Source organism: Bos javanicus, chromosome 24 (genome assembly GCF_032452875.1).
Source record: "Bos javanicus breed banteng chromosome 24, ARS-OSU_banteng_1.0, whole genome shotgun sequence".
Lineage (NCBI taxonomy): Eukaryota > Metazoa > Chordata > Mammalia > Artiodactyla > Bovidae > Bos > Bos javanicus.
This window is the reverse complement of record NC_083891.1, coordinates 61,523,361-61,650,913: the sequence shown is the minus strand read 5'-3', so window position 1 is coordinate 61,650,913 and position 127,553 is coordinate 61,523,361. Positions and strand designations below refer to the sequence as shown.

General features: G+C 45.7%; 2 protein-coding genes and 1 non-coding gene across 5 annotated transcripts; all 3 read left to right on the top strand.

Annotated features, from left to right (window-relative positions):
• The first annotated feature begins 37,556 nt into the window (after positions 1 to 37,556).
• On the top strand, positions 37,557 to 68,616 carry VPS4B (vacuolar protein sorting 4 homolog B). Of its 2 annotated transcripts, none has more exons than XM_061400384.1 (11): positions 37,557 to 37,854; positions 48,148 to 48,259; positions 49,476 to 49,632; positions 52,118 to 52,185; positions 56,770 to 56,889; positions 59,225 to 59,381; positions 59,811 to 59,959; positions 60,340 to 60,421; positions 60,771 to 60,990; positions 63,508 to 63,648; positions 65,135 to 68,616. In XM_061400384.1, exons 1-11 carry the CDS (start codon positions 37,828 to 37,830, stop codon positions 65,234 to 65,236), a joined length of 1,335 nt encoding a protein of 444 aa, XP_061256368.1. In that variant the 5' UTR covers positions 37,557 to 37,827; the 3' UTR covers positions 65,237 to 68,616. The 2 variants fall into 2 exon arrangements, with proteins under 2 accessions (XP_061256368.1, XP_061256367.1); XM_061400383.1 differs by lacking the exon at positions 37,557 to 37,854 and adding an exon at positions 47,306 to 47,551.
• A 6,934-nt stretch (positions 68,617 to 75,550) lies between these two features.
• On the top strand, positions 75,551 to 75,657 carry LOC133237891 (U6 spliceosomal RNA). Its single transcript, XR_009733400.1, has one exon. It is a non-coding gene; the product is annotated as a U6 spliceosomal RNA (small nuclear RNA).
• A 9,447-nt stretch (positions 75,658 to 85,104) lies between these two features.
• On the top strand, positions 85,105 to 127,216 carry KDSR (3-ketodihydrosphingosine reductase). 2 transcript variants are annotated; one of them, XM_061400381.1, is made up of 10 exons: positions 85,108 to 85,277; positions 91,117 to 91,206; positions 93,285 to 93,341; positions 97,052 to 97,117; positions 97,308 to 97,403; positions 102,338 to 102,529; positions 111,916 to 111,999; positions 114,891 to 114,974; positions 118,670 to 118,771; positions 123,137 to 127,216. In XM_061400381.1, the coding sequence occupies exons 1-10, from the start codon at positions 85,170 to 85,172 to the stop codon at positions 123,254 to 123,256; spliced, it is 999 nt and encodes a 332-aa protein (XP_061256365.1). In that variant the 5' UTR covers positions 85,108 to 85,169; the 3' UTR covers positions 123,257 to 127,216. The 2 variants fall into 2 exon arrangements, with proteins under 2 accessions (XP_061256366.1, XP_061256365.1); XM_061400382.1 differs by lacking the exon at positions 102,338 to 102,529 and having other exon boundaries at positions 85,105 to 85,277.
• The last annotated feature ends 337 nt before the right edge of the window (positions 127,217 to 127,553 follow it).

Sequence of the window (127,553 nt, the reverse complement as noted above, 5' to 3'; positions counted from 1 at the left end):
AAGATTCCCCGCAGGCTGAACCGCCCTCCTGACTCACCTGGGTATTAGCGCCATCAAGCCCAATCCCGCCCCTCTCTGCTCAGTGCCCGTCACTGGCGGAGGGTCGCGGCTGCCTCTGTGCTGCATTCACTCTCCTTGCAGGACATAATGCGTCCTTACTAGGAGTCTTACATCTACTCTTTTCAAGCTGTTAGTATTCCGGGATTGGATGCAGGTCTTAGCTTTTACCTACTGTTACCAGTCATGACGTCACAGGAAGGGAAGGCGGAGCCTGAAGAAAATGGAGCGAGCCTTTGAGGAGTAGATTTGCAGTATGAATGGCAAGATCCTTCCTCATTACCTGCCCAAAGCATGGCTTTCAGAGATGAGAAGCCATAACAGCAAGACTAGCTTTCAGTTAGGAAATAGAAAAGCTAAAAAGGAATACAGTTCCTTTTACAAAAAAAAAAAAAATCAATAAATTCCCCAGGAAAGAATACTGGAGTGAGTAGCCATTCCCTTCTCTAGGGGATCTTCCCAATTCAGGCATCGAACCCAGGTATCCTGCATTGCAGGCGGATTCTTTACCATCTGAGCCACCAAGGAAGCCTATTGGCATATGAGTTGAGAATTAAATAGAAGAAACACGGGGTGTGAATTAAACTGAGATTTCTTACCCGATAAATGAAATCTGTAGCATCTGTTTCCTGAATTAAAAGTCGGGCCTTCCCTGGTGGCCCAGTGGTTAAGAATCTGCCTTCCAATTCAGGGGGTGCAGGTTCGAAGCCTGGTTGGGGGCCTAAGATCCCACACGCCTCCCGGCCAAAAAACAAAACATAAAAGAGAAGCAATATTGTAACAAAGTCAATAAAGGCTTCTAAGAAAAACAAAAGTCTACAGTCCACAGCCGGTATTAGTGGTTCCTTTCAAGGAGGAGCTAAATTACCAAGTCATCATAAAGCTCATTAGATGCGTTTTAGCTTAGGAGACTAATACGACATGTCTAATGTCAGAAAGAAACTTCTGGGTTTCTCCCTTTTGAAAAACATCTTACGTTCTTTTCTTCATGCTCTTCCACCATAGACAGCTGTGTTTGCATTAATGAGGCTGTCTAACCAAAGGTCTAAGCAATTATATAGTCTGTTGAGACCATCTGGGTGGAGAACACAAATTTTGTGTGTTCCACCTCCAAGTGAAGTTGCTCAGTCGTGTCCGACTCTTTGCGACCCCATGGACTGTAGCCTACCAGGCTCCTCAGTCCATGGAATTTTCCAGGCAAGAGTACTGGAGTGGGTTGCCATTTCCTTCTCCAGGAGATCTTCCCAACCCAGGGATCGAATCCAGGTCTCCCGCACTGCAGGCAAACGCTTTACTGTCTGAGCCATCAGGGGAGCCCATAAGTATGGGGATTATTATTTTAACTTCAACATCTCTACCATGAAAAATCTAAGCACCAACCCCGGCATAAAGAAGACTATTCTGGAGAACTAAATTACATCATCTCTTGCTTAATGGAGTCTCACAATTACATGTGATCTGTCAGCATGAATAGAGCATATTCAAGTCTAATGAAAATACTATCTTTGCTTTATACGAGAAGTAATCATGCACACTAAATACTTCTAAGTTAGAGGGGAAAAAAGAGGCTTCCTAGGTGGTTCAGTGCTAAAGAATCTGCCTGCAACGCAGAAGACTCTGGTTCGACCCCTGGGTTGGGAAGATCCCCTGGAGGAGGGAATGACAACGCACTCCAGGATTCTTGCCTGGAAAATTCCATGGACAGAGGAGCCTAGCAGGCTAAAATCCAGGGTGTCACAAAGAGTTTAACACCACTGAGTGACTGAGCACAGGACAGAGGGAAAAAAAAGGCTCACATATCCCAGCCACCAGGTGTACATCACTGAGGGTCAGAATCTAGTGGAAAGGTTTTGTTCTTGTCATACTATAGGGATATCCATAGGAGCAAAGCGTGGCAAATTATTTGTTCTCAGTCATCTGACAACTATTGCTCATCACCTACTATTCATCAGACTAAAATATCAAATGTTTCATTGATAATCACCATGGCCCAGACAGTTTTCAGTTCTCTACACACCGCACAACTTATCGTGTCAGAACTGAGTCAGTAATCTCAGTTCCCCTTTCCTATGGCTCTCCATGTATCTTTCTTCCTTGGCATAAAATTTTAAATTAAAGCATACACAAATTATATTCACATCTTTCATGGTGATGCCATCTTAGCTGGGAGCAAATTGGTCTCATCGCTTCTTTAAGTTTTCATTTTCTTATCTTTAAAATGAAGTTAATAACACCTACTTCTTGGGGAGGTGGGAGAAATAATTAGTGCTGAAATGCTTTGAAGATGAAAATTACCACATTATTCTTTGTGCTTGTTGTCTGGCAGATGCTGAATTTTCCATTTGCATTGGCATGTTTTTAGGAAAACCAAAGATGAGACTGAACTTCAAATCTGTGTGGTTAACTCTCAACAGGGAACAAATACACTCTACAGTTGCATTCTTCTGCTTCTAAAAGAATACACTCTCCTAAGCAACTGCTTTGAAAACAGATGGAAGGAGAAGGAACTCAACATTCATTTTTGCTTTTTCTATGCAAATCTCAGTTAACCAAATAGTTGGTCATTTTCTCTTTATAGACGTATTCCAGCTAGTGAATAAAGAGATTATGAGACTAGAACACAATTTTATAGCCTCTAATAAACGAATACATCTAGGCTATGAGCGTCCGTGATTGACTCCATCACGAAAGAAATTTAATCAGACAGTGTGTATTTCTGGATGGAAGTTTACAGCATTGCCTTTGAAGTAGTCTAACCAAAACAAGTAGAACTTGAATATGATCAAGCATCTAAATTTAACTACAAATTTCAGGAAATATAAGAAATAAAGGAGAATTCTGTACCCTAGAAACTCCACCAGCAAAATCCAGGCTCTAAGAAATTCTACAAGCATTTCAACAATTAAAGTGCAGTTCAACAATTAAACTGCAAGCACAAAAAGAGTTCAAAGGGGAATCTGTAATATGAGGAAATTTGTAAGGTGTCAAATAATCACAATTATTTGAAACATGCTTCACACACATTGTAAATAATGAAAATATGAGAAAATTGAGATTTGAAGACTCGTCGGATACCAAAGATGTTATTTCAAAACCATTATAATTTCTTCAGGTGTGATTGTTATAGCAGGGTTACAACTTTTTAAAATTCTTCTCAATCAGAGATACCTTCTCATATTTTTACAGATGAAATGAAGGCTCAGTATAGTATTTTCTCTACTTGTGAATACATTTGAAACACAGTATTCCTTACTAATGGAGAAGGAAATGGCAACCCACTCCAGTGTTCTTGCCTGGAGAATCCCAGGGACGGGGAGCCTGGTGGGCTGACGTCTATGGGGTCGCACGGAGTCAGACCACGACTGAAGTGACTTAGCAGCAGCAGCAGCATTCCTTACTAAAGTTTTAAAAAGAAAGAGAGAGGAAGAGTTTAAGAAATATACAGCCTCTGGACACAAGAAACCCAGGAAACTACTAGATAGAATGAGGTAATTTTGAAGACAGGCCACTTTGCCGATTAAGGAAAGATTTCAGATCAAGTAGCATCAGAGTGATCAGCACAAGTGACAAGAGAAACCAATACCTTCCCTTCAAGCAGATATTCCAGATAAAAACCTACATGTCATAATTGCTGATTGTGATTTTAGTCAACATTGTATCTGGCTGTGTTATAACAATGGGAAAAGTCACATGAAGATAGAACACAAACTTACAGGAGTCCTTTACGCATATAAAAGAGTTTTCTAGAATTCTCTGAGACAAAAGATTATATACGATGATGAACACATAGGGGAAACAAAACCTAGGTCTCATCTTGACGATGCTATAGTTAAAATGTTTACCAGTTATGATAGAGCAACTGATGCCATAAATCTATTAATTGTATTATAAACATATGTATGGAAAGATGTAGGCCCATGATTACTCGTGAATCCTCAGTATCTCTTCTGATCTAGAGTACGTTTGTCAACCTCTTAAAGTTCTATCTGTATAAGCTGTGATTTTCACCTAAGGTATGTCGTACCTTTGGATAATCCTACCTGTAGTCAACATGTTCAGTAATTCATAGTATTAGAAAATGTTCGAGTGTGAAAGAAAACTTTAGGATGATGAAGAAAAGCATTCCATAGATTTATAAACATTATATATATTATATATGGTGATGGTAGTGGTGGCTTAGTTGCTCAGTCTCTACCACCGAGTCACCAAGGAGGCCCATCAATTCAGTTCAGTTCACTACAGTTCAGTCGCTCAGTCATGTCCAAGTCTTTGTGAACCCATGGACCGCAGCACACCAGGCCTCCCTGTCCATCACCAACTCCTGGAGTTTACCCAAACTCATGTCCATTGAGTCGGTGACGCTATCCAACCATTTCATCCTCTGTCGTCCCCTTCTCCTCCTGCCTTCAATCTTTCCTACCACTGGTGTCTTTTCAAATGAGTCAGCTCTTCGAATCAGGTGGCCAAAGTACTGGAGTTTCAGCTTCAACATCAGTCCTTCCAATGAACACTCAGGACTGATCTCTTAAACATGGACTGGTTGGATCTCCTTGCAGTCCAAGGGGCTCTCAAGAGTCTTCTCCAACACCACAGTTCAAAAGCATCAATTCTTCGGCACTCAGCTTTCTTTATAGGCCAACTCTCACATCCATACATGACCACTGGAAAAACCGTAGCCTGGACTAGACGGACCTTTGTTGGCAAAGTAATGTCTCTGTTTTTTAATATGCTGTCTAGGTTGGTCATAACTTTCCTTCCAAGGAGTAAGCATCTTTTAATTTCATGGCTGCAATCACCATCTGCAGTGATTTTACAGCCGAAAAAAATAAAGTCTGCCACTGTTTCCCCATCTATTTCCCGTGAAGTGGTGTGACCGGATGCCATGATCTTAGTTTTCTGAATGTTGAGCTTTAAGCCAACTTTTTCACTCTCCACTTTCACTTTCATCAAGAGGCTTTTGAGTTCCTCTTCACTTTCTGCCATAAGGGTGGTGTCATCTGCATATCTGAGGTTATTGAATATTTTTCCCGGCAATCTTGATTCCAGCTTGTGCTTCATCCAGCCCAGTGTTTCTCATGATGTACTCTGAATATAAGTTAAATAAGCAGGGTGACAATATACAGCCTTGACATACTTCTCTTCCTATTTGGAACCAGTCTGTTGGTCCATGTCCAGTTCTAACTGTTGCTTCCTGACCTGCATACAAATTTCTCAAGAGGCAGATCAGGTGGTCTGGTATTCCCATCTCTTTCAGAATTTTCCACAGTTTATTGTGATCCACACAGTCAAAGGCTTTGGCATAGTCAATAAAGCAGAAATAGATGTGTTTCTGGAACTCTCTTGCTTTTTTGATGATCCAGTGGATGTTGGCAATTTGATCTCTGGTTTCTCTGCCTTTTCTAAAACCAGCTTGAACATCTGGAAGTTCATGGTTCACGTATTGCTGAAGTCTGGCTTGGAGAATTTTGAGCATTACTTTACTAGCGTGTGAGATGAGTGCAATTGTGCAGTAGTTTGAACATTCTTTGACGTTTCCTTTCTTTGGGATTGAAATGAAAACTGACCTTTTCCAGTCCTGTGGCCACTGCTGAGTTTTCCAAATTTGCTGACATATTGAGTGCAGCACTTTCACAGCATCATCTTTTAGGATTTGAAATAGCTCAACTGGAATTCCACCACCTCCTCTTGCTTTGTTTGTAGTGATGCTTCCTAAGGCTCACTTAGTCGACTTCACATTCCAGGATGTCTGGCTCTAGGTCAGTGATCACACCATCATGATTACCTGGGTCGTGAAGATCTTTTTTGTACAGTTCTGTGTATTCTTTCCACCTCTTCTTAATATCTTCTGCTTCTGTTAGGTCCATACCATTTCTGTCCTTTATCGAGCCCATCTTCGCATGAAATGTTCCTTTGGTATCTCTAATTTTCTTGAAGAGATCTCTAGTCTTTCCCATTCCATTGTTTTCCTCTATTTCTTTGCATTGATCCCTGAGGAAGGCTTTCTTATCTCTCCTTGCTATTCTTTGGAACTCTGCATTCAAATGGGTATATCTTTCCTTTTCTCCTTTGCTTTTCGCTTCTCTTCTTTTCACAGCTATTTGTAAGGCCTCCTCAGACAGACATTTTGCTTTTTTGCATTTCTTTTTCTTAAGGATGGTCTTGATCCCTGCCTCCTGTACAATGTCATGAACCTCTATCCACAGTTAATCAGGCACTCTGTCTATCAGATCTAGTCCCTTAAATCTATTTGTCACTTTCACTGTATAATCATAAGGGATTTGATTTAGGTCATACCTGAATGGTCTGTATGGATGTGAGAGTTGGACCATAAAGAAAGCCGAGCACTGAAGAATTGATGCTTTTGAACTGTGGTGTTGGAGAAGACTCTTGAGAGCCCCTTGGACTGCAAGGAGATCCAACCAGTCCATCCTAAAGGAGATCAGTCCTGAGTGTTCATTGGAAGGACTGATGTTGAAGCTGAAACTCCAATACTTTGGCCACCTGATTCAAAGAGCTGACTCATTTGAAAAGACCTTGATGCTGGGAAAGATTGAGGGCAGGAGGAGAAGGGGACAACAGAGGATGAGATGGTTGGACGGCATCACTGACTCAATGGACATGGGTTTGGGTGGACTCCAGGAGTTGGTGATGGACAGGGAGGCCTGGCGTGCTGTGGTTCATGGGGTCTCAGAGAGTTGGGTGTTAGTCACAACTGAGTGACTGAACTGAACTGAACTGAACTGAATGGTCTAGTGGTTTTCCCTACTTTCTTCAATTTAAGTCTGAATTTGGCAATAAGGAATTCATGATCTGAGCCACAGTCGGCTGCTTGTCTAGTTTTTGCTGACTGTAGAAAGCTTCTCCATCTTTGGCTGCAAAGAATATAATCAATCTGATTTTGGTGTTGGCCATCTGGTGATGTCCATGTGTAGAGTCTTCTCTTGTGTGTTGGAAGAGGGTGTTTTACCAGTGTGTTCTCATGGCAAAACTCTATTAGCCTTTGCCCTGCTTCATTCTGTACTTCAAGGCCAAATTTGCCTGTTATTCCAGGTGTTTCTAGACTTCCTACTTTTGCATTCCAGTCCCCTATAATGAAAAGGACATCTGTTTTGGGTGTTAGTTCTAAAAGGTCTTGTAGGTCTTCATAGAACCGTTCAACTTCAGCTTCTTCAGTGTTACTGGTTGGGGCATAGACTTGGATTACTGTGATATTGAATGGTTTGCTTTGGAAACGAACAGAGCTCATTCTGTCGTTTTTGAGATTGCATCCAAGTACTGCATTTCAGACTCTTTTGTTGATTATGATGGCTATTCCATTTCTTCTAAGGCGTTCTTGCCCACAGTAGTAGAAATAATGGCCATCTAAGTTAAATTCACCCATTGCAGTCCGTTTTAGTTCACTGATTCCTAAAATGTTGACATTCACTCTTGCCATCTCCTTTTTGATCACTTCCAGTTTGCCTTGATTCGTGGACCTAACATTCCAAGTTCTTATGCAGTATTGCTCTTTACAGCATCGGATCTTGCTTCTATCTCCATCTCTTCATTCTCTCTGAAGTTATTTCTCCACTGATCTCCAGTAGCATATTGGGCACCTACTGACCTGGGGAGTTCATCTTTCAGTGTTCTATCTTTTTGCCTTTTCACACTGTTCATGGGGTTCTCAAGGCAAAAATACTGAAGTGGTTTGCCATTCCCTTCTCCAGAGGACCACATTCTGTCGGAACTCTCCACCACGACCCGTCCATCTTGGGTGTCCCTACAGGGCATGGCTTAGTTTCACTGAGTTAGACAAGGCTGTGGTCCATGTGATCAGATTGGTTAGTTTTCTATGACTGTGGTTTCAGTCTGTCTGCCCTCTGGTGCTCTCTCTCAGCACCTACTGTCTTACTGGGATTTCTCTTACCTTGGACGTGGGGTATCTCCTCTTGGCTGCTGCTCCTGACCTTGGACATGGGGTATCTCCTCTCAGCTGCCGCTCCTGACCTTGGACGTGGGGTATTCCTCTCGGCCGCTCACCCTCCAGCGCCGCGCATATTATGTATATAGGGTGGCCCATATGATGTATATATACATATACTAATATATAGTCAGAATTGTCTGCCACACAGAGAAGCGGGTGGGCAGAAGGAGCTGCCATTCACCTGCAGGTTGAAGTTGTCGCTTCAGACCATGGGAAGGGAGAGAGAGAAATTCACACAGGGCATATAGACATCGGTGGGTGACCTGGGTTGCAATTATGCATCGTACAAAAGTAGCACTACTCAGTAGCATTCTAGTGATCATTCAGAGCTTGACTGAACAACTTAGAACCTGGAACATTCCCAGTTTTTGGAATAACCCTCATCCCTCTTTCAAACTCAAAGTCTACATTCAAAACCAAAGTTTTTGTGTTGTGATCCGCTAAGAAAAATGTACCTGTTCAAAACATATGTGACTGCAGAAAATATACAAGTCCTACATTTAACTGAAAGAGAGGCAGTGAAGTCACTCAGCTGTGTCCAATTCTCTGTGACCCCATGGACTATAGCCCGTCAGGCTCCTCCGTCCATGGGAGTCTCCAGGCAAGAATACTGGAGTGCTTTGCCATTTCCTTCTCCAGGGGATCTTCCTGACCCAGGGATCTGACCCAGGTCTCCTGCATTGCAGGCAGACACTTTTCCATCTGAGCCACCAGGGAAGCCCAGAAGCACTATATAGTATCCCTCCCCTCACAGGTGAGTCCAGGGAACCATGGGTGGGGCAGTTAATGACAGTGTCCAAAAAGCTTCAGGCTACAGGGAGCTCTTGGTGAGTCAGCATGAATCTGCCCCAAAGCAAGGCCAAGTCCCATGAGTGCAGCAGCCAGTGACATCACAGGCCAGGCAGCCAGTGACATCACAGGCCAGGCAGCCAGTGACATCACAGGCCAGGCAGCCAGTGACATCACAGGCCAGGCAGAGGGCTGGATGACAGCTGTGGTCACACCCCTCAAAGGTTGTGCCCGAGAAGCTGTGGAACACCACGAAGAAGGGGACAAGAGATTAAGTATTCTCCCTCAATTTTTATACACAAATTAATGTTCCGCTGAGATTCAGAGCAACTCTGGACCAGAGAAAGCAAGCAGTATCTGTTCCAGACGGCCCCTGCCTGAGATGAGCTAACTGGCATTCTCAGAAGGGGGTCTCCAGCAAAAGTCACTAGTATGTCTGTGGGGCATCCATACCTCACTCCACATGGTCAAGATGCCTATAAGTCAGCAGCTGACAAAACTGTCCCACTGGTTAGTCACTCATCACAGTACATGCACATGACCCACTTAAGCTTGTAATACATTATACATCTTATTTGGAAGGACTGATGCTGAAGCTGAAGCTCTAATACTTTGAACACTATATAGTGCTTCTGGGCTTCCCTGGTGGCTCAGATGGAAAAGTGTCTGCCTGCAATGCAGGAGACCTGGGTCAGATCCCTGGGTCAGGAAGATCCCCTGGAGAAGGAAATGGCAAAGCACTCCAGTATTCTTGCCTGGAGACTCCCATGGACGGAGGAGCCTGGCGGGCTATAGTCCATGTGGTCACAAAGAGTTGGACACGGCTGATGCGAAGAGCTGACTCATTGGAAAAGACCCTGATGCTGGGAAAGATTGAAGGTAAGAGGAGAAGGAGACGACAGAGAATGAGATGGTTGGATGACATCACCGACTCAATGGACAACTTGAGCAAACTCTGGGAGTTGGTGAAGGATGGGGAAGCCCTGGCTGCAGTCCATGGGTTCACAAAGAGTTGGACACAACTAAGCGACTGAACAACATACCTTATATAAAGAATTGGGGTCATCAGTTCATTTTAATTCCAAAATGAATTAAACAAACTTGTTTTCATTTTTCCACAGCACCTCTCAATGGAAGGAGACAGTAAGATGTATTACAAGAGATCTTTGAGCTCAGAATCCAGTGCTGGTTCCAAAACTCATGAGATGTATGATCTTGCATTAATTATACAGCATTTCTGAACCTTGAACTGAGAACTGAGTATGTGAACCGAGAACTTCCAGATGTTCAAGCTGGATTTAGAAAAGGCAGAGGAACCAGAGATCAAATTGCCAACATCCGCTGGATCATAGAAAACGCAAGAATATTTCAGAAAAACATCTACTTCTGCTTCATTGACTAGGCTAAAGTCAAGATCCCTTGAATGTGTGGATCACAACAAGCTGTGGAAAATTCTTAAAGAGATGAGAATACCAGACCACCTTACCTGCCTCCTGAGAAATCTGTATGCAGGTCAAGAAGCAATAGTTAGAACTGGACATAGAACAACGGACTGGTTCCAAATTGGGAAAGGAGTATGTCAAGGCTTTATATTGTCACCCTGATTATTTAATTTATATGCAAAGTACATCATGAGAACTGCTGGCTCCATGAAGTGAAAGCTGAAATCAAGATGCCAGGAGAAATATCAATAACCTCGGATATGAAGATGACATTACACTTATGGCAGAAAGTGAAGAGGAACTAAAAAGCCTCTTGATGAAAGTGAAAGAGGAAAGTAAAAAAGCTGGCTTAAAACTCAACATTCAAAAAACGAAGATCATGGCATCGGTCCCATCACTTCATAGTAAATAGATGAAGAAACAATAGAAACAGTGAGAAACTTTATTTTTTTTGGCCCCAAAATCACTGTAGCCATGAAATTAAAAGGCACTTGCTCCTTGGAAGAAAAGCTATGACCAACCTAGACAACACATTAAAAAGCAGACATTACTTTGCTGACAAAGGTCCATCTAGTCAAAGCTGTGGTTTTTCCAGTAGTCATGTATGGATGTGATAGTTGGATTATAAAAAAACTGAGTGCCAAAGAATTGATGCTTTGGAACTGTGGTGTTGGAGAATCTCTCCAAGTACACAATCAAATGCCAACCTCACCACAGACATCCCTTGTTATAGACATCCTTGAATAGTATCCTCCTCATTCAAGCTACATGTTAGAATTACCATTTAACAAAGTCAGTTTCCTAGTTATACTCCCTGAAAATCTGATGTAATTGGTCTGGGGGTGGGGCCCTGATGTCTACGTTTTAAAAGTTCCCAGAATTACATCTCAGATTGTGAACTAGAAGCCAGTGTTAACAGAATCACCAGGTTTGACTGTAAAATGAGGTTTCTAGGGTGGGGCCCCACCCTATGCCTACTGAGTCAGAATTTTGAGAGGAGTCCCCAAATCTCCATCTTTAACAACTTCCCCAGTTAATTAGAATGTCTGAAATTCAAGACCAGAAAGATTGGGATGGAACCAGAGTTTCCCAAATCTGGTTGAATAAAAAACAGCTCTCTGAGCCTCACTCCTAAAAAGATGAATTTTATTATATTTTCTCAAGTGTTCTGAGGTTTGGGGATCACTCATCTAGACTTTCACCACTTCTATCATTCAGACAGAAAAGACCAACTGAGTGATAGCTGATCCAAAATCTCTATTCAGGAGGAAGACCTTCCAAGCCCAATTTACCTGTCACATTTCCATGTGTGAGACCAGGCAGGAGATGGTGCCGACTCAGGGGGAGGGGACGTGGCTCCTCATGTGTTGAGATCCCCACCTTCCCACTCCTCTTTTGAACGTCTGCCTCTCCAGCTCAAGAAGAGAAAAGACACAGAAGTAATATGTTTATTCAAAAAGAATATAGTCACCAAGTTACCCACGTGAATGCACATGCATGTCCATGTATGTGTGTGTACATAGCATGTACGTGTGTGTGTATGTGTGTGTGTACACATTACTTTTGTGTCTCCTGCATTGATTCTTTTCACTGAGTCACCAGGGAAGCCCATTTCACTCTTATGGATAGTTTTTCCTGAGTTTGTCAAGTTTCCCCGTACTTGACATTCGGTCTTGAGGACAACTGTATTTTCAGTAGGATAATGCTTTTGTTTCATCATTAAAAATTTAGTGGAACTGCACACATTAGAACAACCGTAAGAAAAATAGTGACAACTCCAAATGCTGATGAGGATGGGAAAAGCAGGTCTCAGACACTGCTAACAGGAAAGTGACATGGCACAGCCTCTCTGGAGGATAGTTCGGTAGTTTCCTTAGACACTAAAATTACGCTTACCATATGAGTCGGCACTCTTGGTACCAGAGTCTGTTCCCAAAAATGTATGTTCTTACAGATCTTTGCATTCAAATTGTTTCATTGGAAAGGGGAACACCCCTTCAAATATCTTTTCTAAGAACTTTGAGAAGTTGTCATTTTAATTATTAAGCAATAGTTACTTTAATATTAGTAATAAGACAATAGCTCCATTGATTTTGACTTCACTCTTTTGAAAGTTATTCTCATGTGTATATTGTATTGTGATTTGCATTTGCTTAAAAGTTGGCTTAAAGCTCAGCATTCAGAAAACGAAGATCATGGCATCCCGTCCCATCACTTCATGGGAAATAGATGGGGAAACAGTGGAAACAGTGTCAGACTTTATTTTGGGGGGCTCCAAAATCACTGCAGATGGTGACTGCAGCCATGAAATTAAAAGACGCTTACTCCTTGGAAGGAAAGTTATGACCAACCTAGATAGCATATTCAAAAGCAGAGACATTACTTTGCCAACAAAGGTTCGTCTAGTCAAGGCTATGGTTTTTCCTGTGGTCAAGTATGGATGTGAGAGTTGGACTGTGAAGAAGGCTGAGCGCCGAAGAATTGATGCTTTTGAACTGTGGTGTTGGAGAAGACTCTTGAGAGTCCCTTGGACTGCAAGGAGATCCAACTAGTTCATTCTGAAGGAGATCAGCCCTGGGATTTCTTTAGAAGGAATGATGCTAAAGCTGAAACTCCAGTACTTTGGCTACCTCATGCGAAGAGTTGACTCACTGGAAAAGACTCTGATGCTGGGAGGGATTGGGGGCAGGAGGAGAAGGGGATGACAGAGGATGAGATGGCTGGATGGCATCACTGACTCGATGGACGTGAGTCTGAGTGAACTCCGGGAGTTGGTGATGGACAGGGAGGCCTGGCGTGCTGTGATTCATGGGGTCACAAAGAGTCGGACACGACTGAGTGACTGAACTGAAAAGTTCAAATATTTTTTTTAATTTGTGACATATTAATATATCATACAGGACTAAAAAAAGTACATATCTTCATTTGGTTGACTAATAACCATAGGCATTTTAGTTTATATATATATATATATATAATATTTCAAAACATTAAATTATGTTTCAAGTATTCTATAATTCAGAATTTTCCCTTTCCAAAGTCAATTTTTTCTTAATAATTCTAAACCTATGAGGATCTGCTTCTCTCTTTCTCCAAGTCTTCCTTCGTCTCTCTTACCCCAGGCAAACCACCCCGTCTTAGGCTCCCATAAAGAGTCTAGGACAGCTCATTCATTTCCCGATAAGACAGGATATTCAGCTTTTGGATGCAAATGTGACCGAGCAGGTTCTTTTGCCGGGGACCGGGCACAGTTCCCAGGGAGGTTTGCTCCAATAAAGGATTGCCCCAACAAGCCCCTGCAAGAGAATTGCCCGATTCCAGTTTCTAGGGATGAATGCATTTCTGTTACACATTCAAAAAGCACGTTTCATCAGGGCGTGGGGCAAGCCCTGCCTTTATTGAATCTTGGCTCAACACAATGAACTCACACTTTGAATAAGGGCAGGGAAGGAGTTAGGGGATAGATTTTTTAAATGGTAACATCTCAGGTCCCCAGCCCCGAGGAGTGAAGACCCCACACTGCACCTTCGAGGAAGGCGAGCTGAGTGCAGAGCCGTCAGGACATCCGCTCTGCCTCAGGGGTTCTTCTCTACGTGGTGATAAGGCATAACGCACGTCGGTGTTCATTTCCAGAGACACATTTACATCAGGAACTAGAAGCAGACAGCGTGTTTCCCTGGGGACTCGTTTTTCTAACTTCCTGTCAGACTCAATGATGGCGCCCGAGAGCTCACTGCCAATGAGTGACATCATCGCCGCGGCGGTTGGACAGCACGTTTTGAAGAGACCTTCCGTCAGCGTGACCTGCTCAGACTTCCAGGGGGTGTGTGCACACGTGTGGTGTGTGTGTGAGAGAGAGAATAATTTTATAAGCTACTAATGCATTTAATTTATTGCCTTTTCAAATATCTAGGCAATTACTCAGGGTTAAAGGAAAATACGCCTTAATGCCCAAGAAATAATAAGCAATCTGTTTCCAACCACAACACGTTTAAAATAAATGAATGGGGAAAAAATGAAGAAGAAAGAAACCTTTAGAGCCGTGATACAAATGTCCCAGAAACATAGCGTAAGTTCTGTCCACTGTGAGTTCCTGCACCTCCATACCAGACACGTCCCTTAAAATTCCCCTCAATTCCAGTATCTGCCACCGCTGATGGTGCAAACCTCTGCCCCTTCTTCCCGGACTCGCCTCTCTGTCCGGCCTAGCTCTAGTGCTCCCCTGAGACCCGCGTCACCCTACCCAGCCCCTGCTACACAGGCCCCTTCGGAATCTCTGCTCTTGGTGAGCATAGAGGGAGCTTTGTGAGATGTTACTGCTTGGGGCTCCCACCTTCATGCTTCCCAGGCGGCTCAGTGGTAAAGAACCCGCCTGCCAAAGCAGGATGTCCCTGGGTTGAGAAGATCCCCTGGAGGAGGGCATGGCAACCCACTCCAGTATTCTTGCCTGGGAAATCCCAGGACAGAGGAGCCTGGCAGGCTATGGTCCTAGTGGGGTCTCAAAAGAGTTGGACACAACTTAGCAGCTAAATTACGACAACAGCCACCCACCCTCATATGCATCTTTCCTGTGCGCTCTCAGGCCCTCCCACCAGCCCCAGCCGCCAGAATTAGCACACAAGGGTGTTGAAAGGAGTAAGGCAGAAAAGATGTGAAAAGAGGACTCACAGGGCAGGCCTAGCTCCCTTAGGCCCCACCCACCTCCAATAAGGGCTTCCCAGGGGCTCAGTGGTAAAGAATCCCCTGCAATGCAGGAGACACGGTCCATCCCTGGGGTCGAGAAGTCACCTGGAGGAGGAAATGGCAACACACTCCAGGATTCTTGCTGAAGAATCCCATGGACAGAGGGGCCTGGCGGGCAACAGTCCACACGGTCGCAAAGAGTTAGGAGTCAGACATGACTGAGTGACTTAGCGCACACCACTCCAATAAAAGGAAAGTCCCTCTCCTTTGGGATGGAGGAGGAAGGGGGCCTGGAAAGGAAGCGGGCAGGAAGTGCTCAGTGTGGGAGCCCACAAGCCGTCCATCCCTTGGCAGGTCCTTTGGAGGTGGAGGGAGCTGACACCTCCTGTGAAGTTTGAATCCAGGGTCAGGCGGGGCCTGGGCCTCAAACCAGGAGGAGGCCCGGGGATCAGCAAGCTCCACAGAGAGGCTCTCCCTGAGGTCACCAGGCCCGAGAGAGGAAGGGGCAGGCTGAGAGTGTCTGTGGGCACAGGAGGGCCTCTGAAGTGATCACCCTCTCCGGGGCCCCATGCAGCTGGGATACAAAGCCACCACGTCCTAACGTCCATCCAGGGGAAGGAAGGTGGAAGGGTTAGTCTCTCAGTCGTGTCCGACTCTGTGAGACCCCATGGACTGTACCCGCCAGGCTCCTCTGTCCATGGGATTCTCCAGGCAGAGTCCTGGAGCAGGTTGCCTTCTCCAGTAGATCTTCTCTAGTAGAGATCTCCTTCTTCTCAAGGGGATCTTCCTGAGCCAGGGATCGAACCCGGGTCTTCTGCATTGCAGGCAGATTCTTTACCATCTGAACCATTCAAAACCATCACATCCTAATATCCATCCTGGGGTAAGACAGTGTGCTTGCAAAGATTCTCCTTCATGCAACTGAGTTTGTTCTGAATATGACAAAGTTTTAAATCAGTAATGCTTCCTCCAGAATATTGAATGTATTAATAACTGAATTGGTTAATAAGATGCCAGACTATTTTCTTTTCTCTGTGTTAGAACTAAATTCAGTTGTCAAAACAGTTACAGTTTTAATGCCTGATTTTTGAAAATTCATCGAGTTACGTGACTACTTAACCCCATATCTTCAACGATTTCTTGGTATGCCTGTTCCAGCTCCACACATTAAATTACCTGGAATTTTACCCCCTGCTGCCCCGACACCCCATCCCTTATAATCTTCTCTAGTGGAAGGTGAATTTCGCCTAGTCTGCCTTTTGGGAAGAAGGGAGATAGAAGGGAAGGCGGGGCTGAAGCTTTTCATAACCATTCAAAACTTGGGTATCAGTGAGTAAAGCAAACCAAACACAAAGTGGAAAAGCATTCACTGAAGCCTCACTCGGAAAGCTGCACAGTGTCCACCATGTGGAACTAGTGTTAAGTAATCGCATACTGTGGAATAAATTGCCTCCCTTTTTTCCTAATAGCATCAGGCGGTTGAACAGCTTCATCCAAGCTCCTGGTCTGCGACTCGGACCCTTTCCTGGGGCAAAACCCTGTTCTGGGGCAGAGGAAGCGGGCCCTGTTGGGAAAGTCATGCTCTTCCCCCGCAAGCTGTGGCTGCTTCTAATTAGACCCACCAAAAATGCCTCTGAGGACAAAGACTTTTATAATCAATAGTACATTTCATGAGCTTAATTATATGCTTATTTTAATTAGTTACCTTATATTCATTAATTCACTAATTTTATACATGCATCTTACATTTAACTAGCCACCCAGGCTCAGATCCCACAAGAAGAGTAAGGAAAGCCTGCCAAGAAAGTGCTGATGAGCAGTCTCAAGGCTCTTCCCATGGGTCCGGGCTAGACCTGTGCCACTGAGAACTGCATTGCCCTGAGAGCCCACAGAGACGCACCAGGTGGAAAGAGAGAGAGCCATGCTACTGTCAAACGGGAGCTTGATACTACCCACTTAAAACACAGCCACAGCCTAGAAGCTGAGCGTTATGCTTTACTCAGTGGAAATTTTTAAGACTGGTCCATCTAGTCAAGGCTATGGTTTTTCCAGTGGTCATGTATGGATGTGAGGGTTGGACTATAAAGAAAGCTGAGCGCCAAAGAATTGATGCTTTTGAACTGTGGTGTTGGAGAAGACTCTTGAGAGTCCTTTGGACTGCAAGGAGATCCAACCAGTCCATTCTAAAGGAAATCAGTCCTGAATATTCATTGGAAGGACTGATGCTTGAAGCTGAAACTACAATACTTTGGCCACCTGATGCGAAGAGCTGACTCATTTGAAAAACCCTGATGCTGGGAGGGATTAGGGGCAGGAGGAGGAGGGGACAACAGGATGAGATGAATGGATGGCATCACCAACTCAATGGACATGAGTTTGGGTAAACTCCGGGAGTTGGTGATGGACAGTTCATGGGGTCGCCAGAGTCGGACACGACTGAGCGACTGACCGACAACAAATCCAGGAGGCAGCATCTCAAGTAAGCCTGAGAGAAAGGCTCCAGGAGGTGAGGGGCGGACCCAGGTTATATGGAGGTTTTGCAGCAAAAGGCAGGTAGTCTGAACGTCAAAAGAGCATCATTAATTAAAACCAGATATCCCAAGTTGAGGAATTGAGCGCTCTTGCGTGTGTGGGAGGATGCAGGAGTCTGGGCTCCCTGAAGTCATTCCTTCCGTGTGCACCTCCTCTGTGGAGGCAGTTCCTGTGTTTTTCCACATCCCGAGCTCCCGTGGGGCCCTCTGGAGGGCTGGCTGCAGCCTGAGGACCGCTGGACGGTAGGCGTTCCTGTCCTTCCTGAGTGCCCTTAGGGCTCGCCGGCTCACGGTGGAGGGCTGCAATACCGATGTTGTGACGTCCTTGTTCACTGATACGGCGGGAGATACTCCATTTCTCAATACCCAGAGCCAGCCTGTGCTCAGACCCCGCTGCTCCCATTCCCACAGTGTAAGATGGGAACGTTTGAAAGCTCTGGATGCATGATGTCAAATCACTCTCCAGAGCCTTGTACAGAGTATCATCAACAATCATGCAAAGGAAACAAATCTCACAGTTCTTGACGGCCAATTTATTCATCTTTGACGGTCCTTTTCTAAACAGGCTTTGGACAAATTGTGAGATGCCACCCTGAGCTATGAATTATAAATTATGAAACAGCTAATATGTCTCTCGTGTTCCTGTCCTTGCTGTTGGAGTTTCTCTGCTCCCACAATGTCTAATTAACAACCTTTAGCCCCACGGGGCTACCGATCCCCTGAAATGTGGCTAATCCAAACTGTGATGTACTGCTAGTGGGAAATACAATCCAGATGTCAAAGGCTTAAGCTCAATAAAGGATAGCTAATTAATTTCTTATATGGATTGCATGCTGAAGTGATAATGTTTTAGATATATTGGGTTGAATAGGAAATACATAATTAAAATAAATTTTACTTGTTTGGCTTTACTTTTTTAAAAATATGGCCACTAGGAAATTTAAAATTAATACTTGGCTCACACTTGTGGCTTTTGCAATTTTTCTACCGAACAAACATTCTATTGGGATCCATTTTTCATTTGAATCCAGAGAGCGGTAGGCCAAGATTCCTTCACAGCTGATTTCTTAATCTGTGCCTTTTCTTGTTCCTACCCTGAGGCTACTACCTCAGACAATTTTCAAGGGGGTTACAGTAAAACTGCTTCTTGTTTTTGAAACCCTGTTTTACAGTTCGTGGAGAAGGAAATAGCAAGACACTCCAGTAGTCCTGCCTAGAAAATCCCATGGACGAGCCTGGTGGGTTACAGTCCGGGGGGTCCCAAAGAGTCAAATGCGACTAAGTGACTAGAGAAAGAAAGAAAGTGAAGTTGCTTAGTCGTGTCTGACTCTTTGGGACCCCCTGGACTGTAGCCCACAGGCTCATCCATGGGATTTCCCAGGCAAGGGTACTGGGGTGGGTTGCCATTTCCTTCTCCAGGGGATCTTCCTGACCCAGGGATCAAACCTGCGTCTCCTGCGTTGTGGGTGGATTCTTTACCATCTGAGCCACCAGGGAAGACCAAGTGACTACCTTTTTTTTTTCCTTTACAGCCACGAGAGCAGAGAGCTTTAGTTTCTGTGGGGCGCCAGTAGAGGGAGCCCTTGCCACACTTAGACTGACAAATTGGGCCCTCCGCACAGCCAGTTACTTCAACGGCTGGTTAATTGCTTTACAGACACATTGGTTTAACCAAGAAAATTGATTAATTCATACCGAATGGGAGAATTTCCTTAAATTTGAAGATGGTCCTGCATTTGGGGACTGCTTCAACAGCCAGAAAAATTATTAAAAGGAATAATACTAGTTGAACTCCTTTTCTTTTTTTCGTAAAACTTTGAATTTCAATTTTAAAAATAATTTGAATTTCCCTTTCAGACCTCTAAGATACTGAAGAATAAAATCTGAAATTTCCTGACGTAACTACTTTATTTATGAAGTAGCTTTATCCTTTGTCATTTGTATAAAATATTTACAACAAAAGGGTAACTTGGTAGTCAATATTTAATGTCCTGCCATAATTAATGTTCTTAATGGAAGTTACTCTCCTGAAGCTAATTGTGCTCGGGTTCTGCTGCCCCTCGGAACCTTCTGGAAATGTTTGGATAATAAATTACTTTAATATGGTATTGCCATTACTCAGAGTTCTTGCTTGAGAACAACAGCAACAACAACAACAAAAATCAGACTTTCTGTGTTTGAAACAAAGGAGAGGGAATTAGGTGAAAGGACATCTGGACCAGGAGGGAACTGAAGGGAAGCCCAGAGGATCCAGCTCAGGAATTAAGCAGGAACCAAAGGAGACCAGGGCTTCCCTGGCGGCTCGGATGGTAAAGAACCTGCCTGCAGTGCAGGAGACCGGGGTTCGATCCCTGGATCCGGAAGATCCCCTGGAGAAGGGGTGCGCACTCGTTTTCTCGCCTGGAGAATCCCATGGACAGAGGAGCCTGGTGGGCTACAGTCCCTGGGGTCACAAAGAGCCGGACACGACTGAGTGACTGACAGAGGAGGTCAGAAACATCCCCTCTCACCCACCCAGGGCCACAGCCACACACAAAGCCATTCGCCCCACTGCTGGTGGGTTGTGGAGTCTGACTTCACTACTTTGGGCCACTTGCTCTGGATTCAAAAGCTTAAACAAGAATACCCAAGCTGAGTTTGTAAGTTCACATGCTCTGTCCACCTGGTTGTGCCCCAGCCCCTCCGCAAGGAGGAATTTCTGTCTCTGCTTGGGCCATCTGCGTGTTGTAGGTGGAATTGTGTCCTCCAAAGATAGGTATGTTCAAGTCCTAACCTTCAGCACCCATGAAGGTGACCTTGCTTAGAAATAGGATCTTTACGGATACAATCAAATTAAGATGAAGTACACAAGGGGAAAAAGAAGTGGTCACTCTGTGTGGTGATAGATGTTAACCGTATTTACTGCGATGATCGTTTCACAGTGTATACAAATATCAAATCATCAGGGGCTTCCCAGGACTTCCCTGTAGCTCAAATGATAAAGAATAATCCCTGCGTGGGGAAGATCCTCTGGAGAAGAGAATGGCAACCCACTCCAGTATTCTTGGCTGAAGAATTCCATGGACAGAGGATCCTGGTGGGCTACAGTTTGTGGGGTCACAGAGGCGAACATGACTGAGTGACTAGCATACATGGGCTTCCCAGGAGGCACTGGAGGCAAAGAACCTGTCTGCCAATGCTGGAGATGCAAGATCCCTGGGTGGGGAAGATCCACTGCAGGAGGAAATGGCATTCCACTTCAGTACTCCTGACTGGAAAATTCCACAGGCAGAGGAACCTGGCAGGCTACAGTCCATGGGGTCACACAGTCCATGGGAACCCAACTGAAGCAACTTAGCGCGCGCACACACACACACAGACACACACACATCTTGTGTGCCAGATACTAATATAATGTTATATGTCAATGTATCTCAGTTTTTTAAAAATTCAGAAAAAGTCATACTGGATTAGCAGGCCCCTAAATCCAAGGTGGGTGGTGTCTTTAGAAGGAAAGGAAAATTTGGGGACAGAGGTTCGGACATGAAGAGACCACGATGTGATAACAGAGGCAGAGACTGGAGCAGTTTCTCCAACAACCGAGGAGCGCCCAGGGGCATGGACACCCAGATACCAGGAGAGGAGAGAAAGGACCTGCCCCGGAGCCTTCAGAGGCAGCGTGGCCCTGCCAGCACTTAAGATATTTTTTCCTTTTGATGTGGACCATTGTTTAAGTCTTTATTGAATTTGTTGCAATGTTGCTTCTATTTTACGCTTTGAGTTTTTGCCTGCAAGGCATGTGGGATCTTAGCTCTCTGCCCAGGGATCTAACCTGCGCCCCCTGCACTGGAAGATAAAGTCTTAACCACTGGACCACCGGGGAAGTCCCATCTGCCAATACCTTGACTGGGACCTCCAGCCTTCCAGCACTGTGTTAGGCATTCAGTCGTGTCCAACTCTTTTCCATCCCTGGGACTGTAGCCCACCGGGTTCCTCTGTCCATGGGCTTCTCCATGCAAGAATACTGGAGTGGGTGGCCACTCCCTTCTCCAGGAGATCTTCCACGGATTTAACCCAGGTCTCCTGCATTGCAGGCAGATTTTTTACCATCTGAGCCACCAGGGAAGCCCCACCCCCCCGCCCCCGGCAGCCTTCCTGGTGCGAGAATAAAATCTGTTGCTTGAAGCCACAATGTCTGTCCTGTTTTATCACAGCAGCACTAGGACAGGAAAACACTTAAAAATAAAGGGTGACTTTGGAGCTGAACCGCCAAAAGCCCCAGTCACAATCTTCTGCTTTATGTGCTTAGACTTTTGATAAGGTTTCTTTTGAATTATTGATTAATGTCTTTCCATCCATCACAGAAATATTCCAGACATAACAAAGAACCAGGAAGTCTACAGACTGACTGTATTTGGATTTATTCACGGAAATATGTGAATTAATTTGTGAATAAACTCTTATGTACAATGAATAAACTCTGGAGATAAAGATAATGCGACGCCACTGGTCCCAAACGTAATGGACGTGGGGCAGAGGGAGAGGTGACACCCCACGGTCCCCAGGGGCTGCCTTCTGCCACGAACATGTTCCATCTAGCACCAACCCAGCTGGCTGTGACTGTCGAGAAAACCGAACTTTATGTGGACACATTATCCGGCCAGGCTCACACATCCAGTGTACGACACTCGCTTTTCTTCCCTGTGTTAGGCTAAGAAACATCCATGGCAGAAATGAGCTGATGAACTGATTGTGCAAGAAGAATCCTCTGTGTAATTTCTGTGCACAAACCACGTGGTCAGCACCATCCAGTCCCACGCCTGGCCTGAGCTTCCCCTCCTTTGCTGCCGAAGGTCAGCTCGAGAGCCCCTGCCCTTCAGGAGGCAGCCTGGTCCAGCCGGAAGTGACCTCTTCTTCCTCCTACAGCATCTGCTGCTGGTAACACTCAGCTCACACTTGTCTCCAGGGACTGTCTACCCCGCTCCCTCATGAGAGGAATGGACGATAAACTCTGAGAACAGGAATCGTGCTTTATACAAGGAGAGGCTGGGAAAGGCATCGCAGCAAATACAAATCAGTGAGAATCAACAGGAAGTCCCAGGTTCAAGAACAGAGAATGACAGATGCTCGAAAGTGGAATAAATGAACTCATTCGGAGTTGACTCCTGAATCCAACATCACTGTGTAAAAAGTAAAGGGTTTCTAATTTTGCACCTCACGAGATCACTATTGCTCCAAACAAGATGAAGCAAAGAGGTGAGGTTGCAGGAAAGCTGCCTGCTGTTCTGTGTCCGAGAAAGAGGAAGTGGCATCCAGCAGCACCCAGGGGGGCGAAAATGCAGAAGCACAGCGCAAAGGGGTGGCGCCGTGCCAGGGTGGCGGCGAAAAGAGGAGCGGGAAGGAAAGATGGAGAACAGTGGCGCTGGAGAAGATTCATCCAGTCCACACTGTAGCCCTTCAGGTTAATTTTGGGGCCTGCTGGAGCCAATCTAATGAGATCAGGTGTCAGAAGTAACCGTAAGATCTGAGTAAAGATATTACAGAGGTAACATCCAATACCTTTGTAAAGTAGTGGGCTCCTACTGAAGTCCAGTAACACACTTTCCTAAAATTTCATACCTGATCACCATCTCTATTACAAAAGAGCATTATGCTGTCTACCACAGAAACTGTAGACTGTTATGAAGTCTATTTTATTTTCCCCAAGGAATAATGCTACACTTTGGCATCAGGTGGTTCACGGAGGTAAAGGTAAGAAACACCGCCATCTATTGAAGGCCCACAGTGGGCCTTAGACATTATAGTTCCTTATCTCTTACCTTTGCAGAAACCTTGTAAAGCAGGAATGTTAGTCCAGTCTTAAAGGCAAGAAAAGGCCAACTTGGGCTTCCCTGGTGGCTCAGACGGTAAAGCATCTGCCTGCAGTGCAGGAGACCCAGGTTCAATCCCTAGATTGGGAAGATCCCCTGGAGAAGGAAATGGCAACCCACTCCAGGACTCTTGCTTGGAAAATTCCAGGGACTGAGGAGCCTGGTAGGCTACAGTCCATGGGATCACAAAGAGTCGGATATGACTAAGCAACTTCACTTTCACTTTCACTTAAAGGTAAGAAAACCAGGTTTCAGAGCAGTTAAGTGCCTGTCCTTGGGGCTCACCTCAAAAGCTCTAATACTTAATGTTACTCCACAATGCCTCAACAATCTGGCAAGAAACAAAGGTACATCTGTAATCCACAGTCATTTCAGGGACAGTATATTTATGCTACGCTTTGAGGGATTGGTTTAAGGCAATAAGAAATTTCAGAGATGATCTAGCTCATCGTCATCACAATTAAACAAACTAAAAAGAACAGAAACAAATAATGACTCTCCTAGAGTCAGAAAGCAATGGAAGGGCATAGCTGAGCACACACCTGGATCTTCTGATGAAACCACACCGAGTCTCATTCCAGCTCCTCTCCTAATGCTGAGAAATGCTAGGAAGCTGTTGAGCGGGAGAGTTGGGATTAGAACCCCGATAGTCAAAGCTTAATGCCCAGAGGGAGCTCTTCCTACCACACAGCGGTGTGCCGAGACCACACAGAAAAATTACAGCATCTCTTTTGGCATTTCTCAAACATATTTGTGTTGTAATACCCATTACTTAGACATCAGTGCACAATGCTCACCTTTTTCGTTGGGAAAATTTAGAAGGAGCTTGGAGGGTGAGATGCCTTTCATGTAACAGTCAGCTCAGTTTAGATTTGTTGATTGACATATTGTCCACTTGGATCAATTACATGATACTTTACACTCTAGGGTCTTTGAAGAGAGCCAACTTCTAAACAAGTTCATGTCTCCATCCCTTTCCAAGGTATATATTTTCCCTGACCTGAATCTACTCGGTAGGGGCTTTTACAATATCCCTCTTCTGGAATTCTCACTGGCACAGTGAAGCCACTTTCTTTGGGGCGTATTCCTTGCCTCAATAGAAGTATATACTTTCTCTTTTAAGAGAGAACCTGAACTTTTCACTTCTGCAAAGTCCCACCATAAAACAGGTCCTAAAAGATGAGGAGGGAAAGCTGGACTTGTTGGTCTTTCCGCAGGGTCACTTGTTTTAGTGCGCACACTAGCTTGACGTCTCTACGATAGTGTCTGTAACAACCAGCAAATACTGATCATTCCCACTATGTGGAAGGCACTTGTCATTAACACCCAACCTTCGGCTCTCTCCTGTGACTCTCATAGACCTAAGTGGTCTCATTGCAAAATCGATCACAAAACTGCCTCTCAGGCTGCTGCTGCTGCTTAGTCACTCAGTCGAGTCCAGCTCTTGTGGCCCCGTGGACGGTAGGCCACCAGGCTCCTCTGTCCATGGGCCTTTTCAGGCACGCATACTGGAGTGGGCCGCCATTCCCTTCTCCAGGGGATCTTCCTGACCCAGGGATTGAACTCACGCCTCTTTACACCTCCTGCACTGCAGGCAGATTTTTTCCCGGGTGAGCCAATGGGAAAGATTGCTATTAGTTGTCCTTTGTGTGTTACTGAGCGTCTTTTACATTGATAAAGACAAGGCTCCATTGCACTAGATTGGGTAAGCCTAGGAACCCTTCAAGGATACCAGGGGTGAAGGATGGAATTTTCCAATGAAAAACACAGCCATTTTGCAACTTCAAAAGCATCATTGGCCAGCAGTTTCCCTTGGGAGTAGTTTGTCTGGCATAGAATCCTTCATTTTCTCAGCATGACCTTAGGATGTTATTCGGTAATGAGATCATCTGGCAACCTTGAGCTTTAATACAGTGAAATTAAATAATTGAATTGGCTGTGGTTTTTAACCTATCCTTACTCTTCCAAGGTGGAATCTGGCCAATATTATGAATAAATGCTTGAGCTGTCAAAACTCCCATTTTGTAATTATAATTTGAATAATGTTAAAGGAGAACTCCCCTCAGTAGCACAGAATGTATTTTATGAACAAATGTAAATTCCTTTGTCACTTCTAAAGTCCCCTCTCCTGGCACAAATCAGACCAGGAATGGTCGTTGCAGACGGTCAACATTTCTCACCACTTGTTTTTAACTCATAACGCCTACATTATATTTAGTATCCATTTTTCCCTGTGAAGATTGCTCTCTGCTTGTTAACTGCTGTTTTTCAAACTATACCAGAAGTTTTGGGGAGAAAGGGCCAGATTTGACTTTTCCTTTGGGTGTATTTCAACATCAAGTTCAGGCCTGCCTGCACAACGGGAGCGCAGCCAGTAGCGGTTGGTCGGGGGCTGGAAAGTGTGAGGGTCAGGGTTAGGTATGTCACCAACTCGACTGCCTCCTCGTTAAGTCTCCGTGAAAAGTGCAGTGAAAGTGTTAGTCAGTCAGTTGTATCCAACTCTTTGTGGCCCCACGGACTCACTATGGAGTTCTCCAGGCAAGACTACTGAGCTGAGCAGCCATTCCCTTCTCCAAGGATCTTCCAGACCCAGGGATAGAACCTGGGTCTCCTGCATTGCAAGCTTACCCTTTACTGTCTGAGCCACCAGGGAAGGCTTTAAAGTCCCAGGGGTCACCTCTGTTGGGTCTTCCCAGATGGCACCAGTGGTAAAGAACCGGCCTGCCAGTGCAGGAGACTCAGTTCCATCCCTGGGTCGGGAATATCCCCTGGAGTAGGAAATGGCACCCGACTCCAGTATTCTTGCCCGGGAAATCCCATGGGCAGAGGAGCCTGGTGGACTATGGTCCCTGGGGCCACAAAGAGTCGGACACACCTGGGCATACCACGTGTTGAACTATGTCCCACACGTGTAAATAAGCATTCCATCCCACATGCTTTGATTCCAAATACCAGCACAATTACAAGTGGAATTTAATACAAGTGTGAAATATCTTAACAAGTTAAGGTGTTGACCTCAAGATGCATTGATACAGCAGCTCCCAATAAAGAATTTTTTAGGTTTGACAATTCTTAGTTTTTCATCTCACCATTGAAATGTATCCTTTTTGAAGCCCTTCTTTAAAATGGATAAATCACAAAGAAGCTAATTTTCAATCTTATGGTGGTCCAGGTCAAGTTGACCTTTACTCACTTCAGTTCAGTCGCTCAGTCGTGTCCAACTCTTTGCGACCCCATGAATTGCAGCACACCAGGCCTCCCTGTCCATCACCAACTCCCAGAGTTCACACAGACTCACGTCCATCGAGTCAGTGATGCCATCCAGCCATCTCATCCTCTGTTGTCCCCTTCTCCTCCTGCCCCCAATCCCTCCCAGCATCAGAGTCTTTTCCAGTGAGTCAACTCTTCGCATGAGGTGGCCAAAGTACTGGAGTTTCAGCTTTAGCATCATTCCTTCCAAAGAAATCCCAGGGCTGATCTCCTTCAGAATGGACTGGTTGGATCTCCTTGCAGTCCAAGGGACTCTCAAGAGTCTTCTCCAACACCACAGTTCAAAAGCATCAATTCTTCGGTGCTCAGCTTTCTTCACAGTCCAATTCTCACATCCGTACATGACCACAGGAAAAACCATAGCCTTGACTAGACGAACCTTTGTTGGCAAAGTAATGTCTCTGCTTTTGAATATGCTATCTAGGTTGGTCATAACTTTCCTTCCAAGGAGTTAGCGTCTTTTACTTTCATGGCTGCAGTCACCATTTGCAGTGATTTTGGAGCCCCCAAAAATAAAGTCTGACACTGTTTCCACTGTTTCCCCATCTATTTCCCATGAAGTGATGGGACGGGATGCCATGATCTTAGTTTTCTGAATGTTGAGCTTTAAGCCAACTTTTTCACTCTCCACTTTCACTTTCATCAAGAGGCTTTTGAGTTCCTCTTCACTTTCTGCCATAAGGGTGGTGTCATCTGCATGTCTGAGGTTATTGATATTTCTCCCGGCAATCTTGATTCCAGCTTGTGCTTCTTCCAGTCCAGCATTTCTCATGATGTACTCTGCATATAAGTTAAATAAACAGGGTGACAATATACAGCCTTGACGTACTCCTTTTCCTATTTGGAACCAGTCTGTTGTTCCATGTCCAGTTCTAACTGTTGCTTCCTGACCTGCATACGAATTTCTCAAGAGGCAGATCAGGTGGTCTGGTATTCCCATCTCTTTCAGAATTTTCCACAGTTTCTTCAGGGCTCCCCAGTCCTGCCTCAAGATCCCTCTCCACCCAGAATATCACCCTCACTCAGCGTTCAGACATTCACCACAGTGCCCCGTGTCGTTCAGCTGGTAATTAAGTCATGACACATACACAAAACCACAGCCAATTCTTATTTTCTGACATAATGATATCTCTTCAAAAACGTATGCAGGTGCAAGTATATGCACTTTGAAAAGGAAAATGGAAACAAAGCTTAAGTTCTCAACAGATTTGCTAAAATTGATAATAATTGCCGGGGTCCAGCCACGGTGGATCCAGGGAAATTCGAAGGGGAGACGGCTTCGGCGATCAGGATACGATAGCTTTAATTAAATATTAATTAGAGATATAAAGAGTAGTAGAATGAGGATAGCTCAGTAGGAAAATTCAGTGGAGAGAAGAGGCTGAATAACTTGGTTTACGTGGAAAGCTAATAAAATTCCAGGGCAAGGAATTTACGTCACCTATGTAGGCCGCAGGCGTCCTCCCGTTCTCTGGAAGGAGAGGAGACACTAAGGCCTCCCTGGTCAGATCTTAGAAGCCCAGGCATAATTAGTAGGCTTGATGAGCCTCCACGTTCCAGATGGGGATTCAGCCAGAAGATGAGAGAAAGAACGACATGGGGAGACCAGTCTTTCGAGGAACTTATCCCATTTTTTATTTTTCCAGGGTCTGTTTTTATACACTGAGATGTTATACAAAAGTCACGCGGGGTCAGCAGTCCTGACTTTTATTAAAGTCAGGTGCTTCATACAAATGTATACAGAGGTCTTAGGGGTGTTACATCATCTTCTGGCCAGGGGGGCCTGCTGACAATTTACGACCCTCTCCTTGTGACAGCGGGCAGTCAACCAGAACACTTATTTCTCCAGGGGTGGTTATTCTTAAAACAGACGCCACCTTCCAAAGGTACCAGATAAAGTTACATTCCTATAGGGTGGGGATGTAGTGGGTTTTAATTAAGGAAAGAATTTGCTTAGCCTAAGGTCTAACGTGATTAATATCAAAGGTTAATACTTATTTCTTCTATATATTCATTAATGTGTATAAGGGCAGGGGATGTGGAAACTTAGCAGCAAACATTGGCCCAACAAGTGAAAAACCCTTCACCAATACAGTTTCTAACCAATCTTCTAACAGCTCAGAGGAATCTGTATTCAGACAGTTTAGAGCATCTCATGCCTCTCACGGTTGTGAACTAAAACACCCTTGTCACGTCCAGGAACTTTATTAACTGGAGCTGTAATTTAACTCTTTTTCAGAGAGAGGTGGTAGGGGACAGCCCCCCGTAAAGTCAGAGGTGTAGGTGAGAGCACAAAGCAGAAAGTAGGCAGACTCTGGTTTGGGGGTAGAAGCTCGAGAATTTCCAGGGGGACTCCTGAGGCTTGATCCTGCCTTTGCGTGTGCCGAGCCTCCTTCCTCATGACCTTTGCCACGGGCGGAGCTCCTCACGCTGGCTCCTGGCAAATAATGAACTTCTAAAAGAGTGAAGAGAGAATGACACTATTTTCAGCAGCAGAAGGGAAAAAAACACCACTAAACGGATATCATATTGGAACCCTCGCCTGTAAAACACATAATTGCTACTCTAAGAATGTGCTCATTTTCTTTCTGCTTAATCTTGTGGTAGAGTTGATTTAATTTAGCAATCATGTCGGACAATGAACAACTAAATTAGACTATAATTCTTGGGAAAATATTGGTGTAGATAACAAAATCCAAAATTCCTTTGCTATTCTAGACAGTCATTACTGGGTGACAGCATTCTTGCTATCTGGAAGTTGGTGCCGTCCTGTGCTGGGTGTTAGTCAAGATAGTAGCTAAATTCTTCTCCTAAAACTAGTCCATGAGAAATAAATGGAAGTTTATTTTTGAACTAAAAATGATTCCACCCCAACAAATCTCACCCCGGATCTGTGCGTTTGTTTGGCAATAGCAAACGTGAGAGATTTTACCTGCTCGAAAGACGACTGGGATGTCATTCTGGAGAAGGAGCTCTCAGTGGACAGCAAAGGCTTCTATGTGTAAACCAATTTTGCTGCTAGAATATGTATCGATCTGCATATTTCTAAGATACAGAGAAGCTGTTCCTCTTTCTAAACCAGATGCTTCCACTCCACACAATTTTCCAAGGCAGTGATAGTTCATGAAGTCTTTCTTTCTAAGCATCTGTCGTTATTCACTCCACTTTTTTTCCTTTTTGGTGAGGCATAGTTGATTTACAATATTGTACTAGTTTCAGATGTACAACATAGTGATTCGAAGTTTTTGTAGATTATACTCCATTTAAAGTCATTATAAAATATTGGCCATACCCCCTGTGCTGTGCAGTATATCTTTGTAGTTTATTTTATGTATAGCAATTTATACTTTGGGAACCGCTGATTTGTTCTCTGTATCTGTTATTCTGCTCCTGTTTTGCTATACTCACCTGTTGGGTCTGTTTTTAGATCCCATATATAGTAATAAATTACCGCTTTCCTCTTTTTCTGCCAGTTACTCCATTTTTCTAATTATCTTAATTAACGTGATACTGATCAGAGCCCTGCAAAACATAAATAGAGAACCAATAGAATATGGCAAAGGTGAAGGGATTTTGTGGATGTGATGAAGGTCCCTAATAATTTGGCCTGGAGTTAATCAAGGTTATCCTGGATGGGTCTGACCTAATCAGGAAAACCCTTTAAGAGAGAGTCTGAGTCTTCCCTGAAGCCAGAGACTTGAAGCAGCCAAGATCCTGTGTGTGTGTGAGTGTGTGTGTGTGTTTTCTTGGCTTTGATAAACTAAGCTACCATGAATTTGGCCAACAACTTCAGGGAGCTTAAAAGTAGCGTGCATGCGTGCTTAGCTGCTCAGTTGTGTCTGACTCTTTTCAATCCCATGGACTGCAGCCCACCAGGCTGCTCTGTCCTTGAGAGTCTCCAGGCAAGAACACTGGAGTGGGTTGCCATCTTCTCCTCCAGGGGATCTTCCTGACCAAGGATTGAACCCACATCTCTTACATCTCCTACATTAGCAGCTGGGTTCTTTACCACAAACGCCACCTGGGAAGCCCATCTAAGTGCCCACCGTCTGGAGAATGATCACCCAGCTTGCAAAACTGTTGAAGGCGGGCCCCTCACCTTTCCTCCTGAGCAGATGCCTTAGAGCACGTTCACCGTAGACCAGCCACTTCACCGCAGACCAGCCACAGTGAAGAATGGACACTTCCGGCCATACGCCCATCCTCAGAGGGCTGACTGACGTTGATGGGCTGGTTCCTAAACCCACTAACAGTCCAGAACCCTCTGTAGCTTCATATGAATAAAATGAACAACAGTAAGTGGGCAGGGGTTGGGCCTCCAGGTGACCAGCATGTTCAGAAAGGTATGCTGCCTGAAGCGGAGAGCAGGTTTCCAGCCTGAGAACCCCGATGAGTCACTCCCTTCACGTGGTCAGCTGGCGATGCTTTGTCTGCCTTATTGCTGTGTCCGGGTCAGGGAGGGAGCGGGTGACTCAGCAAGCAGAAACCTGATCCCGGGTGGACGTGAAGAGCTGCCCTGCTCATGCTGTAAGGGCTTCAGACTGTGCACTTCCTTTAGGGAGCCTGAGGGAGACAGATTGTTCCTGGACGGATTGATGGTGAGACCCTGCAGAAGGGTGAGTCCGCAGATGCCATCTGCCAACCAACCAACCTCCCAAATCGCTAAAGATCATTCACAAGGAGACTTCACTTCATTTAACAAACCCTGGATATGGGCTTCCCAAGGGGCGCTAGTGATAAAGAACCCGCCAGCCAGTGAAGGAGACGTAAAGACAGGCGTTCCATCCTTGGGTTAGGAAGATCCCCTGGAGGAGGGCAAGGCAACCCACTCCAGTATCCTTGCCTGGAGAATCCCATGGACAGAGGAGCCTGGCGGGCTACAGCCCATAGGGTCGAAAAGAGTCGGACACGACTAAAGTGACTTAGCGTGCATGCACAGCATGTGAGCAAAACCGTGTGTGTGCGTGGGGAACAAAGGCACAGGGCCGGCTCAGTTCAGTCGCTCAGTCGTGTCCGACTCTTTGTCAGAGGAGGAGGTTATAAAATGAATAAGGTGACATCTTAGCCCATACTGACCTTACAGTCTAGAAAGGAGGAACACTGTGAAGTCGTCTCGTGGACAACAATTTTTGAGTATCTATTATGTTCCAGACACTGTATTCGGCACTTAGCTTCATTACCTGAGGACAATTTAAGGTCCCAAAGTTATGAAAGTTTAAAGAGTTTTTGAAGGTGTCCTGAGCAAGAGACACTGAAACAGGTCCTTTGAATAGGTACGCTTTCAACAGGCTGAATGGGTGAACGCAATCGAGGGATGGAGGGTGTACTAATCAAAGTCCAAATTAGAGCTGTGCTTCAGGAATGCGGAATCGCCATTTGGCTCAGGAGATCCTCCTTCCTGAAACGTCAGGCTGTTGAAGTAGCCTCTTGCTTGACCTTCCTGGCTCCTCTCTCTCCCTGGTCCCTCCTACAAATACATTTTCATAAAACCAATACAGGTCTCCCTTGCTTTTTGAAAAGTTGCTCTGCACCACTTTGCTTTCATAAAAGATCTGCATCGGTACCTGTTTTTGCTAACTGAAAGAAATCTGAAGAGGAGTTTTACTTTCATGAAAAAGTCAGGGGAAAAAAATATCATTTACAGTTTGTTTTGCAATGAATTGTAGAGATAAGCAGGCTTCTCTTGCGGCTCAAATGGTAAAGACTCTGCCTCCATGCAGGAGACCCAGGGTCCAATCCTCGTGTCGGGAAGATCCCCATGGAGAAGGGCATGGCGCCCCACTCCAGTATTCTTGCCTGGAGATTCCATGGACAAAGAGGTCCGGCGGGCTACAGCCCACGGGGTCGTAAAGAGCTGGACACAACTGAAGCGACTTAGCACAGCAGCACAGCATATACCATGCTTCTCTCAAGTACTCAGTTCAGTTCAGTTCAGTCTCTCAGTCGTGTCCGACTCTTTGCAACCCCATGGACTGCAGCACGCCAGGCCTCCCTGTCCACCACCAACTCCCAGAGCTTACTCAAACTCAGGTCCTTGAGGAGGTGATGCCATCCAACCATCTCATCCTCTGTCGTCCCCTTCTCCTGCCCTCAATCTTTCCCAGCATCAGGGTCTTTTCAAATGAGTCCATTCTTTGCATCAGGTGGCCAAAGTACTGGGGTTTCAGTTTCAGCATCAGACCTTCCAATGAATATTCAAGACTGATTTCCTTTAGGATGGACTGGTTGAATCTCCTTGTCATCCAAGAGTCTTCTCCAACACCACAGTTCAAAAGCATCAATTCTTCAGAGCTCAGCTTTCTTTCTAGTCCAGCTCTCACATCCATACATGACTACTGGAAAAGCCATAGCCTTGACTAGACAGACCTTTGTTGGCAAAGTAATGTCTCTGCTTTTTAATATGCTATCTAGGTTGCTCTTTCTTCCAAAGAGCAGGCGTCTTTTAATTTCATGACTGCAGTCACCATCTGCAGTGATTTTAGAGCCCCCCAAAATAAAGTCTCTCACTGTTTCCACTCTTTTCCCATCTATTTGCCATGAAGTGATAGGACCAGATGCCATGATCTTTGTTTTCTGAATGTAGAGTTTTAAGTCATTTCTTAAAGACATTTCTTATGTACTTCTGGTCATCAAATATGTGAAGACTTTTCCTCATACCCAGCAACTTTCGACATGAGCTGAGTGTCTTAAAATTTAATTCAATTCTGACACTGGAGACAGCGTCAGATCCCACACATGGAGGGCCAAGTCCCACAAGACTGCCTTCCTGCCCCCACCCCCCAACACACACCCTCCTCAGATGCCAGTCACAAGCCTGGTATGTTACCTGTGCTTCTGGCTGTAGATCAGAGTTTACAGTGACCCTCCTTCACAGATTCGATTAATTTGCAAAGCAGCTCACAGGACTCAGAAAAACATTTAACTCATTTTCATCAGTTTACTATAAAAAGTTTGGATAAAGGATACAGGTGAACATCCAGACAGACGAGGTGCACAGGGCCGGGTGTGTGGGAACACAGGGCCGGGTGTGCAGGGAACACGGGGCTGGGTGTGCGGGAATGGGGTGGAGGTCCCGAGCCCGTCGTAGCCCACCACCCTCCCAGCACCTCCACATGCTCACCAGCCCAGAAGCTCTCTGAAGCCCGTACTTTGGGGATTTTTACGGATGATTCCCCACATGGCATGAGCATGAGCAATCATTAACTCCATCTTCAGCCCTTCTGCTTCTTAAGGGAATGGCGGGTGGGGCCAAAAGTCCCAAGCTTTGAATCATAGCTTGTACTTCCTGGTGACCAATCCTCATCCGGGAGCCTACCCAGGGTCACCTCATTGGAACAAAAGACATTTCAGTCACCCAGAAAAGCCCAAGGGTTCAGGAGCTCTGTGTCAGGAACTAAGGGCGCAGTTCAATACGTATTTTCTGTTTATCTCACACATGTAAAAGGAAAAAAGTTTCTATTCCACTAGAAGGTAAGCTCCAAAGAGCAGGACTTTTTAAGGAAACATTTTATCTTAAAATAATATTTACAAGAGAGTTTCAAAAATAAAGAGAATTCCCATATATGCTTCACTATATATCTCCTACTGTTAACGTCTTAAACAACCATGGTATATTTATCAAAACTAAGAAATTAGCATCATTATAATACTATTAGCTAAAAGACGTATTTTTATCCATTTTCCCCCTGTCTTTTTCTGTTTTATAATTCAATCCAGAACCCCATACTGCATTTAGTTGCCAGTCTCTGGAGTCTCACTTCCCGGGTGGTTCAGAGTAAAGAACCCACCTACCAATGCAGGAGCCACAGGAGACTTGGATTTGATCCGTGGGTTGTGGAGATCTCCTGGAGGAGGAAGTGGAAACCCACTCCAGCATTCTTGCTTGGAAAATCCCATGGACAGAGGAGCCTGGCGGACTACTGTCCTTGAGGTTGCAAAGATTCAGACATGACTGAACAGCTGAGCATGCACGCACAGACGCAATCCTAAAATCTGTGATGAGTTTCTCAGTCTTTCCTTATTTTTTAAGACTTTCACATTTTTGAAGCACACAGTCAGGTATTTTGTAGTTTTCTTTTAAAAAAAAAACAAAACTTTGTGTTTTTATGGTACTTTCTCATGATGAGACTGAAGTTTTAAAATCTCATAGGTGACACTTTTCTCATTGCACATTAGGGAGTACATGGTATCAACTGTATAGGTTATAAAAGAGAAATTACTGACTCTTTGGTTCACACCCAGCACCTAAATCAGCCTGGCACATAGTGGTACTCAACTGTGGTACTCAAATAAATTCTCTTTTCATTATCACATGTCTGTGCCTTCCACTAAATTGTAAGATCCTAAATGGCAAAGACCACATCTTATTCATATTCATAGGTTCCTAATGCGCAGTAGACTTGTCTTTAGTGGGAGTTCGGTAAACCTTTAGGGATTGAATTGAAAGGTAAATTTGAGTCTGGTTGTATCTTCAGGCAAAATCAAGCTTGAAAGTCATTAAGGAACCAGAGGTTGTTCTACGAAGCTCAGTTAAATAGTTTAATATTTACTAAATGTCTAGTATGTGCTGCCATTCTAAGGACTGGATTCGCTATAGTATTTTATCAGTAACTGGAAGGGGACAGAAGGGTGGGAAGAACTGGTAGACACAGGCAGAGAGGGGTCTTCAACTTTGAGCCTGGATGATGGAGAGCTGGTGATATTTATTTTGAGGAGCAAAGAGATGGAAGTTTGGAGTACACGATAATTAAGTTGACTTTTACTGCATTGGATTTTTCCTGTGGGAAAATCCCATGGCTTTTGGAGCTCTCTGGGAGGCAGCTGTCAATGATGGGCAGAGGACAGGGAAGGCCTAGAGATTTAAATTTGAAGCCATTTCTATTCTATTGCATCTAGAACCCAGCAGGGAGATAAGATGGGCAAAGCTTGAGTAGTGAAAGAGAAGAGGGTATCAGACTCTGAGGGAATTCCGCCCTTAAGAGTGAGGAGGGGAGAAAGTGGAGAGGATAAAGGACATCAGCATGCTACCCAGAAGAGATTTCAAGAACTGGGTAGTTGCCAACACTAAATATGATGCAGGAGGGAAGATCTTTATTTAGGAGACGCCAGATGTTCAGAAAGAATTAGGGAATGAGTGGGAAAGAAAACGTTGGAGTGATTAAACATCTATTTTGCTTTCCTTTGAGAAGCTAGAAAAGGAAGGGGGAAAAAAGAAAGAATCGTGACTGCAAACAACAGAATGCTGGGGAAAGGTCTTATTTTAGTTCTGCCACTAATCTCTGACTTCCATCGTCCCACAGAAAGCACTTAGCTGCTCAAGCCATTAACTTTCCCTGTCACAATAACTGGAATAAATAATATCTGATCTGACAGTTTCAGGGCTTCCCAGGTGGCACTAGAGGTAAAGAGCATGACTCCCAATGCAGGAGACATAAGAGATGTGGGTTCGATCTCTGGGTTAGGAAGAGCCCCTGGAGGAGGGCACAGCAACCCACTCCAGTGTTCTTGCCTGGAGAATCCCATGGACACAGGAGCCTGGTGGGCTACAGTTTATAAGGTCACAAAGAGTCAGACATGACTGAAGTGACTCTGCAGCAGCAAACAATTTCACAGGATTTGTTCAGCTGCCACATCCCCACCAATCTACTGGAAACTTCTTGAAAGGAGGGCCTGACACAATTTTCATTAAAATTCTCAGGGCTTCGTCGAGCCATGACAGTAACCATTTGGGAAAATGTTTGTTGGATGAAATGTAAAGTGTGAGCAATAATCAGCTCTAACACATCCTGAGATCTTCCTGTTCACTCATCACTGCGCAATGTGCCTAGGCACACACCCCTAGCATTGTCCACAATCCTGAGATAGGTACCATAATGATCCCGTTTTGCAGAGGAGCAAATGGTAACCATGACACTACCTTATAACAAAAAGCAAACAAGAACTAAAGAGCCTCTTGATGAAAGTGAAATTAGAGTGAAAAATCTGGCTTTAAACTCAATATTCACAAAACTAAGATCATGGGATCTGGTCCCTTCACTTCATGGCAACTAAATGGGGAAACAGTGGAAACAATGACAGACTTTATTTTTGGAGGGCTCCAAAATCACTGCAGATGGTGACTACAGCCATGTAATTAAAAGACGCTTGCTCTTTGGAAGAAAAGCTATGACCAACCTAGACAGCATATTAAAAAGCAGAAACATTACTTTGCCAAAAAAGATCCGTCTAGTCAAGGCTATGGTTTTCCCTGTGGTCATGTATGGATGAGAGTTGGACTATAAAGAAAGCTGAGCACCGAAGAATTGATGCTTCTCAACTGTGGTGTTGGAGAGACTCTTGAGAGTCCCTTGGAGTGCAAGGAGATCCAACCAGTCCATCCTAAAAGGAATCAGTCCTGAGTGTTCAATGGAAGGACTGATGTTGAAGCTGAAACTCCAATACTTTGGCCACCTGATGCGAAGAGCTGACTCACTGGAAAAGACCCAGATGCTGGGAAAGATTGAAGGAGAGAGGAGAAGGGGACGACAGAGGATGAGATGGTTGGATGGTATCACCGACTCGATGAACATGAGTTTGAGCGAACTCCGGGAGCTGGCGATGGACAGGGAGGCCTGGCGTCCTGCAGTCCATGGGGTCGCACAGAGCCGGACCCAACTGAGCGACTGAACTGGTAACCGGCCCAAAGCCTCCACCAGTGGCTCTTGGAGCTCGGATGACAGAGCGACAGAGCACGCCCCACGCTCAGTCGCGTGAGAGGCGCCAGAACCAGTAACTCATCTCAAAGCACACCACAGCCGCAAAAGTAAGAAGCAGGAACAGCCCGGCACCCCCAGCGACCCCACTGGCTCAGCGGAGCCGTAGTGCGCCTACGCGCAGGCTGACTTCCGCCAGGCCTCAGCGGGGTTCCGGGACCCGCGTCCCGGCCTCGCGAGGCCCAGGGCGAAGGCGAGACCGCGACAGCCGGGTACGGGGTGGGGCGCGTGCTAATGGCGAAAGCGGAAGTTCTGCGGCAGAGGCGGGACGCGAGCCCGGCGCGGGGGGCTGGGATCGCGGAAGCTCCGTGGGGAGGGTCGGGCGCTGTCTGAGTGCCGGGCGGTTTCCGAACAGGTTCCAGAGGGAGGCAGCCGCGAGGTTCCAAGCCGCTGGCCCGCGTGCGTTCGGGCCGCTCCAGGTGTGAGTCGACGTCGCCCTGTTGCCTGCCTCCGCCCCAGGCCCTCCCCGGGGAGCCGCCTCGGGTCTCCACCATGGCGTCCACCCCTACCAACCTGCAGGTATCCCCGGCGCGAGAGGGTGGGGGGCGGGAGGGCGGCCGCGGCCGCGCCCCTCGCGGGGCGGGGAGGGCGGTGCCCGCGCCCCGACCCTGGGAGAGAAGGCCGACTTTGCGTCTGCTCCTGGGCTCGCCGGAGCTCCCGGCTCTGTAGGACTCCTGACTTTTGTTGAGGCTTTTCTGCCGTGCGTATGTGTGGTGTTTTTCCCTTTCAAACCAGCGTGGTTTGAACTGAACTGGTTGAAGCTTGAGGGAGAGGCATAGACCCCAGTAGGTGTAGGGGAGAGAGGAAAGAACGGAATGCATGCGATGCACTGTTCTGGATCCGACGAAAATAGGAAGATTGGAGTTCTCTCCTGGTTCCTCAAGCTGCTGTAGCAAAGCCTTTCTTTCGAGCTGTCAGATGAGTAGAATCGTGAGCGTAGAATCTGAGGAATCCGTGAATTCCTGGACTGTGCGTTCAGGTGCGCCGCGATGGCTCCCCAAGTGTGGCATGTAAATAAGACCATGGAGTAGGCTTTAGCTCCTTTGTTACTTCACCTTTCCTACCGCAGTGAGTTCCGTGTTTTATTCGTAAAGCACGTGATCCTAATATTTTAGACAGTTGTTCACCCTCTGTGGAATGCAATTCTTTGAGATGAGACATTTTTTAAACAGTGCCTCCCATCCCTCGAACGGATCTAGGACTTAAGTGGGGTTTCAGTTCAGTCGCTCAGTCGTGTCCGACTCTGTGTAGACCCTATGGACTGCAGCAAGCCAGGCCTCCCTGTCCATCACCAACTATCCGAGTTGACTCAAACTCATGTCCATTCAGTCATTGATGCCATCCAACCATCTTATCCTCTGTCATCCTCTTCTCTCTCCTTCAGTCTTTCCCAGCATTAGGGTCTTTTGCAGTGAGTTGGCTCTTCGTATCAGGTGGCCAAAGTATTGGAGTTTCAGCTTCAACATCAGTCCTTCCAATGAATATTCAGGACTGATTTCCTTAGGATGGACTGGTTGGATCTCCTTGCAGTCCAAGGGACTTTCAAGAGTCTTCTCTAACACCACAGTTGAGAAGCATCAATTCTTCGGCGCTCAGCTTTCTTTATAGTCCACCTCTCACATCCATACATGACTATTGGAAAAATCATAGTTTTGACTAGACGGTCCTTTGTTGGCAAAGTAATGTCTCTGCTTTTTAATATGCTGTCTAGGTTGGTCATAGCTTTTCTTCCACGAATCAAGCATCTTTTAATTTCATGGCTGCAGTCACCATCTGCAGTGATTTGGAGCCCCCCCCCTCCAAAAAATAAAGTCTCTCCCTGCTCCTATTGTTTCCCCATCTATTTCCCATGAAGTGATGGGACTGGGTGCCATGATCTTAGTTTTCTGAATGTTGAGCTTTAAGCCAACTTTTTCACTCTCCTCTTTCACTTTCATCAAGAGGCTCTTTAGTTCCTCTTCACTTTCTGCCATAAGGGTGGTGTCATCTGCGTATCTGAGGTTATTGATATTTCTCCCGGCAATCTTGATTCCAGCCTGGCATTTTGCATGATGTACTCTGAATGTAAGTTGAATAAGCAGGGAGACAGTATACAGCTTTGACATACTCCTTTCCCAATTTGGAACCAGTCCGTTGTTCCCTGTCCAGTCTAAGTGGGGTTTAGAATGTGACTTAGTGTCGAGGGCAGCAGTCCACTAGGTGAGTTTGGGACGAAAGGTGGTGTGAGTGCCCGTATTGAGCCCTCCTCTCGGTTTAATGATTGAAAAGGCGTCTACGCGCACAGGCACCTAGGACAGTCCGAGGAGGGTCTGCTCGGCCCAGAGCGGTTGGTCCTGAAGAGGGATCACTGAAAGTGGACCGACTTAAATCGAAATCAGATTTTCACCGGAAAGGGGGTGAAGTGCTTGCTTGGGACTTTTATATAGAAAATCGACCAAAAAGATTATGAAAATGTTTTGTTTCACAAAATATAATTGCAACTGTGACTTATTTCTTAGAGAATGTCGTGTGTTAATTTTTATATGTGTATCTTTGTCAACAAGATTTTCCTAAACTAAGATGCAACAATAATGTAACCCCATTCAGAAGGGGTCTTTTTGGCAAATGTCCTTGGGAAAGTGTTGGTCACTTGATAAGAGGATTGTTCCCTTGGGTATCAGAGGTGGCTTCTTCTGAAGCGCCCGTCTTGTCTTCGTCCCTGTGGGTATGTCAGTTACCTGCATAGTTTTATTCCACCGTCTGTAAAACGTGTTTTTATTGAAGTTTCATTGATTTACAGTTGTATACTGGTTTCAGTTGTACAGCGTAGTGATTCCGTTTTTCTACAGATTATGCGCCATTGAGAGTGTTCACGAGGTAACGGCGTGATCCCTGCGCCCGTGACCCCTGCGCCCGTGACCCCTGCGCCCGTGACCCCTGCGCCCGTGACCCCTGCGCCCGTGATCCCCTGCGCCCGTGACCCCTGCGCCCGTGACCCCTGCGCCCGTGACTCCTGCGCCCGTGACCCCTGCGCCCGTCTGCTTCCTTGTTGCTGTCCGCCGTCCGCATAGTCCTCCAGCGTTTCATTTGTCAAAAACCTGCATGTGATTTGGGCTTCCTACAATATAATCTTCATCTACTTATCCATGTTTTTTCTTTTGCAAGATTACAGTTTCATTCTATAATGGTTTGCATTATATTGGAATTGGACTATGCATGTTCTTCAGTGAATCAGTTTGAGATTGACCTGTCTTAAAGGCATAGTTGCTAGTGTTAAACAGGAAGAGAGAATGAGTTGTATTTTAATCAGTGGTTGGGTCAGGTGCACTTTCTCCTTCAACCTTTTCAACCTTCTAACGTAGGAAATTTGGGTGAAGAATATTTAACTGACAAATAACTTTCCAACCAAACAAGGCAAAAGTCCCCATAGCCAGATGCTTATAATCAAATGGAGGAAAGCAGATAACTAAAAATCAAATAAAATAATGTAATGATGCTCTAGTGAGGGAGGGCAGAAAGGAAGGGCTTGTGTAACTCTTCTAGGAGAAATGAGAACGGTCCCACAGAGGAGGTGATGGTGAGTTTAGATAAAGCGAGATATGGACACTAACTAACTAGGTTGTTGGGTGTGATCTCATTTAGTCCTCAGAACAGCTCTTCAAGGAGAGTATTGCTTCAGTTTCTCAGTATAAGAATCCAGGGCTTATGAAGGTTATGATTTACCCAGAGACATACAGTTAATTTGTTGAAGGTAGTTTTGAATCCAGGCCTATCTGCTTATATGTTGGTGCTTTTCATGATAAAATCATGCCTTCTTGGACAGGAGAGTAGGAGGCATTCCAGGTAGAGAAAATGAACTGAGGCCTCAGTCTAGAAGTGTAACAGGCCTCGGAGAGAGTCGGGAGAAACTGCGCGTTCATTGTGCATGGAACTCACATTTCCTCAGTCCGGAATGTTTGTTTGTTTTTAAGAGTGTCTACATGGTGGGGCATCATAAAAGAAATATATCATCCTTGATTTCCAAGGGCTTATATGCTGATGTGAAAACAGACATACAGAGTGATTGTTGGGGTATTTTGTGACCTTTGGAAGGATATGCAGGGGGCAGTGGAGATTCAGAGGACACATGGTTAGGTCTCCTAGGCTTGCTGGGGAGGGCTTCCAGCAGGAGGACCACAGTGCCTGTGCTGAGTCCTCGAGAAGCTGGAGTTTTACAGCGAGGCGCTGGGCAGTGTTCCGGGTGGGCTGCAGGCTGCACACGGAGGTGCAGAGTCTGAGCCATCCGGGTTGGCCCAGTAGTTTGGCGTGACGGGAACGGAGTGTGCGGGGAGAGGTTGAGCCTAGGTTGGCCACGTCCCGAGCAGCAGTGCACGCGCAGGTGATTGACCCCATCCTGCTCCATGTGGGGAGTCAAGAGGAGCAGGAAGCTCCAGTTTTTGTTCTAGAACAAAACTATTGTGTGTGTACAGGGACAGCTTGACGGGTGGCAGGCCTGGAAGCACTGAAACCAGTTAGGAGGCAGGTTCTGTCTCTGGTGGGAGGAGGCGAAGGCCAGAGTGGTGCGGTAGCTGTGAGAATTGAGGCAGGGCTGGTGAGAGACGGACCTAAGAGGAAGGGGAGCTGGGCCTGGCTCTCCACTCAAAAAGTGAGTTTTCTCCCAGATTCTTTGTTGAGTGTCTGAGTGGGTTGGTTCTGGGATTACAGGAAGACAGGGAGCATCTTTGGGGCTGGAGGGGTCCTGAGCTTTTGGGGCTTGAAGTGCTTGTGGGGACAGTCAGGTGGAAGTGTCCACTGAGCAGTTGGGTTCCTGTATGTAGAACTTAGACTGGGTGGGGATAAGGATTTGGGGGTTCCTGGCACACAGAGCAACCCACTCCAGTGTTCTTGCCTGGAGAATCCCAGGGACCGGGGAGCCTGGTGGGCTGCCGTCTATGGGGTCGCACAGAGTCGGACACGACTGAAGTGACTTAGCAGCAGCAGCAGCAGCACACAGATGGTAGCAGAGGTTGGGGCGTCCTGGAGTTTATGGAATGAGGGGAACAGGGACCAAGGCACAAACCGAGTGGAATAGCAGCGTTAGGAGAGAGAAGGGAGCCTGAGAAGAGTGGTGCCGCAGCCAGGAGTAACGCCTGGGAGGGCAGAGGAGGCCGCGTCACGGCTCTGGCTGATGAGGGCTCACCTGGTCACCGGAGCCCCGCGAGTGAGGGCTCGGGCCGTCGGAGCAGGAAGACAACTCTGGGCGGAGCTGGGAAACCGAGATGCACGCAGGGTTCTCCTTGGGACTTGGCTGTGGAGGTGAAGAGATAGGTAAGTTGTTAGTTACATGGAATCTTAGAATTAGGGAGAGGTGGTGTGTTTTGTTGGTGTTTTGTAGCTGTGAGTCTAAGATAGGATTTACATACATTTTTATGCTAAGGATTGCTCCCTTGAAAAAGGGGAAAGTTAGGTTGGGGAGAACAGTTGCGCTGGTATAATTGAGGGGAGTAACTGTCAGAGGACGAAGCGGGGGTAGGTTCCAGAGCACTGGGGAAAAATTACCATCTTTCCTCTTGAGACAGGTGGTTCTGGAATTTTCCCAGGGTTTTCTCGCATGCACGTGTTATGGTCTCCTAACTTGAAAAGGACAGTCCCAGGAGTCCCCGGCCTTTGTAACTCCACGTCGATGATTGGATCCTGGCTGATCCCAGTGTCCAGTCAGTCTCATGCTAGACTCCGGAATATAAAAGAGCCGTTACGACAGACGTGACTCCTGTCCTCATGAAGCTTATATTCTGGTAGGAGAGGACAGGCCAAAACCAAAACGACCTGCACAGAAAGAAGCTGCTGGGAGCATTTTAAACAGAAGAGTGATGTGTTTGCAAATTGAATTAATTTGGGAATCATCAGCCTAAAGATAATCAGTTTTAGTCATTGAGAACAGCTCACCTAGGGAGGTAGTAAGCAGAAGCCCCACCCAAGCCCAGAGGAACCTTAATATCTTTCAGTGTCAAGAAGAAGAATCAGCAAAGGAAACTGAGCAGGATCTGTCAGAGAGGTAGGAGGACAGTGTAATATTCTTTTGTAGAACATTGTCGAGGGATCACAATGAAGACAGAGCTGGCCTTTGGATCTGGCTTCACAGAGAACCTTGATATGAGCAGTTTTATTAATAAGATAAGGGACAGGAGCCCAGGTCGATAGCTGAAGGGTATATAGAAAGAAGGAACTGGAGAGAATAGAGGCTGCTTTGGTGAAGTTTGGGTTCTCAACAGTAGCAGAGAAACAACCAAGCTGAAGGGGGTGTTAGTGTCAGGGCTCTCTGAAGGAGGGTTGTTTGCAGGCACAGGGAAACATCTGGTGGAGAGAAATTGTCAGAGATGACAGATGGAAGCCCCCGTCCTGGTGGAGGTTCTCCGTATGGAAGGAGATGGTCAGTGAGTGAGTGTGCTGGGGTGTGATGGAATAAGCGCAGGGCAGGCGGAGAGCTAAGCATGAGGATGGGGCGCAGCCTTTTAAACAGGGAATCGGCCTTTGAATGGAGCCTCCCTGAGGACGGGCTTCCCTGGTGGCTCAGCTGGTAAAGAATCCAACTGCAGTGCATGAGACCTGGGTTTGATCCCTGGGTTGGGAAGATGCCCTGGAGAAGGGACAGGCTCCCCGCTCCAGTATTCTGGCCTGGAGAATTCCATGGACTATACAGTCTCACAAAGAGTTGGACACGACTGAGAGACTTTCACTTTCTCTGGGAACTGGTATTTGAACTACAATCTGAGGGAAGAGCGTCCTCAGCAGATGGACGCGAGTGCACAGGGACCACAGGGTTTCAGCTGAGACCCAGACAGAGCCAGGCCGACACAGACCACAACCCAGCACTGGGGGCTGATTGTCTGCAGGGGGAAACCGCCCAAGGGTGCCCCTCCCTGGTGCTGTACGGGCTTCAGCATCACGTGTGGAGCAAGCTGACCGCTAAGAGGAGGCTAGGCAGTAAGTCTGACAAAAGCGTTAGAGGACGGAGCTGGCAGCGATTTTAACTTTGTCTCAAACGCAAAGTGCTAACAGGGATGAGGATGCAGTGAGGCGCTCAGCAGGAACAGCAGAGGCTCGTCCTCAAATCCTCAGCTCTGAGTGAAGGTGAGACCCTTGCTGTCCAATGTGGCTGCTGCGTGTGGCAATTCACATGTCACTTAAATGAAATTTAAAACTCACTTTTCAGTCACATTAGCCAAAAGTTTCAAGAGCTATGTTTTCCTGTGCTGGACGATGCAAATACAGAGGCGTACTTCATCAGAAAAAGTTACCATATATGGAACTGGATTATTAAGTACTGACTATACTGGTTTCAGCTGGTGTCATTTTGGTTCCAAAAAGAGGGCTGACTGATGCGCCCACCCTTTATATCCTGCTGGGCTGACCAGACTTGCAAATTAAGCTTCGAGTTCAACAATCTGAACTATGAAGCTTGTACTGCTGCTGCTAAGTCCCTTCAGTCGTGTCCGACTCTCTGCAACCTCATAGACGGCAGCCCACCAGGCTCCCCCATCCCTGGGATTCTCCAGGCAAGAACACTGGAGTGGGTTGCCATTTCTTTGTCCAATGCATGAAAGTGAAGTCGCTCAGTCGTGTCCAACTGTTGGTGACCCCATGGACTGCAGCCCACCAGGCTCCTCGGTCCATGGGATTCTCCAGGCAAGAGTACTGGAGTGGGGTGCCATCACCTTTTCCGCTACATGTACTGCTACGTTTGATCAACTCTAAAACACACCATTTATTTTTCTTCCCTCTTGCTACTGCAGCTGGAAGGCCTGTTCCTCCCGTTTATCCCATTTATATGCAGTCCATGAGCAACTGCTTCCAGATATACTATTTATAGCGTATGATTCGTTTTTGCATTGTATGAATAATGTCTAATTGTATGCTTATTTTTGGTATAGTATGACCGTGATCACTTTTTCTACTGGCTCTTATTTCTGTTAAATACAGTTTTACTACCTAAATTAATCCAGGCGGAATGTTTCGGTAAGCATGCTTGTTCCTTATTTGTATGTGTGTGCGTATTGTAGAATCTTAAAGATAGCTTTCTCAGTGAAAATCTCACTCTGAGATGATCACAGACCCGCATGCAGTTGTGAGGAGCAGTAGAGCCTGTGTAGCCGTCACCCTGGCGTCCCCAGGGGCAGCGTCTCGTGTAGCAGTGTCACAGCCCAGGTGTTGGCCTTGGTACCTTCCGCTGTGTTACTTAGATTTCCCGTTTTACTTTGTGTGTCTGTCAGAGTTCTGACACACGAGTTCACTCTTGAATCCCTTCCCACAGTCGTGATACAGAAGAGTTCTATCCACAGGGATCTCTCTTGCTGCTCTTTTCTAGCCGCAGTCCCTTCTCTTTCTCTTCCCCCTGCATCCCTATCTCCTGACGATGCCTAGCTGGTTTTGTCATTTGAGGTTATATGAATGGACTCGTGCCCTTTCAGGATCGGTTCTCCCCACTTAGCATACTTCTTCCAAGCTGTGTATTATCAGTAGTCCATTCCTTTTTGTTACTGAACAGTACTTATCCCTGCTGTGGGCGTACCAGAGCTTAGCCATGCAGCCTTTGAAGGACATCCAGGACGTTCAAGAACAATTTTTTGTGCAAACATAGTCTTCCTTTCTCTGGGATAACCGCCCCAGAGTGCAGTTGCTGGTTCATATGGTAGTTACCTGTTTAGATTTGTAAAAAATAAAAAAACCTAATTCCCAGAATAACTGCACCGTTTCCGTCCCAGCAGTGTAGAAGCGACTCCCTTCTCTGCGTGCTCATTGCCGTTTGGTGTTGCCGCGTTTTCTTTTAGCCGTTCTGACCGTGTTCCGTGCTGCCCGTGGCGTTCAGTCTGCATCCCGCTCGCGGCTGGCGGTGTTGAGCGCGTCTCATGCGCTTACTCGCCGTCTGTGTATCCTCTTTGGTGAGATGTCTATTTATGTCTTTAGCTTGTTTTCTACTTCAGTTGTTTTTAAACTGTTGATTTCTGAGAGTTCTTTCTATATTCTAAGTACTGGTCCTTTCCCTAATATGTGGTGGTTTGCAAACATCTCCCAGTCTGTAAGTTGTCTTTTCATCCTTTTAATAGGATGTTTTGTAAAGCAAGGGTTTTTGACGAGGCCCAGTTCGTTTGTCCCCCGACCTTTGAGGTGTAATTGACACATAGAGTCAGACGTGCAGCCTGGTGCGCTGTGTACGCTGCAAGAGGATCCCCACGGTGAGTCTAGTTAACGTCGGTCACCACGCACGGTTTCCTTGTGGTGAGAGCTCTCTGGTAATAGCCATTCGGATGGGTGTGGGGTGGCATCTCGTTGTCTTGATCTGCGTTTCCCTGACGACTGGCACTCCTGTGCCCCTTTTCGCGTACCTGTTGGCCATCTGTACGTCTTCTTTGGAAGAATGTTTGTTCAGATCCTCTGCCCGTTTTTTTGATCAAATTGTTTTGATTTTTGCTATTGATTTGTTTTCCTGACACTAACCCCTTGTCAGACATACGTGATTTGTAAGCATTTTCTCCCTTTCAGTTGGTTACCTGTTGGTTCTGTTGATTGTTCCCTTTGCTGTTCAGAGCTTTTTCTTTGATGTAGTCACACTCACTAATTTTTGCTTTTGTTGCCTTTATGGTGTCAAAGCCAAAATATTGTCACCAAGACCAGTGTCAGGGAGCTTCTCACTTGTGTTTTCTTCTGGGAGTTTTACGGTTTTAGGTCTCATGTTCAGATCTTTAATCCATTTTTAAGTTAATACCTGTATAAGGTGTAAGATAATGCTTATTTTCATTTTTTGCAAATGACTGTCCAGTTTCCCCAGCACCACTTATTGGAGAGCCTATTCCTTCCCTCCCATACCCGTCTTGCCCCTTTGCGGTGAGTTAATTGACAGTGTCTGTATTGGCTTACCCCTGGCCTCTTTCTTCTGGCCCACGATCTACGTGCCTGCTTTATTTTTCCTTCTCATGCGTTCTGTTTTGGTGTCGAGTCTGAGAACCCTTTGCCCTTGATGCTGAAGATGGCTTTGTTTTGTCTAAAGATGTTATGGTTTAAGTCCATGATCCATTTTGAGTTAGTTTTTGTACAAGTACAGAGTTTGGTTTGCGATTTCTCCTTCTCTCTCTATTTTATTTTGGCTCATGGATGTTCAGTTGCTCTGGAGCTGGTTCTGAGGCCTGTCTCTCTGCCCTTACCTGCCTTTCTGTGTCTTTGTCAGAGTTCAGTTAGAGGTGTTTGTATGGATCTAATTCTGGTAGTTGTTTTTTGTTTTTTTAATGCTACCCAAAATTGCCCGTTTCATTATAGAATTTTTGAAGTTTCCAGGTCTTGTTTTATTTGTTAAGACTTCTCTGGTTACTCTTTGCTCACTGAACCTTTTAGTTAATTACAGAGTTAAAAGATTTGGGTACTTTTCACGCTATGGTTTCATTGCTCTGTTGCTTCTGAAGGGCTTTTCCCCCATTTAAATTTTACTACTGTCATACGCTTTAGACATAACAGCATTTGGTTTTTGAGAATTTCTGTCAACGTTTTTAAGTTGAATTTTCATCTTACTCTATTATTCCTTACTAGCCCTGAGCTTGACTTTTGTTGGGTGAAAAATTATGTGAGACTTAGTGATTGGTACTAGGTAAAGTGGTGTTCAGATAGCGTTTACCTATGTAACAAACGTAATTTGCATTTATAAATAGTCACCATTTATAACGTCGTGCAGTTGTGATTTAGAGAAAAAAAGATTTGTTTTAAAGTTGCTTTTATTTTTAAAGAAAGCTTTCAATATGTTTATTGACTTCAGAGTTATCCTGTGCTTTGATTTTGATGGTATGGTTTTTGTCTCCCTTCAAACAGAAAGCCATAGATCTTGCTAGCAAAGCAGCCCAGGAAGATAAAGCCGGAAACTACGAGGAGGCCCTTCAACTCTACCAACATGCTGTGCAGTATTTTCTCCACGTGGTTAAATGTAAGGTCATCGTTTGTTTTGTTATTTTAAAAACAATAAAATAGAAAAGATTATTCATTTCTGTTCCGAGAAATAGAAAAGATTATCCTATTTCATTTATAAACATTGAAATACAATCCTAGAAGATTATAAAACATCACTTTGCAAAGAAGCCCCACCAGCTTCTTGGTGGTTCCTGAGTCCTCAGCCAGCGAGTGTGTGCAGCTGCCGCGCTTACTGCTCTGTGCACCCGAACACTCAAATGCCGTCTAGCCAAGGAATAGGAGGGTTTTTATTTTACTGGTAATGCACCCAGATCTGTAATCTGGGCTTACTCATTTTGTAAACGTCTCTTTGAAAATAACGTTTTAAAAAGAGGTTGGGAGACGTTTCATTTGTGTACGTCCAAATTTGTGTTCAGTGTTAACATCGCCCCCTGCCCAGTCCCCAGCACTGTTCTAGACAGTGGGATACAGCAGTAAGGGAGAAACGGATAAAGAAAAACCTTTTAAACCTAATGCTGAATGCATGTGAAATAAGATGTTAAAAAAGTGTCTTTCTGTCTGTTACTGTTTTAAATAAAAATTTTAGCAGTTGGGTAATTAAGGATTTTCTTCTGAGCTTCCCTCTTTAATTCTGAGGTTTTTCTGTCAAATTAAAGTGAAACTAAGAATGAGTCATAACCTGATGAGATGGATAGGGCTCATCTCATGAACTGCATATATTGCTGAAGTCTCCTTTCAAACAGCCCTCACTGGGGCCTTTATGTAATAAAATTACTGTATTGGTGGTACACATAATATCTGGGATTTCTGTCACTTTTTATATTCTGAAGTAAAGCTTACATAGGCATTAGTGGGAATGGTTAATATTGCTTTATTTTTGTTTGTCTTATAATTGGTTTTGTGTGAGATAAACAGCTTTCAACTATCTGCAGAGAATGTAAGGGAAGAGTATGAGTCCCACAGGATGTTATGGATTTCTGCTCACTCTTTAGCGTGAACCTAAAGTATACCAGTGTCTTGCTCAGAGCTCTTTCTGACTCGCACTCAGTGTTGAACCCTGCCGGATGAAGGATCAGAAAAGATGGATCATCATTTGATTATGATGAACCAGAGATGATCTTTTCTCTCTCCTCCAAAATAGATTTTCCTTGTTTGAAAAGTGTGTCTTAAGAGTTTAAACCTGTCTGTAAAGAACACTGAAGGAAAAAATCTCTTGCATTTCCCTTCACTAGATGAAGCACAAGGTGATAAAGCCAAGCAGAGTATCAGGGCGAAGTGTACGGAGTATCTTGATAGAGCGGAGAAGCTGAAGGAGTACCTGAAGAAGAGAGAGAAGAAGCCCCAGAAGCCGGTGAAGGAGGGGCAGCCGGCCCCCGCTGACGAGAAGGGGTATGCGTCTCAGAGTGAATCACAAGAGTGCAGGAGTTTGTGAAGGAAATTTCTTTTGTTGAAACTATAGGCTTTAGAAAAGGGTGGCTCCTGGGCAGATCTGACCCACGGCCTGCTTTGTGATGCTGTGTGGGGGTACAGCCTCCTCCCTTCAGTTCCCTGTTGTCTGCGGCTCCTTTTGCATCAGACCTGCAAAGCTGAGTGGTTGTGACAAAGGACTGTGTGGCCCACAAAGCCTGAAATGTCGACGGTCTGATTCTTTACAGAAAAAAGTTTTCGAACCCCTAGTTTGCCAAGCTCAGGAGGTGATAGCCATCAAATCGCCTCCTTGACTGGCTGGTAGCAGAAGAAACGCTTGGCAGGAATGCTGCCCAGTTCTTTCCCTCTGACCATCGTGTAATGAGGTTTAAAATTGTAGGAGTGGAGTGCAGGCTCCTGAGATCATCCCTGTGATCACCAGGCACAGGGTCCCTCGAAGGCAGTGCTTGGGGGCCTGTGGCTACTCGCATGGGCAACTGTAAGATCTAAGAGTTGACAGGCTCCTTCGGACTACGTGGAAGAGTTGGAAGAAACTTTTAGTAGGCTCAGAAGTTTTATATTCTCTGTTCCTGACATGGGCAGAGAACAGGAGCTCCTGTGACATCCTAAGAATATTTTATCTTCTCACAGCTCTAGCATTGGCAGGACAAAAATGAGACCCTCGCTGGCCTCATAGCTTACCGGATTTCAAAATCAGTTGAACTTCACTGGTTTTCTTATGTGAAAATCGGGACATTTCTCTTAAGTTGAAATGAAACTGCTGGGAAGGATCAGTTGACCTTGGGTCCTTGGGCCCTCAGATCTCACTGAGGCCCCCTTGGCAGCAGAAGCACCCCCTCCCCTGCGGGCTGAGGCCCTCTTGGTCACGCTTGGAGAGCCTGTGGTGTCCCTGCTGAGGTGACGCCCTGCTTCTGTAGTGGACGGCAGGACCAGCTTTAAACTGAGACGCCATTACTTCCTGGTAGTAGAGGTGCAGAATGCACGGAGAGCGAGCACAGAGGCTCACGGCCCCCGGTCCCCGCTGCGGCGTCTCGGGCTGAGAGGCTGGTGTGCTTCCCGGAGGGAGAGCGCACTGCGCGGGTCGCGCTGCCTCTGGAAGAGCTCGCTGCAAAACCGGCGCTGAAGGCTGTTCTTGTTGTTTGCCTTTCCTTGGAAAAGCGGTAATCCTCTTTGGCTGTCTTGCAGTTAGTGAAAATGGGTACTGATACAGGTCTTTTGTAGAAGCACAGTGTCGTAAAGCACCTTTTGGAGACCTGTAGCGCTTGCCCTTCCAGAATCCGAGGGCCAGGGAGCCAAGTTTGGACTCCATATGGCTAGGGGCCTAGGAATGGCAGGTTTTCGTTAACCAAGTACTGTCTGTTGTACAAGAAAGCGTGGTAGAAAGAGGTCAGAGAGTTGGTAGACCCCCAAGTCTAAAGTCAAGGTGAGTCAGTTTGGAGTCTCTCCCTCACCCATAAATAACCCCACCATCCTGTGAGAACCACACAGTCCTGTTTTGAGATGAAACCTGCCAAGTTTTTATGTAATGACATTTTTTAAATATTGTAAAAAATGTGTCTTAAAGGCATATTTTTTGCTTTAAAGATTGCAGCATGTTCTATATGCTAATCCTTATAGTTCAATGCACATTATTACTGATTTTTTCCCTATTGTCAACAACATGGGCATGATTATCCTTGCAGTCAAATCCCTGAACTCATTTTAAATTACGTCCTCAGAATAAATCCCTAGATAGGAAATGTCTGGATTTAGCTCCTTATTCTTTGGGGTCAGTTCATTTTCATCAGAAGTTTAATCTGTCTTTTGGAACCCCCAGACTAAGGTTACCGATCTTTGTACCTTAAATAGTATTCTGGGTTTTTTCCCTCCTAGTTATGGCTTCTTGGTCTAATATATAGTTTGCCTGGTCCTGATTTTTTTAATTGTTGTTGTTTACAACATTCTTGTAATTCATCTTAAATCTTCTGTGGAATAAAGTATTGGTCATGCATTTATGAGTTAATACATGCATAGGTATGTCACGGGAATTTGGAGCTAGTTCCTGACTTCATTCTGGTCTTTTTCTCCATTTTCTGTTCACAGTTCCATTTTGATAGGTAATAGGCCGGCTTCCCACCAATGCATGTTCATCCCTGGGTGGGGAAGATCCCCTGGAGAAGGGGATGGCAACCCCCTGCAGTGTCCTTGCCTGGAGAAGCCCATGGACAGAGGGGCCTGGTGGGCTGCAGTCCACGGGGTTGCAAAGTCAGACACGACATCACAGCTAAACAACAAATGCCTGCTTCCTGTTTTGTTTAGTATGTTCTTCAAAGTAATAAAATGAGCTAAGCTTTTAGTGACTGTCTTATTTTGCTACTTTCATTACAGATACTTCTTTTCCTTTATTTTTTGCCGTATTTTGATAGCAATGAGTGATCATTTGAATGTATTAAATTCTTTTTATTAGGAATGACAGTGATGGGGAAGGAGAATCTGATGATCCCGAAAAAAAGAAACTGCAGAATCAACTTCAAGGTCGCTTTAGATTTCACTTTTAAATTTACTTATTTTTTAAAAACTCGTAGTGAATTGTCTGTTTGAGTTGGTTTTTCTTTCCCACCTGTACTTAAATGAGGCCCAAGAACTGGCTTTGGTCCCAGTGATTGCGTGCTGGCTTTGTTTGAAACCGTTTTTGTAAGATTTCCTGTCTAGGTTCTCAGATTGGTTGGTTTTTCCTAGGCTGCTGTTTCACGTTATATCTGCCTTAAAAAGTGTACTCTTTCACTTTGCCTTATTTGCCCCGTTTTAGAGAGCGTAGCAGTTACACTGTTCACGTACTATGCAGTCTGACGGTGTTGGCGTCTCCTGTCAGGAGCAGGATGGCTCAGGCTCGCGCTTGGCCGTCACCACAGTCGCTGCCACTACGCCACTGGCGCTGTCTGTTTCATGGTCCTGCCTGCTCTTCTCATGCTTTCTTACCGTGTTTCAGTGCTCCTGTTTACACTGCTCTTTCCCCTTTAATTTTCACACCTTCCACACTGTAAAAGCCCTTTCTCTCTGCTGTAGGGAATGGGATGATGGGGAGGGTCTAGACTGTGGCTCCGTTCACATCTGGATTCCACTGCAGGCTGTGCTGGGCTTAAGTCTTTCTGATCTGGGGCAAGGAGCCTGATGTCTCAGAGCCTGAGACACCCCCCCCCCCCCCGCCCCTGCTCTAAAATGCAAGTTAAAAATGCTTTCGGGGCTCTGAAAAGGTTAGCAACAGTGTAAAACTACCTAGTGTTCCATCTGACAAATGCTAGGGATTCAGTACATAGGGATTCAGTACGTAGTCCCTGGAGGAGGGAATGCTGCCCGCTCCAGTGTGCCTGCCTGGACAGTCCCATGGATGGAGGAGCCTGGTGGGCTACAGTTCATGGGGTCGTTAGAGTCAGACTCAACTAAAGCGACTTAGCACGCAGAGGAAATAGTAGCTCTGTATCTAAAAAGGCATCTCATTAATTACTGACTTCTTTAATTCCTGATATTTGATTGTTCTTTGATATATTAGCAAATGGTTTTTCAAGTTGAATTTTATGCTCAGTCACTGGATTTTATTCATTTAAATCTTGCCAGGCAGAACGTGTTGTATCTGGGAACGGTAGCCATCCCACCGGGCCAGCCTCAGGGACTGGTGGACGTTCCTAGTTTGGACAGACCTTTATCCTTGCTGTTCGAGTCTCTTCATTTTGTTCGTATTTCTGTCTTACCGACCCCACGGGGATGGATAGGGGAATCCTATAAGGATAATACTTCAGAAACCCTATGGTTATCGAGGATGTTTTTATGTGCCGAGAACATCAGTGGTGGGTGTAGTCCAAGGCCGGTAACTGCAGTTCCCACTGCCTCGAGCATGGTGGGCCTGCTTCCTCCTCGGTTAGCTTTTTAGGGCCACCCCTGGGCCATGCCAGGTGGCTTTATTTTACTGATAAGGCAGAAAGCCTTTTTCTCTCCTTTCTTTTGGTTTTGTTCCCCATCTCTCCGGCTCTGCCCCACTGAAGGAAAAATGGGAATTTTTAATATCTTTAATTTTGGAAAAGATACAACCCAGTTTTTAATAAGGAATACTTTTCTACATTTCCTATCAGTGACGATAAGGCCCAAGGATGTATAAAAATGCAGGTGCTTAAAACATTTAAATGAGGAAATTTATTTGGAATTTCAGGATGAAATAGAATATGGAGAGAGTCCTAGCTTTTCTTATCTGAGAATCCTTTTTTCCACATCTTTTAGTTTCATGGTTTGCTGATGGATTTCATTGTAAAAGAATCCTTTTTTGAATCTTTTCTCACTTTTCCTGAAATAGTTTTCCAAATCTTTTACTTCTGTTTTAGGTTATGATATTAAGTGTAATATTTTATTATTAAAATTAATGATTTGAGTCTTCTGTTAATTTTGATATTCAGTGACTTTGAGGTTAAATAACATATTAATATCTGGAGTAGGAAATGGCAACCCACTCCAGTATTCTTACCTGGAAAATTCCATGAACAGAGGAGCCTGGTGGGCTACAGTCCGTGAGCTTACAAACATTTCGACATGACTGAACAATTGAGCACACACACACAGGGCGTGTTAGTGTAATAAGTAATGCCAAAGGCTGGATGGATTTATTAGATTGGGAATAATCAAATTGTTTGGCTTTTATTTTCTAAAAATCCTTCCCTTTTAATTTTAAAAATCATGACTCCATGTCTAGTAATTAATATTACTTTCATCTAGATGTTCTTTTATCACTGAACATTCCAAAGTCACCTAGTTTAAACTTTAAGGAGGAAAGTATTAATTAAATGTGAAGATAAATTATGTCATACTTAGAAAATTCATAGCAAAACCTTTTAGTTGATGAGATAATGCTTATGTATAAATCTACTTTTGTTTAATAGACACAAAATCTTGTCAGATGACATAATGTTTTTCTCATGTAGGGTTACTAATCAGAATGGAACATAGGAAAGAAAAAGTGAATTGGGTTTTCCCTTCACTTCAGTTGAGTCCCTCAGTCACGTCTGACTTATTTGGAGCTCCATGGACTGCAGCACACCAGGCCTCCCTGTCCATCCCCAACTCCCGGAGCCTGCTCAGACTCAGTCCATCGAGTCAGTGATGCCATCCAACCCTCTCATCCTCTGTCGTCCCCTTCTCCTCCCGCCTTCAATCTTTCCCCACATCAGGGTCTTTTCCAGTGAGTCAGTTCTTCACATCAGGTGGCCAAAGTATTGGTGCTTCACCCTCAGCATCAGTCCTTCCAGTGAATATTCAGGACTGATCTCCTTTAGTATGGACTGGTTGGATCTCCTTGCAGTCCAAGAGACTCTCAAGAGTCTTCTCCAACACCACAGTTCAAAAGCATCAGTTCTTTGGCACTCAGCTTTCTTTATAGTCCAACTCTCACATCCATACAGGACTCCTGGAAAAACCATAGCTTTGACCAGATGGACCTTTTTTGGTAAAGTAATGTCTCTGCTTTTTGATATGCTGTCTAGGTTGGTCATAGCTTTTCTTCCAAGGAGCAAGCATCTTCTAATTTCATGGATACAGTCACCATCTGCAGAGATTTTGGAGCCAAAAACATAGTCTCCCACTGTTTCCCCTGTCTTCCCATCTGTTTGCCATGAAGTGATGTGACTGGATGCCATGATCTTAGTTTTCTGAATGTTGAGCTTTAAGCCAACTTTTTCACTCTTGTCTTTCTATCAAGACGCTCTTTAGTTCTTCTTCACTTTCTAACATAAGAGTGGTGTCATCTGCATATCTGAGGTTATTGATATTTCTCCCAGCAATCTTGATTCCAGCTTGTGCTTCCTCCAGCCCAGCATTTCTCGTGATTTACTCTGCGTATAAGTTAAATAAGCAGGGTGACAATATACAGTCTTGACGTACTCCTTTCCTGATTTTTAACCAGTCTGTTGTTCCATGTCCAGTTCTAACTGGACATATTATGTTGTTTCTTGACCTGTATACAGATTTCTCAGGAGGCAGGTACATTTTTCCCTTAATTTATACTTAGTCTGAACTTTCAGAATGCAAAAAGAGTTCATAGTTTTATTTCATGTTAATGTATAGCTAAAGAGTTCCGTAATTTAGGGAAATTGCCAAGTATACGCATTCTTTAACAGATGACCTTTCAAAGCAAGAAAAATACCCGTAAAGTAATATCATAGGTAATGAATAGACTGTGTAAGTGGTGATGTTACACTTAAAACAGTTACACATCATCTTAGAACAGGCTCCTTCATGGTTGAGCCGTTTCTATAGACGAGAAGATTGGGAAAGCTTTTGATAAAAGATTTGTAGAAAGAGCAGCAGTAAGCTACAGTAAAAGAAATGTTTTGTGGACTGTTACTGATTTTTACTTGTTCTTACTGTAACAGTTTGCTATGACTTCTGAATATATTATGTTCAAAAACTAAATCATTTAAATAACTTTGTGAATGCACAGAAAGTGTAAATAGATCTATTTAGAAGTCGAATGGAAACTGGCAGATCTTGGGAAATGTGCAGGTCTGTAAGAGCACACCTCCTCTCTCCATCATCCCCTTCTCACCCTCCCCTTCCCCTCTCTCTGTCCGTCCGTCTCTCTGCCCGTCTGTCTTCAGGTAAAGTGGTTAAATGTGCTTTATTTCTGTGGGTAAGGGGAGCATTGGATCACTGATTCTTTTAGTTAAAAGGAGAAATAGGAGCTACTCCAGAACCAGTGGTCAGACACCGTGAGTGTGTGCGTACTGTTCGGTGCTGTTCCGGGCTCTCTGGGGTTTAGTGCTTCATTTGACCTTTACACTCACCTGTCTTTAGTAGTCTGGCCAGATGATGCTATTTCTGTTTCACAGCGAGGTAGTGGAGATAGAACAGTTGAATGGCTTTATGCTGGATTATCCAGCTACCCACCCCAGGTCCCGACTCCTCCTCACTGCCCCCCAACAACCACTTTCTTGTCACACCCTTCTAGAACTGTCTTTAATACATAAAACTTTTCCAGACAAATTTATAAGGCATTTCTTTAATTTCATTATTTCATGTTGTTATCTAAATTTAATGAAATAGCCCTCTTTGATTGAAAGATGATTTAATTTTCTGTAGGTGCCATTGTTATAGAGCGACCCAATGTGAAGTGGAGCGATGTTGCTGGTCTGGAAGGAGCTAAAGAAGCTCTGAAAGAGGCCGTGATATTGCCTATCAAATTTCCTCATCTCTTTACAGGTGAGATGGCTTGTAAATAATTTTTTTTATGATTTTTTAAAAAGCACACTGATGACTGAGGTAAAGTATTGTGAACTCTGGTCACTGTATCGTAAAGTGTTATTTTAAATCCTCTTACAAGGCAGTGGTATACCCTTACACAGATACTGACTTCGTATGCATATACGTATTTGTCATATATACATATATTTCAGAACAACCTAAATGTCAGGCAGCAGCACGTAAGGTAAGTCAGGGAGAGAGGGTGGAGTACAGCGCACTCGCTAGAATGTATGTACCATTGTAATGGACGTGAAAGAATATCTACCTGTATTGTAAAGCTCAAACAGCAAGTTATACCGTCTGTATCCAATTATTTACAGTTTCAGATGAAGCGTGTATCCTCTGGTAGCTCACGATCACTGCAGGGAGAAGGTTGCTAACTGCCTTCTGGACCGAGTTGGAGTTCCAGCTCTGCCGCCGGTGGTTTGTCCATGCTGAGCCATCCTTCACGTTGTCCCTTTCGTGACCCATGGCCTGTGTTCGTGATGTGGCTATCCTCACAGTCTTAACAGTGAAACAGAGGTTTTTCCTTTTAAAAACAAGCTGGTTTATACAGAGAGCAAATCTGGGTTCAAACTGAACAGGTCCAAACAGCAGTGTCCTGTAGAGCAGTGATGACGAGCAAGAGCCCGCTGTCCACCCAGCTTCGAGCTGCGACTCAGAACCTCGCTTCAGGAATACGAAACTAACGGTGTAGAAGTTGTCATCAGAATCCTATAAAGGCACAAAAATGCAGTTGAACTTACGTTGCTTATCCCAGTGTTTCCCAAACATGAGTCCTGTATGTCATCTTCGTGAATTTTGCCATATACGTGTACTATTATTTTTTTAATCTTCTTCTTTAAATCACTTTTAGAGAAACTTACTAAATTGGAGTATAAATGTACAGGGACATGGAGGAACCCATGTGCGTTCAGCCTCATAAATTATTACCGACGGTAATAATCTCCCAGATAAGAAATCGATGTGAGGAACTTAGAAATCCATCCCTGTGTCTTCCCTCAAGAGAGGGACCTCTATCTTGACTTCTAACATCACAGCTTGTCTTGCCCACATTTGAACTTTTAAGTCATCTCCTTTGTTTTTACTTAATAACTCTACTATAGAATAATTACTTGGGGGTCTTCCCTGGCGGTCCAGTGGTTAAGATTCCACGCTTCCAGTGCAGGGGTGGCAGCTTTGGTCACTGTTTGGGGAACTGAGATCCCATACGCTGTGCGATGTGGCCACAACATTTTTTTTAAGTAATAAAAGACGTCTTTGTGTCTCTATGGGTGAGGAGTGTTTTCATAGAATGCGTTGTAAAAATTATTCAAATGGAAAGTGTTTGTATACCACCTAAAAGCATTTCCTCTGCCAGCACTGGTGTGTGGACCACGCTTAAGGGGACGCTGACTGACGATTGCAGACATTTAACCCGAAAGAGGATTCAAGTAGAGGCTGTGGCTTCCCTCACAACGGGCAGCGCTTGGCGTCGCGTCCGCCGTCTGCGTGTCACTCTTCACAGACCCCCTGTGTCACCCGCAGTGCACACCTAGTAGCTGTTTGGCTTTTTTAAATGTGTGATATTTTATTGCCAGGTGTAACCCAGCCTGGTTTATGTAAGGCAGCATTATAATTTCTCATTAGTAGAACTGAGGTTCAAAGATCTGATTTTGTTCACTTGTTAACTATATTTTGGCAAAACTGGAATTTAAGGTGGAGTCCCCCTATTGTTCTCCAATCATCAGAATGGAAATCTGCCACCTAAAATAATAATATGTGCTTCCTGTGAAATCAGGAATTGAGTGTAACGTCACGAGTCATCAAAACTGTTAGTCTCACCCCTGCAAATGTCATGAATATTAAAGGAAACACTTGCAGCTGCCTTCCCCTGTGGGTGTAGTTTCTCCTACAATATTCTGAATTTGAGCAGTGCACATAGTGGATGATCAGCAACTGCCTTTTAACTGAGTGCTTTTCCGCCTAATAGACTGGAGGGCCCTGGAGGTCAGAGACCCTTGCGCCGTAGCTCTGTCTGCCACTGTGGCTTCCGTACATAGTGGTCTGATGGTGGGCATGCGGATGACAGCCTGTTGGGAGGATTATAGTGTACAAACACGGTTTTGACAAAGTGGTCTCTAAAAAGGAAATAAAGTACATTTAAGACATATTCACCTTAGATTGATTGATTTAAATTGTGTTTCATCCTCCTGCCAGCTTTAGAGTGGAACCTCTTCATGGTATGCTTCACGGTGGATGACGAAGTTAATGGTCTTGAAGTTCTCATGTTGTTTTTTAATACACATTTTAGGCAAGAGAACGCCTTGGAGGGGAATCCTGTTATTTGGGCCACCTGGAACAGGAAAGTCCTATTTAGCCAAAGCTGTAGCCACAGAAGCAAATAACTCAACATTTTTCTCAATATCTTCCTCTGACCTTGTTTCTAAGTGGCTAGGTGAAAGTGAAAAGTAAGTAGTAAATTGATTTTTTTTAAGTTTTCTTTGCTTGGTGGTCATTCTATCTGTAAAGTCGTAGGTTTCTTACATCATTAATAGGCGTTCCAAAAAGTGCTGTGGTACAGGCGGTATTGATTTCTCTGTCAAACTGTTCCCTAGTTCAAAATTCGTTTCAGAGGGAGAAGAGAGCATACGTGGCACACGTATGGTTTAGCACGTGACACACGTGTGGAGAAGGAGATGACAGCCCCTCCGGCACTCTTGCCTGAAAAATCCCAGGGACAGAGGAGCCTGATGGGCTACAGTCCATGGGGTGGCAAAGAGTTGGGCACAGCTGAGCACTCTTAGAGTTCCTATTGATACATTGTTTTATTTTAATGTTTTCATTGTCATGTGTTATTGGCTAATTTTTAGAAATTGAAACTTTTAATTTATTTTTAGGCTAGTTAAGAACTTATTCCAGCTTGCCAGAGAGAATAAACCTTCGATTATCTTCATTGATGAAATCGATTCTCTGTGTGGTTCAAGAAGTGAAAATGAAAGTGAAGCTGCAAGAAGAATTAAGACAGAATTCCTAGTTCAGATGCAAGGTAGTGCTCAACTGATTTAATTTCTGCCCAGTTGTAATCATCTTGGTATAAGTAGTAAAGAGACTGATTTATATGTTCACTTATACCGGAAACAATATCAATAGAAGGAAAAAGTAGACTTCAAATTTAAATCTTTTGAGAAATATTTTGAAAAGAATATTAATAGTATTTTCCCACAGTTTAGGAGATTCTACTGTTGGGAATGTTTATATCATATTCTGGTAGTATGAAATATGATTAAATACAGTGTTTTCAGAGAGAGACTCTCAAGGGGAAGCATTTTTAACAAAGAAATACCACATTCATAAGAGAAGATACAGATGAGGTTTAAAGAACACTGAAATGACAAATTACCTGAAACTATATCTATTTTGCTGTAGGGGTTGGCGTGGACAATGATGGAATTTTGGTTCTGGGAGCTACAAATATACCCTGGGTTCTGGATTCTGCCATTAGGCGAAGGTATGACAATACAGGGAACACTGTATTTCTAATTACAGTGTAGTAAGTGAGTGTCAGTTCCCATTCCGATAACTCTAGAATGTTTTTCAGTGTACGTAAGCCCTGCTGACCCCTGACTTGGCCAGGGGAGGCAGGCATTTGTTGTTAATGTGTTCTGGGTATTTTTCCTTTATTACCCTAAATATATATGTTTAATTATGGTGGATATGGGCCCATTTAATGTGTTCAGCTTAGCTCTGTATAAAAGAGAATATCTAAATATCTTGCTTAGTTCTTGGAAAAGTAATTTTTAATAGAAATTAAATATTATCATATGATAATCTTGATGTAATTTTTCTTTGATTCTAAGGTTTGAGAAACGAATTTACATTCCTTTGCCTGAGGCGCATGCCCGAGCAGCGATGTTTAAACTGCACTTGGGCACCACTCAGAACAGTCTGACAGAAGCAGACTTCCGGGACCTCGGAAAGAAGACTGAGGGCTACTCAGGGGCGGACATAAGCATCATTGTACGGGACGCACTTATGCAGCCAGTGAGGAAAGTGCAGTCAGCTACCCATTTTAAAAAGGTAAGGAACGTTTATCTGTCTTTTCATATATTTTTAAAATCAAGTTTTGAGACCACTGTTGACTTGTCTTTGAAGAATTTTAGGAAGATTTCAGTTTTGTGTAATAAATAAGTGGATTTACATAATAGACGTGTCCATTCCACTGAAATAAATTCTCCCAACGTGTTTTAAAACTACTTTGTATGAGTGCTTTGGAAGCATGTTACCCATACATTTATACTTCCTTATCAAAGTAAAAACAATGATAGCTAACTGTCGTTTAATAAACTCACGTGCTTGGCACTGGGGTCTCAGCCACCCTCCTCTCGAGCTTCTCCCGTGCACCGCTTGGTCTCATGAGTGACGTAAGCATATATGGTTTGAGAGGGAATTTTGTGCAGTCTTGCCGCTGCTGCTGCTACGTCGCTTCAGTCGTGTCCGACTCTGTGCGACCCCTTAGACGGCAGCCCACCAGGCTCCCCCGTCCCTGGGATTCTCCAGGCAAGAACACTGGAGTGGGTTGCCATTTCCTTCTCCAGTGCATGAAAGTGAAAAGTGAAAGTGAAGTCGCTCCGTCGTGTCCGACTCTCTACAACCCGATGGACAGAAGCCCGCAAGGCTCCGCCATCCACAGGGTTCTCTAGGCAAGAGTACTGGAGTGGGTTGCCATTTCCTTCTCCGTGCAGTCTTGGGAGACAATTTAAGTAACTGTAGACTAGGTAATTTGGACCTACACTCTTGCTGAGAATAGCAATCGCCAATATGTTCATGAACGTAGATGTGAAAATCCCAAAACACTGTCAGCAAACCTAATCCATCAGTATATGACAAACTAATGTGTCACGGCTCTGATAAGCATATGCGTGTCTATTGTATGCCATGTGTTACCATGGTAAATAATTTCTTTTAAAAATGAGGAGCTTGAATTAAAACCTGAATTTGAAGCCTGACTCCACAATTTACTTATTTTATCTACTTGACCAAATTGTGTTGTTACCTTTTAAGTCTCTCTTTTTTTTTTTATCATCTCTTAAGTAAGGATGGTAACACTGCTCTGAAATGCTTTTATGAGAATGAAAAGAGGAAGATTGATAACACAGCGGTCATGGTGCCTGAACAGTCCAGTAGATGTTACTCGCCTCTTCCTCTGTCATTTCAGTACAAGAGAAGCACAGTTAGCTTGGGACCAAGGTTTATGCCACAGCCGTTGGGTTTCTCCTTAACATTCTCTTTGCCGTTTAGAAGGAGCCCAGTCCTCCCCTGCTAAGAACTTTCCAGCCAGTTTTCTGTGTTACTGTTGGGGGCAGCTTATACAACCCAGAGCCAGGCCCTCGTTAGGAGGATAAAGGTGGAGCAGCCAGATCTCTCAACATCAGGCATTCTGTATCCCCAGTCCAATAGATCTCTATGGCTCCATCTTCTCTTCCGCGTTTTGATTAGTAAGAACAAGTTTGCCTGTGATTTTATTTATTAAATGTATCAGCGCTAATCTGGGCCCAGAGGTAAGTCAGAAAGTACAGTGGTCGAAAAACAAAAATCCCTGCCACTGAAATTTTTGTGAGAGAAGACAAACAATAAAATACGTAACAAGTAAAGTGAAAATGTTTATTTCTCTGCCCCTACCCTGATCCTAAGACAGTATTTGAGACTGATCATTTAAAACAAGTGCGAAGGACGAAGCAGCCCCCGACTTGATACGAGTGTGGTGCAAGCTGAAAATTGTATGTCACTATCACAGAGGTTCTTTTTCTGGATATTATGAAAATTCTTTACTTTAAATCAGTTATGAGTTATAAGTTCAGCTAGCACTTAAATTACACTCAGCATTTAATTTTGTACTTATATTTGAAGGAGTTTTTGTTGGAGAGACAGTAATTTCACAATAATAAACCTCCCAAAGATCACAAATTTCTTACTATGGAAAATAGAGTAACTTAAAGGAATTTTTAAGTAGGTCTGTTTTTTATTAATTTTTATCGATACATTGGGGTATAGTTGCTTAACAATGTTGTCTTAGTTTCAGATGTACAGCAAAGTAATTCAGTTATACGTACACACAGATCCATTCTTTTTCCAATGCTTTTCCTGTTTCGGTTATTACAGAATACTGAACAGAGTTCCCTGTGTTATACGATATGTCCTTGTTGATTATCTGTTTTAAGTATAGCAGCGTGTTATGCAGGTCTGTTCTTGGTGTCTAGGATTATTACCACTTAATAGCCATTAGAAAAGAAAAAAGGTATTTTTAGGCACAGGGAATTTTTTTTTAACTTATTTTCTCCCTATGATCATGTAAGTAATCTACTGTAGGAAATTTCAAATATAGAAAATCATCAAGAAAAACATTAAAATCAAACACAGTCTACACCATCACCCGGAGATAATTGCACTTTTTGTTGTATATTCTGTTTGTTTTCAGAACTAAGCATTTTAATAAAACATGATAATAGTACATGTTCAGATTTCCTGATAATGGTTTAAATCTTAATATTTATTCAATTTGTTCAAATAAAGATCTCAAATGACTGTTTATTGCAGGTTCGCGGACCTTCACGGGCTGATCCTAACAACATAGTAGATGACCTGCTCACGCCCTGCTCTCCAGGCGACCCTGGTGCCATTGAGATGACATGGATGGATGTCCCTGGGGATAAACTTTTGGAGCCAGTTGTTTGCATGGTTTGACGTTTTGTTTGCTTTAAAAAAAAATTATTTAGCATTATATTTCATAATTTGTCATATAAAATTTTCAGTTTTATAAAATTTAGTTTAAAAATGTTAGTATGATCAGCCATGTTTAATAGTAATACTTCAAAGGTTATAGAGATTAATAGAATCTAAAGTATCAAATAATTATCTTTAAACTTTTTTTGAGCTTCAAGGAAAATTTAATTATAAGTGAATAAGCTGTTTTTTAAAACATACGGGTTTCTGATACAGCTCTTACAGTAATATTGTGAGAATATTTTTCCTGGAACCTCTGATTTAGTAAAACATGCAGAAACAGTATTGTGTGAATCACAGTATTCCTAGCAGTGTTTTTCTGTTGTACGTCTCAAGGCGTCATAGAAAGTTTAAATAATGCAGTACTTTTTTAAAAGCTCTGAAAACAAAATTTTTATCGTAAGAAGTTACATTTCTGCAGTTTAAATTGCAGGAATTAAAATATTCGTAAAGCATTGCATTTCCATAGCTTCTATTGAGGGAGTGAATAACCTGTGAGACTGCAGGGCACAGGTGTGATCCCTGTGAGGAAACTAAAACCCCACCCAGCAGCCGCCGAAAGAGAGAGGAAAGATGCCTATTTATTATGAGTGTTCAGTGTTTTCCCCCAGACTTTAAACTTTTTGTTTCGTATTGAGGTGTAGCCAATATGAACATTGAGTTTTAAAATCTTCTCTTAGTTAAAGATTTTTCAGATCTATATGTCAAAATTAACTAACTTTTACATGATATGTAGATCTAGATTTATAGACATATGTACATAAGCTTGTGCGTATATGTATATAATAATATATCTGTAAACATCTAGAAATATTTATGTGTTAATTCACCACTGCTTATCTGAGAAATTATTTAGAAATCCTTTATTTTTTAAAGCTTTCATTCTTTTGATCATTTTTCCATTCTATTTTACAGGAGACATGGTCTAAAAGTTAATTTTTTAATAAATTTTTTATATTGATATATTTTCTTTCCATTTTGATTATGACTTTAGCTGATAGTTAAACTTTTTGATAAATTGGTTTTGATTAAATGCTATTATTCTGTTCCACATATGTGAATGAATATATCCCTTCTGAGTTGCATTTTGACAGCTGCTTTCTTAAAAAGTAAACATACAGCCAGAAAAAGGATCAGGTTGATTCTGGAGGCCTTGGTGCTCAGGTGAAGAGGACTGCACTTCTTGGGTGCTGAGGAGCCTTTGAAGGTTATGATCAGGACGGGGCAAGCAACTGGAAGTTTACAAGCAAAGGAGTAGCATAGTTGAAGTTGCTCTTTGCAAAGAAAGAAAACAGGAGAGTTTATCATCAGTAGTCCGTGACACGCTGCAGATGTTCAGATTTAACCTTAGGCGAAAGTTAGTAGTAATAATGCTGCTGATGAAATGTTTTTTATTCAGTTAAATCAATGACTAATCCTCGCCCGTTCTTTTTCCTGACAGTCGGACATGTTACGGTCACTGTCTAGCACAAAGCCCACGGTCAATGAACACGACTTGTTAAAACTAAAGAAGTTTACAGAAGATTTTGGCCAAGAAGGCTAGACCAAAGACGGCAAGGACGACGCTGACCGTGCGTGTTCTCTCGCGTGGGCAGTTTGCTTTTCCTGTGTGGCAGTCAGATTCTTTCCAGTAAAACTCTTACCGTAGGGAAACAGATCTCACCTCAGCGTTCCTTTAAGTTTTATATGTACTTTGGCTCCATTACCAATTAAATCCTCCCGTTAACAAAACTTATAAAATAATGGGCCATAAGAAAATGAGTGACACATAAATAGCAGAGAAACAGAAGTTGCCCGGTGAGAAGAAAATTAAAATCGGCTGACATACAAATATTTTAAATTGTTAGGGATAGTGGTCTTCGCAAAGAGCATACTTTTTTTTTCCAACTAAAACGAAATGGGGTTTATTTCATATTTTGAAAAAAAAAAATCTTAAGCATCATTCTCATCAAAGTAAAATTCATTTGCTTTACTAAAAACAATTTAAATGCTTTACTCTCAGGGATGGGCAGTAAGACAGCAGAGAGCACTGTGGTCAGGTTTAGAAGGCCCTGGACTGTGTTGTAGCCAAGGGGCTTGCTGACTTTTGATAGGGTGGCTTGTTTCTCCATGTAGATTTAAATAGTTTCTATAAAAGCTGCAAGCTTTTTTATATTTAACTAAGTAATACCTTTCACTGTGCAATCTTTAGAGAAAGACTCTCTAAGTTAGGCGTTGTCTTTGTTTTGAAGAAGAAAATTGTGTCTTTCAGTGTCTTTTTGTAGTAAGATTGACCAAAACAGGTGGTGAATAAATATGTACTTTTTAAATAATTCTGTCATGAAATACTGTATGGGAACCTTTACTTAAAGGAACACACTGCCTCCCTTTGGATTATGGAAAGTTTCTTGTATGTGATATCGGGGTATGGTGTGTGTATATATATACATATAAATTTTTTAAATATAAGATAGCTAGAGTCTTGTCTTTGACCTTTTAAGTTCAGGGAACAGTTTGTCCTGACCACACATATGTTATCAGTGTAATGGTTCATGACGCTTTAGAAATGAGCTGATAGTCTCCTTAAAGAATAAAATGCAGACATGATTTTATGTTATTTTAATACCCCAATCTGAGGGGTGTGTCACACTTCAGCACCAACACTAAGCTGTGCCTTGTACATTTGCATTGGCCTCTCCATGCAAAGTATTATTAAGTCAGCTAGAATGAGGTAGATTTCCTTAATTTACTATGAAGTTCTGCCTTGCAAATGCTATAGAATAACTTGCATTTTAAATTCTATTTGCACATTTTACATATTATGCTATATGGTTGCCTTGGGGTTTTCTGTACAGATTGTTTTTGTTGATACTAAATGGAAATCATAGGCCCCAAATACGCTGTTCTTACGTGAAGTAAATTGAATAACCTACTGTTGGCTGTATTCTGTGTACGCTTCTTTATTTCGGGATCTTCTGTATCGGAGAAAATATATCTAAATTGATGAGATACAAGAGATCATTAAAAATTATTAATTAAAGATGTATCCATGGAAATTCTACTTTAGCTGCCTCAGAATCATACAGTATTGCTATTAAAATCTTGTCATTAAGAGAATTAATATAATTCTATTAGTATAAACTATATAATAATTGAATCCAGAATTCTTTGTGAATCCAAAATTAGTTTTGAGGAAGTGTTTCACTTCAGTTCACCAAATAGTGTGTAAGTACAGCATTAATGACAAGTGAATATTTTATCACTTAATTCTTTTGTGTGCTCTGAAAACCATGCCTCCGTATCTATGTCACTTTTAGCCATTTTCCACATTTCTGCTTTTAAAACTGTTTCTAGAGTCTACTAATAATTTTAAACTTATTCTAGAATGGTGGAGCATAGACCATCTCCATGTGCTCTTTATGGGCAGATAACTACTCAAGAGGAAGCTGAATGCTCAGGCTCTCTCTGCCTGGATGTTGACCATTACGATTTTTGGTGCTGTTGAGTTGCTGGGTCCTGTCCAACTCTTTGCAGCCCATGGAGTGCAGCACACCGGGCTTCCTTCTCCTTCACCATCTTCCAGAGTTTGCTCAAACTCATGTCCATCGTGTCGGTGATGCCATCCAACCAGCTCATCCTCTGTCGTCCCCTTCACCTCCCGCCTCAGTCTTTCCCAGCATCAGGGTTTTTTCCAATGAGTCAGTTCTTCTCATCAGGTGGCCAAGCATTGGTGCTTCAGCTTCAGCATCAGTCCTTCCAATGAACATTGAGGGTTGATTTCCTTTAGGATGGACTGGTTGGATCTTGCTGTCCAAGGGACTCTTAGTCTTCTTCTAAGCCAACAAGTAAAGCTGACTTTCCTTTGCAGTAGCATGGTGCTTGACACTGTTTATTATGTTTATTATTTCAAGCCTTTACTTAATAAAGGCTTGAAAAAATTGGAGTTATATCCATATTTATCAACTTCCTAGATTATCTTTGAGAGTTTTCATAAAAGAGATAATTTGAAGTTGCTTTGTTCCTGCTGGTCTCCTGCTGTGGTGGTAAATGTCAGTCTTGGTTCTTGGAGCTGAAATCATAGGTGTACCAGAGCTGGCTGGCTCCTCTTGGCCCCAAGATCCAGATTTTCTTATTCCTGACTGCCTGGGCAGCTTGAAACCTGTCATGGGGGCCGTGATCTTCACCATAGAATCCAGTAAGTTTCCATTTACATGGCACGGGACAAAGCAAGAACTGTAGTTTAAAATCAAAAAATTTGTATTTCCTATGTTTACAGAAATAAAGGAGAAAAGTTATGTCTCTGAAGAGTCATAAAAAGCATTTAATAAAATTCCAGCACCATTTGTGATTTTTTTTTTAACTTTATAAACTAGGGATTGAAGAGAACATCTTATTTTAATAAAGAACATCTACCAAAGAAACAAAAACTCTAACGAGTACCATACTTTATTGTGAGTTATTGAAAACTTGGCTCCCCAGACATCGGGAAGAAGACCAAGGTGCCTGCTCCCACCATGCCTTTCAGTTCTGTGCAGGAGATTCTACACAGTTGTAGGAAAAGTAAACGTTCAGGGTTTAAAAGGAAGAAACTCAATTGTCATCCTCAGGTGACATGACTCTCTATGTAGAAAATCCAAAGTAACAAACAGAGTCTGAGCTTAACACGATTAGAAGATGCAGGTTAGTAAGTAAAAATTGTATTTCTATATTGTAGCCACAGTTAGAAACTGAAATGAAAACAACCCCGCCCCTGCTTTATTTTTCTCTGTAGTTCTTACCATCATCTAACATACTGTGTACTTGACTGCTTTTCTTATTTGTGATTTCACCTCACGTTTGTTCCGGGAAAGCTGGGGTTTTCTTGTCTTTTTCCTCTGCTGTCCCTTCAGTGTCTGGAACAGTACTAGTGCCTGATGGGTGGTCAATAAATATTTATTGAGTGAATGAATCTTTGTATTTTTCCTAAGTCTGAATACTTTACAAAGAATGTGTATAATTTTTGCCCCTCTTTCTCTCCCTGCCAACACTACAAATTTTACTTGTAAAAGAAGAAGATTAGGAATGAAAACACATCAAGAGTTTGGTGGTTTAGTTGCTAAGTTGTGTCCAACTCTTGTGACCTCATGGACTGTAGCCCACCAGGCTCCTCTGTCCATGGGATTCTCCAAGCAGGAATACTGGAGTGGGTTGCCATTCCCTTCTCCAGGGGATCTTCCCAACCCAGGGATCAAACCCAGGTCTCCTGTATTGCAGGTGGATTCTTTACCAACTGAGCCACCAGGCAAGCCCACATCAAGAACAATGGCTAAATCTGTGTGATAGAAATATGGATACTTATTAATTTTTTCTTTGTTTTTATCTTTATGTTAATTTCCCCGAATTAAAAGTCTTTAAGAAAGAATTGCAGTCAAGTTGTCAGCTAGTGACAGGACTTTGTCTCCTCTGGAACCTGATGAAATAATAGAAAAGGAAAGATTTTAAGGAAAAAGGACAGGAAGGATGTTCACCAAACAAATGTACTTTGGAGGCATGTTCATCCCCATTGCCTACACGGTTGTGGGGACGCCCCGCCTCCGGATCCAGGGAGCGCAGTGGGGAGGCCCTCCTCTCCTCCTCAGGTGGTGGACCCCACCCGGGCCCCTGACCGGCTTTGGCTTTTCAGGCTCTGCTGTGCAGTCCTTCAGTCTTGAGCACCGCAAAGATGGCAGGACTTTAAAAACAAGGTCACAGCAGCATCAACAGCATCTTAAGTAGGTGGATGGGACTCTGGTAGCTAATTGTGGCCTCGTGGAATGAAGTGCCCAGTGAGGGGAAGACGTTGAGCAGGAGCTGGGGTTCCATCCCTGGATCAAGAAGACCCTCTGGAGGAGGCAGTGGCTCCCCACTCAAGTCCTCTCGCCTGGAGAATCCCACGGACAGAGGACCCCGGTGGGGCTACAGTCCATGGGGTCGCAAAGAGTCGGACACGACAGAGCGTCTAAACAACGATAGTACTAAACGAGGTGAAGGCACGAGAACGTGGAGGACGCTCACTGGAAACCTGGACCCTCAGGACTTGCTGCAAGAGACAGCGGCAGCCACAGCACTGAAGTTACCAGAAGCAAAAGTCGGCATTTGATCCTGCAGGTTGCCAGACTGTATGCTGGAATACACAAATTTCATCGACTTTATGTGACGGTCAGGAACTTTGGTCGAGTAGGAGCCATACTACTGAAATACTTCCACTTGTGAGAATTTGGAAGATCCTGAGTACCAGGCAATATGTGGAGGGCTGTGTGGGAATGGATGATGTTGGTGATGAGCCAAGAGTCTGGTTGGGGAGCTTGTAGCTAATTACTGAATTTATCAGTATGGGTTCAATGAACATTCAGGATTTAGAATTTTGGTTTGAGCAGCAGAGAGTGATTTCAGTTGTTTGCTAGACTGGTTGAAGAATCTGAACTTGACTGTCAACTGCTCTAAACTCCACTAAAGTGACCCCTGAGTTGGGAAGATCCCCTGGAGAAGGGGAAGGCTACCCACTCCAGTATTCTGGCCTGGAGAATTCCATGGACTGTATAGTCCATGGGGTCGCAAAGAGTCGGACACGACTGAGTGACTTAAAAAAAAAAAAGTGGTGGAAAAGAAAGAATCCCATATCTAGGAAATAGGAATGCTGGAGTAGATTTTATCACATGAGAACCACTCACAAAACCACATGTTCCTGGAAGAGACCCAGAACCCAGCCCCTTAAGCGGGGCACTGACAGGTGAAGGAGTGCATTCCAGAGTGTTTTCCAGGGCCTTCACTTTCATCGGAGCTGGAGCAGTCTCGGCTGCAAAAGTCAAGCAGTAGCAGTTAGCACGAGCCAGGGGGACTTGGTCACCGCATTAAGCAGCAGGGCTGGAGTGATAAATCAGAGTGGACTTTCCTGCAGAGGTCATGATCAGTGGTGGCAGGGTCCTTAAGACCGTGAGTAAGGCACTGCAGCAGTAGTACAAACAAAAAACACGCCTGCCTGGCGAGCAGGGGTCTGGCCGTCGTGATTTCCAGACCTGAATCAGGTCATGGAATCTGTGCGGCTTGAAAGAAGTGGAGACTGTCTTGTTGAGAAAGGCTTCTGCCAGAACACCCCAGGTTCAGAGGGAGCTTTGCCTTCAGCCTTCCCCAAAGGGTGTGGGGCTGCTTCAGGCTTACTGGACCGTGACTCTGAGCTAATACTCTTTACTGGAGAATCAGGAAGCCCTTGGGGTCCACTGTTCAAGAGAGAATTTATGGGGAGCAAGCAATGAGTGTGGTGGAGTTTTGACCGGACTTTGCACCATAGCAGGCCCAGGGGAACTCTGAACAAGTCAGCCGTGGTCAGGGTCATCTTGGCTGTTCGCTGGTCCAGGGAGTGAAGGTTAATGGAAAAAGAAGGGCCCCGGAAGCTCCACCCTCCTGAGAAAACAGTGAAGTAGTATTTACAGCCCTAGGAGAAATCCCACAAATTCATGCCACCGTTCAGGCAGGAAGCACGCTGGTGTGGTGGTATCCAGCGGGGGCCCATTTAACTCCTCAGGATGGACAGTGCGGAAAAGGAGCGCGTTTTATAGAATATCAGGGCCTACCTACTTACATGTTCTTCTGTTTGCCTAATGTATCATTAAGATGTATCTGAGATGGTTGAGAATTGAAAGAGGTGTGTTAAAAAGAATACAAACATGTTCCCTGGTGGCCCAGTGGTTAAGATCAGTGCTTTCACTGCTGAGGGCACAGGTTCAGTCCTTGGTCAGGGAGCCAAGATCCCACAGCGCGATGCGGCCCCCACAAAGTAATAAAGTATTCAAAAAATAAAAATCTTTAAAGGGGTCGGGTATTATATAAGCTTAATCTTGCAGAATGGGTAGTAATGCCAGGTTTCAAAAATTGATGGAAAGAGAAATAGAGATTTTACAATGGTGAGAGTTTCAAATGTAACCCAACAAGAATTCTAAATGGTGATATTTACTATGGAAAATTGGGAGGGAGAAGAGAAAGGTTAATGTAAGTGAGCTAAGGTCGCATCTATCAAAAGAGGAAATGATGTCTAAGGTCAACAAATCAGAATATAATACAATAAGCAGATACGGTGATAACCCCAAAAATGACTTCAGTTCTCTATTACTGCATTAGGCATTCCAAAACCTCATGGCTTGAAACACGACTTTCTCTCTCGGTGGGTCAAGAGCTCAGGGGAGCTTGGCTGAGCAGCTCTGGCCAGGAGCCTCTTGCCCAGCTGGGGCCAGTGGCTGGAGCTGGGAGCATGTCTGGGACAGCGGACACCTCTCTCCAAGTCTCGGGTTCTCTCCAAGCTATGGGCGCAACACCAAACACACTCAGGAATTGTTCCTACCGGAAGTGTATATTCTGAATCCAGCCAAACCATAGACCTGACTGCTGGTTACAGGAAATTCAGGAGAGCAAAACAAAGCACGTCATGGGGAACCAGTCCGGCCAAAGAGCCTGTAGGACGTCTGTGAGACAGCTGGCCTGGCCTCCAAACAGTGCCGCTACCAAATGGAAGGTTGAGAGGATTTCCTAGGTTAAAAGGATCCTCTAGGCCAGAATACTGGAGTGGGTGGCCTTTCCCTTCTCCAGGGGATCTTCCCAAGCCAGGGATCAAACGCAGGTCTCCTGCACTGCAGGCAGATTCTTTACCAGCTGAGCCACAAGGGAAGCCCCAGGTTAAAAGAAACTGAGGAAAGCCCAGAACCTAATGTATGGTAAGAACATTGATTTGAATCCTGGTTTGAGGGGAAAACAGCTTTATTAGACACTGGAGGTAATTGCAGAAATCTGACTACAAACCAGATACCAGATACTTTGGAATTGTTATTGTCTTGGATGTGATCATGATGTTGTGATTATGTTAGTGTTTGTGGGGCCTTGTTTCCAGGACACACCCTGAATTCTGCGCATACAGAGATGGGGGAGAAAGCCCATGATGTCTGCAACTACTGTAAAGCTGTGCCCACCCACATTCACATCCCCACACAGCAAATGTGACAGAGTAAATAAACAGGACTGAAGGGTGAAGGATCGTTTCTGAAGGAGATGAAATTGAAGAGTCAACTTTAAAAACATGTAGTGGTTTTTAGAAAATCATCACCAAGTGATCTTCATATTTCCCAAGCACTTAACACAGACCCAGGACTTCCCTATAAAAAAGTCGTGGGACTGTCCTTGTTGTATACAGCTGAGCACAATCCTGGTTGAAATGGTGAGGTACTCGAGCGTAGGTATTCCTTGATACGGGAATGAACAGTTGTGTCTTAGAATGTTGTCAAAACTCTAAGACTTACAGCCTACTTTTCCGGACTTCTATAACATTGCCAGTGGCTTCTTGAAAGACTTATGGCCTAAGACATCCTGTGTTGCAGCATTAAAAGGCTTTCCTGTATTTAATTGCAAGGTATGATGTCTTAGGCCATAAATAATTCCTTTAAGAATTCACTGACAATTTTATAGAAACCTTTAAACATTCCATATTAAAAATAGTAAAATATCAAAGGAGTTCTAGGTTATTAAATAAAAACTTTGAAGATGGAAGGAATTGGTGGCAGCCACAGGTACGTGAGGCTTTCCCTGGTGGCTCAGACAGTAAAGAATCTGCCTGCAATGCGAGACCTGGGTTTGATCCCTGGGTTTGGAAGATCCCCCGGAGAAGGGAAAGGCTCTATTCTGGCCTGGAGAATTCCATGGACTATATAGACCGTGCGGTCCCAGAGTCAGACACGAATGAATGACTTTCACTTCACTTCACTTCACAGGAAAGTGGGAAGGATGATGTTAAAAGTGTCTAACATCAGGGATACGGTGGGCACAGCGCTGGCCAATCAGAAGAGCCGCCTGCTCTCAGCACCTGTCAGTCTCCAAGGCGACAGGTCTAGAATCTTAATAAAAGTACACACACACACACCTTTCCAATAAGAGGTAGGACCTGTGTTCTCACAGATTCCTTCTGCTACAGGTTTGACTACAGAGTAGAGAAAACCCTTTGACAATTTTTTCTATTTCTTTAGGGGATGCTGAAAATATGGGAGCTCGCTAACAGCAAGTCTAAATTTCAGTTCACAGACTCCAGACAGAAGCATCATATTTCTACACTGTCAGTAAGTCAAACCCGAATCTGCTGTGCTGTCTGGAAAATCACTGTTGGTCTTCACTAGACCTCTTCCTCCAAGGATCACACTGAAGTTCTCTGGAGCAGGAGGTAGATCTCGAGTCCAGAACCGCTGCGGCCGTTTTCATTCTGCAGGTTCGCTGATGTCCCTCGGCTCTGGGTTCCGCAGCAGCAGGAGGCCGAGAATCTGCTCGGGCGGGAGCCCCGCCCCGCCCGGTGTGAGGTCGGCGCTGGGGCGGCAGGTGGGCCAGCCCTCGGCTCCCTGGGCAGAGGAATCCCCTCTCCCGCCTGCCCGGAGCCTGCAAAATCTCCTCTTTCTCCTGCTGCCCTCCAGGGTATTTAGCTTAACCTCCTCAGTGACATGAGAGGTTAGGACCTGGTGGGGGAGCCAGAAGGAAGGAGAATATTGCACAAGAGACTGCGTTTCCGCCTGTTGACTCGATGCGAGGGAAGCCTGTCGTCTTCAGACAACAGGGGAGGAGAAAATACAAAAAATAATCATCCTGCCACACAGGGTTAGGTCATCCCAGGAAGGTGTCTCCAGGAAAGTCTGGAGCTAAAAACAGCTCCCTTTGAGTTGTAGAATTGCTAATTAAACATTTTTTCTTTACGCTCTTATTTTCTAAGTTTTATGACGGGAGCATTCTTTTATTGAGGTAAAATATGCGTAATATAAAATTTACCATTTTTAATATTTTTGAGTGTAATACAGTTCAGTGGCATGAAGTACATTCACAGTGTTGTGGAGCCATCAACACTATTTCCAGAACTTTCGACCCAAATAGAAACTCTCAGCCCCACCTCCCCTTTCTCCCTTCCCTCCAGCCCGAGAACCGCTGTCTGCCGTCTTTCTCTGTGGATGTGCTTATTCTGGGTTCCTCATATAAATGGAACCTACAGCACCTTCCCTTGTGTATGCTTTAGCAATGCGGCATGTATTAAAACAAAGCATTCAAATAGTTTCAGTGAAGATTATCCCTTATGAATTACATTGTTGATAACTCAACCTACACTAGATAAATTAAGGAGAAAGGATCCAGCTCATGCCTCACAATAAAAATGCTACATAGTGTAATTTTAGGCACCTAATGCCAACATCCGCTGGATCATCGAAAAAGCAAGAGAGTTCCAGAAAAACATCTATTTCTGCTTTATTGACTATGCCAAAGCCTTTGCCTGTGTGGATCACAATAAACTGTGGAAAATTCTGAAAGAGATGGGAATACCAGACCACCTGATCTGCCTCTTGAGAAATTCGTATGCAGGTCAGGAAGCAACAGTTAGAACTGGACATGGAACAACAGACTGGTTCCAAATAGGAAAAGGAGTTCGTCAAGGCTGTATATTGTCACCCTGCTTATTTAACTTCTATGCAGAGGACATCATGAGAAATGCTGGGCTGGAAGAAGCACAAGCTGGAATCAAGATGGCTGGGAGAAATATCAATAACCTCAGATATGCAGATGACACCACCCTTATGGCAGAAAGTGAAGAGGAACTAAAAAGCCTCTTGATGAAAGAGGAGAGTGAAAAAGTTGGCTTAAAACTCAACATTGAGAAAACGAAGATCATGGCATCTGGTCCCACCACTTCATGGGAAATAGATGGGGAAACAGTGGACACAGTGTCAGACTTTATTTTTCTGGGCTCCAAAATCACTGCAGATGGTGACTGCAGCCATGAAATTAAAAGACGCTTATTCCTTGGAAGGAAAGTTATGACCAACCTAGACAGCATATTCAAAAGCAGAGACATGTGCTCGCTTCGGCAGCACATATACTAAAATTGGAACGATACAGAGAAGATTAGCATGGCCCCTGCGCAAGGATGACACGCAAATTCGTGAAGCGTTCCATGTTTAAAAAAAAAAAAGAAAAGAAAAGCAGAGACATTACTTTGCCAACAAAGGTCCATCTAGTCAAGGCTATGCTTTTTCCAGGGGTCAAGTATAGATGTGAGAATTGGACTGCGAAGAAAGCTGAGCACCGAAGAATTGATGCTTTTGAACTGTGGTGTTGGAGAAGGCTCTTGAGAGTCCCTTGGACTGCAAGGAGATCCAACCAGTCCATTCTGAAGGAGATCAGCCCTGGGATTTCTTTGGAAGGAATGATGCTAAAGCTGAAACTCCAGTACTTTGGCCACCTCATGCGAAGAGTTGACTCATTGGAAAAGACTCTGATGCTGGGAGGGATTGGGGGCAGGAGGAGAAGGGGATGACAGAGGATGAGATGGCTGGATGGCATCACCAGCTCGATGGATGTGAGTCTGAGTGAACTCCAGGAGTTGGTGATGGATAGGGAGGCCTGGCGTGCTGCGATTCATGGGGGCGCAGAGAGTCAGACACAACTGAGTGACTGAACTGAACTGAACTGAATGAAAGATTAAAGGCAGGAGGAGAAGGGGACGACAGAGGATGAGATGGTTGGATAGCATCACCTACTTGATGGACATGAGTTTGGGTGAACTCCGGGAGTTGGTGATGGACAGGGAGGCCTGGCGTGCTGCGGTTCATGGAGTCGCAAAGAGTCGGAAACGACTGAGCAACTGAATAACAATATGAGTCATTGCTAGTTCACTCATAATTTTGTTATGAAAGCAAAATAACAAAAAGCCATCAGTGTAATCGAGTTTCATTTACTGTTGTTCAGTCGCTCAGTCGTGTCCAGCTCTGTGCGACCCCATGGACTGCAGCATGCCAGGCCTCACTGTCCGTCACCAACTCCCGGAGTCCACCCAAACTCATGTCCATCGAGTCGGTGATGCCATCCAACCATCTCATCCTCTGTCGCCTCCTTCTCCTCCTCTCCTCAATCTTTTCCAACATCGGGGTCTTTTTTAATGAGTTGGCTCTCCGCATCAGGTGGCCAACAGTTATTACGAACTGTTGCTTCATAATAACTCCAAAATTCAATGGCTGGAAACAATTTATTTTGCTTATGAAACAATTTATTTGATGACCATTTATTTTGCTCACGAAACTGCCAAATGTATGGGCTCCATGCACTGTCACTGTGGGCAGAGGATGCTCTTTGAAAATGGCTTATTCACACAGCTGGCAAGTTGGTGTCGGCTACTGACTGGGAGTCCAGCGGGACTGCGGGCTGGAGGCTTCAGCTCTTCTTTGAATGGACCTCTCCATAGACAGGCTGGGCTCACTCAAAGGACAACGGATCACTGCAAAGGCGAGTGCTCCAAGAAAACCGGGGAGAAGCTGTGGGGCCTTTTCCAGGTTGTTCCTACAAGGCCCGCCGTGTCACTTTGGCCACAGTCCTTTGGTCAAGGCAGTCACAAAGGTCCACCCGCGTTCATAGACCCCCCGTCAGTGCTGGTCACATTGAAATAACTTACGGATTGGAGAGATTGTGGCCCCATCCTTGGAAAATATAGTTTGTTGCAACAGTAATTCTCTGTATTCACCACTTTTATGCTTACTTTCCATGAACAGCCTGTACAATTGTGTCCTTCTCCTTTTTATGACTGTTCCGATTACATTTATTAAAATGCACTTTTAAGTCTGTGGACTCTAATAATAAATCATTAAAGGTTGTATTTTGCGAGTCTTTGTTTTGGTTTGGTTTCATTTTTCTTTTTTTTTTTTTAAATAAGATTTTTTTATTAAATGAGATAATCATAATGAGATAATGAGATAATTATTGAGAAAATGAGATAATCCCTCCGGGACGACCCAGAGGGATGGTATGGGGAGGGAGGAGGGAGGAGGGTTCAGGATGGGGAACACATGAGAAATAAAGGAATAAAAAAAAAAAAAAGAAAATAATAATGGTTTCATTTTTCTAATTGGTTGGCCACAGAAAGGAAATCAAAAAGGAAACTGGACATGCAACGCGATTTGAGAAGCTCTGGTCTATTGAAGAGTGAAAAGGGCAGTGTGCCTGGGGGTCGCCCGTGAGTCCTGCAGAATGAGGGGGACGCTGGGGACTCGAGGCAGCACGCGCTGGGAGAGGCAGCCGCAGAGGGACGCTGTGAAGGGCGGTAGTGCTGCCTTCCCTCCACCTTCTGATTTCTTTATTTTTGGCTGTGCTGGGTCTTCCCTGCTGCTTGGGCTCTTCTCCAGTTGCAGTCCACGGGCTCCTCTCTGCCGTGCTTCCCTGCTGTGGGGCACAGGCTCCAGGCTCATGGGCTTCAGAAGCTGCAGCTCCGGGGTGGGCTCGCGAGGGCTTAGTTGCTCCAAGGAATGTGGAATCTTCCCTGATCAGGGATCGAACCCGTGTTCCCTGCGTTGGCAGGAGGATTATTTACCACTGAGCCACCAGGGAAGCCCCTCTCTGCCTTCTTTTTATAACCTCTCATTAGCATAGTTTGTAGTAGTGTTGTTTGCCTGTATAATTACACCTTATTTAGCCCTGGATCCACTTCCTTTGATGGGATCTGTGAGTCTTTACCATAAACAATGATAAAATTTGCATACTTCTTTTGAGTCGATAATATATTTCTGTTTTTATTTATTTGGCTGTGTCGGGTCTTAGTTGCAGAACGTGGGATCCTTCTCTGTGGTGTGTGAGCTCTGCAGCCTCTCTGGCTGTGGAGCTGGCTTGGTTCCCCCGAGGTCTGTGGGATCTTAGTTCCAAAACCAGAGATCGCACGTGTGTCCCCTGCATTGCAAGGCAGATGCTTAACCACTGGCCACCAAGGAAGCCCCAAAAATATATTTCTTAATGTTTACCTTTACGGTGGTAAATATTTATACTTCTGTGACTTAATTTGTCAACTTTAACGATTATCTTTGGGCATCAGGTGCAAATGAGGCAGTTAATAAAGTCATCCTACCTTCCAAGTGTTTTCCTTCTTCCTCTCCCAAAACGTTCTATTATTTCTACCTTGTTAAGGTATAACACTCATATACCATCTTTACCCTAGATGCTACATTTGTTTTAATCTTTGTTATATAGTTAAACTTATTTCATTTGCCAAATTCTCAAAGGACAGTCCTTTCACTTGTGACTGGCTGAAGTTTCTGCTAGAAACTGAATGTCTGCATGCCCCAAAGTCACATGTGAAACCCTAACACCCAAGGTGATGGTATCGGAAGGTGCAGTCAAGAGAGGTGGTTTTGGCCTCAGGAACGGGATCAGCAGCCTCGTTAAAGAGACCTCAGAGAGCTCCCTGCCCTTTCCAAGTGAGGCCACAGTGAAACCATGGCCTCCAGGGACCAGGAAGTGAACTCTTACCCAACACCCAGCCTATCAGTCCCGTGGTTCTGGACTTTCAGGCTCTACAATGGAGAGAGATGGATTTCTGTTGTTTATAAGCCACCCAGTCTATGGTCTTCTGTTACAGCTGCCCAGACAGACTAATATAATAACCTTAATGCTTTTTTCAAGAGGCACTCATGGGAAAAGTATTGATCATTACATGTTCAAGGGTGAAATACAGATTAGCTGGATAGAAAACTTTGGCTCAACATTTCCTTCCTGGAGGATCTTATAGACATATCATTGTTCTCACCCACTGAATGTCATTGTGGAGAAATCTGAAACTAGCTGGATTTTTTTTTTTTTTAAACAAGTGACCTGATTTTTTTTTTTTTTTTTTTTTGGCCTGATTGGCCGAAGTTTTCCTTCTTTTAAACCCAATGTGGTTTCTTTTCCCTATAGTTTTACATTTTAGCCCATGATCCATTCTGTATTAGATTTCTCCAGAAAACCAGAACTAATAGAAGATATGAATATACATGTGTATGAAGTATAAGATATTGGCTCCCATGATTATGGAGGCTGGCATATTCCAAGATCTGCAGGGTGAGTTGGCAAGCTGGAGACATAAGAAGAGCTGATGTTTCAACTCAAGTCCAAAGGCAAGAAAAATGGGCAGTGTTCCAGTTAAAAGTTCATCAGACAGGAATAATGATCTCTTCCTTGGAGGAAGGTCAGCCTTTTGGTTCTTTCCAGGCTTTCAACTGATTGGATGAGACCCACCCACACTGGGAAGGCTAACCTGCTTTACTCAGCCTCCTGATTGAAATGTCTGCTTCATGAGATACATGCTCACAAAAGTACCCGGAGTGAGGCTTGACCACAGAGCTGGGTACCAAGCGGCCCAGTCAACTTGACACATAAAATTAACCATCATGTTATCTGAGTCAATTTTTGCAGAAGGTGTAAAGTTGAGGTTGAGTTTCATTTTTTTTGTCGATGGATGTCCAATTTTCCTGGCATTGTTTCTTGAAAAGGCTACCTTTCCTCCATCAAACTGCTTCCGCAGCCTTGTCAAAAGCCTGGGGCATGTGTCGTGGGTTCTGGGTTCCGCTGGATTCTGCTCTCTCTGTGGCTACCGCTCTGTCTCTGTTGCTGTAGCCATGTAATAAGTCTTGAAATCACGTAGACTGATTGATTACTCCCTCTTTCCCCCCATGTTTTAGATATTCTAGTTCCTTTGCCTTTACATATAAATTTTAGAATAATCTTGGCTATAGCTACAAAAAAAGTCTTGCTAAGATTTTGATTGGAAAAACACACTTTGTAATAAAATAATAAAATAAATTTTAAACATTGAAAAAATAACAGCAAAAAAGTAAAACTAAGCCCATGACGTCCAACAGTGGGCAAGGAGCTGTCCCATCAGGTGGGTGTCTCACGTGGCATGCCGTCCTCAGAGGAAAGGTCTCAGAGAGCTGGAACGGGGATTGGGACGGCTGTGATGGGGAGTGGGGCAGGCTCACACGCTGTCCCGAGTGTGTGCAGACGTCAGCATGAGGAAAACCAAGAAAGGGGCTGCTAGTGCACTTCTCCCCTCTTCTGGGGGTTCTGGAGGCGAAGGGGGCGGGAGAACGTGACATGATTACACGGCTCTTCTCGTGGGAAGAAGATGCTGGTACCACTATGGTTTACTCTTTTTTCTTCACAGTGCCTCAACTTCCTCATTTTTCCACCTGACGCAGTGTTCCCAGGAACCAGTGCTTCAAGTGTGGGTGCCGAATCAGGGATCATCCCTAAGCAGGAGACTGTGACTATCCTTTGAAACCTTTACACCAGAATCCCTAAGAGGCTTATGGGTGGATAACACCTTCACTTTGCCTGGCAAACTCATGAACGGATCCACCTGACTGACCATGAATGCAGATATGTGGCCTATGCTGTGCTGTGTGCTCTGCTTGGTCGCTCCGTCATGTCCAACTCTGTGTGACCCCATGGACTGCAGCCCGCCAGGCTTCTCTGTCCACGGGGTGTTCCAGGCAAGAGTACTGGAGTGGGTAGCCATTCTCTTATCCAGGGGATCTTCCAGACCCAGGGATCAAACTCAGGTCTCCTGCATTGCAGGCAGATTCTTTACTGTCTGAGCCCCCAGGGAAGCCCAGTGGTTGCCAAAAGCCCACTAGCAGTATGCTGTGTCATCCTACCGTATACAAATCAGAGTGGACGGAGAGGAGAGGTTTTTCTAGATTAGTATCTGCGCCAGCAATCTGGAAAAGCAGAATACCAGGCTGAACGCCATGTCCCTTCCAATGTGTTCAGTACTAGGTTGAACACAGTGTCCCTCAAACACAATGATTTGAGTAAAAGCAAATCATAAATAGAAGGAGAAGTGGTAACCAAAGAAAAAGGGATGAATCAATGGATTATGTGACAAGGAAAAACCAACGTTACACGAATTCCTTGAGGGAAGCTCAGAGCACGCGATGATAGTCTCTGAAACCTGCAACCCGGAGCGGCATGCTTTGGGAGACATTTTGGTCAGATGATGTGTTGATAAGCTGGACCAACTGTTGGTAATTGAGTGAAAGTCTAGCAAATGTGATGCTATCTTTTTTTAAATTGGGGCAGAACTGCTTTACAAGGTGTTGTCCATTCCTCTTGGACAGTGAAATGAATCAGCGATGTGCATACATACAGCCTTTCACTCTCGGACCTCCCTCCTACCCACGCCGCATCCCACCCCGCTAGGCCACCACAGAGCAGCGAGCTGAGCCCCCTGTCTGATACGGGGGGCTGTGTGCCCACTGGCTGTCTGCTTCACACGAGGGAGTGTGTGCGTGGCAGCCCCAGGCTCTGAACCATCACCCTTCTTTCCCCTCCAGGCCCGCACGTCCGTTCTCCGTATCTGCATACCTATTCCTGCCTGCAGTGGTTCATCTGGGCCATTCTTCTGGAGTCTACATATATGCACTAACATACAATATTTGGTTTTCTCTTTCTGACTTACTTCACTGTGTCTGACAGTCTCTAGGTCCGTCCACATCTCTACAAATGATTCAGTTCCACTCCTTTTAATGGCTGAGTAATATTCAGCCATTAAAATATTCATAAATTTATATAAATAAATTTATGAAATATTCATAAATTTAATGGCTGTGTACATGTACCACATCTTCTTTATCCAGTCACACGTCAGTGGACCACTAGGCTGCTTCTGTGTCCCGGCCGTTGTAAACAGTGCTGCAATGAACATTGGGGTGCATGTGTTTTTTGAATTATGGTTTTCTCAGGGTGTATGGCCCATAGTGGAGTTTCTGGGTCATATGGTAGTTTTATTTTTAGTTTTTAAAGAACCTCCATACTGTTCTCCATAGTCACTGTATCAGCTTACTTTCCCACCAGCAGTGACAGAGGGTGCCCTTCTCTCCAGACCCTCTCCAGCATTTATTATTTGTAGATTTTTTGAGGACGGACATTCTGACCTGTGTTTTGATTTGCATTTCTCTAATAATTAGTGATGTTGAGCATCTTTTCATGTGCCTCTTGGTCATCTGTATGTTTTCCTTGGAGAAACGTCTGTTTAGGTCTTCAGTCCATTTCATTCTTCTTTTTCAGGCTATGTCTACTACTCACACCTCGATAGGGTTTCCCAGGTGACTCACCAGTAAAGAATCCACCTGCCAATGCAGCAGACACAGGTTCATTCCCTGGGTCAGGTAGATCCCCTGGAGAAGGAAATGGCAGCCCACTCCAGTATTCTTGCTGCAATATCCCATGGACAGAGAAGCCAGGCAGGCGGCCTTATCAACTAAACAACAACAAGAAACACAGCTGGATATGATGTAACACTGGCATCATCTCAGCAAGATTGCAACATGGATACTGGTGGTTAAATCTGTTGGGAAATTGAATTAAGAGCCTCCTACTTCACATCGCCTCCTCCAAATACTAGGCATACGTTTGTTCTGTGGTAGAAGAGCACTGGATGGCCTGGACCCCAGAGACGTTCTTGCCGTTTCCTTTGGCTTCTTGGAGGTGTTCTCCCTCAGACCTGATGGAAGCGTCCTTGTTCAGATGAAGGCTGGCGAAATTGGACTTTAGGGTGGGGCCTGCCCACTCCAGAAAGACCAATCATGTGATTTAGGTGGGAGTTCCCTGTTATCTGCTAACCTGGAGACTGCCCTCAGCCACAAAGGCGATTAGTCAATTCTATTATGAATGAAGCCCCGGTATAAACTCTGGACACCAGAGGAGCTTCCTTGGTTGACCTGCCCTAGTTGGTAGCTCTCTGTGGGAACTGTCACACCCAGTGTTGGGAGGTCCATGTTTGGAGATTTCCAGACTGTGCCCTGTTGTTCAGTCGCTAAGTCACGTCTGACTCTTTTTCTATGACCCCATGGATTGTGGCCTGCCAGGCTCCTCTGTCCATGAAATTGCCCAGCAAGAATACTGGAAACTTCTCCAGAGGATCTTTCAGACCCAGGGATTGAACCTGCAGCTAAGCGTCTCTTGCATTAGCAGGCATATTCTTTACCACTGAGACACCAGGGAAGCCCAGACTTCGCCCTATGTACAACTTCTCTTGGCTGACCCTCATAAACCATAATCATGAGTGTAACAGCTCTCACTGAGCTCTCTGAGTCCTTCTAGCAAATAATTAAACCTGAGGGTGGCTTGGGAACCCCTCCTCCAAACATTCAGTTGATGTCAGAAGTCTTGGGGACTCAAAGCTTGAGATTTGGCTAATTCTGGGCAACAAATTAAGAAGAAAAACTCAAGATCAATTCCTTTGTATCTGAGCTCTCTAGTATTTCTAAGAATAACTCCAAAAAAGTAAAGCACATAAGTGAACAAAAAATATGTGCCTTTTGCAAACTAAAACCTTAACAAAATGTCACTTCACACCCACAGTGGAGGCGGTAATTAAAAAGACAGATAACAACAAGTGTTGGTGCAGATGTGGAGAAACTGGTACCCTTATACAGTGCTGGTGGGGATTATAAAATTGGGCAGCTGCTTTGGAAATGGTCTGGCACTTCTTGTTAAAGTTATTATAAGATCCAGCAATTCCACTCTCTTGGGTGGGTATACACCCAAGATAAACGAAAAACGTCTGCATGAATATTCACAGCAGCATTGTTCGTAATCGCCCCAAAGTAGAAACAACCTAATGTCCATCAATTGATGAATGGATAACTGAAATATGGTTTGTCGACACAATGGAATTTGGTCATAAAAAACACGAAATACTGATACACTGCACCACATGGATGAACCTTGAAAACGTTATGCTGACTGAAATAAGGCAGCTACAAAAGGCTACCTATTCTAAAATTCCATGTATATGAAATATCCAGAATGGGTAAATTCACGGAGACAGAAAGATTAGTGATTACTTAGAGCCCGAGGGGGTAGGAGGAAACGGGAAGTGACTGTTACCGCGTAGTTATTTGTGTGTGTTGTCGGGGCGCAGCTAAATGACGGTGGTGATATTTGCACAACGCTGACTATATAACGCACTTTAAAAAGGTGTATTGTATGGTGAGGGAATTAGATTTCTATAAAGCGTTTGGCTTTTTTAAACCCTGCCCTGGTAAAAGGTGAACTTTGAACTCAAGGAAGCTGAGTGACCTGAGCGATTCTAGAACTCCCTGTCCAGGCCTTCCCGGTCCTTGGCAAGCGAAAGTGCGCTGTGACCATTTTCTAAGCACGAAAGAAAATACGAAATGGAGCCCGGGATTCGCGGGCCTGATGCCGGGCCTCCCGCGGTGGAGCGAAGCCCGGAGGTCAGGTCCGGCGCGTAGACAGGCCCGGGCCGCCGCCTCCGACACGGGGAGGCTCGGCGCCCGGCCCCGCCGCCCTAAGGAGGCCCCGCCTCCCCGGCGGAGGGTGCTGGTCCGGTCCGGGCGCCGGAGACTTGGGAAGCCCAGGGTACTCCCGCCTCCGCGCCCCGCCCCTCGCACGGAGCCGACCCCGCCCCCCTCCGCCACCGGCCGCGCCCGGGGCCAAACACCGGCTTAGGCCCCGCCCCCGGCCCCGCCCCACGCGCCGCCGAACCCCGGCCACGCCCCGGCCCCACCACGCCCTCCGACCACGCCCCCAGCCCCCGCCCCGCGCGCCGCCGAGCCGCGCGCCGCCGAGCCCCGCGCCGCCCCGGCCCTGCCCCGCTGCGCGTGACCGCCGAGCCTGCGCCGAGCTGCGCCCGGGCCGCCGGCCGCGCGATGCTGCTGCTGGCCGCCGCGTCTCTCGTGGCCTTCGTGCTGCTGCTCTACATGGTGTCCCCGCTCATCAGCCCCAAGCCCCTCTCCCTGCCCGGGGCGCACGTAGTGGTGAGTGGCCCCTGAGGCCGCGGCGGCGTCGTCCCCGGAGCGCGGGCCCCGGAGCGCAGGCAGGCCCGCCGCCCCGCCGCCCCGCCGCCCCGCGCCGTCTCCTCCGCGGCCTCTGCTCCCCCGGGGCCGGTGCGGGCTCGGGGGGCGCGCGTCCGCTCCCGGGGCGTCTCCGGGGTCCGAGCGTTTGGGGGTTTTTGTGCTCGGGCTCCCCGATGAGTCCGCCGAGGGCCAGAGGGGCTGCGGGACTCCGCCGGGACCCCGCGGCGTGCGGCCCTGGCCGGGGTCCGGGGCTCCGCCGGGGCGGCCCCCAGAAGGCGGCCTGCGCGAGTGACAGCGGGCGGAATCTCTCCGGCGGAGCGGCAGTCCTCGCGAGCGGCGTTGGGGCCCTTCTGCCCCGTCTGCACGGCCTGTCCCTGATGGACTCGGCCTGGGGTCGGCAGGTGCCGCCCCCGTGCAGAGTCAGACGGTTCAGCCTGAGAACCTGGCTTGTGCGTTGGGAATGAAGGGGACGTCTGTGGGTTGGTTTGTTTCTTACCAGAAACTCCTGTCTTCGACGATCCCTTTTCTGCAGGTAGACCACCTCAGTTAAACAGAAAGCCTTCTTTATTGCGCCCGGTATGCCACCATTTGCTGTGGCTTTCTGGGCCCTTTTCTTACTTGAATTTTTTTTATAAGCCCGAGGCACGTAGAGACGGGAGGTTATGAATAAGAAAAGTTAGTTACTAAGCAGTTATCGCAAATCCTCCTGGTGTGGGAGGTGACATATGGGTGTCCTGGCTAAGCTCCGAGCATCGCTGGTATGAGATGGAATGGGATGGTCGTTGCTTTTAGTGTGTCTGACGTCCCGCGGAGAGTTTGTGAATGGAAACATATATTTTGTTTAATTTCTCTCGTCAAACTATTAGTGTACTTCCAGCTCCTGCCATTCCTGATGCAGAAGATAGATAGGGAGGTGAGTTGTTAGTTCATTAGCAAGGGGGAGAGGAGCAAAATTTTACAATCATGTTACCTTCTGAAAGGGTCACATCTGCAAGAGAACTTCTGCCTCAAAAACTGTGGCTGTGAAACTTGGGTTTTTAGCAGTGATGTTTGCAGAGCATACCTTGAAGTGTTTATAAGGGACTCTCACTTAATGGCGACTCTGGTCCTACCAACCCCATCATGCTTCTGCAGGCAGTGGATAAGATAATGAACATATCTGCTGGGGTAGATCCCACAGAATTTCTTACTTTCACCATCTCATTTGGCTGTGCCACTGTAAATAATGTGAGGACAACATGAATAATTCACATGATGTCACCATCTGTCTTCTTTTTTTAATGACATAAAAAGAGTAAAAGTGTAATTGTTTTTCTTGAGATTTGTTAGGACTAGACCCAGTCATGTAAGGAAAGGGGCCAGTGTTTAGAATGTCTTGCTGATGGGGAAGCATGAGCAGGCTTAGGTCAAAACTAGTTATTCTTTTGTTTTTAAAATAATTCTGATTGACTAGTGTTCTCTCTCTAATTACAGTGGTAAAGCTGTGCAGCGAGTCTTACACAGTGTGTGTGTACACGCACATGTGCACACACTTAGTCACTCAGTTGTGTCCGACTCTTTGTGACCCCATGGACCTTAGCCTGCCAGGCTCCTCTGTCCACAGGACTTCCCAGGCAAGAATACTGGAGTGGGTTGCCATTTCCATCTCCAGAGGATCTTCCCGACCCAGAGATCGAACCCACATCTCCTGCATTGCAGGCAGATTCTTTATCATCTGAGCCACCAGGGAACCCCTCTTACACAGTATATACTTATTTAAATCAGCTGTTTTTTAAACAAAACTGTTAAACTGATTTGGTGAGAACTAGAAAATCAGCCGGCCCTTTTGGGGAGATGGATGGAGAAGCTGTTCTGACAGCAAAGTGCCCTCTCTTGCCCTTGATAAGAGGTGTGTGGTGCAGTTGAAGAGATATTAACCTTTAAAACAGTAGTGGCAAAGAATAGTCAGAGCGAGTGATAAAGAAAGGCAGTAAACTGTTATCTTTAGGGTCTCATGTCTCAAGTTACCAGTGGTCAGGCAACTCGGTACATATTTCCGGTTTTCTCAGCCATTAGGAAAATCTCTTATGTTTTCTTATACCACTCAAGGGTAATGTAGCCTGGATTGACTTACGCATGTGCTTAGATACCTTCTATGAATTAGCTGGCTTGGACTGGAAGGTCAGTTTCCCATGAACCATGACTCAGAAGTGGGAAGTCTTATTCTTGTTTTCATGGACAAATCTTAAAAAATTACACCTTGTTCTTCGTTGTGCAGCAGTTTGATACAGCTTGCTTACCTGTTTCAGTCTAGAAATAGGACGGTAACAATCACACCTACAGAGCACTTGAGAGCATATACATTTTCTCAGTCACCTCATCACTTCAACTTCCATGTATTCATTGAACAACAGGGAATTTTTACTTACAAGTTTTGGCTTTTTTTTTTTTTTTTCAGGGAAATGGCATCATACACCACTTTGCAAATTAATGGTAGGCAGGTACTTATTTAGTAACCGTTTATGCAGAGTGCTGTGCTAGGAATGAGGATGGTAGGTCAGACTTGATATTCCTCCTCAGCGAACTTGAGCCTGACCTGGAAGCTCAGGCAGGCACAGAAGGAGCTGCAGAAGGTGCAAAAGTGACAGACAGGACAGAGCGACGGAGTCCGGACAGGCTTCTTGGAGGAGGAGATGTTGGGACCGGCCTCTGCAGGTTCCATAGGATTTGGAAATGCAGGTGTGTGGGAGATATTAGGTGAAGGGACCTGTAGGCAGCAGTAACAGCCAGGGGACATTTTTAATGATCTTGCTAATTGGAATGTCTGATAAAAAATAATAAGCCAAAACCACCTATGAAATATATATATTTTGAATATTTATCTACATTGACTCAATGGACATGAGTTAAAGCAAACTCAGGGAGATGGTGAAGGACAGGGAAGCCTGGCGTGCTGCAGTTCATGGGGTCGCAAAGAGTCGGACACAACCGAGCAACTGAACCGCATTTATTTATATGGATAGTCTGGATCTTAATTGCGGCAACCACATTCGTTCGTTGTGGCAGGTGAACGCTTAGTTGCAGCATGTGGGATCCAGCTCTCTGACCAGGGATAGAACCCAGGCCCCTGCACTGGGAGTCTTAGCTACTGGGCCACCAGGGAAGTCCCCCTATAAAGTATTTTGATAGCAAAGAGCTCTCCAGAGCTCTCTTAGGTGGGATAGCAGATGTGTCTTAACAGTAACTGGTAGATAATTGGTTAATTAACCCAAAGAAATCCCTTCATTAGTGAGAAGCTGAGGCTCAGGAGAAACAGAGGAGTTCCATGGAGATAGGTACATTGTGTAGGAAGGAGTCTTGATGATCTTTAAAGTCATGAGATGGGATCAGAGATATTCTTTACAGCAAGATTTATATCTAACAATAAAATACTCAAAACAATCTAGATACCTGACTCTAGGGGAATTTAGCTAAGTTTTGATATAGCTATCTAATGCAATACTGTGTGTCCTTTTAGTTTTTTGACTATACTTTTTTTTTTTTTTTAAAGGTAGGATACAAAATTGTGTAAGGGCAGATGCCTATCTGACTCTTCTCTTCCTCCCTCACCTGCTCCCCTGGCCTGTGTTATATAATGTGCGTAGGAAAAATGAATAGAAAGATAATGTTACATTTGTGTCATTAAGTTAAATATATTTTTGAGCCCTTTCTATATGCCAGGCATTATACTAAGGGCTGGGAATATAGTGTGTGTGTTAGTTGCTCGATCGTGTCCAACTCTTTGCAACCCCATGGACTGTAGCCCGCCAGGCTCCTCTGCAGGAGGAGAATTCTGCAGGCAGGAAGACTGGCGTGCTTTGCCATTTTCTTCTCCAGGGGATCTTCCCAACACAGGGATCGACCCCAGGTCTCCTGCATTGTAGGCAGAGTCTTTACCATCTGAGCCACCAGAGAAGTCCAGGATATAGTGGGGAGCCCAAATAGAATTGGTATTTTTAGGGAGTCTGTGGAGTGGTAATGGGAGAGATGATTGTGAATCAGATAGTCACACAGGTAAATGCACGGCTGTTTGGTTATGGAGTGATGTAAAAGCAAGGGGGAAAGGCTGCGGTGCTGAAAAGCCGGCGGGGGCGGGGGCGGGGGGAGGGGAGCGGCGCCGAGAGCAGCCTGTGAGGCTTTCCCGAGGTCGTGATCGTTTGAGCTGAGATTTACTGGGTGAATAGATGCCAGTTAGATGCAAAGAGGGGAGGAGAGCGTTTCTGGCAGGGAAAATAGAATGTGCAAAGGTCCCGTGGCTGGAGAAGGCATGACTGGGAGCCAGCCAGTATGGCTGAGCTGTGGACGGCGAAGATGAGAATAGAGCCAGGAGAAAAGCGTCACTGTTCAGTGTTTCCACGTGATCATGTATTACTTTATAATAAGCGGTCGTTTAAAAGACCATAAGATATATGCTGGCAATTATTCCTTTCATCTCCTGTAGAACTGATCACTCATAGAAGATATATAGAAAAACAATGTTCATTTGAATTTGGACGCAAAGCCAAAGTAATGTGTTTATTTTTATTTGTTAATTTATTGAAGTATGGTTGATTTACAATGTGTTAACTTCTGTGGTATAGCAGAGTGATTCAGTTATATATAATATATACATATACGTTCTTTTTTGTAATGGTTTACCACAGATTGAATGCAATTCCCTGTGCTGTACATAGGGCCTTCTTGCTTATTCATTTTGTGTGCAACAGTTTGCATCTGTTAAGCCCGAACTCCGAGTCCATTCCTCCCCCGCCCCTCCACACCCTGGAAGCGCACGCCTGTTCTCTGTGGGTCTGTTTCATAGGTTCCTTTGTGTCATACATCAGATAATACATACAGCCATATCATGTGATACTAATATTTGTCTTTCTCTATATCGCTTACTTCACTTAGTACGACAATCTCTGGGCCCATCTGTGTTGCTGCAAACAGCATTCTTTCTTTCTTAAAGCCGAGTGGTTGTCCACTCCATTCCATACGTGCAGGCACGCATACAGTGCATCCACACGTCTTCTTATCCGTTCGTGGGCGTTTAGGTTGTTTGCGCGCCTCGGCTGTTGTGACTGGTGCTGCCGTGAACGTAGGGGTGCACGGATCTTTTCGGATGATCAGACTGAAATGTGATTCAACAGCTAGATGTATAGGGCTCTTTCCTCCCAGTGGTCTCAGAAATATAGGTGTGCAGTGGACAGTTCAGTACTGGAAACAGCCAAAACCACATGCCCTGCTGACAGTTTGTTCTTAAACTCCATTCGTTCTGTCTGGGATGACGATGCTACAGCAGCTGAAGATTTAGCTCCTGTAGGTTAGATTTTGGAGCCCGTCATAGTTGTTCTGTTTGTTTACGTTGGGTCTTAGTTGCGAGGTGCAGGCTTCGTTGTCCCGGGGCCTTTGGGATCTTAGTTCCCCAACCAGGGATCAGACTGCCTCCCCTGCCTTGCAAACAATAAATTCTTTCTTTATTGTTAGTATTTATTTACTTTTAATGGAAGTGTAATTGCTTTACAGTATTGTGTTGGCTTCTGCCAAACATCAGCGTGAATCAGCCGTAGGGAGCCCACGTCCCCGCCCTCTTGACCCCGCCCCCTCTCGGTCGTTCCAGAGCCCGGGTTTGAGCTCCGTGCGTCAGACGGCAAATTCCCATAGGCTATTTATTTTACATGTGGCGGGTTCTTCACCTCGGACCACCAGGGAAGCTCCCCCGCCCGCCCCCGGTCATAGGTTTTTTAAATTTACTACAGAAGGGAAGTTTCAAGTGCTAAAATTTCTTCATTTCTGCTTTTAGGTTACAGGAGGCTCCAGTGGCATCGGAAAGTGCATTGCTATTGAGTGCTATAAACAAGGAGCCTTTATAACTCTGGTTGCACGGAATGAGGTAAGTCTTCCAGTTAGGTTCTTAGGTACTGAGTCAGCATGATGTGAGTCACAGAGGCCGTGCGAGCCTCGCACTGTTCAACCCCGTCTCTGCTTGGAGCTGTGATTCCTGTGCTGTGCTCAGTGGTGTCCAACTCTTTGCAACCCCGTGGACTGTGGCCCGCCAGGCTCCTCTGTCCATGGGATTCTCCAGGTAGGAATACAGGAGAGGCCTGCCATGCCCTCCTCCAGGGGATCTTCCCGACCCAGGGATCGAACCCAGGTCTCCCGCATTGCAGGTGGATTCTTTACCATCTGACTGGTTATTTGTGTTCCAGGCAAAAACTTCCTGGTTGAAGTCAGGTTAGCTCCACAGATATTTATTCAGGGCCAGAAACTCTGAGGCAACATTGCAGAGACTGCAGACCTCGGAGAAGCAGAGACTTAGGTGCACCCCTGGCCGTAGGCAGCCAGCCCCCTGCCTGGAGCCACGGACAGCAGCGTTGGAGGGCCGATCTGAGTCCTGAAGGATGACTGTAGGCGTTTCTCTGTAATTTGCTTCTGATGTAATCTCCATCTGTAGTGAGACCCAAACTGCACAGGGGAAATCTCCCTCCTCCCCAGCAGTTCCACAGAACACGGGCTTTTCTGTGCCACGTCAGCACCAGATCTGTTTTCCTTTTCTGTTCAGTGTCTGTTTTCCTTGCCAGGGCCCAGGGCAGGGCGCTCTGTTCTCCCCGATAGTCCTGCGTCCTCCTGCTCCCCAGGTGGGGGGACCACGGTGGGCCTTCTGGCTTGGGCTTGAGCTCGGTCACGGTGGGCGCTCGGGACATCTCTGTTGGCTTTAGAAATGAAGGGAGGACGATGGACCGAGGGGCAAGTGCAGCGCAGCGTCGTTGATGGGGTTTGATTCACCGGTGAACAGGGAGGGTGGCGGGGTGGTAGCTGCCCTGGGGCTGAGCAGGGGGGCACACAGCTGGGCAGTGCCCCTGGGGGATGGCCGGCCACAGGGTCCCCAGGGACCGTGCAGATCAGGCTCGGGCAGCCATCATCTCTTTAAAAATGAAGAAAGGCAGAATTAGCTCCCTTTTGTTTGTCCCTGGACTCCTAACAGCGCATCTGCTGTGGCATCAAAACCACCTTCCTCGACTGAAAACCCGGCTGTGGTGGAACGGCATCCTGTGAGATGTGTCCAGTGCTGAGGTTGTACAGAAGACACAGGAAACGGGAGGCAGGGCAGGCCCGCGTGTCAGGGCCTCCCAGGCTTTCCGTGGCCCCTGGCATTGCTGGGGGTGAATGAGCCTTCTGGCACCAAGGCCATTACTCTAGTGATTTTAAACTCCGACGCTGGCAAAGTCAGATGCTGTCCCTCTCTATTAATAGAATAATATGGTTTTATTACAGGCACATTCTTGTATAGAAAACCTCCACGTCTTTTGAAAGGACTCCCTTCTCCTTTTGTTCTTCTCTGCTGTCATGCTGTATTTAAATTCTAGCACTGATAGCAAATTGAGGCACTGTAAATGGATCTCCGTCTTCTTGAAAAAGACTAAAACAAGCACCATTGAGACCTTGGGAGAATTACTTAATTACCGGATAGTTTTGCTTGTCCTCAGAGTATTTTTGGAAATAGGCAAGCATAGGTTTACCTCTTCCATCTCACAAGTGATTTTTACTTTATTTGCTTTTTTGGTGGAGGAGGGACTCTTTAGATGATCTTGCAGGAAATCATTATGCCATGAAATCACACATACCCTTCAGTTTGGGAATATGTTTCATATCTCCGTAATGACAAATGAAAACATTTATTAGAATTGATGGGAGACCCTTAGCAATTAATACTGATGATTCGGACTTGAGATTCATTAATTTTTTTTATTATCTTTCTCTGCGGTGAATGTAAAACCTTGCATCCCGTCGTCACAGCTTAGCCTACTTTATAGCCGTGTGGTCCGCAGCTCTGCACACAGGTGCTGTCCCGTGTGCTTTCTGGCATTTAACAAATCCTTGATTTAAAAAAAATTGCTTTTTCTCTCCTTTTAAACAAACAAATGGACAAGTAGACCATCACCAGAACTAATCGTTCTCTGTTGCTTTCAGGACAAGCTGTTGCAGGCAAAGAAAGAAATCGAAAAACACTCTATTAATGATAAACAGGTAAAGTCACTGTGCTCATGATGTATTTTCTGTCTAATCAGGACAGGTGTGCAAAGGAAAAGACCATGACTTCATCTGTGAATAGTTTGTTGAAAGCAGTTCAGTTCAGTTCAGTCGCTCAGTCGTGTCCGACTCTTTGTGACCCCATGAATCGCAGCATGCCAGGCCTCCCTGTCCATCACCAACTCCAGGAGTTCACTCAGACTCACATCCATCGAGTCAGTGATGCCATCCAGCCATCTCATCCTCTGTCGTCCCCTTCTCCTCCTGCCCCCAATCCCTCCCAGCATCAGAGTCTTTTCCAGTGAGTCAACTCTTCGCATGAGGTGGCCAAAGTACTGGAGTTTCAGCTTTAGCATCATTCCTTCCAAAGAAATCCCAGGGCTGGTCTCCTTCAGAATAGACTGGTTGGATCTCCTTGCAGTCCAAGGGACTCTCAAGAGTCTTCTCCAACACCACAGTTCAAAAGCATCAATTCTTCGGCACTCAGCTTTCTTCACAGTCCAACTCTCACATCCGTACATGACCACAGGAAAAACCATAGCCTTGACTAGACGAACCTTTGTTGGCAAAGTAATGTTTCTGCTTTTGAATATGCTATCTAGGTTGGTCATAACTTTCCTTCCAAGGAGTAAGCGTCTTTTAATTTCATGGCTGCAATCACCATCTGCAGTGATTTTGGAGCCCCAAAAAATAAAGTCTGACACTGTTTCCACTGTTTCCCCATCTATTTCCCATGAAAACATGTCAACTGTTCCTAATTACATTGTTTTTAAAATGGTGAAATTGTTTGAATTATTTTGGATTTCAGGTTATTACCAAAGCAATGCATATCCTCTAACACACATACACAAATTCAAGTGATCCAATTACAGAATGCTTTCCTAGAAAATGATCTCATTTCAGTTATTTATTCAAATTAACATAAGGGGAAGGAGGTATTAAAAATATTTTTTGATTATGCAATTTTTTGATGAATGCAATGGTATGTGTATGTATACAATATATATTTTAGGCTAAAACATAATGATAAATTAATAGCCACACACTCATCACCCAACTTAAGAAATGGCATTTTCTAGGTTGGGGCCCCTGAAATCTCCTCTGTTTGCCCACATCAGCCTTATCCTTCTGTCTCATTCCTAGAGGTAACCCCCAACTTGATTTTCATAGTTTTTTTTCTTTTGTTTTTTAGTTTTTTGGCTGTGCCACGTAGCATGTAGAACTTTAGTTCCCTGACCAGGGATCAACCCCTCGCCCCCTGCATTGAAAGTCTTAACCACCGGGCCACCAGGGAGTTCCCTTCCATTGTTTTTTTTTTTTAGTAATTTGACCATAAGTGCATGTCACCCTAAGAAGAGTGTTTACTTCTGCTTCTTTTTGAACTTTATGGCATCATTCTTATTTTGATAGCTTTGTTGAGATAGAATTTCACATACCGTTTAGCTCACTGATTTAAGGTGTGCAGTTCAGTGGGTTTTAGCATATCCACAGAGTTACAGTTATTGCCACGTTCAGTCATGGAACACTCTCATCCTCCCGTAAAGGAGGTCCATGTTCTTTAGCAGTCAGTCCTTCTTCTCTTCCAGCCCCTCCTGACCCTCGGCAATCACTAGCCTATTTTCTCTAAGTTTATACAACATCATTCTTTGTGTATTCTTAGGCAACTTGATCTCTTCACCTGATATTGTTGGTAAAATCCCTCAGTTGCTGCATGAAGTAATCGTTCATTTTTTTTTTATGCTGTCTAGAGTTTTCTTCTATATGTAGACTCTCCTCCATCCATCAGCTCTCTGTCTAGAGTGTCTTGTCTGTGTAGACTATCCTCCATCCATCAGCTCTCTTTCTAGAGTTCTCTTGTCTGTGTAGACTGTTCTCCATCCATCAGCTCTCTGTCTAGAGTTCTCTTGTCTGTGTAGACTGTTCTCCGTCCATCAGCTCTCTGTCTAGAGTTCTCTTGTCTGTGTAGACTGTCCTCCGTCCATCAGCTCTCTGTCTAGAGTTCTCTTGTCTGTGTAGACTGTCCTCCATCCATCAGCTCTCTGTCTAGAGTTCTCTTGTCTGTGTAGACTGTTCTCCATCCATCAGCTCTCTGTCTAGAGTTCTCTTGTCTGTGTAGACTGTTCTCCGTCCATCAGCTCTCTGTCTAGAGTTCTCTTGTCTGTGTAGACTGTCCTCCGTCCATCAGCTCTCTGTCTAGAGTTCTCTTGTCTGTGCAGACTGTCCTCCATCAGCTCTACTGTGGGTGGGTATTTAGGTTGTCTCCATTTTTTTTTTTTTTCAGTTTGCTTTCTTTCTTGCTGTTGCTAAAGTTTATCTCTGTGTACTTTGTACAAGGATGGAATACACCTAGAAATGAAATTGTTGAGTTGAGTGCCTGCATCACCAAAATGGTTACACTCCTGCCCCTAGTGACTCCTTGCCAATACTTGGTATTAACAGACTTTGTAATTTTCGCTTTTCTGATGGGTTTTAAACGGTGTCTCACTGCGGTTTGAATTGCCTCATTTTTTCTCTCCAGAAATACGTTAGAGAACTTGGTTGTTTTTGTTGTTAAGTCGCTAAGTCACGTCCAACTCTTTGTGACCCGGTGGACTGCTGGACTGCAGCATGCCAGGCTTCCCTGTCCTTCACCATCTTCCAGAGTTTGCTCGAACTCATGTCCATTGAGTCAGTAATGTTAAGATGCTAAGGTGGTGAAGCAAAGAGAACTTTGCACATCAGTCAGATAAATCTGCCTCGTCTCTTAAAATAGCTGTGGCATAATCCTGGGTACCCCAGAGTTTATTGAATCAGTTCTCTTTTATTGGCTGTTTGCATTTTTCTTCCTTTGCATTCTGTGCTGCAAGCAGATGTCCTCATCTACCTCTCTTTGTGTGTGGGGGGTTTTTTCTCTAGTACCGGGGCCTCCGTCTGTACCCCCTTCTCTGAAGCCCACAGACATTGGAAAGCCGCCAGCTCGGTGGGTCCCCCCAGTTTCGTTGTTTTGTTTTCCTGTCCCTGTGAGCTCTAGTAGAGAAGGGGCATCATGTGGAACACGGATCTGGAGCGTCCGGTGAAGGCCAGTCTCACTGACGCCGTGTCCGCTCCCTCTCCCTCTCGTTAGCCCCGCTCTTCACCCGGCAGAAGCCTCAGGTCCTGTGGAAAGTCCTTGACTTGCACGTCCAGGAAGGGGAATGTCCTCAGGGCTAGGGCGTGCAGGAGGGTCCCAGGGCGGCCTCCCTTCCCAGAGCTGGCCTGTTTCTCTGCGAAGCATAAGCAGGGCCCTGGCTACATTTTTTCCGTAGTAGTTTGTTAACAGTTTTTTTTCCCCCTGCCAAAAATTGCCCATGTGTGCAGGCTGAGTTGCTTCAGTCATGTCCCGCTCTGTAGCCCCCCAGGCTCCTCTGTCCATGGGATTCTCCAAGCAAGAACACTGGGAATGGGTTGCCGTGCCCTCCTCCAGGGAATCTTCCAGACCCAGGGATCGAACCCCTGTCTCCTGCATCCCCTGCATTGTGGGCGGAGTCTTTTACTGCTGAACCACTGGAAGACCTGCCCTCCCATCCCCGATTTGCCTCTCCTGATTGCATTGTCATCAGGTTTCAAGCCCTGCAATCGGAACATCCAAATTGCGCTCCTTATCTACTGGAAAAATGTGCCTTTAATTTTTAAAGACAGTTCTTTTAAAGCCCTGCATAGCTTTGATCATTTTTTTCTCTTTCTAACAGGTGGTGCTTTGTATATCAGTTGATGTATCTCAAGACTATAGCCAAGTAGAGAACGTCATAAAACAAGTAAGAGGTTGGGTCAGTTGAAGTTATCCACTCGCCTTTTGATTGGTCCTTGCCGGTTTGATGTGTGGCTTGGAGTTGGCATATCTTCCCTGTAGGTCTGATAGTTTTATAGATTTTATTTACTGGCTTGATGGGCTACTCACGGCTTCTTTGTTTCTCTTCCTCGATGCCCAATTTGATAAACTTCCAGGCGCAGGAGAAGCTGGGCCCGGTGGACATGCTTGTAAACTGTGCAGGAATGTCACTTTCAGGGAAATTTGAAGATCTTGAAGTTAGTACTTTTGAAGTAAGTAAAAATTTGTTTCTTTTCTCACTGTGGTGGCCCATACATTAGAAGGGAGAACTGCTGCTGCTGCTGCTAAGTCGCTTCAGTCGTGTCTGACTCTGTGCGACCCATTGATGGCAGCCCACCAGGCTCCCCCATCCCTGGGATTCTCCAGGCAAGAACACTGGAGTGGGCTGCCATTGCCTTCTCCAGTGCGTGAAAGTGAAAAGTGAAAGTGAAGTCGCTCAGTTGGGTCCGACTCTTCGGGACCCCATGGGCTTCAGCCCACCAGGCTCGTCCGTCCAGGCCAGACTACTGGAGCGGGGTGAACGGGGAACTAGTTCATGGCTAAAACTTTATGAATGAAGTAGGTGAAATGCATTCCAGTTCAACAGAAGCTTCAGCAAACTACAGGAAGGCTGGACAGGGTTTTAGTCCCAGTGACCATCCAGCCTTAGAAGTTTACTCAGGCCGCTGGACCTTGGCTTCCTCAGCTGTAAAATGGGAATGCAGCCTCCAACCTGACACAGATTAGTATTGACTTACTGAGGTCATTTTATCAACAGAGCTCTTTGTAAGCCAAGAGATGCTGGATTTTCTTGTCAAGTATCAGAGTTTTTAACAATGAAAACCAAAAAAAGTTGAAGAGCAGACTCTGGCATTCTCAAGCCAAGAGAAAAAGACAATGCATCATATTTTTGTTTGTTTTTTAAAAATGTCAGCCAAAGAAGTGCACAACAGACTTGAAATCCTTCTTAAGTGTATACATAGCATGTTTTTCTTCGTTTGATGTTGCGCCAGCTGTCTCTTGCTGGTCTGTAGAGCCTTCACAGTGGTGATGGGCTTTGAATGATCTTCTTGGTGAAGTTAGAGTGTTTTCTTCGTTTGATGTCGTGCCAGCTGTCTCTCTCTTGCTGGTCTCTAGAGCCTTCGTGCTGGTGATGGGCTTTGGATGATGTTCTCAGTGAAGTTAGAGCGCACCCGCTTTTGTTGAAGAGGAGATTCCCAGAGTAGCAGTTCAGACGTCCTGCTCTGGCAGGCTGGGGGAAAGCACTGTGAGCGCTGCGATTTCACGTCAAGCTGGGCAAGTCCAGCAGAGGCAGAAGCAGAGTGATGCCTTAGCTGGGACTCTGGTATTGTAAGGCTTCTTTATCAGCTCAGCAGGAAAGATAGCTGTTGGGTCAGGACTTCCTGGTGGTCCAGTGGTTACGACTCTGCCTTCTGAGGCAGGGGCTGTGGGTTCAATCCCTGGTCTGGGATCTAACATTCTACATGCCACTCAGCACAGCCAAAGGGGAGGGGAATCAAAAGATAGATGTCTTGACCTATATGCCTTTATCTCTAGGTATTGACAGGGAGATTTTGAAGATTATCTCAACAGCTTGAAGGAAGTAGCTGTAGTCTAGGCATGAAGGGATGAGGGGAAAGAGTTCAGAGGTGGCTGGTGTGAGAGGACTGTGAGTGTGTGTGCCTGTGTGTGGAAGATGATACGAAGGGAGGTCGGCGGACTCCTCGGTCGACCATGGACGGTGAAGAGGACCGGTGTGCAAGGATCTGTGTGGTTGCAGCACGTAAATACACAGCCGTGCAGCCGGGCGCCGGGGAGCAGGGTCTGTCCAGGGCAGAGAGGGAGGGTACCTGCATCTGTGTCTAACGGAGGTCTGGAGCTCAGAGTCAAAGATCTGTGGGGGTCATAACTGAGCAAGAGCAGCAGGAGCTAAGCACATAAGACCGGGTGACTGTGCGGGCCTGCCCTGGCAGTTCTGGTTAAGACTCTGTGCTTCTGCTGCGGGGCTCACGGGTTCAAGCCCGCCAGGGGACTAAGATGCTGCCTGCCTTGTGGTGTGGCATTAAAAAAAAAGTTCATGCAGCTGCGGGTGGGTGTCAGTGACGAGGAGAAAACACGAAACGGGTGAGATGAAGGAAGAAATAAAACACATGTATAGAATATGAAGTATGCTGCAATATTTAAAAAAAGCGTGAATCTAATCTTTTAAAAAAACTCGTTTATTCTCAGCCTGTCTCCCACCACGCTGTCTCCTTCCCTCTGTCTCTCTCACTTTGAAAAAGCAGTTACAGTCCATTTCTTTGGCACCCCCCGCCCCGCCCCACATCACCTCCACACCAGCACCTCTGCACGGACTGCTCGTTGCTCCATCCCAGCAGTGGTGTCGTTCGGGCTTCCCTCTAGTTGAGGCGCGTGGGCTCAGGCGCTTCACAGCATATGGGATCTTAATTCCCTGAGCAGGGATCAAACCCACGTCCCTGCATTGCAAGGCGGGTTCTTAACCATTGGAACACCAGGGAAGCCCCAGTAGGAGTTAGTTTTGACTGGGATTGCACTGACATTATAGATACATGTGAGGGAAACTGACATCTTAACGATATTTGGTCTTCTAACCCATGTAACATAATATATATCTCCATTTATTTAAGTTTTTTAGCAAAATTATCTCAGTCTTGTTTTGTAATTTTCAGTGTGTGGAGCTTGCATATTGTTTTCCAGTATTTTATATTTTTTGATGTTAGTGTAAGTGGTTTTTTTATTTCAATTTCTTGAGTTTTCATTGCTCATGTAGAAAAAACTACAATTGATTTTTGTGCATCGATTGTGCAGTGTTGCTGAACTAAACTATTAATTCTAGTGTTCACTGGACTTTCTGCATCCAAGATCATGTCATCTGCAAGTCTTCCCTCTTGCATTGCTCTCTAGATACGCTTATTCCATGGGCTGGCACTTCCAGTGCAGTGTTGACTAGAAGTGGCCAAAGTGGACATTTTTGTCTTGTTCCTGACTTTAGGGAGAAAGCAGTTAGTCTTGTACTCTTAAGTATGATGTTAGCTTTGGTTTTGTTTGTTTATTTTTGGTAGATGCCCTTTACCAAGTTTAGCAGTTTATCCTACTTTGCTGAGAGTTTTTGTATGAAATGGGTGTTTAATTTTCTCAGGTGCTTTTCCTGCCTCTGCTGGGTGACCATAGCGTTCTTTTCATCGTCAAATAGCGTGTTAATATGGTGAATTACACTGACTAATTTCCAGATGTTTCCAGCCTTGTGTTCCTGGGATAAACCTCCTTTGGTCAGGATGTGTTATCCTTTCTGTGTTCTTGAGGGATATTAGCTGTAGCGTTTTGTAATGTTACTTTTTGGTTTTGTGTTACTTTTTGGCCTCATAGTATCAGTAGAAGAATAGTCCCTCCTTTTCAGTTTTCTGGAAGAATTTTTCCTTAAATGCGTGGTAGAATTCACCAGTGAAGCCTGAGATTTTCTTTGTGGAAGGTTTTAACTTTAATTTCTTTAATAGATGTAGTGTGTGCCTGCTAAGTTGCTTCAGTCACATCTGACTCTTCACGACCCCACGGACTAGAGCCCGCCAGGCTCCTCTGTCCACCGGATTCTCCAGGCAGGAATACTGGAGTGGGTTCCCATGCCCTCCTCCAGGGGGATCTTCCCGGCCCAGGGATCCAACCGTGTCTCCTAGTCGCCTGCGTTGCGGCGGGTGCTTTGCCTCTAGCGCCACCTGGAGGGCTTCCCTGATAGCTCAGCAGGACACGCAGGAGGCAGGGGTTTCACCTGGGAGCCTCTATTATTTTTTCTGCTTTATATTGCACATGGTGATAGACCTAGTTTTTTATAAGACTTTTACTGTAGAAGCATTGTAATACAGTATCATGAGACTTTCAGGTTGAAAGTGTAAAAGTTTTGCAGAGTTCCCGGGACGAGGGCAAAGGAGACCCTTGGTACCCGTGCGTGTCCTCCCCGGTCACCAGAGCCCACAGGCCCTGGGTAGTTACTGCGGGGGGGCGGGGAGGGGGCCTGCCTTCTGCTTCCTCTTTCAGTCCTTGGCGCAGGCCTGTGAGATCACACCGTGTGAACCCAGTTTTCGCGGAGGAATTAAGCGGAGTGTCCAGCTTTGCTGTTCATCAGCAAACAGGCGCGACTGGTAGAGCCCGGCCCGCAGTCGGCGCTCTTAACCCCTGTCCTGGCCTCTGTGGTCTCTCCGTCACTTAGAACTAACAGGGCAGGAAATATTTAGAAGCTCTTCGCTCACAGTGTCTCTCAAAAGGATTACCAGCACCGTGCAGTGTCCTTTTCTAAGGAGAAGACTCATTTTGTCCAGGCTTCAGCAAAGACCTAAGTGCTGTCGTGAGAACGTGAGGTTAGAGTGAAACAGGAGATTGAAATAGGCCCCCACGGGCGGACACAGGGAGGGGCGTGAACTGGGAGGTTGAGACTGACGTGTGCGCGCACCGCCCTGTGTAAACGCGGAGTGGGAGGCTGGAGGCCAGGAGTGAGCTCGGCGCTCTGTGATGACCCAGAGGGGCGGGATGTCCTTTGCACGGAGCTGATTCCCTCTCTTGTACAGTAGAAACAGCGACATTGTGAAGCAACTGTATGGCAGCAAAAAAGAGGGAGAGAGAAAGCAAAGAAACAGGCCCCCGGCAGGGAGCCCTGTTTGTCACGATCACTTCCGGGACCCTTCAGTTCCTGTTTGTTCAGCAGCTCCGCTGAGCGCCCGGTAACCCGGGCTCCGGCTCGGGGCGGGTGCCCGAGGGGCGTGCCGGTGACCCGGGGCAGGTGCCCGAAGGGTGCTCTGGTGACTCGGGGCGGGGTACACGAGGGGCGCAGGCGCACTGGTGACCCGGGGCGGGTGCCCGAGGAGCGCGCTGGTGACTTGGGGTGGGGTACCCGAGGGGCGCGCCGGTGACTTGGGGCAGGGTACCTGAGGGGCGCAGGCGCACTGGTGACCCGGGGCGGGTGCCCGAGGGGTGCGCTGGTGACTTGGGGCTGGGTACCCAAGGGGCGCGGGTGCACTGGTGACCCGGGGCGGGTGCCCGAGGGGCGCGGCGGTGACTTGGGGCAGGGTACCTGAGGGGCGCGGGCGCACTGGTGACCCGGGGCGGGTGCCCGTGGCGTGCACCCTGCTCAGGCTCCAGGCCTCTTTGTTCCCTGCAGAGGCTGATGAGCATCAACTACCTGGGCAGCGTGTACCCCAGCCGGGCGGTGATCGCCACCATGAAGGAACGCCGCATGGGCAGGGTCGTCTTCGTGTCTTCCCAGGCCGGGCAGCTGGGCCTGTTTGGTTACACAGCATATTCTTCATCCAAGTTCGCCCTCAGGGGACTTGCGGAGGCTTTGCAGATGGAGGTAAGAGCGTCTTCACTTTTACATTGATTCCTTTCAGCCCAGGGGGACATGTTCCCCTTTCAGTTCAGTTCAGTCGCTCAGTCGTGTCTGACTCTTTGCAACCCCATGAATCGCAGCACACCAGGCCTCCCTGTCCATCACCATCTCCTGGAATCCACCCAGACCCATGTCCATTGAGTCGATGATGCCATCCAACCATCTCATCCTCTGTCGTCCCCTTCTCCTGCCCTCAATCTTTCCCAGCATCAGGGTCTTTTCCAACGAGTCAGCTCTTCGCATCAGGTGGCCAAAGTATTGGAGTTTCAGCCTCAACATCAGTCCCTCCAATGAACGCCCAGGACTGATCTCCTTTAGGATGGACTGGTTGGATCTCCTTGCAGTCTAAGGGACTCTCAAGAGTCTTCTCCAACACCACAGTTGAGAAGCATCAATTCTTCGGCGCTCAGCTTTCTTTATAGTCCAACTCTCACACATCCATACTTTGAAACTAGAACTTCGTAAATCTGTCTTCAGTGTAAGAGAATTGACTCCACCCCTTGAATTTGCAGTTACCCTGTTTTCATTGCATAAAAGATGATAGGTGTTGACAGAAGCAAGATGGCTGTGAGGTATTTGGCTTGCTTAATTTAATATGCACTTTGCTTCTGAACTGTGGTGTTGGAGAAGACTCTTGAAAGTCTCTTGGACTGCAAGGAGCTCCAGCTCTTCCATCCTAAAGGAAATCAGTCCTGAATATTCATTGGAAGGACTGATGCTGAAGCTGAAACTCCAATACTTTGGCCACCTGATGCGAAGAACTAACTCATTTGAAAAGACCCTGATGCTGGGCAAGATTGAAGGTGGGAAGAGAAGGGGATGACAGAGGATGAGATGATTGGATGGCATCACCGACTCAATGGACCTGAGTTTGACGGGAGTTGGTGATGGACAGGGAAGCCTGGCGTGCTACAGTCCATGGGGTCACAAAGAGTCAGACGTGACTGAGCAACTGAACCTAACTTAGCAGTACTAACATCTTCATAGTATTGTGGGCAGATGGCAGAGCTCTTGTGCTTCAGACATCTGCAATAAAGTGAGTATCAATAAAGCGAGTCACATGAATGTTTGGTTTCCCGGTGCACATAAAGGCTATGTTTACGCTGCAGTGTGCTATTAAGTGTGCAATAACATTGAAAGGAACCATATACGTTCTTAATTTAAAAATACTATATTGCTCAAAAATGTTAACCATCTTCTGAGCTTTCAGTGAATCCTTAGTAGTAATATCAAAGATCACTGATCTCAGATCACCATAACAAATATAGTCATGATGAAATGTTTGAAATATTGGGAGAATTACCAAAATGTGTCACAGAGTCATGAAGTGAGCAGCTGCTGTTGGAAAACTGATGCCAGTAGACTTGCTCAATGCAAGGTTGCCACAGACATTCATTTGGTAAAAAATGCAGTATCTGTGCATGAGTGCTAAGTCACTTCAGCCATGTGTGACTCTGTGGGACTCCATAGACTAGCTCACCAGGCTCCTCTGTCCATGGGATTCTGCAGGCAAGAACACTGGAGGGGGTTCCCCTGCTCTCCTCCAGGGGATCTTCTTGACTCAGGGATTGAACCCTCGTCTCTAATATCTCCTGCATTGGCAGGTAGGTTGCTTACCACTCTCACCACTTGGGAAGCTCAAACCTTCAATTAGTAAAAAATGCAGTATCTATAAAGTGCAATAAAGTAAAATACAGTAAAATAACTATGTCAGACTTCCCTGGTTCTCCAGTGGTTAAGACTCCAAGCTCCCACTGCAGGCAACATGTGTTCAACAACCGTTCAGCACGGTTGGGGGAGTTCCACATGCTGCACAGATGGCCGAAAAGTGAATAAAAACAGGGAAGATGCACCTTGATTAGAAAATAATAATAATAAATAATTTAAAAAATCCCAGTAAGCTGTGACTGTATTAACCTAATACTGTGTGAGTATGCAAAGGGGTAACCAGATACTTTGTTCCTTTTTTTGTCATTGTTCTTTAACATTCTTTAAAGATATTCCTTTAATGAAACGATCCTTCCTTTATGCATGCGTATTCAGGTGTTCAGTTGTGTCCAACTCTTTTCGACCCTGTGGACTATAGCCCGCCAGGCTCTGCTGTCCATGGGGATTTCCCAGGCAAGAATACTGGGGTGGGTTGCCATTTCCTCCTTCAGGGGTCTTCCTGACCCAGGGATTGAACTTGCGTCTCCTGCATCTCCTGCGTTGGCAGGCAGACTCTCTGCCACTGAGCCAGCTGGCCTGACTAATAGAATGAGTGTGTGTGTGAGGGAAATTTAGACAAATCGTTTGACTTGATCTCATCATCCTTGTTGGTAAAACTGAGAATAAGACTTGGACTAACAATTGCACTTGGCTCTCCTGATACTTACGTTTTAATATCCTAAAGAAATATTGATGAACAGGCGTGCTTTGTATCTTCATAGTTAGTGAGCGTGTCGTGGAAGGAGGGTGTTTGGGGTCAGCGTCCAGTCGGCGCCTGTCAGGCGTGTGCAGCTCCCCCTCCTCTGTGCTGCTGCCACCGGGGGTGCTTAGAGAGCACTGCATGGCTCTTTCCAAAACCATGTGCTCTAAGGTGAAATTCTTTCTAATTCTATATGTAGTTGGCCTTGAACATCATGGATTTGAACTGCACAGGTCCACTTGTGAATGGCTTTCTTCCAATAAAGATGATAGGGCTACCTGATCTGAGGTTGGTTGAATCCTCAGATGCTGCCCCGTGGGTGTGGTGAGCCCCTTGGAAGGCTAAATGTGGATTTTAAAATGGGGTCACGCAGGGAGTCAGTGCCTTTGACCTCCCCGTTGTTCAGGGGTCAACTGTGTACCGAAATGAAACACTACCTCATGATGTGAAAAGCCCAGAAGAAAATTAATTGTGGCCGTTTCTCTTAATGGAGAAGGAAATGGCAGCCCACTCTAGTATGCTTGCCTGGGAAATCCCATGGACAGAGGAGCCTGGCGGGCTGCAGTCCATGGGGTCGCAGAGAGTTGAACACGACCTAGCAACTAAACAGCAGCAGCAGTCCTCTTATAGTAAGAGTGTGGTTTGAGGATCTCATTTCATGATTTAGATTAGGAGTGGGTACTCCCCCCAACCGCCCAAAGCACCAGAGTGAATATTTTAGCCTTTGAGGGCTAGATGGTGCCTGTTGCAACTACTCAGATCTCTTATGGTAGCAGGAAAGCAGCCTTGTGGGTGGTTTAAATAAACAGGTACGGATGTGTGCCAATAAATCTTTATTCATAGAAACAGGTAAAGGGCCAGATTTGGTCCTCAGCCCATAGCTGGCCGACCTCTGATTCACAAAGCCCCCAGAGAGCCCTGGGTGCTGCCAAGCAGAGTGCCATGCTGCCCTGACGCTGGATGAGCTCGTGTGACACAGACAGGTCCTGGGTCAGTGAGAGTCCCCACCAGCCTCTTTGGGACCAGCACGCTGTGCCCATCTCATCCCACAGGAATCAGCCACAAATTCCGTTTTCATCAACGGCCTGGATACGCTTAGCTGGTAAGAGGTCTCTGTAACATATGCTTAGCCAGTGGGGCACATATGGCTGTGAAACTTCCAACAAGAACACAAGTAATTTCTTTTGTAGCTTTCACTTTGATATATCCCTCTAGGAATAACCATCTTCTTTTATAACAGTTTCCTGAAATACATGAGGCAGATGTCCTTGTGTAGCCTTCTAGATGATAAAACTGAGTTTTCCAAAACTCTGTCCAGTTGCTCAAAGCCACATCATGACTTTGTAACAGAAATAGTAGCAAAGCCTGTGCCTTTTGGTCCTGCCTTCTCGCTCTGCCTGCTCTGTGATGTGTCTGTAATGTAGGTCAGGTTGCCTCAGCTCTTCCCTTTGGTCTCAGAAACCCAGCAGGAGAAGACACGTTTTGGGATTGAAAGGCGTGTACGAGGGCTTTCTGTCCCCAAGTCTGTCTCGCAGAAGGACTCCAGGAGTCACTCAGGGCACATGTCTGATCTGCGTGGCCTGGTTCCCTTTTGGGTGGAAGGAAGATGCTAATAAATAAGAGGGAAGAGACAGGAGCTGCCCTTTTGGGCGAGTCCCTGAAGCCTCTCAGTGACGTGTGTGATTCACAGGCTGCAAGTGGCTGGTCTGGACTTTCCAGGCGGCATAACTTTGCTCCATATTTGGACTCTATTAAAATAAAATGTCCTCATGTAAGCAAAAACTAAAATCAACATGTACCGTGGAAAATAGAGTTGAGGGGAAGTAAGTTCAGTCATCAAAATCTAGTGTGTTCATAGCAGAACTTCCGCCAACACGGTTGTTTCCTTGCCAGCTTACACTGCCGTGTTCTTGTTGGTCTGTTTGGCCAAGGTGGTTTTGTGCTTTTTGTGAATGAAACGTTCTGTACTTGAGACTCTAAGTGCCTGTGATTATTGTTTCTGGTTTAATAAACTCTTAAGTCTTTCTCCACCACACTCTTGCTCCCTAAACTAGAGTTGGATCTAGAAATGGTTTATGTGCAATGACTAAATTTGGAAGAATGCTTTGTTGGCATTTTTTTGCTTTCTTTTTTAAACTCAGTCTTTTAGGTATAAAGACGTCACTTAAAGATTTTAGAAGTTGTTCTTTTAGGAAAGCAGACTTTTGAGGTGGGAGTAGCCAAAGATACGGCAGCAAAGACCAAATAAAAGAAAGCTAGGTGCCCTGCTTTCCACGTCCCTGCTCCCCATCACCCCCACCCCCTCCCTCATCTTTTCCTGCTCAGAAAGAAGCTGAAGCTTAAGTTCTGAGCTTCACTGTCAGCAGCTCTAGTGCTTTTTCCAGCTCCCGGGTCTCCGTCTTCGCTTTTCTTTTTAATGGTTGTTTGTTACTTTGTTTGGCTGTGTCGGTTCTTAGTTGTGGCACGAGGGCTCTCTGGTTGCAGCCCACAGGCTCAGTGGCTGCAGCTCAGGCTTCGTGGAGGGCTCTCTGGTTGCAGCCCACAGGCTCAGTGGCTGCAGCTCGGGCTCATTGGCCCGAGACATGAGGGATCGAAGTTGCCCGAGCAGGGATGGGACTGAGACCTTGCACTGGAGGCAGGGTCTGCACCCCGGACCCCAGAAGGCTCCTCCCTGCTCTCTGCCCTTGTCTTGCTTTGATGGGATGAGAAACAGCGCGCCTTTAGGTGAAATTGTTTGGGTAATGAATTGGGTCCTGAGTAAGCGGGCATCTCTGAGACTGAGGCCAGGTGGAAGGGAGGAAATGATGGTAGGGTGGGACCAGGCAGACCTTGGAGGGGAGAGAGGAGTTGGTCAGCAGGACCAGGGAGATGCAGACAGTGGCTAACGGTCTGCAACAGAGAATCAGTGCGGTCCTGGCTTAAATTTTTCGCAGAAGTGGTCCTGAGGGGTCAGCACTGTCTTAGCAAGAACCAGTGAGGCCACAGCACCCGCGTTTCCTTTCCTGCCGGGGTCGGGGGGTTGATGTGTCCCCTACACGTGCACCTTCAAGCCGTGAACTTTCAGAGACGCAAACGTGCCTTTGGTGCGTCTGGTCCGCACGTCGTGAGCGAGGCTGTCCCTGGCCCTCTGTCCCCTCCTGCTGATGATCCTTCAGCTCTGCCGTCTCCTGCCCCTTCTCCCCCATCCAGTCAGAGACGCTCCTTGCGGTTCACACGGTGCCAGCCCCTGTAAGCCAGCTGTTGTACTGCACTTCAGTACTTTTCAAGGTACTGTACTGTTAGATTTAAAGTGTTTTATTTTTTTATGTATAATTTTTGAAAACTATTATATACCTATTACAGTACAGCACTGCATAGCCGATTGTGTTGGTTGGGTACCTGGGCTAACATCGTGGGACTTAGGAACAAATTGCATTTAAGCGAACTCGCTTAGAGCGCAGCTCATCCGTATGTAGGGGACTTACTGTAGTTAATTAAATCAAGGTGCAGTGTTAATTTTGGGGGGCTTCCCTGGTGGATCCAACCAGTCCATTCTGAAGGAGATCAGCCCTGGGATTTCTTTGGAAGGAATGATGCTGAAGCTGAAACTCCAGTACTTTGGCCACCTCATGCGAAGAGTTGACTCATTGGAAAAGACTCTGATGCTGGGAGGGATTGGGGGCAGGAGGAGAAGGGGATGACAGAGGATGAGATGGCTGGATGGCATCACTGACTCGATGGACGTGAGTCTGAGTGAACTCCGGGAGTTGGTGATGGACAGGGAGGCCTGGTGTGCTGCAATTCATGGGGTTGCAAAGAGTCGGACACGACTGAGCGACTGATCTGATCTGATCCCTGGTGGCTCAGATGGTAAAGAATCTGCCTGCAGTGCAGGACATCACCTCCAGCACAGGAGACCTGGGTTTGATCCTGGATCGGGAAGATCCCTTGGAGGAGGAGATGGCTACCGTCTCCAGTGTTCTTGCCTGGAGAATCCCATGGACAGCAGAGCCTGGTGGGCTACAGTCCAGGGGTTCGCAAAGAGTCGGACACGACTGAGTGACTAAACCACAACCAGAGTTAGTTTATTTAGATTTTAACAGACTATTTAACCAGGAGTTTCCAGTGCCTGTAAGCTCCATGAGGGCGTAGAAACCATGCAGCAAGTATCTGCTGGGTTGTTGCTGTTGTTCAGTCGCTCAGTTGTGTCCAGCTCTTGCGACCCCACTGTCTCGATGCGCCAGGGTCTCTTGTCCTCCATGGTCTCCTGGAGTTTGCTCACCGACTCACGTCCATTGAGTCAGTGATGCTATCTAACTGTCTCACTTTCATTTGTTGGATAAATAGATACAATGGGGACTTCCCTGGTGGCCCAGTGGCTAAGACTCAGAGCTCCCAGTGTAGGGGAAAGTGTGTTTGTCTCTCAGTCGGGTCCGACTCTTTGCAACCCCACGGACCCTAGCCCGCCAGGCTCCTCTGCCCATGGGACTTTCCAGGCAAGAACACTAGAGTGAGTCGCCATTCCCTTCTCCAGGGGATCTTCCCAACCAAGTGACCAAACCCAGGTCTCCTGCATTGCTGCTGCTGCTGCTGCTGCTGCTGCTGCGTCGCTTCAGTCGTGTCCGACTCTGTGTGACCCCATAGACGGCAGCCCACCAGGCTCCCCCCATCCCTGGGATTCTCCAGGCAAGAACACTGGAGTGGGTTGCCATTTCCTTCTCCAATGAATGAAAGTGAAAAGTGAACGTGAAGTCACTCAGTCGTGTCTGACTCTTAACGACCCCACGGACGGCAGCCTACCAGACTCCTCCATCCATGGATTTTCCAGGCAAGAGTACTGGAGTGGGGTGCCATTGCCTTCTCCGCTCCTGCATTGCAGGCGGATTCTTTACTGTCTGAGTCCCCATGGAAGCCCTGAGATTTGGCACAGCCAAATAAATAAACAGACATTAGAATAAATAAATACAGTGGTTAAGTTCGTAGCCACTGGAGGTATCCAGCCATAGGCTGAGAGGATTATCTGGCTCCAGGATTATACCGAGGATACCAGTACTCAGAAAGGGGTTGGACTGGTTTCTCCCAACCCCACCCCTGGGAAAAAGCTGTTCTGAAAAGCGGTAAGCTCTTTTGGCAGCTCAACCATAACCTTGAGTTGGAGAAACACTGCTCTGACATCCTGCCATGGAGCTTACAGCCCCACCGTCCTGGCCCGTCGTGGGGGACAGGAGCACTATCTCTGCAGCGGCCATGTCCGAGCCGCCAGCTTCAGGCTTCGGGTGGGCTGTCTGATTCCCGCTTACTGACTTTTGTGTTTTAATGGCAGTGGTGTTTTCTCCTGTCTGTGCCCAGCGAAGGGCAAGGCCGTGGGAGGCACTTTCTAAAGTCGCTATCATGAAAACAAGTGGAAGAGAAATTGCTTGCTCATCAGCCTCCCTGCCTGGCCCGAGTCCAGAGCCGTTATGAGCTGGGCCTTGGGGCTGCCCACCCCGTGACGCTGAGCCAGTGTGTCTCACGCCTGGGGGTCCGGGGCCCAGCCGGTGGGGACCGCGTCCCTTGCTACTGCCCCTCCCAGGCTGAGGGCTTCAGCTCCCCTGCCCCTGCAGCTCCTTCCTCGGCCTCCAGGACTGCATCTCGAAGGGAAGCGGGGAGAAAAGGCTGGATGTTAGACAGGACCCCAGAGTGCTCCGAGGTGTCACGTGACTCACCTGTGGGCCTCCTTGAAACGCGCAGGGCCTCCCACAGGTCCAGTGCCTGTCTGGGTCCCCTTGGTGTTCCCGTGGGACTCAGCAGTGAGCCAGGAGCAAGCAGAGTCGTGGCCAAGGTTCCGAAGGTTTGAATCACCCCGCTTAGCATCACTGAGCCGCAGGGGTGTGCAGCAGGGGTCCATGGGGCGCTGTGTCCCAGCCGGGCGGCAGGACGACCTTAGGGGTCATCGGTGTGTTCTGAGTGGAGAGATTCCAGGGGGGAGACGCGTTAGAGAGGGAACCAAGCCTGGGATCCTGTTCAAGGTTGGGCAGGGGTGCCGGAAGAGGAGCTGGGAAGGAGTTTCCGCGTTTAGATGCGGGTGAGGTGGTCCTGGTCTGACCTGGGGAAAGCCCCGAGGAGCACCATGTTTGCTGAAGAGGAGAGCCCTGAGCCCTCCCTGGTGCTGGGGACTCCTGGGCCAGCAGACTCTCGGGATGGGGTCACTCTCCACCCGGCTCTGGGGCAGAGGGGAGGGGTTTGAATGGTCTCAGCCTGTATCGTAGGTGAGATGAGCAGAGCAGCAGTTTGAGAAGCACCGTGAAGGAGAGCAGCTTTGCAGCCAGATGGCCGAGGGACAGACTTGCCCGTGGCCGTGGCTGCCGTGCTGAGTGCTTGGGGTGGGGGTCGGGGTTTGGGGACCAGCAGGCTTCCTTTTAGCACCGTTTGCTGTCCTCACGGCAGCTTCCAGGCCCTGGTCAGTGGGAGCGAAAGAACCTTAGAAGGAGGCTAGCGAACCTCTGTAGCTCAGGGCCAGCTGATTTCTGGAATAGAGGCTCGGGTGAGCTCTTTAACTTTATTTCTAAATGATCTTCAGGGCCAAGAGTTTCCTGATTCAGCCAGTGGTAGGGGCTTCTCTGGTGTCTCAGCAGGGAAAGAACCCGCCTACAATGCAGGAGACACCAGAGATACAGGTTCTATCCCTGGGTCAGAAAGATCCCCTGGAGAAGGAAATGGCAACCCCCTCCCGTACTCTTGCCTGGAGAATCCCACGGACAGAGGAGCCTGGCAGGACTGCAGTCCACGGGGTCGCAAGGGGTCAGCATGACTGCACACATACACACCGCTCCTCTACAGAACCAGCCTGTTGGTCTCACTACCTTTTGAGAAAATCAGGGCCACGTGCGGAATGTCTGCCTGGCAGCCAGTGTGGGTTGATAAGGGAGGGTGCGAAAGTGTGTCTTGTTTTACTAAAGTTCCTGATGTTGTCTCTGAAACGCAGGTGAAGCCTTACAATGTGTATGTCACAGTTGCCTACCCACCAGACACAGACACCCCTGGGTTTGCAAAAGAAAACCAAACCAAGGTGAGTATGCCTCTCTGTGCCCCGTTTCTAGTCTTGAACGTTGGAAACCCCTTTTCCTGTTTTCTGTCTTTCCGCCTTTCAGCTTGCAGGCATTTTCGTCAGAAAATTGAGCTTCTTTCAACTTACGTGCTTGCAAGAGGCCTCAGAACTTTCTGGAACTTTGATTTGAAATCTTGGGGGCTATAGCCCTATTTTCTTTGTTACTTTTTGGCAGTGCCACACAGTTTGTGGGAATCTTAGTTCCCAAACTAGGGATTGAACCCAGGCCCCCGCCGTGGAAGCGTTGAGTCCTACCCACTGGACCAGGAGGAAAGTCCTGGTTTGACCCTGTTTTCAAAGGCCGTTATTGCTAAGTCTTCAGGCTTGACGTAATGAATACAGCGCTTTCTTTCTGATGGAGAGTGTGGCTTGTAGTTTTAACTAACAAGTTAATAGTCTTCGGCTTCCCTGGTGACACCAGTGGTAAGAACTGGCCTGCCGATGCAGGAGACCTAAGAGACACGGGTTCAATCCCTGGGTGGGGGAGAATTCCATGGACAGAGGAGCCTGGCGGGCTACAGTCCACAGGGTCACCAAGAGTCCGACATGACTTACTGACTTAGCATGACACATAATACTCTTTACTGATAATATTTTCTCCTCTGGACTTAATTTCATTTAAGGACTTGAAGTGGTTGTTAATCCATTGTCTCTGCCTGGAGGTCTAATGGGCGCCTCAGATGTAACATTTCAAAACGGCACTTTAATTCCCTCTCGTTCCTGCTTAGGATTTTCCATCTCATTTCTGGTGCCCACCATTCCCACAGCTGCTCAGGCTGGAAACCCTGAAGCCAGCCTCGATGCCTCCTCTCACACCACCCTGGGCTCTGCTCTCAGGACCTATCCCCAGTCTGACCTTTTTTTTTAAACTGCAGATGTCACTACCATCCCAGCAGTGTGAGTCACCGATATTTTCTCCTGAACTGTTCTAAAGGTCTTCAACTTGGCCCGCCTGCTCCTGGCTCTTGCCCCGCTGGAGTCTTTTTCGTGGCATAGCTGGTGATCCTTGTAAAGGACAGGTCAGCTCTTGTCACTCCCCTGTGCAAAAAAGCCAAAAAGCAAAACTTAAAAAAAAAAAAAATCCAAAACCACAAAAGATCAAAAACTCTTGTGCAGCATGGTCTAATAAAATGTTCCGGAATGGTGGAAATGATCTACGTCCGCAGCTCTATAATGCAGTCACATCGTGGCTGTTAAACACTTGCCATGCAGCTAGTGGGACCGAGACACGGAATGTCTCACTTTATTTAATTTGAAGTTAGAATTAAATGCCGTATGTTGGTGTTGATGGCACTCTGCGTGTGCGGCTCCCCAGGCTCCCAGCATGCTGGGAGAAGAAGCCAGGGGCCTTGAGCCGTTTGGGGCCCCGTCTAGGCCTCGGCCACCCGCCCTCCACGATTTCTCCTCTTCCAGGCCTCCCGCGCCGGGGCTCCGTCCGCCCCCTGCGCCTGCCGGCCGACCCCACGTGTGGGCTGCACTCTGGCCACCCTCTCTCCGGGTGTCCGAGTGGATCTTCCTCCTGTGCTTCTTTTCATCTCCGTGTGGCTGTCATCCTGGAGAGGACTCCCCTGACGTGCTGTGTCTTAGCGTCCCTCCCGCGGGACGCTCACCATCCTCCGCCCTGGCCTTATTCTCCGCTGTGTTTTCCCGCCTCTGGACTTAAACAGTAATACAGTGACTGTCAGTCATCCCGAGCTGAAAGCAGGCTCTGTGCTTTGCTCGTGTGAACCTGCCTTGACACGTAGTAGGCACTCTCTGAGCAAGCAAAGGGGGGAAGAAGGGATCAGTCCGAACTTCCCCTCTGGAACTTGTCGTTTCTGGTCTTCTTCTCTGTTGTAGTGATTCTCACTAAGTGTGAATCTGCACCTCATCAAAACTGGCACTGACGCCCCATGGCTGTATGTTTTCAGAAAGATGTGTATGGTTTAGAAGCCTTTCCCCCTATTCATTTCTTTTTGACTCTGCTTCCTAAAATGACTACTATTTCAAAGAAATAAAGTTAACGTGAATGCCCTGTTTTAAAATAAGGGACATCTGCTAGGCAGATTTGCAACATTTGATAAGTGGTCTTCTAGGTAGAAGCCAGAGCTGACAACAGGTGGTGGTTTCCCCATGAAGATTTGATTTTGATGTTAAATTGCTTTTTGTTTTTCCTTGGCTAAGATGTTGGGCTGACTTCTGTGGGCAGATGAGCTGCAGCCTTGCTCCGTGAGCCCTGTAGAGGGCGCACAGAGCCTTTACCTCTGCCGGGGTCTGGCCACACGCGGTCGTGCCGGCCTGGGGACGCGGGAGAGTGGTGGCACCTTCCAAAGGACTTTTCTCTTAATTCAGGTTCATCAAGAAACACTTGGCTTTTATGAGCTCTCCACTTTTCTATCTTAAGGAAATATGTTCTGGTTTTTATTTTATTTTTTCAAGCCCACATGGTAAATAAAATTAATCGTTTCATACCATTTAAGGCTTAAGTTTTGAAACTTCTAACTGAAACTCCCTTCTGAAGAATTTTTGAGCACATGGGTTGCATGTTGCTCCAAAGATTTAAAAATAAAAAAGACAAAGCAGGGTCTTTTTTTTTTTCATATTTTAAATGAAGCTCTGATGGTTCTCACTGGAATTAGGACTCTTGTCCCACAGAGTAACTGGGGCACTGAGGGGCTGAATTGTACACAGTAACCAGGTAGAAACTGATCTGGAATCCAGATGGACTTAGTTCTAAAAATAGGAATCCGTTTAAAGGTAGAAAACTAGAATTATGTATAAATTAGGGGAGGAGGACTGTCAAAATTATTTACTTTTTAATGTAGTGGGTAGTAACGGTATTGATAATGTCTATTTTTTTTTCACCTTTTTAGCCTTTAGAGACACGTCTTATTTCAGAGACCACATCTGTCTGCAAACCAGAACAAGTGGCCAAACAAATTGTTAAAGACGCTGTAGTAAGTAAAACCCTTGTTCCCTTGTGAATGGTTACAGTGCTGTATTTCCAAAAAGGTATTTGTCCCAGGGTTTTTTTTCAAAATGTAAAATTACTAGCATTTGTGTGTGTGTGTACGTTAAATTCATCATATCTAATATCATAGACTGTCCTTTTCTTCCCTGGTTAATTCCATGTTAATAAGTTCTGGAAACTCGTTATATCTCTTTTTGTTTTTGAATTTTACTTTTGGTTGCACTGGGTCTCAGTTGGTGCATGCGGGCTTTCCCTGGTAGTGGCAAGCGGAGGCTCCTCTTCCTCGTGCTGCAGAGGCGTCTCACTGCGGCAGCTTCTCTGCTGAGGAGCGTGGATGCTCCAGGCGCCCTGGCTTCCGTCGCTGTGGTCCCGGCTCTGGAGTCTGGGCTCAGCAGTTGTTGGCACACCGGCTTAGTTGCTCTGCAGCACGTGGGATCGTCCCGGACCAGAGATCGAAGCTGTGGCCCCTGCACTGGCAGGCGGGTTCTTACCGGGCCACCAGGGAAGTCGCATGGTTGTGTCTCTTAATCTCAGGAGCAGGTTGAGCAGGCTGAGAGCCTTAGTTCTTTGAAAGGAAACCGAGATTTGCCTGTGATGCGTAAGCGGTTATAGACTGTGTCTGGCGTGTTGTCATCTTCCTCCTCTGCCACAGTATTTTCAGTTCTAGATATTTTTTTAGGTGTCTTACTGCCGCACTGGTTTAAGGATTTTCCTTTCCCTTTCCTGCTTCCTGGTATAATTTCCCCAAATGTTTACTAACAAGAAAGTGCTGCCCGCCCCCTCGGCCATCATCCTGGTGGCCCTCCACTTTCCAGAGTTTATTCAGAGTCCAGAACGGTCTTTCTCGAAACCAGGTACTGTTCTGTAGGATGACGTGTGGGCCACAAGCTTTTTGGCAGCGTTCCTGTTAACCCACATGCAGAAAAATACACATGTCCAGGGGACATATAAACGTACATGTAATCCTTAGGCCCACATTGGATTTAGGAAACTTGGGGATGATCCGAATGAGAAGTGTCGGCTGGCTGGACCTTGGCCTTGAAGGAACGTCCGTTGCATGTTCAGGCCGAACCCAGCAGAATACAGGAAGCCTTGAAGGCTATTAAAACAGCTGCGGACGTGGGAAGGACTTTGCCCTGATTGTGTTCAAAGGCGTAGGAAGATGGCACCAGTGGATTGGGTGGACTTTGTTTTTCCTGCTTATCTCAAGTCAAAGCAAACACACTCCATGTTTTTAATGATTCGAAGCAGCTCTTTGTATTTTGGCAGGATTCCTTTAATCTGGAGGTTCTCACGCTTCTTTCATCTCTTGAGCACTTTCCACCCTAAACTTGTCCACAGCCCCAGAGAACTTTTGGTTCCATGGCTTATCCTTATCAATATTTGCTACATCAGAAAGTGAAACTGTATCATTTAAAAAGGATTTATTCATTTAAAATGACAATGATAAATTCAGTGTATTTTACTGTAACATTTTTATAACAAAAAGTATTTTTCAAAATAAAACTTAGGGGGAAGGGGGGCATTGTTTCTCGTCCCCCAGCCTCTTTAGTGTCTGTGCTGACTGAGAGCAGCTGCCCTGTAGCTGCTCCCGCATGCCGTCTGTCAGATCATTCTGCATGAAGGGTGCGAAGCGAGGCTGGCCGTGCAAAGACTGGAAAAGGAAGGGAGACTCTGTGGGCTTTTCAGATCATTGTGGACATTCCTCTTTTTTTAATATAAAAACCTAAACTAGATGAATCGTGGTTTCTCAAAGGTTAGTCGCAATGTGAAATTGGAAATTCTAGCAGTGAACTCCGGAGAAGGCGATGGCACCCCACTTCAGTCCTCTTGCCTGGAGAATCCCAGGGACAGGGGAGCCTGGTGGGCTGCCATCTATGGGGTCGCACAGAGTCGGACACGACTGAAGCGACTTAGCAGCAGCAGCAGCAGTGAACTCTTTGTTCTCTATTCTGTGACAGCCCATCAGTCTGCCTTGCACTGTTTTGTACCCATTCATGATTTTGTAACTTTATGTATTCATCCTTGGGAAAATATGAATTCCCTGAGTTACCCCAAAAAATCGCATTCATTCATATCACTGCTGATCTTACGATAGAAGTCTTTCTGTAACTGAGAAGGTGACAGCCTCAAAATGGCAGACACACGTTCTTCCCAATTCTGGCTCAGATTTGCACACGGACTACAAAAGCTGCCCGCTTTTCGTGAAGCGACAGTCGTTCCATGCATTTCCTGCTAGGAATCTTCCATCCCCCCGTCTGGATGACCACAGATGGTCAGGCCTGGTTCTTGCTGTGGACACGGTCCGCGGAAGCAGCGGGACCCTGCCTGACCCGCGCAGCGGGCGCAGGGCTCGCCCGCGAGGCGTCCGTGCCCTCCCGCCGGCGCAGAGCGCGAGGGGGCGCCCGTGTGAGGCTCTTCGTCGTGCAGAACAGTAGGAAGACGCGTCCCCGAGTGCCAGCCGCTTCCTGTGCTGTGCAGTGGGCCCCCGTTGGTGGTCTGTTGACTCACCGTAGGGTGCGCACGTCAGTCCTGACGTCCCGGTAGGTCCCACGCCTCCTTTCTCCCGCGGTTGTCTATAGTTTGTTCCCTACACCTGTCTCTATTTCTGCTTTGTAAATACGTTCATCTGTACCATTTCTCTAGATTCCACATGGATGTGTTAATATGCGATACTTGTTTTTCTGTTTCTGGCTGAGTTTTCTGTGGGGACCTAAATGGGAAGGAGACCCAGTGGCGGAGGGGGTGTGCCTGCGTGTGACTGAGCCGCTGGCTGCACAGCAGTTGTCGTCGTGAAGCAACTATTAATCAGTTCAGTTCAGTTCAGTAGCTCGGTCGTGTCCGACAGACTCAGGTCCATTGAGTCGGTGATGCCATCCACCATCTCATCCTCTATCGTCCCCTTCTCCTCCTGCCCCCAATCCCTCCCAGCATCAGAGTCTTTTCCAATGAGTCAACTCTTCACATGAGGTGGCCAAAGTACTGGAGTTTCAGCTTTAGCATCATTCCTTCCAAAGAAATCCCAGGGCTGATCTCCTTCAGAATGGACTGGTTGGCTCTCCTTGCAGTCCAAGGGACTCTCAAGAGTCTCCTCCAACACCACAGTTCAGAAGCGTCGATTCCTCGGCGCTCAGCCTTCTTCACAGTGCATTACTCCAATTAAAAAAAAAAAAAATCAGAAAAAAGATGTCCTCCAGGGTCGAGATTGAACAAAACGATTCATTTTACTGCTTAACAAGTGCAGTTTTAAGCAAAACTGACCTTTAAAATTTTTCTTGGAGATTGAACAATTTGTTTTCTTCCTGTGTTTACTGACCATTGTAAGTGTTGGGGACAGTGGGGAGGCGCCCCCACTGTGGTCCGTGCTAACCAGACAGCGGCATTTCCCATCAGTGCTCGTGCCACGGGTGAAAATAGGCAATTAGTGTCTCAGTGTTGGCATGACTGTGATTTTGTCTTTGGGGAGGGTCTCCCGACACTCAGAGTCTGTGGCCCACATTTTGAGAAGCCTCCATCCAGCCACCCCAGCCTGCCACGGCCACGTTCATCCCCGAGCTCACGCGTGTGCCCGTGACCGTTCCTCCCCCTGACGTGGACGGACACGGGTCATCCTTTCTGGTGTGCTGAGCTGATTGCTTTCCATGATGATACCACTGCCTCTTTCCTTTCTTTCTGTTTCAGCAAGGAAATTTCAACAGTTCCATCGGATCCGACGGGTACATGCTCTCATCGCTGACCTGTGGAATGGCTCCAGTAACGTCCATCATGGAAGGGCTCCAGCAGGTGAGCCGTGCCCGAGCCTCAGGACAGACGGACACCCAGACAGACAGCCGGGCCTTTCACTGAACCTCAGTGGGCAAAGGCTGAAGGGAGACATGGCAGCTTTACCTGAGGGTGTGAAGAGTTGTTCCTGAAGTATCAGCTTTTTTCTTCCTCTACCCGGGAGAAGTAAACAGGAAATATTTTAAAGTTGTTTAGTCACTAAGTCACAGCCCGCCAGGTCCCTTTGTCTGTGGGCTTCTCCATTAACACTAGAGTGGGTCGCCATGCCCTCCCCTAGGGGATCTTCCTGACCCAGGGATGGAACCCACGTCTCCTGGGTGGCAGGCGGATTCTTTACTGTCTGAGCCACCAGGGAAGCCAGGTTAAAGATGTAACGTGAGGAATTTAGACTGGGAAGAAGTCTTCCACGTGGGGCTGCAGGTGTAGAGAGAAAGCGTCTGCTCTGCTATTAGGGTGTTAATCTGGTTTTCCTCTGAGAATGCCTCCTCTTCTGGAATTGAAAAATGGAAATCTTTGTCTTTAGGGGGTGCGCGCATGGTAAGTTGCTTCAGTCATGTCCAACTCTTTGTCCCTATGGGCTGTAGCCAGCCAGGCTCCTCTGGGATTGTCTATGGGATGTCCATGGGATTCTCCACACAGTAATACTCGAGTGGGTTGCCATTTCCTTCTCCAGGGAATCTTCCCCACCCAGGGTTCAAACATGGGTCTCTTAAGTCTCCTGCACTGGGAAGCAGGTTCTTTACCACTAGGGCCACCTGGGAATCCTGGGGAGTCTCTAGGGGTTAGAGGTGGTCTTGCCTGAAAGTCCCAGGATATCAGACCAGAAACTGTCCAGTGAGTCAGACCACAGAAGCTCAGGGAGGTAAGTCAAGGGTGCGATGCAGTCCCTGCACTCACGGCAATTACAGCTCATCCGGAAGAGACATAAAAATTAGCTGCTCCTCGATGAGCCTGCTGCTGTGTCCGCTGTTGGAGAATCAGAGGTAAGGCTGCAGCCTCTGGACGCCATGAGGCTTGCAGTCTGGTGGGAGAGACTGAGGAGACTGATGAGAGAGTGCAGCGCCGCGTGATGAGGGTTTTCACAGAGGGATCGCTCTGGAAAGACCGAGGCGGGTGACGGAGGGGAGATGGGGGCTGGGCAGCCCCTCGGGGGCGGTTTATGGCAGAGCGATGTAGCCTCATTCACCCTGGAAAGTCCCGGTGAGTCGGGTAGGGAGAGGCTTCCTTCTCGCTCTGCTTCTCCCAGGGGGAGACCCTCGGAAGCCCCGGGGCGTCCAGTGGTTGAGTCCACTGTCGCCCAGGGGCGTGCAGAGTCAACCCCTGCTCAGGGAACCGAGACCCCGCGTGCCTCGGGGTTTGGCCAACAACAACAAAAAGAGCAGTCACTAAATTTCTTTTAGATGTTTGTAGAGAATGTGAGTAGAACCCAGTGAATTCCCACAGACCTGCTCTCCACTCCCTCCAGACTCTCTGTTACAACTAATGAGCTAGTGTAGATCCATTATTACTACCCAAAGTCCACAGTTCGCCTTGGGATTTATTCATGGTGTCATCCATCCATCCTGTGAGTTCTGACGACTATAGAGTGACCCATATCCAGCATTAAAGTGTCCTACAGATAATTCACTGCCCTGAATAGTGCACTGTGCATGCTAAGTCACTTCAGTCGTGATCGACTCTTTTTGAACCTGTGGACTGTCACCTGCCAGGCTCCTCTGTCCATGGGATTATCCCAGCAAGGATGCTGGAGTGGGCTGCCATGCCCTCCTCCAGGGGATCCTCCTGACCCAGGGACCAAACCCACGTCTCTTACATCTTCTGCATTGGCAGGTGGGCTCTTTACCACTAGGGCCACTGGAAGCTCTGAATATTCCCTTGGGTCCACCTATTTCTGAAACCCTGGCAACCACTGAGGGTTTCACTGTCCTCCAGAGTTTGCCTTTTCCAGCTTCACTTTGGTTTTTACACTTTTCAAAATTATCCTTCTGCCTACTTGAGAGAATGAGGTCATTTTTGAGACTTGATATGAAAAACAGCACACCCTCATCCCATATCCCCCGTTCACCCTTCTCAGAAGCAGTCGGGCTCTGACCTTTACCTCCTTATCTCTGGAGCAGACACTTCCATGGAGGCTTTTAGCTGATTTCTTGGTTCTGGATCAGGTTGATATCCTGCTGAAGGGTGCACACGGAGCTCCCCTTTCTTACCCTTCTCTCCTTGCTCACACCTACCCCTCCCCCAACTCTTATTCTCCCTTTTTAGTGATACTGTGATTTTGGTTAGACTGCACTGAAGTAGCCATCATTAGGGCTCTTTCAATGCTGTTCACAGCTGAGCTGTGTAATACACACAACCCATTCTCCTTTCTCGTACAGTCTTTTTTATTCTTCCCTGAAATGAAAGGGTAGCTGGCCTTTTACTAGGTATTATTCATAATGATTGTGTTCATCTCCTCTTAGAAATATCAGGTACTGTGTCAGCTTCACCTTCTGGAAGGACTTCCTTGTGGAGCCTCCTGACCTGCCGTCAGGACTGGCTGCCGCCCCCGAGTCTGGCACTTGGGGGACCCCGGCCCCCCTTTGCAGTCACCCCAGGGACCCTCCACCTCTTCTCAGTGTCGGGCCCCCTGCTTCCTTGTGTCACCGGGCGTTGCCTTTCTCTGTTGATGCCCTTCTCTTTGGCTGTTTCCCTCTTCTAGTAGCTTCTTGAAAAACAGGTGCTGCTTGGGAGGCAGTGTTTGTGGTGTTTCTGCATGGCTTGTGGGGTCTTGGTTCCCTGACCAGGGATCGAACCCAGGCCCTCAGCAGTGAAAGCACGGAGTCCTAACCACTGGAGGACCAGGGAATTCCTGGGAGGCAAATTTTTTGATGCTTTGTATCTTTGAAAATGTTTCTCTTTGTAGTTTCCTGCCTTTTAAAAGTTGCATTTACAGGTGATACAGTGAGAGTCCCTTACTGGAAAGGGCAAAAATTAATGGGTATGGTTAATTGCTTTCTTAACCCTGAGACAGTAATTGCTCTTTTTCAGTTGGTTGTCTGCCCAGGTCTGGAGCGAGCTGGTGGCAGCTTGCACTAGTCATTCTCAGTGCCTGGCATAGGGACTGCCTTTTACAATCAGTACATAAACCTTAAACCAAGAAGCCTCGATTGTAGTCTGGATATTGGAGGTGCTTCTCTGAATCTTTCCTAGCTCAGAGAACCCTAAGGCTACTAAGAATCTCCATTTTGTTCTCCGTGTAGTTGCATATGTTTCAGTAACTGGACGACGATTTGTCGTCGCCTGTCTGCAGGCCCTGTGCTGTCCAGCGGCACAGAGCAGATGGCTGCTGCTGTCTCTGTTCTGCTGGTGCGTACAAAGCTCTCACTATATATCCTGATCCTTGGAGCTAGTGCATACAAAGCTTTCTATACCCTGATCCTTGGAGCTGGTGCATACGAAGCTCTTACTATATACCCTGATCTTGGAGCAGATCACAAAGCTCTGACTATATACCCTGATCTTGGAGCAGATCACAGAGCTCTCACTATATACCCTGATCCTTGGAGCAGATCACAGAGCTCTCACTATATACCCTGATCCTTGGAGCAGATCACAGAGCTCTCACTATATACCCTGATCCTTGGAGCAGATCACAGAGCTCTCACTATATACCCTGATCCTTGGAGCAGATCACAGAGTCTCACTATATATCCTGATCCTTGGAGCAGATCACAGAGTCTCACTATATATCCTGATCCTTGGAGCAGATCACAGAGCTCTGACTATATACCCTGATCCTTGGAGCAGATCACAGAGCTCTGACTATATACCCTGATCCTTGGAGCAGATCACAGAGTCTCACTATATATCCTGATCCTTGGAGCAGATCACAGAGTCTCACTATATATCCTGATCCTTGGAGCAGATCACAGAGTCTCACTATATATCCTGATCCTTGGAGCAGATCACAGAGTCTCACTATATATCCTGATCCTTGGAGCAGATCACAGAGCTCTCACTATATACCCTGATCCTTAGAGCAGATCACAGAGCTCTGACTATATACCCTGATCCTTGGAGCAGATCACAGAGCTCTCACTATATACCCTGATCCTTGGAGCAGATCACAGAGTCTCACTATATATCCTGATCCTTGGAGCAGATCACAGAGTCTCACTATATATCCTGATCCTTGGAGCAGATCACAGAGCTCTCACTATATACCCTGATCCTTGGAGCAGATCACAGAGCTCTCACTATATACCCTGATCCTTGGAGCAGATCGGAGATACGTCTTAGGGACTGTGTATCAGAGCCGTATCTGAAAGCCCCTGGATGGGAGGGTGTGCGTCCCGCCGTGTGAGCTCACAGGCCTCTGTCTCGCAGGTGGTCACCATGGGCCTCTTCCGCACGATCGCACTGTTTTACCTTGGAAGTTTCGACAGTATCGTTCGTCGCTGCATGATGCAGAAGGCGAAATTGGAAACTGTAGACAAAACTGCCTAATTCTTACCCCTTGGAAAAAGACTGTCTGAATAATTTACCAGCTTGCTGCTAAGTGGGACACAGTTTTGGGCTTGCAGACATTTATGTCTTGCTTTCTAATCTGTGAGATTGGACCAGTGATCTTCAGAAACCTGGCTGCAAGCAAGGGGATCGCCGTTCAACTCCAGACTATTATTAATACTATGCAAATACGGAGGAGACCACTTGATTCTCCGAGGTGGAGAGGTGATGGTAAGGGAACTCACAGCATGTGAGCAGGATTCCGGAATGATCATTGAAATGTTTCTTCTGTTTTTTTTCCCATTAGAAATCATGTCCAGAAATGGGTTTCTGGGACCTTTTCTTTTTTTCTCTTTTTTAACTTAGTGTGTTTTATTCCAGATGCATTTTACACATTGCCGTGGGGTATGAATGCATAATAATGTCCATGACTCACTCTGATGCTGGTGGTCACTTGTGGTTTCTTTCTCTTTGATCCCATAAAACTACGTGGGGGATGGGAGAGGACCATACCGAGGAACGAAGGAGATAAATATATTCCAGTAGGAAAAACAATGGTTTTTTGTCTTCTTTAGACTTGAATGCTTAGGGCACGTCTCATTTTTCATTCATGGAGAAAGGGAGCCTCCTAAAATATTTTCTGAAGAGAAGTAAAACCTTAGAAGCTTAAAAGTTTACAATTTCTTCAGTAGCCATAATGACCTGAAGCTCACCCATTCCATTGTAGTTTCTTATTCTTCCCATGTCTTCCTTTCCAATTTTGCTTAGACTGCTATAATATTTTTATAAAAAAAAGAAAAGAGAGACCAGTTTTTTCCCTTGACTTTAAAAATTAATTAATGAATTTATTAAAGCAAATGAAAAAGTTAGAAAGTATGACCTTTTTCTCCTCGTAGCATGTATGTAGCTTTTAAAAAAGACTGAAGGGGGACTTCGCCAGTGGTCTAGCGGTTAAGACTGCCCTTTCAATGCAGGGGCACAGGTTCGATCCCTGGTCGGGGAACTAAGATCCCACATGCCATGTGGCACAGCAAAAACACAACGCTGACAGCATATTTCAGCTTGGGGTTTTTCCTGAGATGGTCCTGTGGGTTCCCCCTTTGCTGTGTCCGTGTGGCGCCTTACACTGATAAGTGTTTGTGTTGAACCTTCCTTGCACTGCAGAGGTAGAGTCCATCTGGCCAAGGTGTATAATCATTTTAATATGCAGCTGAAGCAATACTTTTACGGACCCACCTCCTTATAAAATAAGTTAGGAAATGTACCCCCTTCCGTTTTCTGCCGGTGTTGGGGGGTGGGGGTGGGGGCTCCTGCGGAGGCGCCCTCGAGGCGGGCACGACAGGGCTGCCCGGTGTTGAAGACGCTTGTTTCTGAAATGAAATGATCGCCCTATTCTTTCCATGACTCCACTGACCTTGAGAACATCTCCTACCGCGTGTTAAGCAAGCCCAGCCGTGGTCGCTGGCACAGCGCAGGCCTGGACGCGCTGTTGCTCCCGGGACGCGGCCCGCTGTCCACTGGCGGATCCGCGGCGAGGCCGGTGAGCCGCTCCGTCAGCGGATGCGCTCTGCAGACCTGAGACCCGAGGGCGGCGCCCTCGTTGTGCCGAGCCCCGCGCTCTGGCACACGCGGTGAGCTTATGCATCTCCACATTCCAGTTCCTTTTAGTGAGAAAAGACCACTGCTTTGGAAGAGAACAGCAGCTGTACAAGAGATTAAAGATCTGAACACTGACAAACCTTTTTTACTCTTGAGTTTTTGAACTCTTTAAAATGACTTAATTTTTACAAAGTAAGATGTTTAATGGCTTTAATCCACAGTGTCTTTTTAAAAGACATGAGAATAACACATGTTCAAACACTGACAGAGATAGAAGAAATTATTATTTAATATATAAGTTGCTTGGGATGACTTCATTGCAGTCTATCGGGGTGGGTTGAACCCATAAAGTTTTCATGAATCTCTCAGCCTTTAGGAGCCATCGTCTGCAAACTCCGTTGAGTCATATCGGGCAGCTTCTAAAAGGGAGTAATGACTATATTTTCCTCATTCCCAGAAAACAGATACAAAGTAAAAGCTGGGTGTTTCTCAATTTTATTCTTTTCTCATAAGTGTTTCTTGAATGTGGGTATCTTCTACTGATGGTCTATATTAAAGTCTAGTCCAAAATGGTGCATTCTTAAATTAACTATTTTACAGTAGTTATTTCAATATACATTTCTCAAGGTATTCTCAGAGAGACTTCAGTCATTCCAGGTCACCTACTACCTGAACAAATCTAAGAGCCCCTGTTCCACAACAGGGAGATGGCCCCAACTGAGATGAAGCGCGAGCATGAGAGCAGATTCGTGGAAATTATAGCATCAGGGAATTATAGCACAAGATTCATGGAAATAGAGCATCTGTCAGAGATGGCAGAGGTCTACAGTTTTGTAAACAAAAAGGTTTGAAAACTGAGGTGTTCCTTTTTTTCTTCCTACACTTGGTGCCATAAGGCACTTGATAGCAAAACCTGACTTGAGATTCCTGTAGTTTTTATTTATGTCACACCATGGGCTGATCACTTGTCTGAAGAAGTACCAACCGTTTTGATGACAGGGATTGCCCTAGACTCTGTGGAGATGTTTTTTTATAATATCCAGCGTAGACCCCGTATTACCTTTTAAAAATGTTAAAGAAAAAAAATTTTTTTTGGATGGGTGATTGTAGACACTTAAGGAGCATCACACAGTGACCTGGCTTCATCTAAATCGTGAAACTATTACAAGGCAAATTCTACTTTTTATCTTTTTTGGCTCAATTCTTATTAAACCGTTTATTACACTGATTTCTTTTTTGCTCGGAGAGAAGAGAAAGACTGAATCAGACTGCAGATTGTTAGGGAAACTATTGGCTTTTTTTTTTTTTTAAGGATCACATTGATTCAACACTTTCTATTGTGCTCAGAAGTGGGTAAGTCTTACTTGTGACAGAAGAAGTTTAATCATAATTCTGTTGAAAGGTGGATTCTGTGTATGTGACCAACAATAGCTTATTATGTGAGTTTCAGGTCTGATGTGCCTGCCTCTACTAGGTTGGGTTGTACTATTTTATTATAATGTATTTGTGAGTATATTTATTTTAATGTTTAACGTTATTCAGCCATTGAAATTGCAAAGTATGCTCAAGGACCCTATGTCATTGAAAAAGGTATGAAAATTCTCATTTATTTTTGCCAAAACAAAGTCAAGAGTGTTGTTCTTTTCTATGTATTTAAAATTTAACTTTGACAGCTGAAAGGAGAAGAAATTAAGAATGCTGTTAGTGATGGCCCCTTTACATGAAATTGGATTTGTTTCATTATAAGTCTCTGTTTGGATCCAGTAAACCATTTATTTTTGATTCTTGGAAGTAAAAATTTGACAGACCATTTCTAATATTAAATGACAAAACCTTTTTCATAATAGTTGCTTTGATTCAAAGAATTGTATGTCTTTGTCTTTTCAGAAGAAGGTAGTCCCATAATAATTTTTTAAAAATGAATTGTATCAACATATTTAATTTTATTATATCATATTACAATTTAAATATGTCTTAACTTACTTGAGGACACTTAAGCTATTCATACTTTTTGACCTAAAATGTTTTGTATCTTTCTCATTTCCTTAACTTCTTAGTGACTCAGCGTTGAAAAATACCTACTAACCATAATCTTCCATATTCTGGACTAAATCTTGTTTAGTTCAGAGCAGTGATGGCAGATTTGTTTTTTTGAAGAGGAGAGACTAGCTATTATATTTTACACTTGCTTGAGGTGACAACTCTAAAGGCATTTTTAAACTGATGAGTGCATATGGCTATTTTGATATATAATAGAACCTGTGTTTGCTACTTTAGAAGCTTTTGTGGCAGAATTGTAACCTAATTTTCATATCTTGTATTTCTGAATCACGACAAAAAATAAATGGGGAACATGCTTTACAGATTTGAAAACGTATTTCTTAGAAATGTGCATTTTTAAAGACACATTTAAGCAAAACACCAGTCTCTTTCGTGATATTATCCTAACCTTACATCTTAAACACTTGACAAGGCTTAATTTTTATCATTTTTTAGGAAGTATTATTTTCACAGTAGATGTTTCGGCCCTTGTTTCAAATAATGTTCTGGATTTGTGTGACTCTAGTGTGGGATATATGAATAAAAGGAAGAAATATGGAATTTAAGAAAATTTCTTAGGTAATTATGTTTCATACACAAATTGATTTTCTATGCTTTAAGGCTTCATATTCCAACAAGGAAATATCTTCTAGACTCT

Excerpts from the sequence above, each read along its gene's own strand:
- KDSR (XM_061400381.1), top strand. The coding sequence starts at position 85,170 with ATGCTGCTGCTGGCCGCCGCGTCTCTCGTGGCCTTCGTGCTGCTGCTC. Across the intron at positions 93,342-97,051 it reads ACTCTATTAATGATAAACAG|GTGGTGCTTTGTATATCAGT; the intron begins GTAAAGTCACTG and ends TCTTTCTAACAG. Across the intron at positions 97,118-97,307 it reads TAGAGAACGTCATAAAACAA|GCGCAGGAGAAGCTGGGCCC; the intron begins GTAAGAGGTTGG and ends ATAAACTTCCAG.
- VPS4B (XM_061400383.1), top strand. The coding sequence starts at position 47,309 with ATGCTGAAGATGGCTTTGTTTTGTCTAAAGATGTTATGGTTTAAGTCC. Across the intron at positions 56,890-59,224 it reads ATTTCCTCATCTCTTTACAG|GCAAGAGAACGCCTTGGAGG; the intron begins GTGAGATGGCTT and ends TACACATTTTAG. Across the intron at positions 63,649-65,134 it reads TGGAGCCAGTTGTTTGCATG|TCGGACATGTTACGGTCACT; the intron begins GTTTGACGTTTT and ends TTTTCCTGACAG.